The sequence below is a fragment of the Daphnia pulicaria genome, chromosome 8 (assembly GCF_021234035.1).
Source record: "Daphnia pulicaria isolate SC F1-1A chromosome 8, SC_F0-13Bv2, whole genome shotgun sequence".
NCBI classification, from domain to species: Eukaryota; Metazoa; Arthropoda; class Branchiopoda; order Diplostraca; family Daphniidae; genus Daphnia; species Daphnia pulicaria.
In genome coordinates, this window is record NC_060920.1 from 3,917,501 (window position 1) to 4,058,863 (window position 141,363).

At 39.6% G+C, this 141,363-nt stretch overlaps 12 protein-coding genes, 7 long non-coding RNA genes and 3 pseudogenes across 26 annotated transcripts; 13 read left to right on the forward strand and 9 right to left on the reverse strand.

Annotated features, from left to right (window-relative positions):
• Positions 1-7,419: 7,419 nt before the first annotated feature.
• LOC124312424 lies at positions 7,420-8,867 on the forward strand (annotated as a pseudogene).
• A 467-nt stretch (positions 8,868-9,334) lies between these two features.
• Positions 9,335-10,405, forward strand: LOC124312528. 2 transcript variants are annotated; one of them, XR_006910517.1, is made up of 3 exons: positions 9,350-9,557; positions 9,631-9,862; positions 9,928-10,405. It is a non-coding gene; the product is annotated as an uncharacterized LOC124312528 (long non-coding RNA). The 2 variants fall into 2 exon arrangements; XR_006910516.1 differs by having other exon boundaries at positions 9,335-9,862.
• Positions 10,406-14,792: 4,387 nt separating this feature from the next.
• Positions 14,793-15,897, forward strand: LOC124311877 (ionotropic receptor 93a-like). The gene is made up of 5 exons (XM_046776247.1): positions 14,793-14,853; positions 14,956-15,173; positions 15,258-15,380; positions 15,454-15,602; positions 15,666-15,897. The coding sequence occupies exons 1-5, from the start codon at positions 14,793-14,795 to the stop codon at positions 15,895-15,897; spliced, it is 783 nt and encodes a 260-aa protein (XP_046632203.1).
• Positions 15,898-34,743: 18,846 nt separating this feature from the next.
• On the forward strand, positions 34,744-36,191 carry LOC124312425 (annotated as a pseudogene).
• A 464-nt stretch (positions 36,192-36,655) lies between these two features.
• On the forward strand, positions 36,656-37,726 carry LOC124312527. Of its 2 annotated transcripts, XR_006910515.1 has the most exons (3): positions 36,671-36,878; positions 36,952-37,183; positions 37,249-37,726. It is a non-coding gene; the product is annotated as an uncharacterized LOC124312527 (long non-coding RNA). The 2 variants fall into 2 exon arrangements; XR_006910514.1 differs by having other exon boundaries at positions 36,656-37,183.
• A 23,163-nt stretch (positions 37,727-60,889) lies between these two features.
• Positions 60,890-61,707, reverse strand: LOC124312514. Its single transcript, XM_046777048.1, has 5 exons — positions 61,665-61,707; positions 61,481-61,589; positions 61,338-61,422; positions 61,089-61,247; positions 60,890-60,993 (listed from the first exon to the last, which is right to left on the reverse strand). The coding sequence occupies exons 3-5, from the start codon at positions 61,404-61,406 to the stop codon at positions 60,898-60,900; spliced, it is 324 nt and encodes a 107-aa protein (XP_046633004.1). The 5' UTR covers positions 61,407-61,422; positions 61,481-61,589; positions 61,665-61,707; the 3' UTR covers positions 60,890-60,897.
• A 6,337-nt stretch (positions 61,708-68,044) lies between these two features.
• On the forward strand, positions 68,045-68,271 carry LOC124312543. Its single transcript, XR_006910535.1, has 2 exons — positions 68,045-68,109; positions 68,193-68,271. It is a non-coding gene; the product is annotated as an uncharacterized LOC124312543 (long non-coding RNA).
• A 4,068-nt stretch (positions 68,272-72,339) lies between these two features.
• Positions 72,340-73,201, reverse strand: LOC124311878. The gene is made up of 5 exons (XM_046776248.1): positions 73,140-73,201; positions 73,013-73,084; positions 72,919-72,952; positions 72,799-72,866; positions 72,340-72,545 (listed from the first exon to the last, which is right to left on the reverse strand). The coding sequence occupies exons 2-5, from the start codon at positions 73,023-73,025 to the stop codon at positions 72,340-72,342; spliced, it is 321 nt and encodes a 106-aa protein (XP_046632204.1). The 5' UTR covers positions 73,026-73,084; positions 73,140-73,201.
• Positions 73,202-76,657: 3,456 nt separating this feature from the next.
• On the reverse strand, positions 76,658-77,265 carry LOC124312569. Its single transcript, XR_006910562.1, has 3 exons — positions 76,948-77,265; positions 76,770-76,896; positions 76,658-76,672 (listed from the first exon to the last, which is right to left on the reverse strand). It is a non-coding gene; the product is annotated as an uncharacterized LOC124312569 (long non-coding RNA).
• A 109-nt stretch (positions 77,266-77,374) lies between these two features.
• On the forward strand, positions 77,375-79,385 carry LOC124312363 (UDP-glycosyltransferase UGT5-like). 2 transcript variants are annotated; one of them, XM_046776861.1, is made up of 5 exons: positions 77,375-77,482; positions 77,550-78,420; positions 78,491-78,713; positions 78,795-79,014; positions 79,083-79,385. In XM_046776861.1, exons 2-5 carry the CDS (start codon positions 77,581-77,583, stop codon positions 79,363-79,365), a joined length of 1,566 nt encoding a protein of 521 aa, XP_046632817.1. In that variant the 5' UTR covers positions 77,375-77,482; positions 77,550-77,580; the 3' UTR covers positions 79,366-79,385. The 2 variants fall into 2 exon arrangements, with proteins under 2 accessions (XP_046632817.1, XP_046632816.1); XM_046776860.1 differs by having other exon boundaries at positions 77,391-77,481; positions 77,544-78,420.
• Positions 79,386-82,772: 3,387 nt separating this feature from the next.
• LOC124312476 (endocuticle structural glycoprotein SgAbd-2-like) lies at positions 82,773-83,811 on the forward strand. Its single transcript, XM_046777003.1, has 3 exons — positions 82,773-82,910; positions 83,062-83,291; positions 83,364-83,811. Exons 1-3 carry the CDS (start codon positions 82,902-82,904, stop codon positions 83,689-83,691), a joined length of 567 nt encoding a protein of 188 aa, XP_046632959.1. The 5' UTR covers positions 82,773-82,901; the 3' UTR covers positions 83,692-83,811.
• Positions 83,812-84,657: 846 nt separating this feature from the next.
• On the forward strand, positions 84,658-85,676 carry LOC124312442 (larval cuticle protein 2-like). The gene is made up of 3 exons (XM_046776957.1): positions 84,658-84,767; positions 84,881-85,110; positions 85,185-85,676. Exons 1-3 carry the CDS (start codon positions 84,711-84,713, stop codon positions 85,549-85,551), a joined length of 654 nt encoding a protein of 217 aa, XP_046632913.1. The 5' UTR covers positions 84,658-84,710; the 3' UTR covers positions 85,552-85,676.
• A 788-nt stretch (positions 85,677-86,464) lies between these two features.
• LOC124312491 (larval cuticle protein 65Ab1-like) lies at positions 86,465-87,308 on the forward strand. Its single transcript, XM_046777021.1, has 3 exons — positions 86,465-86,569; positions 86,659-86,789; positions 86,873-87,308. Exons 1-3 carry the CDS (start codon positions 86,558-86,560, stop codon positions 87,192-87,194), a joined length of 465 nt encoding a protein of 154 aa, XP_046632977.1. The 5' UTR covers positions 86,465-86,557; the 3' UTR covers positions 87,195-87,308.
• Positions 87,309-89,459: 2,151 nt separating this feature from the next.
• On the reverse strand, positions 89,460-94,532 carry LOC124312339. 2 transcript variants are annotated; one of them, XM_046776824.1, is made up of 7 exons: positions 94,386-94,532; positions 93,988-94,326; positions 93,696-93,906; positions 93,552-93,594; positions 90,313-90,760; positions 90,022-90,232; positions 89,460-89,953 (listed from the first exon to the last, which is right to left on the reverse strand). In XM_046776824.1, the coding sequence occupies exons 1-7, from the start codon at positions 94,481-94,483 to the stop codon at positions 89,597-89,599; spliced, it is 1,707 nt and encodes a 568-aa protein (XP_046632780.1). In that variant the 5' UTR covers positions 94,484-94,532; the 3' UTR covers positions 89,460-89,596. The 2 variants fall into 2 exon arrangements, with proteins under 2 accessions (XP_046632780.1, XP_046632781.1); XM_046776825.1 differs by having other exon boundaries at positions 90,313-90,560; positions 93,361-93,594.
• Positions 94,533-95,500: 968 nt separating this feature from the next.
• On the reverse strand, positions 95,501-97,235 carry LOC124312466. Of its 2 annotated transcripts, none has more exons than XM_046776990.1 (4): positions 96,973-97,235; positions 96,741-96,872; positions 95,936-96,297; positions 95,501-95,837 (listed from the first exon to the last, which is right to left on the reverse strand). In XM_046776990.1, the coding sequence occupies exons 1-4, from the start codon at positions 97,034-97,036 to the stop codon at positions 95,763-95,765; spliced, it is 633 nt and encodes a 210-aa protein (XP_046632946.1). In that variant the 5' UTR covers positions 97,037-97,235; the 3' UTR covers positions 95,501-95,762. The 2 variants fall into 2 exon arrangements, with proteins under 2 accessions (XP_046632946.1, XP_046632944.1); XM_046776988.1 differs by having other exon boundaries at positions 95,501-95,840.
• Positions 97,236-98,227: 992 nt separating this feature from the next.
• Positions 98,228-99,461, reverse strand: LOC124312574. The gene is made up of 4 exons (XR_006910568.1): positions 99,076-99,461; positions 98,813-98,969; positions 98,566-98,749; positions 98,228-98,466 (listed from the first exon to the last, which is right to left on the reverse strand). It is a non-coding gene; the product is annotated as an uncharacterized LOC124312574 (long non-coding RNA).
• A 3,487-nt stretch (positions 99,462-102,948) lies between these two features.
• On the reverse strand, positions 102,949-104,619 carry LOC124312411 (speckle-type POZ protein-like). Its single transcript, XM_046776917.1, has 2 exons — positions 104,025-104,619; positions 102,949-103,961 (listed from the first exon to the last, which is right to left on the reverse strand). The coding sequence occupies exons 1-2, from the start codon at positions 104,430-104,432 to the stop codon at positions 103,290-103,292; spliced, it is 1,080 nt and encodes a 359-aa protein (XP_046632873.1). The 5' UTR covers positions 104,433-104,619; the 3' UTR covers positions 102,949-103,289.
• Positions 104,620-104,653: 34 nt separating this feature from the next.
• LOC124312325 lies at positions 104,654-107,391 on the forward strand. 3 transcript variants are annotated; one of them, XM_046776806.1, is made up of 8 exons: positions 104,654-105,069; positions 105,154-105,417; positions 105,501-105,894; positions 105,957-106,108; positions 106,185-106,542; positions 106,617-106,694; positions 106,774-107,014; positions 107,091-107,391. In XM_046776806.1, exons 1-8 carry the CDS (start codon positions 104,906-104,908, stop codon positions 107,270-107,272), a joined length of 1,833 nt encoding a protein of 610 aa, XP_046632762.1. In that variant the 5' UTR covers positions 104,654-104,905; the 3' UTR covers positions 107,273-107,391. The 3 variants fall into 3 exon arrangements, with proteins under 3 accessions (XP_046632762.1, XP_046632763.1, XP_046632764.1); XM_046776807.1 differs by having other exon boundaries at positions 105,957-106,090; XM_046776808.1 differs by lacking the exon at positions 106,617-106,694 and having other exon boundaries at positions 106,185-106,326.
• Positions 107,392-108,097: 706 nt separating this feature from the next.
• LOC124312563 lies at positions 108,098-109,854 on the reverse strand. The gene is made up of 2 exons (XR_006910556.1): positions 108,689-109,854; positions 108,098-108,598 (listed from the first exon to the last, which is right to left on the reverse strand). It is a non-coding gene; the product is annotated as an uncharacterized LOC124312563 (long non-coding RNA).
• Positions 109,855-109,949: 95 nt separating this feature from the next.
• Positions 109,950-111,046, forward strand: LOC124312423 (cuticle protein 19.8-like). Its single transcript, XM_046776932.1, has 2 exons — positions 109,950-110,058; positions 110,141-111,046. The coding sequence occupies exons 1-2, from the start codon at positions 110,047-110,049 to the stop codon at positions 110,966-110,968; spliced, it is 840 nt and encodes a 279-aa protein (XP_046632888.1). The 5' UTR covers positions 109,950-110,046; the 3' UTR covers positions 110,969-111,046.
• A 1,746-nt stretch (positions 111,047-112,792) lies between these two features.
• On the reverse strand, positions 112,793-113,325 carry LOC124312550. Its single transcript, XR_006910544.1, has 3 exons — positions 113,201-113,325; positions 112,958-113,109; positions 112,793-112,893 (listed from the first exon to the last, which is right to left on the reverse strand). It is a non-coding gene; the product is annotated as an uncharacterized LOC124312550 (long non-coding RNA).
• A 1,110-nt stretch (positions 113,326-114,435) lies between these two features.
• LOC124311880 lies at positions 114,436-118,319 on the forward strand (annotated as a pseudogene).
• The last annotated feature ends 23,044 nt before the right edge of the window (positions 118,320-141,363 follow it).

Sequence of the window (141,363 nt, forward strand, 5' to 3'; positions counted from 1 at the left end):
TTGGGAAAGAAGAACGCCGATGACGTAGTCGATTATTTGAAAACTGTCTCTGAAATTCATTCGCGATGGCTTACATCTCATTCGTTTATTCATGGCGATAATACACTTGCTCAAACCTAAAAGACTTGCCATGACTGTTGGTACTGATAGACAAATGTATATCCACACCTTAAATTGTTTGGTGAAAATTTGTATTAATTTAGTAAGGAGGTATTAGATGTTATAAATAGATTCTTTTCTTACCTCGGTTCTCATGGGCTGAATCAAAGCGCCAATGTTAGTAGAAGCATTAGGGATTGGTATAAGGATACTAAAAGAACCGGACAACCACGGAGATGAAAAATCTGCATTTTTAAATCGCTCTACTGATTCGACTAAAGCCCCGAGATACAATTCAGCCTCCTGAAATGAAAAATGTAGAATATGTTGGATGTAATTTTTTTATTTTGTAACTTTAATGATGTTAAATGAGAGTTAACTCCTTGACGTAAGAAAGTCATTCCTCCTCGTTGATTTGGCAAATCATCTACGATCATATTAGGTCCAGTCATTGGGATGTATGAATATCTACATGAAAGATGCATTATAGGGAATCTGATTCTCTGCCAAATAAAATATACAATTGGCGAAATTATACGTGAAATTGTAGCGAAGAGAAAGCCACTCAAGGGCGAGAGAAACGGGTCCCGCAGTCTGGACGACATGGCCAGTCGAATTTCTTTTCACTTCGTAAATACCCGGAAGCTTTACACGTTCCGAAAAACTAAAATAAGTAATTCAACAAGCATTGTATGGCTTTATCAAACATGTCTTACTGGACTAGCAATTAAGCGAAGATGCTTCCCGTTAAGTGGAATCATTTCCCGCTGAGGCAAAGCATCACGAAGCAACACGTAACCGACTTTCTTTGCATTGGTACTGCAAAGAAAAGTAAAAAGAACGAATGGCAATAATCGCATCATCGTTACTTTGTGACTGCCATGGTGTTCAGCGATATTGGAAGCTTTTTATATGTTTGTAAGTTATTGATTTTTAATATTTCAAATACCAAAGAAATCTAAAATATGATGTTTTTTTATTTTACAGCCCTATTGCCATGGATACGAATTAAATATTTTCGCCCACCTTTTTCTGTTTTTTCAAAAGATTGTATATCTTCCTTTTGCCAAGTGAAACTACACAATTGATAATTATTAGCAATTTCATGTCGTTGTGGAACAGGAAATCACTGTGGCAATCATAGAGTTACATATTCAATGTATACTTTATGATATCTATTGCGCAAATCACAAACCATATTTGTCTTGCTGTGAGTTTTAGTTGAGATTTGCCACTACTGAGACAAGAAAAAAATAAAAAAATAATTTGTAGTGTCCAGATATATAAGTGCATAATTATTCTTCAAATAGGATGAATTGAACCAAAAAAAATGTGGAAACATGAAATAGTGTCATACCTATAATTTTTCTAAAATTCAGCTTTATCTTTATTTCTCTTTCAACTTTATCAAGTTTGAGTGGGGAATTATATCGCTAGAGAACTTGGCCAATCTTGTTATTACTTAAAAGCTTATTTCTGAGATGGGAGAAGAAATTAATGTTGAAACATATCTGTTGTCATGGAGTCACGGGCAAAGTGAAAAAATCGGATATAGTGATCGATCGCTTGCTGGGCAAGCGGACGTCACTAAAACTCTGGGTTCGGGCTCTGGGATCTAAAACTCGGGGAATGGACTCGGGGGTCGCCATTTGCTCCAAAATTCATTGAATTTCGAATCTTATTCACAAGAAAAAGCAAGGGAAATTGTTCATCTCGGCTATTAAATTACTTTATTTAACAATTAAAAATAACTATAACAGATAGAAAATCCCGGATTTCACCATTTGGGTTCCGCAAAATTTCAAAAAAATTGTTTATTTGGGGGACTGGCTGCGATGCCTCAGTCAATATTTCCCAAAAAATTAAAACCCCCAAAACCCCCAAACGGCATGAGTTGTGGACTCATTGTTAATACAAAAAAAATCAATGTATAATAATGATGTGTTAAATACCTTCTTCAACCCACGAGAGAACTAAGAGAACAGCGAAAAAAAAACAAAAATAATAAATATGTTAAATATAATTCATGAGTCCATTAAAGTTGTACAAACAACTTATCCCTGAGGGATTTAGTTCACTAAATAACCGAAGGTTTAGAGGTCTTTATAGCAGCATAGGCTCCTCCTCCATCGGGCGACCTGAAAAGCTTTATTGGGATTTTTTTTTCAACCAATAGGAATCGTGGAAAATGAAAATGGTCAGTAATGACGAATTCATCAGATTTCCAAGCTAAAACTGGTAGATTTACATTACGGGAAATGAAACTAACGATGGTTCGCATCGTTTTTATGCTTTAAACATGAATCCGTGTGACATTCTTATCTTTTTTTTGCTTTTTAAAAAGTATTCGTCGGCCATTTTGAAATTTTTTTTCAGCATTTCAACATTTCAAACATAGATGCGCAAACATGACTTGCTAAGTAAACAATAGTAACTAGACTGAAGTGTAAGTTTCAAACGATGTAAAAAAGCTTTGGAAAGTGGAACATTTTACTACTTTCGGCACTGGCTATGATGAGTCAGAGAAAGGGGATGAGAAAGGCTGGATCCATTCTGAAACAGAGGGAATTATAGCTAGTATGTAGGCCGTGATGGTAGTAGGCCATGCTTTCATTGCAGGACTTTCTGCAAATGAAACATTTCCTAAATTTCTTAACACTGTATTCAACTAAACTTAAACTAACTTTAAATCCCGAAGGTGCCCAAGGGGCTTTATCATTATTTTTCTCTTTATTCAACTTTATTTTTTAATTCGCGTAGGACATAGTGGGTGAACACAGAAAATAAATGGGAAAAAGTTAAATTTGATTTTCTATTTCGTTGTACACCCACTATCGATATTAACTTTATAAAGCTCATCGTTTTAATTTTTAAAGCTTTCCGCGTCGTTCTAGTTTCACCCGTTACAAGTTATAACCCTTTAAAGTAGCCTTATTTACATATAACTCTACGGAGCGTTCCAAAACTTATGGCTCGTTAAAAAACCTACTATTCCCATGAATGAAAAAATCTAAAAATAATAGCTTTATCATGCCTAATGTTTACGTAAAAAAACAAATTGGTCGCATTCAAACAAAAAAATTTTTTTTTAACGCCGAGAAAAACGCCTTTTTCCATAAGGTTTCACTCGCGCGTTCCAAAACTTTAGGTAGGCTCTGTATAAATTTTAATCTAAAGGTGAGAAATCATACAAAAGAAGGGGGTAATTTGGTTGGTAGAATCCAAATAGATGATAAACCGATTCAAACCAAAATACCAATAAACTAATATACAGTGGGTACCGAAAGTATCCGTACGGCTGAGAGGATCAGTAGGGAAAACGCGTTTTTCGAAACGCTCCCAAAAATAGAATTCTCGGTGGAATTCAATAAAAATTTTTTCAAAGGTTAATAATATTAGGGCGGGGTATCATGTGATTTTTTTTGGGAATTTTTCAAAAACGCGATATGTGGTTTTTATCGCGTTGCGGAAGTATCCGTACGGCCAAGAGGCCTAGTAGGGAATGGGCTTACTTTGGAGGCCTGTCATTCGGTATCTACGTAATATTATAGGGTGGGAAAGTTCTTAAAAAAGAGCTGCATTAGCTCGATGTGTGGTCATAAGATCACATTTTTCAAGTTTCATTTATAGTAATGAAATCGTAATTGAAAACACGAATTATAAGTTTTCCGTTTTCTCCCCTTCGATTCCCCCTCGCCAGTGTTGCCATATCTCAAAATCTCTTTCTTCCCTTGGACGGAAGAGGGAGAAAGAGAATGGTTAAATATTTTAGGATATGGCAACACTGGTGATGGGGAATCGAAGGGAAAAAATCCCTTAGAAGCTATTATGTAAGCTTTTAACATTTAACTTGGAATGTATACACAGTAAAAAATTATAACCTAAATTGCCGATTAGCGGTACCCTCCACTGTCTCTTTTTTCGGTAGTAAAAATATCCGAATCTGGATTCCTGTCTTTTGGGGATAATTTGTCGGATAATCGGCAAGGTTTTTTTTAAGTGCGGTGAAATGGATCTCAGGGGCCTCCTTACTGCTTGTGAAGCAGCTATTATCCCCCAAAAGGTAGTCAACTCTGGGATTCGTAAAATGGACGACAGACTCTCGGCGTTTTTTAAAACATGGGCAAACATCCGGCATGCTGTAGGCTCGCCTGAACCAAACGACTCATTCTGCTTGTCGTGGCCTTCTCCGACGTAGCAATCCGCGCTTATTAAAGATCTATCAAAGGAGGCCGCTGTCCATAATTTTAAGTTGAGTTCATATTAAACTTCTTCCATCTCCTGGGCCGCTTAAATCACGCCTTAATTATTGGCTAAAATGAATCATGAATCCGGTTATTTGGTTATTTGGGAGGCATTTGTATTTCCAAAGACTGGAAACTGTCAAACGTTCATAATTTTAGGTTTTTTGTCACGTATTACATAAGAGAATTACTGGAACATACAGAAATAATGAATCCCTAGTCTAATACTAGGATATCTGTCCGCCATGATCGTGTTAATGATTGCGGGCGCCACGGACAGATTATGCTTAAAGTCCCTAGTGAAAAAATTACTTACTGGAAAACAGTTTGATCGAATGCGTTCATATTTGATATTTTAACGTGAGATATAATCAGTTATTAACGTTTTATCACGGGGTTTTATTATAAATTTCATTTCTATTACCTGTTTTATTATGGGTGAAAAAAAATGCAACTAAATTTTTGAAGTATATTTCAAAAACTTAATTTGATTGGAAAATTTATTTTGTTCAATAATCTACACTGTCCGAAAGAAGTTGAGGATAATATATCTGAAGTCCTCGTTAGCAACTTGATTATCAAACATTTAATTGGATTTGACTAATAAATGGTCTAGTGGTTAGATTTTCGGGCCACAGATCAATTCGTCATAAGTAATGGCGCGGACACATTTTTTCACCAAGTAGGCTGCGTAAATTTAAGTAGGGGAGAGTGGGGCTAAAAGGCTTGGGGGCAGGTCGCTCTTTCCTAATTATTTAGCACTATATTTAATTTTAAAAATTGAGTTTTTTACCATGTGTGCATCATTATCATGCGCACTAATATTGGAAATTTCAAGAATGTATGACAAGCCGTTCTGAAGATGTGAAGTAAAAACACTTTTTGACTTTTCTTATTTAAGATTTTTCGAAAAGCTTTTTCATATAATTTCTTTTGGAATAACGAAAGAACTATTTAAAAATACTAGTGAAATAGAGAATTTTATCGTTTATCGACTATATGCAAAGGCGTAAACAGAAAATTAAATTATAGTGGCTTAAAATATATTTTTTGTAAACCACCTTGTTGGGGCTATTTCTGCCTTTCACCGTAGGGCTAGTTGGCTTATGGAAAATTGCCATTGCTATGAATAACTTAATTTTTGAATTAGCTCAAATTACGTATGGATATTAAAAACTAACCAAGGGAATTATATCAAATCCACCCTGACAAAATAAATCGTTGTTATTATGTTTTATTTGATCAAATCAAGGTTTCAAATAAACCCCGGTGTAGGCTGTTCTCCCATTAGAATTACAGTGAAAGCCAACTAGTCCCGTTGAAGGGGCATGTTGCGTCATTTTTCTTTTGGTTTTATAACTTTAATAACGCTAGAATTGTAACTAATGAAATTTTCAAAAAATATGTTCAAGATAAAAGAATTTTTGGTCTTTTTTTAAGACCAAAAGATATAAAAAAAAGAGGGAAATGGGAGGGAAAATAGAACAATTTGTGTCAACCCTTACTACTACTCTTCCCTAGTTTGTAATATTTTATGCCAATTATTCAAAAAAGGGACTTGTATATTTTTCGTAAACCAAAGCGAGATCGTCCACACGCTGCACTAACGCTACTTCTCTATCATGATGTATAGCGATTTATTTATTTCAAATAAACCACGGGTTTTAACCCCGTATCTGGTGGAACGCATATTTTTGGGTATATTTCATATTATGAAAAAAATCATTTAGTTTAATGGAATGATTGGGTTGGCGGAGATATAGGCCCGGTCGAAATAGGCCCGACGAAATAGGCCCGGCAAATAGGCCCGGACGAAATAGGCCCCTACGAAATAGGCCCACTTTATAAATATTTTTAAAGTGGGCCTATTTCTCCGTCAAAGTGGGCCTATTTCTCCCAATTATTTCTAAGTTCCATAAGGTACTCTGAAATATTTTCATAAAAACATTCGACCTACTCTACATGAGCGAGAAGGCGGAATAATCTGCGAGAGATCCGCCACCGTATATATTCATTGCCGTAGCTCAAACCACGATGAGTGATTTCACACATTGCCGTTTCGTTTTTCACATGTTAGGCAGCTGATTCCCGTCTTTATTTTTTGATGAACGTATTCCCCTTGATCTTAACTGTAAAACTCATTTGTTCAAACGTCGTTTTCACTTATTAACTATCACTAATTTAAAAAAATGAACAAATTTCCGTGTTTTCTTCGCCATTTATTTGTTCCGTAGCTCGATCCCCCCTTCAGCGGCTCAGCCTTGAACGCGTCTCTCCCCTTCAGCGGCTCAGCCTTGAACGCATCTCCCCCCTCTACCTATGCCAATGCCAGTACTCAGGTGAAGTAGGAAATGAAAATGTTTGATGAAATAAATCTTACGGATTGATTTCAAACATATCCATATTAATTTCATGTTTTTTTTAAAGCAACAAACGCATATCACTTTTAAGTTTCTTGTTTTATGGGGCTGACGCGAGGTGCTGCTCAAGCCGCCAGAAGGGTGGTCAAGCGGGGGAGGCTGCACGCACTCATGGGAGAGCGGTGAGTGAAGGGGGGTTTACCTGGGCCATACCATACACGCCCATGTTTTCTCTTCTCCGGATATGTCAACGGGTGGTCTAGTGGTTAGCAACTCGGGGAAATAATCTCAAGTGTCGGTGTTCGAATCTCGGCCATGTCGCCAAGGAATTTTATTTACAAAATATTTTAGAAAAATTAATAGCTCAACAGCATAAAGCGGTGTGGAACTACCCTGGCGAAATTGATGGTTTTTTTTTTTTTTTTATTGATGATATATACATTAATTGATTTAATATACAGCACGAAAAGAAAATTTATATTATAGTTGATTGAATACCAAATGTGGTTTTGAAGATTTCCATCTATCGGTGATAGTGGCGTCACTAGCGTGGTTCAATAGCGTCATGAAGATGGCGTCATCTGCTCATCGTCAACTTCAGCGTTTAATTTACAAATAAGAAATAGAAATCTTATAAAAAAATTAAAATAGCTTCAACATGTGTACATTTTATTTTTAATCATTTTAAAATTTGAATTACAATTTTCGTTACATTTGATCTGTAAGAATTCAATTTTGAATCATTTTCATTTCAAATTGATTCACACACATAGCAGACGCCAACACATCAAGCGTCATCAATAGCGTGGTCTATGGTGCAATGCTATCGCTGGAGTAAGTTGTTTACCTTCAATTCGGGTATGTTAGAGAATTCTATCATGTTATTTTCAATCTTAAGTTGCTACTATTGTAATTATCAACTTGTGTGAATAGGTAGCGTCATGATTGGACTACCCTGATGGCGTCATGATCGCTGCTGATTGCCTTTCAAATAGGTTTTCAGCATTCTGCTTACACCTTTGGCATAGTCACATATTTCACAATCCAACATCAATTGGTACCAACAGCAGCCCTTCTCTCCATCATCCAGAAGGGTCTGAGATCAGTGTTGGAGATGTGTGTGACAATTTAAATATGATGAAATTTATCTACCACCAAATTTTTACTCTTTTATGTTTTTGTTTTTCAGGATGGTTCGGAACAACCCATGGAAAGCTTATCACTCATTGATGCTGTGATGCCTGATGTTGTTGCAAGTCGTCAACAGCAAACACAGAACAATCAGAAACCAAAGTGGTAAAGACAGAACCACCAAATTCCAATGGAGATGAACCCATGCATTCTTATCGTAAGATAGTCAATACTTTTCTTTGATTGATTTGACAGCTACAAAGGAACTGGAGGCATTTTTGAAGTGTGCTGGAATTCTCGGGGCGATCTGAAGAATATCGGTCAGTTGACGGACGTCATCAGATCCAAAGCCTTGGGTTTCATGGAGACGGGCTATCAGAAAGAGTTGACTTACAAACGGGACGATGGATCCTTCAGTGCTTTTGGGTAAATATTTAATTCCAACAAAAATGCGTCCAGTCTTTTAATTCATCATTTGAAATGTTAGTAAAAGCGATGCCGCTGGTAGCACCTGGTTGACGGCTTTTGTGGCCCGATCCTTCCGCCAAGCTCAGCCTTACATCACCATCGAGGATCACGTCATCGAAGACTCTCTCAAGTGGCTGTCGGCCAATCAAGCGCCCAACGAATCATTCCCCGAGGTGGGCAAAGTATCTCACACGGACATGCAGGGCGGATCCGGCAAAGGTGTCCCTCTGAGGCCGACGTCGTTTTGGCATTCCTGGAGAACAAGGCTGGACTCAGGTACGGGCCCAGTATGCAGAAAGCGGCCGAGTTTCTCGTCAAGGAACTGCCCTCCATCACGGATCCTTATGCCCTGTCCTTGGTGACTTACGCCCTTCATTTGGCCGAGGTTGAAGAGAGGGATGAGTCCTTTGATATGCGTCAGGCTAAAGCCAACACGACGGAAGAAGAGTTCCGTTTCTGGTCGAAACCCAACAACAAAACGATACACTTATATATTAGAAATGGAAAAAAAAACATTCATTTCAACAGAGTCACTCGGAGTCGCAGCTAGATTGCAATCTGTCTTTGCAGACTGCAGAGATAAAAACACGGAGCACACCTGCAAGCCTTCTGTCTGTCTGTAGAAAACCCCCTGCTAAGCTTTTCTCGCTCATATCCGGTTATATATCCGTAAGTCTCTATGTAAAAATCTGTATGTATAAACGACCATGCACTAATGTTTTCGAGCGTTCTAATATCATGGCAAGTGTCTTCAGTGTCTGTTGTTGTTGTTCTAAAACTCTGCACGCAATTATTGGAGCCAGAGCGTCACTGTTTCTGTTCGTGCTTACCAGATGTTGAATGACACGTCGACGAAAAACGAATAGCCACGTAGAGCTCTAACGAAATCCCGCTGCCAAATACAATTCTCATTTGAGTATTTGACGTGAATAAAAAGGGAATTAAATTGATTGTGGCCATACCAGTCGAGCACCGCATCGCTGGCAGCAGCTTCTACTATACGTCTACACCACTACTAGTTACCTAATGGTCATCCTCCTTCAAACTAATTGAGACAAGAAAACAAAACAAAAACAAGTTTATTAAATATCGATGAAGGACGAGCGGCTATAATGTATTTGGATCATTTCCGTCACACCCGAGTTTTCAATTAGAGCATATTTAAAAGTTTTCCAACTTTTTGCTTGCAAAGATGTGTTCTTACATAAGCATTTAATATTTTCATTTCTGCCGGTTGGCGACAAAATCAGTGAAAGTATTTCTTTAAATTTGACCATGGTTCTCGAGACCGCTCGAGACTAATTTAAATACGCTTATTCCATATTGAGGATTGCCAAGGTGCGCAGCAAACTAACGAGATGGAATCAGTTGCGAAATCATTGATTGCGCAATGAGCGCGACGAAAGACGGGCGAAGAGGATGAAGGTAGTTCTTTTCAAGGAAGTAAATTCAGACCAACGCCCTGATTGCTAACGTATATATAAGCCTGCAATCCATTGCAGAATTGTGTGTTGCGCTAACCAAGTTTCCATTCTTAACACAAACAATATGCGTTTCCTCGTAAGTTGCTTTGTATATTTTGTAAATTATTCAATTTAATTTGAAATGTTTTGGCGCTATAACAGGTCGTTTTCACTTTGCTTATTGTCGCCTCGGCATCGGCTGCACCCGCTTCCGCTGGTAGTCTGACTCATTTACTGGGAATAGAATCCGCCTACAAACCTCTTCAAGTTGCATACCGGCGGTACGACTTCACCAGCAATCCTAGATCGCCTCTCAAATTCTTTCATTCTGCGGAATCCGCGGAATCACGGGAACTGTACTTCGACTGACAAAAGCTGATAACAAAAGAAGAGAAAATGAAGTACGTCCTTTCCCTCCTTCACGGCCTTCGTCCCAATCCGATTTTCTAGGCTACTCCGGCACGCCCAGCATAACCTTTTTCTCATAAAAGTGAATAAGGTTGATAAGCAAATCAGAACAGCCTCTTTGTTCCCATCTCAGATCCATTTCCCGTTTCTGTGTTAATGCAGAGCTGTCAAATGATGGAAAACATTCAAGTCTTGTCTTGAAATGCAAATAAAAATCCCATTTGGCCATTTACATCATTTTTGTAAACTGAAACGTCAGATAATTAAGCTTTATCCCTCAAGATGTGCTAATAATTTCCCTTTGCAAAATAATAAGACAATATAATAATAATAAATAAATAATAATAATAATAAATTATAATAAATAATAAATAATAAGACAAAATAATTTCAAAATGAAGACCTGATGAAAACAATTTGTTTGATTAGTTTTTTTCTTTAGCACCGGTATTATTTATGTTTATATTTTTTCTTGTTATGATTATCTTTTATTTTTTAAAATGGAAACATTATTGATCATAATTTGAATGTTGCGTGTCGGAAGGTGTCTCTACAATTTTAAATGGAATTGTTGCCAACATTTTGCCGCGGCTGTTCCATTTAATTATAGATTTTTCTTTTCTAGCCTAATGGACAAGAAAAGCTATCGATGACACTTTGTCTGCTCCCCCGTTTTCAAAATCTTTAAAAATTAATTAAAAATTCCACAGATAACCAAATAATTCGCCTTTAAAATGAAATTAGGTTCCAAGTAGATTTTTTAAACCCACAGATATTCCAAGAAAGATATAAAGAATGAAGTCTCACCGAGATTTGAATTCGGACTTCCATATTCAGAGTCTGTAGTGCTAACATTTACACCATGAAACTTTAAGAAAAATAGTTTATTAGAATCAAATCACTGAAGGTCATATGGTTAAGCTGAAAGTCCCACAAATTAAATATTTTAATTTACTATTCGATAACAAACATCAAATTACGTAAGACGAAATCATTTTCTTTCTTTTCCACTATTTTGTACGTGCTTAACAGCAATTTTATTGTGGGGCCGAAGGCGAAAACCGCCAGTTGGATGCGAATATTCGTCAACTTTGTATATTTTTTAGTTGTTTAAATTCATGTCATGTAATAAATGTAAAAAAATCACACCATCAGCAAAAGAAATTGAAGGACTCGCCCAGCATTTTAATCACAGTTATTAAGTTTAAACTTAACTCCTCTCTTCAAAACCTATTATTTTTTGTGTGTCTCATCTCGATCCACTCAATCAATAAAAATTCAAGAAAGAAAAGAAACATATAATGTATGCAAGCAACAAACGATCCCGATTGAATGTTTCGCGATTGAATGTTTCGCGATTGAATGTTTACTGTGAAATAGGCATAGTAACGAGATTGACCGATTTCTCTAGCCATAATTTACCGCTCAATCCTGGGGATAGTTTTTGCAGGAAACATAGAACGGTTTTCATTTTATTCGTCGCGTTACTCCTCATTGTTTATGTTGCAATTGATTATGTTTTATCAATCGACATGCAATAACTATCTGGACGCCATATAAATTATTGCTTGCATTTTTTAAATATTTTTGAAAATCATTCCGGTACTTGGTAATGCTCAAATCTAAACTCAGACGCACAACCCGATGAATATGCTATGTCAACTATGCAATATAAAGATCATGGCGTTGAATGAAATTGAATGCATCACTTTAATTACGTCTAATTTCCACAGGAGATTTTGTGTTACTATGACGACAGGAAAAGATTATAACAAAAGAATCACAAACGAAAATACAGCCAATTTTGTAATAATTGTTACCTATAGGCCTACAGTTGGGCAAAAGGAGACAAATTTTTCAAGAATGGAATAACCTTCTGTTTGGGTTTAAAAAAAATCGTTTCCATGGCGATTAAGCTCTATAATAGGCTACGAAAAAAAAAAAACAAAAAAAAACAATAACAAACCATCTACAATTATTTTCGCTGCTTTTTTTAAAGTAAAAATCAATGCAGTTATTTAAAACATATAAAAAGGCCTCCACTATTGCTGAACCTACCAATAGCAGCCACGGAGCAGCAACGCGATGAGGCGATTACCATTCGTCCTCTTCATGTTCATTGGCCGGTTCAACGCACAACTAGTCGTTGTTGGGCCAAGTGAAGCGTTACCTCAACAGGAGTCAAATCCCCTAAACTGAAAACATCTTCGTTTAATTGCTTCTCCAGTAAAAAGTTTATAATGTAGTCTATGCTGGTTTAATTACTTATTTTTTTATTTTTTTGTGACATGTAAATGAATAAGCTTCCAGGAATTTTCAAATTGAATAGAAATTCGACTGGTCATGCCGTCCAGTCTGGGGGACCCGTTTCTCTCGCACTTGACTGGCTTTCTCTTCGCTACAATTTCACGTAATTATAGCGGTTATTATGTTCTTAATTTGGCAAGGAATCATACTGTGATGCATTTGTTTTCATCTTTAATTACTCCCTATAGATATTCATACATACCCATGACTGGACCTAATATGGTCGTAGAAGATTTGCCAAATCAGCGAGGTGGAATGACTTTCTTACGTCAACGGGTACTCTACTTTAACACAAAAATATAGCATGAATAATTTTTATTAGCTAATAAAGCAATGTCACGTTTGAACCATTCTAAATTGTCATTTTAGGACGCTGAGTTGTATCTCGGGGCTTTAGTGGTAACATCAGAGCGATTTAAAGATGCAGATGTTTCATCTCCGTGGATGTCCGGTCCTTTTAGTATCCTCATCCCGATTCCCAATTCTTCTACTAACATTGGCGCTTTGGTCCAACCCATGAGCACCGAAGTAGCGTATACTTTATACATATATACACTACCTACTGGCGAAATTGGTAGGGGAGACCGGACCCATATTGGACCGGTTTTTCCCCATATCTCCCATACCCTTACGTGAAAGGGAAAACATTTTTGCAAAAACACGCGAAAAAAGTTTCCGCACACCCATGATTTTTTCAGTTAAATACCTTTTAAAAAAAGTATAAAAGTTATTGAGGTTTGAATTTTTTCGTGTTTTTTTACCAGGCCGGGGTAATATTGGACAGACGCCTGTACCATGTTAGACAGGATATTAAAAGAGGGATAGGATGAATACAAAATTATGAAAAAATCAGGAAATGTAGATGGTAATTTAGTTAAACCCCAAACAAATTTTGAAAATGATATCTTTAAAACTGAAAAAGTTTTGTGATAGGGAAAGAATTACAACTTTTATATGGGGCGAGATAGGGAAAAAATGTTGGTGGCGCTGAAGTCTCTCGTTAAGATAGGACAATTTCCCTGTCCCAAATTACCCCGAGAGACCGTCCACTAAAATGTGAATATCGTCTAAACTATCATACTTATAAATAAAAATGTGGGTGAATACTGTAGCCAAATGACTAGCCTATGTTTTTATGTGAACAGATTTTACTTAACCCGTCAAACTTGGGCAAAATTGCACCGTTAGTGAGGAAAAAATTTGCGCATTTTTCCCGTGTTTTTTTATTTCTTGAATATTTCAGGAAATAACCATGAGATTTTCATGAAACTTATAGCCCCTAACAGTTAATGCTTACACTACTAAGAGTAAACTGTAGAAAAATTGGATTTTTTGAATCATTTTTACTATTTTTACCGACCCTGTCTAACGTGGTACAGTGTCCTATATGGGTCTGGCCTCCCCTACAGTGTACCAATAGGGTCCTTGCATGAATAAGGGATTCATTTTAAATAAATATCATTAGAATCAGTTTTTAACGCTGATTCTCATGGTATTTTTTTTTAAATAATAATTTCCCCCGTAATCTCACTTCAAAGTTGAGATTAGCTCCCCTCACTTTAAAACAGACCCCACTCTTTTTCGTGCTGCCTATATGACTATATCCCCTCTTTTGCCCTTAGGGCCGAAAGGCAAAAGACGGCAAAATTTCCCGTTGCTGAACAAGAAGTTGCTATGCCTACCACTAGAGAGACTCATCATTCAAGGAAAATTTTGCTGTTTTTTTCTAAATAACTAATAAAAAAAACTAATTGAAATACTTAAAATAAAGATGAACTTATTCTTCATCTTTTGCTAAAAACTAGAAGGGCGTAAGTCTAGCGCTAATTTCTTAGGATAAAAAAACAGGGCCCTTTTTTGCAGTGACATTAGAAAAGCACGGCAACTGCCCCAACTTTCGCTCGGCGAAATGGGTACAGTTGGCGCCAATTCCAGGGGGTAGGGAAATGTACATAAAGGGGTGGCGCATATTTTTAATGTTTCCAGTTATGTTTCGAACCCCCCTCAAAAAATCTTAAGACTACAGCAACTAGGTTGCTAATTAAAAAATAAAAAATAACATCGCGTAGCGCCATAAGACGCCATGCTAAAAGCGGGCGAAATTGGTACACTGTATCAATTTCGCCGGTAGGTACTGTAAACCTAATCACATTCACCCGAATTAACAATACAAAACTAATGTTGTTGTAACCACATCTTTTCAGGTATGGATTTGCGTTTGTCTATCAGTACCAGCCGTCATGGCAAGTCTGTTTGGTTTGAGCAAAGGTATTGTCTATCTAAACAAACAAATGGGATCAAAGCCATCGGAAATGGATTTCAGAGGAAGCTTTCAAATAATCGACTACGTCATTTGCGTCCTTCTTTCACAAGGTTACAAGTTTATCGAAGTTTATCTTACAATAATTTGGTTACATCAAATATTAAAAATAACGTGACGATATTTTAATGACGTTTTATTGTGTAATTGACAAGGTGCATATTGCGGAAATAGACAACTAGCAATTCGTTTTGCAGCGGCTGCCTGGTGTCTAGCTTGTTTCGTTCTTGTTCAAGCTTACAGTTCAACGCTGATTGCTTTCATCACGTCACCCAATAATAAACCTATCATTAATTCAGTGTACGATATTGAAAAAGTACCAGGTCTTAAAATCACAGTCAATAGAAACTTCGCAGCAGATTTAAGGCTGCTGGTAAGTTACTTACCCTTGCTTTGGTATTTTTTTTATTGAGTCACTTTTTTAAATGTGCAATATTCTTTATCCCCTCGTGTATAGCAAACCAATTTCAGTATTTTCAGGAAACTTGGTGATTCATTGAGAGAAGACCCGAGTCTTCGTTGCAATAAAACGGAGCTTTGCCTTGATAAAGTTCGATCTGGGGATCATGTTTACATTCACGTTAGTTAAATAAAGATTATTTTTTGTTAGCCACATGAATTAACTTTCCAGCTCCTGTTTCGTCGGCAAGCAGGGAAAACCGGTCGTCCAGAAAATCATTTCCATGGATCGAGAGAAGACAGGTTCGTGCCATTTTACAATGGCTAAAGAATCCTTTTGGCCAGGCCATCTTTATTTTTTCTTGCCAAAGAAAAGTCCATACACAGAAACTATTAACAGAGGGTATAAAATGAGCTGTTTTTAATATACACAATAGTCAAATAATAAACTAATATTTATCAACAGTATTCTAAGGATGCAGGAAACTGGAATATTGGGAAAGTCGATAGAAACATTCAATCCGGAAGTGACGAAATGTTCATTAAAGTACAACGTAAAGAAATCCGGAAAACCTCGAATTAGTTTAAAAAATCTGACAAGCGCTTTTACCCTGTTATTATTTGGGATCTGCGTTTCAATACTTACTTTAGTTGTCGAACTGATATATCATCTTCGCCACTTCACTTCTTCTCGTTAGATGCACCAGTTGCACCACATATAGGTAGAGGCATTAAGGGGGAGGGTTTTCAACCCCATAAGACGGCGTCCATAAGCTCATGGAATCAGAAAGAAACAGCTATGCTTTCCTCTGCTGCCTCTTGTGGTTTTGTGATGAACTACGAGCAATACTGCCAAATTTTGTAGATTGCACACTGCGCAAGTGTTTTAAGAACTATATTTTCAATGGTTTGCCGCAGATGCGTAAATCACAGTAATAATGTATTATTTTTTAAGAGCTTCAATTTTGTTAAATTAATAAGAGAAGTAAAAAAAAAGGTGCATGTTGAAATTCGAACCTCTATAATCTTGGTTCGTAATACGACTTCTTAGCCACTATACCCACCGACTGATGTAAGACGCTTAAAATGTTAGGTATATATACATTTTACAGGCCTGTTTTGGAACATTTTCTACTTGCGCCCTGAGAGGGCAGCAGAGGAAAGCATAGATGTTGAAACGTAGGAGGATGGGAAAGAATGGAACTCGGAAAAACCGTGCCGCAACCCAAAGGCAAATCTCTTGAAAGACCTCCCCCTTAATGGGGTTCCACATCTTTTTTCGCATTTGATTCCATCGCGGCAACGCAGCAGTTGACCAGAGAATCCGACTGCTACAAGAGCCCGCATCACCTTGTCTGGCTTTGTCAGACCAGTTTACCAAGGTTAGATGACGTCAGACAAATTCAGAAAAATTCGACTGCTGCGTTGCCCTGATGGCAAAAAATGCGAAAAAAGATGTCGAACAGCCCTATAGTTCAATGGAGAGACAATGTGGTCATCGAGGGTGACGGCTCGATTCCCTCTATATCTCAAGGAGACGAATTTTTATGGTATACTGTCCAACCATATACTAATATTTTGGTGTTTTTTTGTTCACATTCATAGTTTATATAAATTTGTGTTCGATCAGCATTAATTATTAATACCTTACTGAATTTCCTGAGAATTTAATAGACGGCAAACGTTAGATACTGATTTAGCTGTTTTATTATTTTTACATTAGATTTTTTTATAACATCGCTTTTACTCTGGCGATAAATCAGTCTATTGCTTTGCACCTTGGCAACCGGCGTTGCCCGGTTGTTCTTACGGGTCTTTCTCATCCAAAACACCGTCCACCAATTTTTCGAGATCTTCCTCTTCCACTGTATTCAATAAACGCTGCTTCACAACCAGTCTCCGGTATTCCCCTTTCTCTGTGCGGACTCGTACGGCTCGTACAGTGTCGTCTCCCTTGATTCATGGAGTGGCTTTATGTGAAATACAAAGACTCCACTATCGATTTGTTTATTCGTCCACTGGAGTAGCCATCACCTCCAGAAGGACTCAGCTAATGCTTATAAAGCTAGATATCTTCGCCGCAACAAGCTGCTGGAATACTCAATAACGTCGGTTAGTACGTGTTGGTGGGCCCATTGAACTGTCGTCTCGGGGATCATCGGTCAACACTCAGCTAGATGAGTGAGATGATGAGAGAGAATGATTGAGTTAAGCATGGCCTCTACTTCGACCAATAACGTGATTCAAACCTCTTCGGATAAAGTTTAACGAAAATGATACGCAGAGCTATATTGGCAGGTTGTGCGATGCACACCACTCCAAAATGCGGTGCCGACAGGGGAGAAAATGTCCATCTAACTCTTGCTTCGGCCATCTTCTTGTTTATTTCTCCAGTTCATGCCATCTGATCAAGAGCTTCTCTCAGTTCGTCTTCTTCCACCAAAAACCGGCTGAAACTGGTTGCCAGCTCGCTAAAAAGTTTATAGGCCAACCGGACCGCTCCTTGCTCCACTCCTCTTTGTACTCTTGCTTGACAAAATTAGTTCCGTTTTTGCCGCTATCGATTTTTTCGGTGCTCCTCTTCCTGCCACAAAGTGTCGGTAAGCCTTTAAGAATGATTCGGCGCCCATCTTTATGGATAATTCAATGTTGACGTTGCGGGTGACTATGGTTATGGTTATTCAATTTCTATAGCGCACTTTCCAACTAAATGTTCAAATGACGCTGGTTAGTTTCCAATTTGGAAGATGTGATTAAACACATCAGAGTATATTCAACGTCCTATCCTCGAAAGCAATCAAGGATCCTGTGTTTATGCGTGCAACCTCAAGGGCGCTACGGCTTACATTTTTATGACGGGTTCAGCTGGGGTTCGAAACCAGAGCCTCATTGCCTTTTTTCTAAAGCGTTGACGCTCTAGTCCACTACACCCCACATCCCCACTAGGCATGTAAAAAAACATCCACCGCGTTTCCCTACAGATTTTCCCGTCGTTAATATTTGCAAATATTAACCTTGGTAGCACGCCTCTATCCATAGGATGTACGTAGCCCATCTATCAGCCGAGTGAGATATCTTAACCCGACGTCCATAGGATTGTGTATGTCTATACTAATGTCGCGCTGTAAGACATCCAAATGGGTACGGCTTACAGCCGTCTTCAAATTTCGCTCTATAACAAATCTTTTTGTGGACAGTTCATGGATATCACCATGAGTAAATTTTTAGACATGTTTTTTGTGTCCAGAATACATTCTCATTCCCCTTTTCTTTAGATTGAATATGGACTTGTTTTGAACTTATTCCGAACCATTATTATTCTTTCCCCAATGAAGTAACGAATAAAGAAGGAAACTGAATTCAAGAAACTTGTTTATTAAATGAATTGACACAACTACATCATCTCTAAAATCTAAATTGATTTGCGACAGCATAGCTTAGGGACGGGTCGAGTGATGTAGTGTTACATAATTATTAAGATGGCTGCGCATCATCATCATACAACTGTGCAAATTGACTTGATGACAATTATTCTATGTTGACAGATGTATCTGGATAAAGGCAAAGGTCTGAAAACAAAAAGGATTATGACAGATGTCTAAGTTTTCAATTATGGAACACGAATAATTTATACCTGTCTATCTGAAAATTTACGAGAGAAAACATGTAAAACAAACTCATTTGCTCAGAATTAGGACAGTTTTCACTTAGGTTTGAGGTAAATTTTCCGAACAACTAGTTAACGAGATTTTAATTCTTAATTCAATCCAATGTTGCACTCACAGTACTGAAAAAGAGATCATAAATTAAAACGTAGCAACGGGATAATGGCACAACAGTGACTAGAGTATAATTAGAATACTTACATCGTGGGTCGACGTCGGACGAGCCACTAAGATGATCGGGCACATCATATGCTAAATATGGGCCAAAAACCAATTGTATGAACTCGCCATTGTTGATTGCTAGCTTCAGTTGGTATGCAGTTCGATAGGTTCCCCGCTGTCAGAAGTTTTCTCATAATGATTCTCCATATTGTTGACTGACGAGTAAAAGCCTGGACTTTCAATTTGACTTTGTGTTGATTGTGTCAAACTAGACTGGACCACTGTACAAGTTTAAGAAAATAATAGACATCTTAAACAGAAAAATGAAAAGTGTTCTCCTACTTGAGTGATTAAAAGTTTCAGTCAGTTCATTAGGCATAGGTGCGGCATTTGAAGGATTCATGCATTCGAAATCACCTCTGTACTGGAAATTGATTAGGTGTTGGGAAGTATAAAGCACGAATTTTCTTGATCCTTTTCCGTCTTTCTAAGCGATTTTCATCAGATTCAGAAGTGGTGTTGATGTCTGAATTATATGCCCTAGACACCTTGTCTCGTGCTTGACTGTATGTGTCAGAATGAAGAATTGAAATTGGTATGCACAAATTAATTCAATGACCAGTCGGCAAACAACAAATGTTTACCGAATAGTTCTCTGTTCACACATCTGTAGTTTTACCAAGTCGAGTTAGGCTGCTCTCTCTTTGCACAAGCTATATCTTCACGTTTGGCGGGATAATAGCTAAAGTTGGTGTCATGCAAACAGAAGTCAGGTATAACTGCAACACAAAGCCCACCTTGGGTCTCCAGATCAACGATGTAGAATTTATCATCATTCTAAACATGAAAAAATAAATACAAACTCTTAAATCCATCTATCAAATGCAAACAATGCGTTAACTTTAAACTTACTATAATTTGTGATGCCATTATTTGGAAAAAAGGACACCAATTCTTAAAAATACACTGAACACGATTGCTGGTTAGCGAGCAGCGTGGTTAGTCGTTGAAGTCAGTTGAAACAATGGCGACTGCAGAGATAAGCTCTTTGCCTCTTTGAAAAACTGGTGTGTCATGAGCATGTTGTCAGATCAAAAGTTTTAACACTACTTCACAACGCAATAATTAATATTATCACTTAAAATTATGAAAAGTTAATGTTCTTGTCGTCCTCATCTATTCCGTGGAAAGATAATTTGGACATCTCACAGACGTCATGTCACGTCTGTCTGTTAAGCGTCTGATATCTAGTCACAAATGGATGTCCGTGATCGATGAGAAACGTAGATCTATAGTACATCTATTCGAAGATAGCATAAGGCCGTAGTAAATTGAGTATCCATGTGATATCCAATTTAGGTTGTAGCTAGATAACATTCGATTTAGACATGAAGACATCCATATGATATACGATGGATGTGAGTGTGCTGCCAGGGTGGGTGATTTGATGTGATTTTTTGGTGAATTTTACAACAACGCGATATGTTGTTTTTTTAACGTTTCTTAAGTATCCATACTGCCGAGACAATTAGTAGGGAGCAAGAGTAAAAGAGAATCTAATGAGATAAGTGCGGGAAATTTGTTGTTTTGGAATAAGATAAATCATTTACGGGATAAAAAAGTTTTGAGGGAAATTACCATGGAAAATTGCAATATACAGCCCATTCTAAAAAAAACAACTTTTGGACGGAGCAACCATCAAATCCTTGTCCAATAAAGAACTGGGATACGTCATTAGGCACTCCCATCATCCCATCCAATTGTTTCCCAAGAAAACCACAACATCATTTTCCACAAATGCGACGAAAGACCCCGTTTTCTAAAGACTAAGAGGGGGAAAATTGTGATGTTGTAAAGAAAAATATAACAGTCTTGAAAACTACCATGTACTATATTAATCATACACGGCTTGTTACTTAGTTAGTGGGGTCATTCATGAAAGTGGGGAGTGTTGTTGTTTTATTTGAATCTATTAAATCAATTTAATGATTGAGAAATAAGATATGAGCGCTGAGAAGCCCCACCCTACCGAAATCACATAATAAACATTTGGGAATGGTAAAATGACCTTTAAAGGTCGTAATCCGATGCATAAATTGAAAAACATTTAGTATATAAAAATGACTATTAATCATAGCTATTTTGGTAGAAATGAGAATATTTTTAAATGTAATAGCTTATCTTAAATAAACCATTTTACGATTCTTGAATTTAAAAGAACACTTCTTAAGCCTAGCTGGTTTCAAATTTTGCTTTGACAACAGGGTATTTTTAGAGCTGCCTGACGTCACACCGAGTTTGCTTATTTGGATGGATATAGCGTATTTGTAACGAATTCGATGCAAAGCTTAAGGAATTCTCTCTTACTTTTGTAGTAGTTCCTAGATTTGTAGAACTGATTTAAAGGACAAAGGTATATATTCTCGGAATAAATGTTGAATCCGCGTAAAATAAAACATTGTATTGCACCTGTCTGCATAGGGGAGAGTTGTACTAGTTGGCGCTTTTTTTATTTTTGAGCCCCCATTTTTTTATTTCTCAATATTTTTTATCCCATCTAGGCTTAAAAAAAAGAGGAAATAATTAGCTATAAAAAGCGTGTTTTTAGTTTCTGACAATTTGCTTTGTTTGAAACCAAAAGTGCTTTAAAAATGAAGGAGGGTGGGTTGAGTCGGGGGGGGGGGGGGCAACATGCTCATGTACGCGGGGTAGTACGGCCTATGTTATTCTTACGGGCTAAAAGAACACCTGGCGATGGCGTCATCAACTAAATTTTCCGAAAAATGTCCCTCCCATCTCTAACCCAGCAACACAAGTTGCCCCGAGAAAAGGTTTCTTCGTTATTATTGCGTTTTGAAGCAATTATTTTGTTAATACAAATAATTCAAAATTGGTTTCTGAAAGAAGAAAGATTTTCCTTTCAGAAAATTATTTTTCATAAATTTTAAGTTAATTAGGGAAGTCCACAAAAGGAAAAAGAAAACTAAATGGACGAACATTTAAGGGCCAAAAAATTATTATTTGCTGTATCCATACTACATGGACTATTTCCATAATTTTTTTATAAAGATGCGCATTATTAAAAACTGTAACTGGTAATTTTTAAAATGCAATCCTTCGATCGCAAGATGACGAAAACCGGTGCCAACTTACACACTACCTCAATTGCCCCGTTCTTCCCTATAAAGCAATATGCTTGACATAATTCCGCTTCTGTCTCATCTCTAGGCAAAAGTTAGGCTTTGTGTCTAAAGTTACCAAGTCTGAAGGGAGAACTTGCGATGCCCAGTATCGCATGCCACATGAAAGGATTGGCCTATCAAATAAAAATATTCCAAAAACATAATTTAGAAATTTGAATAACGAAGCGCATCAAGCGCATGAAAAACACTTTACTGAAGAAAGAATAGTCGACTATCTTTTTTTTTGATAAGTCAACTGTATGGAAGGAAATGAGTAAAATGGTCGAATTAACCGAGTGAAAGTGCCTCCTGCATGCGATGTACGGCCGTGTACGATACTTTTATGCAGACTGGCATGAAAAATTTGAATAGATTGTTACACTTATTCTGTAATAAAAACTAAAATGAAATTAATTTGTTTGGGATGGACGGGAAAAAGCGCAATTTAGTGAAGTGTCCTTATTCATTTTTTATTTGTACAAAGAAACAAAAATACAAATGGAAATTTAGAAATCTGCAAATGAAATGTCAAATACTGTTTTCTTTTTAGAGTACACTGAATGGAAGGCTGACAATTTAGCTATCAACACGATAACTCCTTCGCTATTTTTTCCAACTTTGTACGATATTGTTTGAGGGTCAGTTTGGACTGCAATCGGGAGTGTTATTTCCATAGTTCCCATTGGAATACTTTCAACATTACTGCGATTTCTTTTAAGTTCGCCTTTTAAGCCCATGATCATTGAACTTGTTGTTTGCTTTCCAGTTTCGACTTTCATTTCAGAAGAGAAGAGGCCATCGACAGTGTAAAGAAGTTTTGGCCGCGTGTAGGAAATGGAGGCTGTAGTTGAAGCCGGGCCACTGCCTAAAAGCGATAATTGAATAGGTTCAACCACGCCACTAGGCAATGAAACACAAACACACACTTTTTCTGCCATGGTTTCCGAATCTTCGTATATATCGATGAGCAGAGGATAATTATGGAAAGTAATCCTCGAATCCCTGTCTTCTAAATCATCTTCAACCACGTCTTCGTCTTCCTCAAAGCGAGACCGTTTAGTAGAGTTGCCAGCAGACGAGTTGGAAGAAGAGCAACCCGCAGCATCGTCTAGTGTCCATTTTTTCTTTGTGTAAATTACTGCAACAGGATACAAGTGAATGTGTGTGAAATAAGAAAAGCAATAAATTAAAAAAAATGTGACATACACTCAAGTCCATTCAGTAGCTTTAACTGACGAAAATTGTTGGAAAAGACGGCCATAGAAAATCTTGAAAATTCTTCATGAAAGGAAAAAGCTTCCTTGGGAGTAGTTTTTGCAGTGATCTTTCCATTTTCGAACATTTCGACTAATAATAAATGGGCTTTGCAAGGGGGACTGTGTTTCCATACTGGATTACCCATTTCCTTACTAGGCTGTCTTGCAGCCTAGTAAGCCAGTAAATGCACTTTGCAAGTAGCAATATTCCTTGTTTTTCTTACATTTCGGTACTTTCAAAGTGCATTTACTTGGGTGTTTTCATTCATTTCCATATATTTTATAGTGAATAAAGGTAAAGATTCATCTGTTGAACAACATGCAATAGAAATTTTTGTGATAGCAGCAGTATTTTAACAGAATTCTTACTTTTAAAATCGCGAAAGTCGAAAGTTTCGAAACATTTCAAGTTTGCCATATTTTTTTAAGCAACAAATTTTTTCGGTTTTTTTCATATTTCTCAATTTTATTCTATCAATTTTCCAGATTCAATCGCAACTCATTAAGATGCAATTATTACATGCACAAAAACATTTTTTATGCTCATTTATAATTTAAGCTATTTGTTATGATTGTGAAAATTTGGCAAAAATGTCAAGCAGACAACCCTTGGAAATACACTTTGCTCACTTTATCAGTTGTTTAGTTTTACTTTTATTTTAGCTAATACGATGGCAACTCCTGAATCTTTTTGGCGGTTAGGTGGTAAAATTACTGGCCATCCCACTGAAGGTAGCTTGTCTACAGGTTATCGTAAATTTAAATCGTATTTTGGTACGACTCCAGTTGTTTGTGTTGCTGCTTGGGATAATTTTGATTCTGGACGACCACCAAAATCAGAACCAAAACATCTTTTGTGGGCATTGTTGCACTTAAAGCAATATTGCACTGAGCATGTAAATACTACCCTGGTAGGAGTGACGGAAAAAACATTTCGAAAATGGTGCAACATCTTTATTCGTCTTCTTGCAAAAATGCCAGTGGTAAGAAAAAGTAGTTTTCTCGTTTCATTTTTTTAAAAGAACTGATCAATTTTTATTTGTTTGCCCGTATTTTTAGTTAGAGTGGGAGAATCGCTTCTTACTAGCACCTAGAGACGCAAACATATTCGTCTCCATTGATGGAACAGATTTCAGAATTCAGGAATAATCTCCCTTTAACCCTAAGTGGTATTCACACAAGTTCCATGGCCCTGGCTTAAGATACGAGCTAGGAATTTGTATACGAACTGGGTATATTGTTTGGGCTTGTGGAGGCCTTCCGTGCGGCGAGTGGTCAGACCTTAAGCTGGCCAGGCATGCTTTTGTTCTTGGCCTTCAAGAAGGAGAAAAAGCCATAGCTGACCGAGGGTATAAAGATCACAATTATTTTGAAATCCCAAATCGTCATAATGATGTAAAGAAAAACAAAATAATGGCAAGACACGAGACTTTAATCCACCGATTGAAACTTTTTCGTTGCTTGAGTGAAAAATTTCGTTATGATTTGCAATTACACCCATTGTATTTTCATGCTGTTGTCAATTTGACGCAAATGATGTTTGAACATGGTGACCCATTATATTCGATTGATTTTTAAAATTAAAAAAATTCCAAACGCATGCGCATTGGAAATGTGGTTTACTGTGTAGTTTCGATAAACGATTCAGTGGATATTATTTTACTAATTTCACTTTTTCTCGTTCATCCTTGAGTTGCCGGAAGCATATCGGTGAGTTCTAAAGGTCTCCTTTTAGAATCTTTACCTTTTGGCATTTCATTGATGGGGATATAGGTTCATCCAGCCACCGCCGCATACAAATTGCGTTTGGTTGTGTATGCGGCGGTGGAATCGGCTTTATTTAATATCTGAATAACTTAATAATGATAAAAGATATCTTATACATTGGTATCTCAGCTATTTTTGTAGACAAATAGAAATATTTTAGAACAAATACTTCCCTAGGAATAATGAATTTACGGAGGGACTGTCCACCATAAGGTCCCTTGTAAACTTCTATCCGTGCCTTTATCCGTGTATTTATTACATTATACTAATTTTTCTAAGTTTAACATTTTCAATTGCATTATTTTAACAATAAATATTAATATTTTAAGGAGGGTTTGGAATACACATAAATATTACTACAAAGAACAAAATTCATGAAAAAATCTCGTGATGCAATTTGTCCCCGATTGAAAATTTTCTTCACTCCACTATATATTAATGCTGTTCATTAAAGAGTAATCAAACACAAACGCCTATAAATAGATGGCTTAGCAACTAGGCCTATACTATAACTATACTCCTAGAGATATGGACGGAATTGAGCCGTCATCCCACTCGCTTTAAATTTTTTTTGCTAAATCTGTTATAGCTACACGTGAGAACTAATGAGGAGAATTAAGGTGGCAAAAGCGAAAAGTCAATTCGACCAAAAAAACTATAAATGAGACACATATTCCAAATATTAAAAGAGAAAAAGCGCTTGTCAGATTTTTTAGACTAATTTGAGGTTTTCCGGTTTTCTTGATATTATTCTTCGATAAACATTCCTTCACTTCAGGGTTGAATGTTGCTACCCATTTGCCCAATAGACCAGTTTCCTGCATCCTTAATATGCTGGTAATATAACAGCAACTGGGGTTAATTATTTGACTGGTTACATATAGATAGAACATAATTTTGTACCCTCGATTAATAGTTTCTGTATAAGAGCTATTTTTTGGCAAGAAGAAATGAAGATGGCCCGGCCAAAAGGTTTCTGAAGCCATAGTAAAGTGGCACAATCCTGTCTGCTCTCGATCCATGGCAATAATTTTTTGGATGACCGGTTTTCCCTGTTTGACGAAACAGAAATAAACAACAAGTTCGTTTTTATAGTTTGTGTACAGAAAAACATTTTGAATCATGCGAACCTACAGAAATTAAAGCAAAAATACATACCAGAAGTATAGGTATGGACGAGAGAAGCACATGGGAAATCACATTAATACAGTTACCATTCAAAACAAGTTCCGTTTTGCAATATTGCATATGAAAACCCCCAAAAAATGAGCCAACTAGTGCACTTCTTTCCTACCTATACTTCAGGTAGGTACTGTATAATATGATATTTTGCAAAATTATGTGAATGTCCACTTAAGTTCTTAGACCCAGAGTTTTAATAGTGCTAACATAATCTCTTTGCCAAGGTTCCAGATTCTTCTTTTAAGTGAACCATAAGAAATTTTTCGAGACTTCTGGAGGTTTTTTCCGGGTTTTCAAAAATGTATTACAAATTGTTACGGATTTTTTTCATTTTCTCGGTCAAGGACTTCTCCGGTCAAGAAAACAACCAAAAAACTAGTCAGGAACCCCTTGCTCTTTAACAACTTACGTGAATGTAAACATAGTTTCCAGATCGAACTTTATCAAGACAAAGTTCTGTTCTGTTGCAACGAAGGTTTGGGTCTTCTCTCAATGAATCTCCAAGTTTCGTGAAAATGCTGAAATTGTTTTGCTATTCACCAGAAGAAACAAATGTTAATACAAAAATGGGTGAAATACAAATTTAAAAATCAACCAAAAACTACTTGCCCTAAGCAATAAATCTGCTCCAAGATTTCTATTGACTGTGATTTTTAGACCAGGGACATTTGGAATATCGTACACCGAATTGATTATAGGTTTATTATTTGGTGAAGTTATGAACGCGATGAGTGTTGAGCTGTAGGCTTGAACAAGAACGAAACATCCCAGACACCACGCCGCAGCAGCTAAACGAATCGCTAGTTGTCTATTTCCGCAATATGCACCTTATTAGAATAAATGCCATCCGATAACTTCACATCATTTCTTATTTTTTGATAAGTCCGAATCGTAACATTAATTGTGTACCTTGGGAAAGAAGAACGCCGATGACGTAGTCGATTATTTGAAAACTGTCTCTGAAATTCATTCGCGATGGCTTACATCTCATTCGTTTATTCATGGCGATAATACACTTGCTCAAACCTAAAAGACTTGCCATGACTGTTGGTACTGATAGACAAATGTATATCCACACCTTAAATTGTTTGGTGAAAATTTGTATTAATTTAGTAAGGTGGTATTAGATGTTATAAATAGATTCTTTTCTTACCTCAGTTCTCATGGGCTGAATCAAAGCGCCAATGTTAGTAGAAGCATTAGGGATTGGTATAAGGATACTAAAAGAACCGGACAACCACGGAGATGAAAAATCTGCATTTTTAAATCGCTCTACTGATTCGACTAAAGCCCCGAGATACAATTCAGCCTCCTGAAATGAAAAATGTAGAATATGTTGGATGTAATTTTTTTATTTTGTAACTTTAATGATGTTAAATGAGAGTTAACTCCTTGACGTAAGAAAGTCATTCCTCCTCGTTGATTTGGCAAATCATCTACGATCATATTAGGTCCAGTCATTGGGATGTATGAATATCTACATGAAAGATGCATTATAGGGAATCTGTTCTCTGCCAAATAAAATATACAATTGGCGAAATTATACGTGAAATTGTAGCGAAGAGAAAGCCACTCAAGGGCGAGAGAAACGGGTCCCGCAGTCTGTACGACATGGCCAGTCGAATTTCTTTTCACTTCGTAAATACCCGGAAGCTTTACACGTTCCGAAAAACTAAAATAAGTAATTCAACAAGCATTGTATGGCTTTATCAAACATGTCTTACTGGACTAGCAATTAAGCGAAGATGCTTCCCGTTAAGTGGAATCATTTCCCGCTGAGGCAAAGCATCACGAAGCAACACGTAACCGACTTTTTTTGCATTGGTACTGCAAAGAAAAGTAAAAAGAACGAATGGCAATAATCGCATCATCGTTACTTTGTGACTGCCATGGTGTTCAGCGATATTGGAAGCTCTTTTTATATGTTTGTAAGTTATTGATTTTTAATTTTTCAAATACCAAAGAAATCTAAAATATGATGTTTTTTTATTTTACAGCCCTATTGCCATGGATACGAATTAAATATTTTCGCCCACCTTTTTCTGTTTTTTCAAAAGATTGTATATCTTCCTTTTGCCAAGTGAAACTACACAATTGATAATTATTAGCAATTTCATGTCGTTGTGGAACAGGAAATCACTGTGGCAATCATAGAGTTACATATTCAATGTATACTTTATGATATCTATTGCGCAAATCACAAACCATATTTGTCTTGCTGTGAGTTTTAGTTGAGATTTGCCACTACTGAGACAAGAAAAAAATAAAAAAATAATTTGTAGTGTCCAGATATATAAGTGCATAATTATTCTTCAAATAGGATGAATTGAACCAAAAAAAATGTGGAAACATGAAATAGTGTCATACCTATAATTTTTCTAAAATTCAGCTTTATCTTTATTTCTCTTTCAACTTTATCAAGTTTGAGTGGGGAATTATATCGCTAGAGAACTTGGCCAATCTTGTTATTACTTAAAAGCTTATTTCTGAGATGGGAGAAGAAATTAATGTTGAAAAATATCTGTTGTCATGGAGTCACGGGCAAAGTGAAAAAATCGGATATAGTGATCGATCGCTTGCTGGGCAAGCGGACGTCACTAAAACTCTGGGTTCGGGCTCTGGGATCTAAAACTCGGGGAATGGACTCGGGGGTCGCCATTTGCTCCAAAATTCATTGAATTTCGAATCTTATTCACAAGAAAAAGCAAGGGAAATTGTTCATCTCGGCTATTAAATTACTTTATTTAACAATTAAAAATAACTATAACAGATAGAAAATCCCGGATTTCACCATTTGGGTTCCGCAAAATTTCAAAAAAATTGTTTATTTGGGGGACTGGCTGCGATGCCTCAGTCAATATTTCCCAAAAAATTAAAACCCCCAAAACCCCCAAACGGCATGAGTTGTGGACTCATTGTTAATACAAAAAAAATCAATGTATAATAATGATGTGTTAAATACCTTCTTCAACCCACGAGAGAACTAAGAGAACAGCGAAAAAAAAACAAAAATAATAAATATGTTAAATATAATTCATGAGTCCATTAAAGTTGTACAAACAACTTATCCCTGAGGGATTTAGTTCACTAAATAACCGAAGGTTTAGAGGTCTTTATAGCAGCATAGGCTCCTCCTCCATCGGGCGACCTGAAAAGCTTTATTGGGATTTTTTTTTCAACCAATAGGAATCGTGGAAAATGAAAATGGTCAGTAATGACGAATTCATCAGATTTCCAAGCTAAAACTGGTAGATTTACATTACGGGAAATGAAACTAACGATGGTTCGCATCGTTTTTATGCTTTAAACATGAATCCGTGTGACATTCTTATCTTTTTTTTGCTTTTTAAAAAGTATTCGTCGGCCATTTTGAAATTTTTTTTCAGCATTTCAACATTTCAAACATAGATGCGCAAACATGACTTGCTAAGTAAACAATAGTAACTAGACTGAAGTGTAAGTTTCAAACGATGTAAAAAAGCTTTGGAAAGTGGAACATTTTACTACTTTCGGCACTGGCTATGATGAGTCAGAGAAAGGGGATGAGAAAGGCTGGATCCATTCTGAAACAGAGGGAATTATAGCTAGTATGTAGGCCGTGATGGTAGTAGGCCATGCTTTCATTGCAGGACTTTCTGCAAATGAAACATTTCCTAAATTTCTTAACACTGTATTCAACTAAACTTAAACTAACTTTAAATCCCGAAGGTGCCCAAGGGGCTTTATCATTATTTTTCTCTTTATTCAACTTTATTTTTTAATTCGCGTAGGACATAGTGGGTGAACACAGAAAATAAATGGGAAAAAGTTAAATTTGATTTTCTATTTCGTTGTACACCCACTATCGATATTAACTTTATAAAGCTCATCGTTTTAATTTTTAAAGCTTTCCGCGTCGTTCTAGTTTCACCCGTTACAAGTTATAACCCTTTAAAGTAGCCTTATTTACATATAACTCTACGGAGCGTTCCAAAACTTATGGCTCGTTAAAAAACCTACTATTCCCATGAATGAAAAAATCTAAAAATAATAGCTTTATCATGCCTAATGTTTACGTAAAAAAACAAATTGGTCGCATTCAAACAAAAAAATTTTTTTTTAACGCCGAGAAAAACGCCTTTTTCCATAAGGTTTCACTCGCGCGTTCCAAAACTTTAGGTAGGCTCTGTATAAATTTTAATCTAAAGGTGAGAAATCATACAAAAGAAGGGGGTAATTTGGTTGGTAGAATCCAAATAGATGATAAACCGATTCAAACCAAAATACCAATAAACTAATATACAGTGGGTACCGAAAGTATCCGTACGGCTGAGAGGATCAGTAGGGAAAACGCGTTTTTCGAAACGCTCCCAAAAATAGAATTCTCGGTGGAATTCAATAAAAATTTTTTCAAAGGTTAATAATATTAGGGCGGGGTATCATGTGATTTTTTTTGGGAATTTTTCAAAAACGCGATATGTGGTTTTTATCGCGTTGCGGAAGTATCCGTACGGCCAAGAGGCCTAGTAGGGAATGGGCTTACTTTGGAGGCCTGTCATTCGGTATCTACGTAATATTATAGGGTGGGAAAGTTCTTAAAAAAGAGCTGCATTAGCTCGATGTGTGGTCATAAGATCACATTTTTCAAGTTTCATTTATAGTAATGAAATCGTAATTGAAAACACGAATTATAAGTTTTCCGTTTTCTCCCCTTCGATTCCCCCTCGCCAGTGTTGCCATATCTCAAAATCTCTTTCTTCCCTTGGACGGAAGAGGGAGAAAGAGAATGGTTAAATATTTTAGGATATGGCAACACTGGTGATGGGGAATCGAAGGGAAAAAATCCCTTAGAAGCTATTATGTAAGCTTTTAACATTTAACTTGGAATGTATACACAGTAAAAAATTATAACCTAAATTGCCGATTAGCGGTACCCTCCACTGTCTCTTTTTTCGGTAGTAAAAATATCCGAATCTGGATTCCTGTCTTTTGGGGATAATTTGTCGGATAATCGGCAAGGTTTTTTTTAAGTGCGGTGAAATGGATCTCAGGGGCCTCCTTACTGCTTGTGAAGCAGCTATTATCCCCCAAAAGGTAGTCAACTCTGGGATTCGTAAAATGGACGACAGACTCTCGGCGTTTTTTAAAACATGGGCAAACATCCGGCATGCTGTAGGCTCGCCTGAACCAAACGACTCATTCTGCTTGTCGTGGCCTTCTCCGACGTAGCAATCCGCGCTTATTAAAGATCTATCAAAGGAGGCCGCTGTCCATAATTTTAAGTTGAGTTCATATTAAACTTCTTCCATCTCCTGGGCCGCTTAAATCACGCCTTAATTATTGGCTAAAATGAATCATGAATCCGGTTATTTGGTTATTTGGGAGGCATTTGTATTTCCAAAGACTGGAAACTGTCAAACGTTCATAATTTTAGGTTTTTTGTCACGTATTACATAAGAGAATTACTGGAACATACAGAAATAATGAATCCCTAGTCTAATACTAGGATATCTGTCCGCCATGATCGTGTTAATGATTGCGGGCGCCACGGACAGATTATGCTTAAAGTCCCTAGTGAAAAAATTACTTACTGGAAAACAGTTTGATCGAATGCGTTCATATTTGATATTTTAACGTGAGATATAATCAGTTATTAACGTTTTATCACGGGGTTTTATTATAAATTTCATTTCTATTACCTGTTTTATTATGGGTGAAAAAAAATGCAACTAAATTTTTGAAGTATATTTCAAAAACTTAATTTGATTGGAAAATTTATTTTGTTCAATAATCTACACTGTCCGAAAGAAGTTGAGGATAATATATCTGAAGTCCTCGTTAGCAACTTGATTATCAAACATTTAATTGGATTTGACTAATAAATGGTCTAGTGGTTAGATTTTCGGGCCACAGATCAATTCGTCATAAGTAATGGCGCGGACACATTTTTTCACCAAGTAGGCTGCGTAAATTTAAGTAGGGGAGAGTGGGGCTAAAAGGCTTGGGGGCAGGTCGCTCTTTCCTAATTATTTAGCACTATATTTAATTTTAAAAATTGAGTTTTTTACCATGTGTGCATCATTATCATGCGCACTAATATTGGAAATTTCAAGAATGTATGACAAGCCGTTCTGAAGATGTGAAGTAAAAACACTTTTTGACTTTTCTTATTTAAGATTTTTCGAAAAGCTTTTTCATATAATTTCTTTTGGAATAACGAAAGAACTATTTAAAAATACTAGTGAAATAGAGAATTTTATCGTTTATCGACTATATGCAAAGGCGTAAACAGAAAATTAAATTATAGTGGCTTAAAATATATTTTTTGTAAACCACCTTGTTGGGGCTATTTCTGCCTTTCACCGTAGGGCTAGTTGGCTTATGGAAAATTGCCATTGCTATGAATAACTTAATTTTTGAATTAGCTCAAATTACGTATGGATATTAAAAACTAACCAAGGGAATTATATCAAATCCACCCTGACAAAATAAATCGTTGTTATTATGTTTTATTTGATCAAATCAAGGTTTCAAATAAACCCCGGTGTAGGCTGTTCTCCCATTAGAATTACAGTGAAAGCCAACTAGTCCCGTTGAAGGGGCATGTTGCGTCATTTTTCTTTTGGTTTTATAACTTTAATAACGCTAGAATTGTAACTAATGAAATTTTCAAAAAATATGTTCAAGATAAAAGAATTTTTGGTCTTTTTTTAAGACCAAAAGATATAAAAAAAAGAGGGAAATGGGAGGGAAAATAGAACAATTTGTGTCAACCCTTACTACTACTCTTCCCTAGTTTGTAATATTTTATGCCAATTATTCAAAAAAGGGACTTGTATATTTTTCGTAAACCAAAGCGAGATCGTCCACACGCTGCACTAACGCTACTTCTCTATCATGATGTATAGCGATTTATTTATTTCAAATAAACCACGGGTTTTAACCCCGTATCTGGTGGAACGCATATTTTTGGGTATATTTCATATTATGAAAAAAATCATTTAGTTTAATGGAATGATTGGGTTGGCGGAGATATAGGCCCGGTCGAAATAGGCCCGACGAAATAGGCCCGGCAAATAGGCCCGGACGAAATAGGCCCCTACGAAATAGGCCCACTTTATAAATATTTTTAAAGTGGGCCTATTTCTCCGTCAAAGTGGGCCTATTTCTCCCAATTATTTCTAAGTTCCATAAGGTACTCTGAAATATTTTCATAAAAACATTCGACCTACTCTACATGAGCGAGAAGGCGGAATAATCTGCGAGAGATCCGCCACCGTATATATTCATTGCCGTAGCTCAAACCACGATGAGTGATTTCACACATTGCCGTTTCGTTTTTCACATGTTAGGCAGCTGATTCCCGTCTTTATTTTTTGATGAACGTATTCCCCTTGATCTTAACTGTAAAACTCATTTGTTCAAACGTCGTTTTCACTTATTAACTATCACTAATTTAAAAAAATGAACAAATTTCCGTGTTTTCTTCGCCATTTATTTGTTCCGTAGCTCGATCCCCCCTTCAGCGGCTCAGCCTTGAACGCGTCTCTCCCCTTCAGCGGCTCAGCCTTGAACGCATCTCCCCCCTCTACCTATGCCAATGCCAGTACTCAGGTGAAGTAGGAAATGAAAATGTTTGATGAAATAAATCTTACGGATTGATTTCAAACATATCCATATTAATTTCATGTTTTTTTTAAAGCAACAAACGCATATCACTTTTAAGTTTCTTGTTTTATGGGGCTGACGCGAGGTGCTGCTCAAGCCGCCAGAAGGGTGGTCAAGCGGGGGAGGCTGCACGCACTCATGGGAGAGCGGTGAGTGAAGGGGGGTTTACCTGGGCCATACCATACACGCCCATGTTTTCTCTTCTCCGGATATGTCAACGGGTGGTCTAGTGGTTAGCAACTCGGGGAAATAATCTCAAGTGTCGGTGTTCGAATCTCGGCCATGTCGCCAAGGAATTTTATTTACAAAATATTTTAGAAAAATTAATAGCTCAACAGCATAAAGCGGTGTGGAACTACCCTGGCGAAATTGATGGTTTTTTTTTTTTTTTTATTGATGATATATACATTAATTGATTTAATATACAGCACGAAAAGAAAATTTATATTATAGTTGATTGAATACCAAATGTGGTTTTGAAGATTTCCATCTATCGGTGATAGTGGCGTCACTAGCGTGGTTCAATAGCGTCATGAAGATGGCGTCATCTGCTCATCGTCAACTTCAGCGTTTAATTTACAAATAAGAAATAGAAATCTTATAAAAAAATTAAAATAGCTTCAACATGTGTACATTTTATTTTTAATCATTTTAAAATTTGAATTACAATTTTCGTTACATTTGATCTGTAAGAATTCAATTTTGAATCATTTTCATTTCAAATTGATTCACACACATAGCAGACGCCAACACATCAAGCGTCATCAATAGCGTGGTCTATGGTGCAATGCTATCGCTGGAGTAAGTTGTTTACCTTCAATTCGGGTATGTTAGAGAATTCTATCATGTTATTTTCAATCTTAAGTTGCTACTATTGTAATTATCAACTTGTGTGAATAGGTAGCGTCATGATTGGACTACCCTGATGGCGTCATGATCGCTGCTGATTGCCTTTCAAATAGGTTTTCAGCATTCTGCTTACACCTTTGGCATAGTCACATATTTCACAATCCAACATCAATTGGTACCAACAGCAGCCCTTCTCTCCATCATCCAGAAGGGTCTGAGATCAGTGTTGGAGATGTGTGTGACAATTTAAATATGATGAAATTTATCTACCACCAAATTTTTACTCTTTTATGTTTTTGTTTTTCAGGATGGTTCGGAACAACCCATGGAAAGCTTATCACTCATTGATGCTGTGATGCCTGATGTTGTTGCAAGTCGTCAACAGCAAACACAGAACAATCAGAAACCAAAGTGGTAAAGACAGAACCACCAAATTCCAATGGAGATGAACCCATGCATTCTTATCGTAAGATAGTCAATACTTTTCTTTGATTGATTTGACAGCTACAAAGGAACTGGAGGCATTTTTGAAGTGTGCTGGAATTCTCGGGGCGATCTGAAGAATATCGGTCAGTTGACGGACGTCATCAGATCCAAAGCCTTGGGTTTCATGGAGACGGGCTATCAGAAAGAGTTGACTTACAAACGGGACGATGGATCCTTCAGTGCTTTTGGGTAAATATTTAATTCCAACAAAAATGCGTCCAGTCTTTTAATTCATCATTTGAAATGTTAGTAAAAGCGATGCCGCTGGTAGCACCTGGTTGACGGCTTTTGTGGCCCGATCCTTCCGCCAAGCTCAGCCTTACATCACCATCGAGGATCACGTCATCGAAGACTCTCTCAAGTGGCTGTCGGCCAATCAAGCGCCCAACGAATCATTCCCCGAGGTGGGCAAAGTATCTCACACGGACATGCAGGGCGGATCCGGCAAAGGTGTCCCTCTGAGGCCGACGTCGTTTTGGCATTCCTGGAGAACAAGGCTGGACTCAGGTACGGGCCCAGTATGCAGAAAGCGGCCGAGTTTCTCGTCAAGGAACTGCCCTCCATCACGGATCCTTATGCCCTGTCCTTGGTGACTTACGCCCTTCATTTGGCCGAGGTTGAAGAGAGGGATGAGTCCTTTGATATGCGTCAGGCTAAAGCCAACACGACGGAAGAAGAGTTCCGTTTCTGGTCGAAACCCAACAACAAAACGATACACTTATATATTAGAAATGGAAAAAAAAACATTCATTTCAACAGAGTCACTCGGAGTCGCAGCTAGATTGCAATCTGTCTTTGCAGACTGCAGAGATAAAAACACGGAGCACACCTGCAAGCCTTCTGTCTGTCTGTAGAAAACCCCCTGCTAAGCTTTTCTCGCTCATATCCGGTTATATATCCGTAAGTCTCTATGTAAAAATCTGTATGTATAAACGACCATGCACTAATGTTTTCGAGCGTTCTAATATCATGGCAAGTGTCTTCAGTGTCTGTTGTTGTTCTAAAACTCTGCACGCAATTATTGGAGCCAGAGCGTCACTGTTTCTGTTCGTGCTTACCAGATGTTGAATGACACGTCGACGAAAAACGAATAGCCACGTAGAGCTCTAACGAAATCCCGCTGCCAAATACAATTCTCATTTGAGTATTTGACGTGAATAAAAAGGGAATTAAATTGATTGTGGCCATACCAGTCGAGCACCGCATCGCTGGCAGCAGCTTCTACTATACGTCTACACCACTACTAGTTACGTAATGGTCATCCTCCTTCAAACTAATTGAGACAAGAAAACAAAACAAAAACAAGTTTATTAAATATCGATGAAGGACGAGCGGCTATAATGTATTTGGATCATTTCCGTCACACCCGAGTTTTCAATTAGAGCATATTTAAAAGTTTTCCAACTTTTTGCTTGCAAAGATGTGTTCTTACATAAGCATTTAATATTTTCATTTCTGCCGGTTGGCGACAAAATCAGTGAAAGTATTTCTTTAAATTTGACCATGGTTCTCGAGACCGCTCGAGACTAATTTAAATACGCTTATTCCATATTGAGGATTGCCAAGGTGCGCAGCAAACTAACGAGATGGAATCAGTTGCGAAATCATTGATTGCGCAATGAGCGCGACGAAAGACGGGCGAAGAGGATGAAGGTAGTTCTTTTCAAGGAAGTAAATTCAGACCAACGCCCTGATTGCTAACGTATATATAAGCCTGCAATCCATTGCAGAATTGTGTGTTGCGCTAACCAAGTTTCCATTCTTAACACAAACAATATGCGTTTCCTCGTAAGTTGCTTTGTATATTTTGTAAATTATTCAATTTAATTTGAAATGTTTTGGCGCTATAACAGGTCGTTTTCACTTTGCTTATTGTCGCCTCGGCATCGGCTGCACCCGCTTCCGCTGGTAGTCTGACTCATTTACTGGGAATAGAATCCGCCTACAAACCTCTTCAAGTTGCATACCGGCGGTACGACTTCACCAGCAATCCTAGATCGCCTCTCAAATTCTTTCATTCTGCGGAATCCGCGGAATCACGGGAACTGTACTTCGACTGACAAAAGCTGATAACAAAAGAAGAGAAAATGAAGTACGTCCTTTCCCTCCTTCACGGCCTTCGTCCCAATCCGATTTTCTAGGCTACTCCGGCACGCCCAGCATAACCTTTTTCTCATAAAAGTGAATAAGGTTGATAAGCAAATCAGAACAGCCTCTTTGTTCCCATCTCAGATCCATTTCCCGTTTCTGTGTTAATGCAGAGCTGTCAAATGATGGAAAACATTCAAGTCTTGTCTTGAAATGCAAATAAAAATCCCATTTGGCCATTTACATCATTTTTGTAAACTGAAACGTCAGATAATTAAGCTTTATCCCTCAAGATGTGCTAATAATTTCCCTTTGCAAAATAATAAGACAATATAATAATAATAAATAAATAATAATAATAATAAATTATAATAAATAATAAATAATAAGACAAAATAATTTCAAAATGAAGACCTGATGAAAACAATTTGTTTGATTAGTTTTTTTCTTTAGCACCGGTATTATTTATGTTTATATTTTTTCTTGTTATGATTATCTTTTATTTTTTAAAATGGAAACATTATTGATCATAATTTGAATGTTGCGTGTCGGAAGGTGTCTCTACAATTTTAAATGGAATTGTTGCCAACATTTTGCCGCGGCTGTTCCATTTAATTATAGATTTTTCTTTTCTAGCCTAATGGACAAGAAAAGCTATCGATGACACTTTGTCTGCTCCCCCGTTTTCAAAATCTTTAAAAATTAATTAAAAATTCCACAGATAACCAAATAATTCGCCTTTAAAATGAAATTAGGTTCCAAGTAGATTTTTTAAACCCACAGATATTCCAAGAAAGATATAAAGAATGAAGTCTCACCGAGATTTGAATTCGGACTTCCATATTCAGAGTCTGTAGTGCTAACATTTACACCATGAAACTTTAAGAAAAATAGTTTATTAGAATCAAATCACTGAAGGTCATATGGTTAAGCTGAAAGTCCCACAAATTAAATATTTTAATTTACTATTCGATAACAAACATCAAATTACGTAAGACGAAATCATTTTCTTTCTTTTCCACTATTTTGTACGTGCTTAACAGCAATTTTATTGTGGGGCCGAAGGCGAAAACCGCCAGTTGGATGCGAATATTCGTCAACTTTGTATATTTTTTAGTTGTTTAAATTCATGTCATGTAATAAATGTAAAAAAATCACACCATCAGCAAAAGAAATTGAAGGACTCGCCCAGCATTTTAATCACAGTTATTAAGTTTAAACTTAACTCCTCTCTTCAAAACCTATTATTTTTTGTGTGTCTCATCTCGATCCACTCAATCAATAAAAATTCAAGAAAGAAAAGAAACATATAATGTATGCAAGCAACAAACGATCCCGATTGAATGTTTCGCGATTGAATGTTTCGCGATTGAATGTTTACTGTGAAATAGGCATAGTAACGAGATTGACCGATTTCTCTAGCCATAATTTACCGCTCAATCCTGGGGATAGTTTTTGCAGGAAACATAGAACGGTTTTCATTTTATTCGTCGCGTTACTCCTCATTGTTTATGTTGCAATTGATTATGTTTTATCAATCGACATGCAATAACTATCTGGACGCCATATAAATTATTGCTTGCATTTTTTAAATATTTTTGAAAATCATTCCGGTACTTGGTAATGCTCAAATCTAAACTCAGACGCACAACCCGATGAATATGCTATGTCAACTATGCAATATAAAGATCATGGCGTTGAATGAAATTGAATGCATCACTTTAATTACGTCTAATTTCCACAGGAGATTTTGTGTTACTATGACGACAGGAAAAGATTATAACAAAAGAATCACAAACGAAAATACAGCCAATTTTGTAATAATTGTTACCTATAGGCCTACAGTTGGGCAAAAGGAGACAAATTTTTCAAGAATGGAATAACCTTCTGTTTGGGTTTAAAAAAAATCGTTTCCATGGCGATTAAGCTCTATAATAGGCTACGAAAAAAAAAAAAAAAAAACAATAACAAACCATCTACAATTATTTTCGCTGCTTTTTTTAAAGTAAAAATCAATGCAGTTATTTAAAACATATAAAAAGGCCTCCACTATTGCTGAACCTACCAATAGCAGCCACGGAGCAGCAACGCGATGAGGCGATTACCATTCGTCCTCTTCATGTTCATTGGCCGGTTCAACGCACAACTAGTCGTTGTTGGGCCAAGTGAAGCGTTACCTCAACAGGAGTCAAATCCCCTAAACCGAAAACATCTTCGCTTAATTGCTTCTCCAGTAAAAAGTTTATAATGTAGTCTATGCTGGTTTAATTACTTATTTTTTTATTTTTTTGTGACATGTAAATGAATAAGCTTCCAGGAATTTTCAAATTGAATAGAAATTCGACTGGTCATGCCGTCCAGTCTGGGGGACCCGTTTCTCTCGCACTTGACTGGCTTTCTCTTCGCTACAATTTCACGTAATTATAGCGGTTATTATGTTCTTAATTTGGCAAGGAATCATACTGTGATGCATTTGTTTTCATCTTTAATTACTCCCTATAGATATTCATACATACCCATGACTGGACCTAATATGGTCGTAGATGATTTGCCAAATCAGCGAGGTGGAATGACTTTCTTACGTCAACGGGTACTCTACTTTAACACAAAAATATAGCATGAATAATTTTTATTAGCTAATAAAGCAATGTCACGTTTGAACCATTCTAAATTGTCATTTTAGGACGCTGAGTTGTATCTCGGGGCTTTAGTGGTAACATCAGAGCGATTTAAAGATGCAGATGTTTCATCTCCGTGGATGTCCGGTTCTTTTAGTATCCTCATCCCGATTCCCAATTCTTCTACTAACATTGGCGCTTTGGTCCAACCCATGAGCACCGAAGTAGCGTATACTTTATACATATATACACTACCTACTGGCGAAATTGGTAGGGGAGACCGGACCCATATTGGACCGGTTTTTCCCCATATCTCCCATCCCCTTACGTGAAAGGGAAAACATTTTTGCAAAAACACGCGAAAAAAGTTTCCGCACACCCATGATTTTTTCAGTTAAATACCTTTTAAAAAAAGTATAAAAGTTATTGAGGTTTGAATTTTTTCGTGTTTTTTTACCAGGCCGGGGTAATATTGGACAGACGCCTGTACCATGTTAGACAGGATATTAAAAGAGGGATAGGATGAATACAAAATTATGAAAAAATCAGGAAATGTAGATGGTAATTTAGTTAAACCCCAAACAAATTTTGAAAATGATATCTTTAAAACTGAAAAAGTTTTGTGATAGGGAAAGAATTACAACTTTTATATGGGGCGAGATAGGGAAAAAATGTTGGTGGCGCTGAAGTCTCTCGTTAAGATAGGACAATTTCCCTGTCCCAAATTACCCCGAGAGACCGTCCACTAAAATGTGAATATCGTCTAAACTATCATACTTATAAATAAAAATGTGGGTGAATACTGTAGCCAAATGACTAGCCTATGTTTTTATGTGAACAGATTTTACTTAACCCGTCAAACTTGGGCAAAATTGCACCGTTAGTGAGGAAAAAATTTGCGCATTTTTCCCGTGTTTTTTTATTTCTTGAATATTTCAGGAAATAACCATGAGATTTTCATGAAACTTATAGCCCCTAACAGTTAATGCTTACACTACTAAGAGTAAACTGTAGAAAAATTGGATTTTTTGAATCATTTTTACTATTTTTACCGACCCTGTCTAACGTGGTACAGTGTCCTATATGGGTCTGGCCTCCCCTACAGTGTACCAATAGGGTCCTTGCATGAATAAGGGATTCATTTTAAATAAATATCATTAGAATCAGTTTTTAACGCTGATTCTCATGGTATTTTTTTTTAAATAATAATTTCCCCCGTAATCTCACTTCAAAGTTGAGATTAGCTCCCCTCACTTTAAAACAGACCCCACTCTTTTTCGTGCTGCCTATATGACTATATCCCCTCTTTTGCCCTTAGGGCCGAAAGGCAAAAGACGGCAAAATTTCCCGTTGCTGAACAAGAAGTTGCTATGCCTACCACTAGAGAGACTCATCATTCAAGGAAAATTTTGCTGTTTTTTTCTAAATAACTAATAAAAAAAACTAATTGAAATACTTAAAATAAAGATGAACTTATTCTTCATCTTTTGCTAAAAACTAGAAGGGCGTAAGTCTAGCGCTAATTTTTTAGGATAAAAAAACAGGGCCCTTTTTTTCAGTGACATTAGAAAAGCACGGCAACTGCCCCAACTTTCTCTCGGCGAAATGGGTACAGTTGGCGCCAATTCCAGGGGGTAGGGAAATGTACATAAAGGGGTGGCGCATATTTTTAATGTTTCCAGTTATGTTTCGAACCCCCCTCAAAAAATCTTAAGACTACAGCAACTAGGTTGCTAATTAAAAAATAAAAAATAACATCGCGTAGCGCCATAAGACGCCATGCTAAAAGCGGGCGAAATTGGTACACTGTATCAATTTCGCCGGTAGGTACTGTAAACCTAATCACATTCACCCGAATTAACAATACAAAACTAATGTTGTTGTAACCACATCTTTTCAGGTATGGATTTGCGTTTGTCTATCAGTACCAGCCGTCATGGCAAGTCTGTTTGGTTTGAGCAAAGGTATTGTCTATCTAAACAAACGAATGGGATCAAAGCCATCGGAAATGGATTTCAGAGGAAGCTTTCAAATAATCGACTACGTCATTTGCGTCCTTCTTTCACAAGGTTACAAGTTTATCGAAGTTTATCTTACAATAATTTGGTTACATCAAATATTAAAAATAACGTGACGATATTTTAATGACGTTTTATTGTGTAATTGACAAGGTGCATATTGCGGAAATAGACAACTAGCAATTCGTTTTGCAGCGGCTGCCTGGTGTCTAGCTTGTTTCGTTCTTGTTCAAGCTTACAGTTCAACGCTGATTGCTTTCATCACGTCACCCAATAATAAACCTATCATTAATTCAGTGTACGATATTGAAAAAGTACCAGGTCTTAAAATCACAGTCAATAGAAACTTCGCAGCAGATTTAAGGCTGCTGGTAAGTTACTTACCCTTGCTTTGGTATTTTTTTTATTGAGTCACTTTTTTAAATGTGCAATATTCTTTATCCCCTCGTGTATAGCAAACCAATTTCAGTATTTTCAGGAAACTTGGTGATTCATTGAGAGAAGACCCGAGTCTTCGTTGCAATAAAACGGAGCTTTGCCTTGATAAAGTTCGATCTGGGGATCATGTTTACATTCACGTTAGTTAAATAAAGATTATTTTTTGTTAGCCACATGAATTAACTTTCCAGCTCCTGTTTCGTCGGCAAGCAGGGAAAACCGGTCGTCCAGAAAATCATTTCCATGGATCGAGAGAAGACAGGTTCGTGCCATTTTACAATGGCTAAAGAATCCTTTTGGCCAGGCCATCTTTATTTTTTCTTGCCAAAGAAAAGTCCATACACAGAAACTATTAACAGAGGGTATAAAATGAGCTGTTTTTAATATACACAATAGTCAAATAATAAACTAATATTTATCAACAGTATTCTAAGGATGCAGGAAACTGGAATATTGGGAAAGTCGATAGAAACATTCAATCCGGAAGTGACGAAATGTTCATTAAAGTACAACGTAAAGAAATCCGGAAAACCTCGAATTAGTTTAAAAAATCTGACAAGCGCTTTTACCCTGTTATTATTTGGGATCTGCGTTTCAATACTTACTTTAGTTGTCGAACTGATATATCATCTTCGCCACTTCACTTCTTCTCGTTAGATGCACCAGTTGCACCACATATAGGTAGAGGCATTAAGGGGGAGGGTTTTCAACCCCATAAGACGGCGTCCATAAGCTCATGGAATCAGAAAGAAACAGCTATGCTTTCCTCTGCCGCCTCTTGTGGTTTTGTGATGAACTACGAGCAATACTGCCAAATTTTGTAGATTGCACACTGCGCAAGTGTTTTAAGAACTATATTTTCAATGGTTTGCCGCAGATGCGTAAATCACAGTAATAATGTATTATTTTTTAAGAGCTTCAATTTTGTTAAATTAATAAGAGAAGTAAAAAAAAAGGTGCATGTTGAAATTCGAACCTCTATAATCTTGGTTCGTAATACGACTTCTTAGCCACTATACCCACCGACTGATGTAAGACGCTTAAAATGTTAGGTATATATACATTTTACAGGCCTGTTTTGGAACAATTTCTACTTGCGCCCTGAGAGGGCAGCAGAGGAAAGCATAGATGTTGAAACGTAGGAGGATGGGAAAGAATGGAACTCGGAAAAACCGTGCCGCAACCCAAAGGCAAATCTCTTGAAAGACCTCCCCCTTAATGGGGTTCCACATCTTTTTTCGCATTTGATTCCATCGCGGCAACGCAGCAGTTGACCAGAGAATCCGACTGCTACAAGAGCCCGCATCACCTTGTCTGGCTTTGTCAGACCAGTTTACCAAGGTTAGATGACGTCAGACAAATTCAGAAAAATTCGACTGCTGCGTTGCCCTGATGGCAAAAAATGCGAAAAAATATGTCGAACAGCCCTATAGTTCAATGGAGAGACAATGTGGTCATCGAGGGTGACGGCTCGATTCCCTCTATATCTCAAGGAGACGAATTTTTATGGTATACTGTCCAACCATATACTAATATTTTGGTGTTTTTTTGTTCACATTCATAGTTTATATAAATTTGTGTTCGATCAGCATTAATTATTAATACCTTACTGAATTTCCTGAGAATTTAATAGACGGCAAACGTTAGATACTGATTTAGCTGTTTTATTATTTTTACATTAGATTTTTTTATAACATCGCTTTTACTCTGGCGATAAATCAGTCTATTGCTTTGCACCTTGGCAACCGGCGTTGCCCGGTTGTTCTTACGGGTCTTTCTCATCCAAAACACCGTCCACCAATTTTTCGAGATCTTCCTCTTCCACTGTATTCAATAAACGCTGCTTCACAACCAGTCTCCGGTATTCCCCTTTCTCTGTGCGGACTCGTACGGCTCGTACAGTGTCGTCTCCCTTGATTCATGGAGTGGCTTTATGTGAAATACAAAGACTCCACTATCGATTTGTTTATTCGTCCACTGGAGTAGCCATCACCTCCAGAAGGACTCAGCTAATGCTTATAAAGCTAGATATCTTCGCCGCAACAAGCTGCTGGAATACTCAATAACGTCGGTTAGTACGTGTTGGTGGGCCCATTGAACTGTCGTCTCGGGGATCATCGGTCAACACTCAGCTAGATGAGTGAGATGATGAGAGAGAATGATTGAGTTAAGCATGGCCTCTACTTCGACCAATAACGTGATTCAAACCTCTTCGGATAAAGTTTAACGAAAATGATACGCAGAGCTATATTGGCAGGTTGTGCGATGCACACCACTCCAAAATGCGGTGCCGACAGGGGAGAAAATGTCCATCTAACTCTTGCTTCGGCCATCTTCTTGTTTATTTCTCCAGTTCATGCCATCTGATCAAGAGCTTCTCTCAGTTCGTCTTCTTCCACCAAAAACCGGCTGAAACTGGTTGCCAGCTCGCTAAAAAGTTTATAGGCCAACCGGACCGCTCCTTGCTCCACTCCTCTTTGTACTCTTGCTTGACAAAATTAGTTCCGTTTTTGCCGCTATCGATTTTTTCGGTGCTCCTCTTCCTGCCACAAAGTGTCGGTAAGCCTTTAAGAATGATTCGGCGCCCATCTTTATGGATAATTCAATGTTGACGGTGCGGGTGACTATGGTTATGGTTATTCAATTTCTATAGCGCACTTTCCAACTAAATGTTCAAATGACGCTGGTTAGTTTCCAATTTGGAAGATGTGATTAAACACATCAGAGTATATTCAACGTCATATCCTCGAAAGCAATCAAGGATCCTGTGTTTATGCGTGCAACCTCAAGGGCGCTACGGCTTACATTTTTATGACGGGTTCAGCTGGGGTTCGAAACCAGAGCCTCATTGCCTTTTTTCTAAAGCGTTGACGCTCTAGTCCACTACACCCCACATCCCCACTAGGCATGTAAAAAAACATCCACCGCGTTTCCCTACAGATTTTCCCGTCGTTAATATTTGCAAATATTAACCTTGGTAGCACGCCTCTATGCATAGGATGTACGTAGCCCATCTATCAGCCGAGTGAGATATCTTAACCCGACGTCCATAGGATTGTGTATGTCTATACTAATGTCGCGCTGTAAGACATCCAAATGGGTACGGCTTACAGCCGTCTTCAAATGTCGCTCTATAACAAATCTTTTTGTGGACAGTTCATGGATATCACCATGAGTAAATTTTTAGACATGTTTTTTGTGTCCAGAATACATTCTCATTCCCCTTTTCTTTAGATTGAATATGGACTTGTTTTGAACTTATTCCGAACCATTATTATTCTTTCCCCAATGAAGTAACGAATAAAGAAGGAAACTGAATTCAAGAAACTTGTTTATTAAATGAATTGACACAACTACATCATCTCTAAAATCTAAATTGATTTGCGACAGCATAGCTTAGGGACGGGTCGAGTGATGTAGTGTTACATAATTATTAAGATGGCTGCGCATCATCATCATACAACTGTGCAAATTGACTTGATGACAATTGTTGTGTTTTATCAATCCAAGCGCCAGTTGCTGAAACTAATCCGCTGTTGCCAAAACCCACTCCCTCTCCCGTCAAAACTCTTGGTCGTCTGCTAGACTACTCTTGCCTCTTTCTCTTCTCTTTTGGAATCAACGTGTCAGGTACTCTCTAGAAGGTTAAGACAAATTATATGTTTTCTATGTTCTGTTCTCTACTTGCCGTGATATTGATCCTAAGTTAATATACGTTCTATGCATTGATTTGTGTTCGTGTCACTAATATGGTATATCTGAATCACAAATCACAACAGTTTATGGGCCCAGAACACAAACTGCTGTGCATATTCAACAATTAGTATGGCCGAACACGCTGGGAACGAAATTGGATCCATGAGGGCTGTCGCACATGTGCCCAAATTTGACGGAACCAACCATAGAGAATGGAACTACCAACTGCACCTCAGTTTCCAAGGAATGGAAATCGATCAAGTTGTTACAGGAACAGAAGTACTTCCTGAAGAGGTAACGCAGACACTGTCCAGCTAAATTAAACTCACTATCTCTTTCTCAGTCACCGACTACATTTATCTGTTGAAAGTTGAACCTTTCTTTGTGGTGCAATGCCCAGACACATTACGCAGTGGAATTTTTTTTTTGGTTGGGTGTCGCATACCATGATTTTTCCACACTGTTCAAAGTCTTCACTCCTTTGTATTGTTACAGTGCCCACGCACAACACAAATGTGAATCTCTTATATCACGTTCATTAAAAAAAAAATGCCTTGAGAACAAATCCTGATCATGGGACACTAAAACTTGACAAGCCACATCCCAGTCAATTTACACGTGCATATTCAAGAGAGTACAATCCTTTTTATTGAAAACAGCCCTAACGCTTCACACTGCACATGCAGTTGATTTACGCTCACTGCACAGTCTCATGACAATTATTCGCAGATTATTAATTAATATATTTTATTTCCTCTCACAGGAATTTGATGATGAAGGAGAAATCACAAACGAAGCAGAAATAAAACAATGGACGCGTAAAGATGTACTGGCTAGAAATTGCATAATGGCAACCACATCAAAGGAGATGAAAGAGAATCTGTACACGTGCACAAGTTCAGCACAGATGTGGACCAGACTACACCAGCAGTACCACCTACAAACTGAAGAGCACTTACACGTGCTATGGCAAAACTACTATGATTATTCATATACCGATGGTAACACATACTCAGTCAGCCTTATTTTTTCATTTATTGACCTCCTCGATCTTTTATCACTTCGATTAGGAGATGATATGAGGACCTACATTCAAAAGCTGTCGATCACCGCCGACAAACTGAGAGAGAGGGATCAACCTCTATCTGAAATTCAGATCGTGTCCAAAGCCTTGACCTCTCTCCCGGAAACTTTCCGCATCGTGAGATCCGTATGGGCAAGCGTTCCAGCGCAAGACCGTACTATTGACCACCTCCTCCAACGACTGTTAACTGAAGAAAACGTAATAAAGTCGTACCAGAAGAAAGAACGCAGTACTGAAGGAGCTTTTTCTGCCAACAGTGGATCAAGGGGAGGATTTGGCCGCGGTGGTTATCGTGGACGCGGAAGAGGCGTTCGAGGAGGCTTTGTGGACAAACAAACAAGAGGACAATATGGTGCTAATCAAGACAAGCGTCCGCGATGCAATTACTGCAAGATTGTAGGCCACATTGAAAATGAGTGCTACAAAAAACACGGCTATCCCGACACAAGAAACAGAGGAAACGACAAGAATGAAGAAGGAAGAACTGACAACTCTCTTTTTTCATCATCAAGATTTGATCCTAGAAGTATTTTTGCATTTTTCGCCGACTCAGGCGCAACTAAACACATGTGCGATCAAAGAGGGTTTTTCACGACTTTTAATCCAATTAACACTGGCACCTGGTCTGTTTCTGGTAACAGATAAATTCATTTATTTATTTTATGGCATTTCTTAAAACAAAAAATTATTATTGTGGTGTCTCTTCCAGGAATTGGGAACGCAAAACTAGATGTCCTAGGCGTTGGAAGCATCAATATCGCAGTCAAAGTGAATGGAGTTACCACTCCTAGAATTCTGCAGGATGTACTCTATGTAGCTGGCCTCGGGGTCAACCTTTTTTCGATAGGAGCCGCAACGGCTAACGGACTAAAGGCATGCTTCGAAAACAACAAGGTAGAATCCATATATCTCTCAATATATACATGCTTATGTATGGCAACTAACACACCTTCATTTCATTCTAAAGGTCTCATTCATGAGGGATGAGGAAGTGATCCTAACTGGTGAAAGAAAAGATGATACGCTATATCAACTCGATTTCCAGCCGGAACTTCAAACAACCGAGACCATCTACGCTCATGTTTGCTCCGGTCTCTTTCAAGACACCGCACTTGGTGCTGACATCCGGGCCTCTCTCATCACTTGGCACCAACGCCTTGGGCACATCGGTTACCACACTCTTGTCAAGATGATCCGCCAAGACCTAGTGGCTGGTCTCAACATCGCAGGTGAATGCGAAATTCCGGAAACACTCTGCTCTGGCTGTGAACTGGCCAAGTTCACCCGCCTTCCACTTAAAATTGGTCGACACAGAGCCAGCAGAATAGGAGAACTTACGCATTCTGACGTCTGGGGGCCGATTGCCACCTCAAGCCTGGGAGGAGCTCGTTATTTTGTATCATTCAAGGATGATTTCAGCGGCTTCCTCACGATTTACTTCATGAAAAGAAAGAACGAAGTACCTGCATTCATCCGGCTCTACCATGCCATGCTCCTCAATGAGACAGGGTTCTACATGTTGACGCTCAGAACCGACAACGGACGAGCAGAATACGACAACCACGAAGCCGATAAATTTCTCACCGAAGCTGGTGTCCGTCACGAGACCAGTGCCCCACACACTCCTGCTCAAAACGGGACAGCAGAACGGGTTAACAGAACTCTACTCAACAGCGTTCGAGCCATGCTGATATCCAGTGGCCTACCACCATCATTGTGGGGAGAAGCAATTTCATATTCAGTCTACATTCGGAACAGAGTTCTCTCGAGAACCAATGAGACAACTCCTTACGCTCTCTGGAACAACAGGCAACCTGATGTGTCGGCCATTCGCATTTTCGGATCTAGAGCCTTCATACGAGACCCGACACCATCATCAAAACTAAAAGCACGCAGCTTAGAAGGAGTTTTTGTTGGGCGCTGTATCAACCAGAATGCATCTCGAGTATACATTCCTGAAACCCGAAAAGTGCTCATCAGCAAAGACGTGAAGATTGATGAAACGGTACTGTATCGAGACATGACGAAGGATCTGCCCATTCTAACCGTAAAAAAAAATATTCAAAACTATTTTTCTGGCATCACGCAGACATAATATCTTTTTTCTCTCCCACAGAATGAATTAGACATTATAAATGACAAGCACGATTCGGGTACTTCCATTGCCACCCCCACTGTCGTCGATGGCCATCAAGACACAACAGTACCTCTTACTGCTGATGATGACAATCAAGGCGTTGACGGAACAATCCCGCAAGGTGACATGGTGACGGATTTGCCATCTTCAATAAACAGCCAGGATGTCCCAGATGACGAACAGGATTTTGGAAGTTCTTTCATTCCTCCCGTCAGTATTGCTCACCAGGATCTCGCGACGGACCATGCAATTCAAGACGATGCCATCATCCCCAATTGTGAGCCCGTTGAAGTTGAAGACGCAATCACTCGCCGGAACACTCAACAGACACGCCAATCAAGTCGCAAGCCCAAATACTCCGACAAATACCGCATCTACATGGAATCGCTAGCTAAACAAGCCATCCTTTACGGTATGCCTGCTGAACACCAGCCCGAAATGTCCAAACCAACGGAACCATGTAGCTACCTTGAAGCCATTACCTGCGAAGATGCCAAGTTCTGGATTCCGGCGATTGCCGAAGAGTATGACTCTCTAATTCGAAACTCCACGTGGACTCTGTGTCAGCTTCCTGCCGGCCGCAAGGCAATTGAAGGAAAATGGGTCATGAAATTTAAGCCGGGATTCAAGACCACGGCACCGAGATACAAAGCCCGCTTCGTCATCAAGGGCTACTCACAAGTGTACGGCTTGGACTACACGGAAACCTACGCCCCGGTGGTTAAGAACTATTCGATCCGAGCTATTATGGTCATTGTAGCTGCGAGAGATCTTGAAATAGTTCAATTGGATGTCAAAACCGCCTTCCTCTATGGGACCTTGACCGAAGAAATCTACATGCAACAGCCCGAAGGCTTCGTGATTCCAGGCAGAGAGCAAGAAGTTTGTCGTCTCATCAAGAGCATCTACGGACTTAAACAGGCGTCTCGTGTTTGGAACATCAAATTCAACGAGTTCATTCTCCTATTTGGGCTAACCAGAAGCACTGCCGACCCTTGTGTCTACTACCGTCATCTCCGTCCGGGGGAGGCAGACGAAGAGATAACAATCTTCATCCTCTACGTTGACGACGGTCTCATCATCAGTAGTCTCAAGACTGTTCTCACCGAAATGATGAATTTTCTCGGCAAGGAATTTGAAGTTCGATCCCTTCCCGCCGACCGTTTTATTGGAATGGACATCAGTCGAAACAGAGTTCAGCGCACCATTCATCTTTCTCAGCCAGAATACACGAAGACAGTGCTCGAGAGGTACGGTATGAGTAACTGTGCCACTCTTTCCGTTCCAGCCGATCCCTGCATCAAATTGACGCCGCAAATGTGTCCACAAACAGAAGAAGAAAAACAAGAAATGAAATGTGTCCCGTTCATGGAATGCATCGGCTCCATTATGCATCTCACTCACCTGACCAGACCGGACATCGCCTACGCCGTTGGGCAAGCATCAAGATATTCCCAAAATCCAGGCCAAGAACATTGGAAAGCCCTTAAGCGCATCATGGCCTACCTACGCAAAACTGTCAACTTTGGACTGTTATTTGGCGGAGACAACAGTGAGTTGATTGGCTACTGTGACGCTGACTACGCTGGTGACCTGGGGAGTAGAAGATCAACCTCGGGAGCCGTGTTCACTCTTTACAATGGTCCGATCTCATGGTTCAGCCGCCGCCAATCCTGCGTTGCTCTTTCAACCACCGAATCGGAGTTTATATCCGCCGCTGAGGCGACAAAGGAGGCCATCTGGCTCAACCGCATTCTCATAGAGCTTGGTGCTCGTGCGTTACCCGTCCCTCTGCGATGCGAAAATCAGGGTGCTATTGCCCTCATTCATGACCCGGTATTCCATCAGCGTACAAAGCACATCGACGTACGGTTCTTCTTCGTACGCGATGCCCAGGTGGAAGAGAAAATCAACATCTCCTACATCGCAACCGAGAGTCAGCTAGCGGACATCTTTACTAAGGCCTTAGCCGCTCCGAGATTTGAAAAACTGCGCGCTAGTCTGAACATCTGCGAATTCAAATGAAATCTGCTGAACTTGAGGGGCGCATTATGTTCCGTTGTGCGCTCGGCTTGAGGGGCGTGTTGTGTTTTATCAATCCAAGCGCCAGTTGCTGAAACTAATCCGCTGTTGCCAAAACCCACTCCCTCTCCCGTCAAAACTCTTGGTCGTCTGCTAGACTACTCTTGCCTCTTTCTCTTCTCTTTTGGAATCAACGTGTCAGGTACTCTCTAGAAGGTTAAGACAAATTATATGTTTTCTATGTTCTGTTCTCTACTTGCCGTGATATTGATCCTAAGTTAATAAACGTTCTATGCATTGATTTGTGTTCGTGTCACTAATATGGTATATCTGAATCACAAATCACAACAACAATTATTCTATGTTGACAGATGTATCTGGATAAAGGCAAAGGTCTGAAAACAAAAATGATTATGACAGATGTCTAAGTTTTCAATTATGGAACACGAATAATTTATACCTGTCTATCTGAAAATTTACGAGAGAAAACATGTAAAACAAACTCATTTGCTCAGAATTAGGACAGTTTTCACTTAGGTTTGAGGTAAATTTTCCGAACAACTAGTTAACGAGATTTTAATTCTTAATTCAATCCAATGTTGCACTCACAGTACTGAAAAAGAGATCATAAATTAAAACGTAGCAACGGGATAATGGCACAACAGTGACTAGGGTATAATTAGAATACTTACATCGTGGGTCGACGTCGGACGAGCCACTAAGATGATCGGGCACATCATATGCTAAATATGGGCCAAAAACCAATTGTATGAACTCGCCATTGTTGATTGCTAGCTTCAGCTGGTATGCAGTTCGATAGGTTCCCCGCTGTCAGAAGTTTTCTCATAATGATTCTCCATATTGTTGACTGACGAGTAAAAGCCTGGACTTTCAATTTGACTTTGTGTTGATTGTGTCAAACTAGACTGGACCACTGTACAAGTTTAAGAAAATAATAGACATTTTAAACAGAAAAATGAAAAGTGTTCTCCTACTTGAGTGATTAAAAGTTTCAGTCAGTTCATTAGGCATAGGTGCGGCATTTGAAGGATTCATGCATTCGAAATCACCTCTGTACTGGAAATTGATTAGGTGTTGGGAAGTATAAAGCACGAATTTTCTTGATCCTTTTCCGTCTTTCTAAGCGATTTTCATCAGATTCAGAAGTGGTGTTGATGTCTGAATTATATGCCCTAGACACCTTGTCTCGTGCTTGACTGTATGTGTCAGAATGAAGAATTGAAATTGGTATGCACAAATTAATTCAATGGCCAGTCGGCAAACAACAAATGTTTACCGAATAGTTCTCTGTACACACATCTGTAGTTTTACCAAGTCGAGTTAGGCTGCTCTCTCTTTGCACAAGCTATATCTTCACGTTTGGCGGGATAATAGCTAAAGTTGGTGTCATGCAAACAGAAGTCAGGTATAACTGCAACACAAAGCCCACCTTGGGTCTCCAGATCAACGATGTAGAATTTATCATCATTCTAAACATGAAAAAATAAATACAAACTCTTAAATCCATCTATCAAATGCAAACAATGCGTTAACTTTAAACTTACTATAATTTTTGATGCCATTATTTGGAAAAAAGGACACCAATTCTTAAAAATACACTGAACACGATTGCTGGTTAGCGAGCAGCGTGGTTAGTCGTTGAAGTCAGTTGAAACAATGGCGACTGCAGAGATAAGCTCTTTGCCTCTTTGAAAAACTGGTGTGTCATGAGCATGTTGTCAGATCAAAAGTTTTAACACTACTTCACAACGCAATAATTAATATTAGCACTTAAAATTATGAAAAGTTAATGTTCTTGTCGTCCTCATCTATTCCGTGGAAAGATAATTTGGACATCTCACAGACGTCATGTCACGTCTGTCTGTTAAGCGTCTGATATCTAGTCACAAATGGATGTCCGTGATCGTATGAGAAACGTAGATCTATAGTACATCTATTCGAAGATAGCATAAGGCCGTAGTAAATTGAGTATCCATGTGATATCCAATTTAGGTTGTAGCTAGATAACATTCGATTTAGACATGAAGACATCCATATGATATACGATGGATGTGAGTGTGCTGCCAGGGTGGGTGGTTTGATGTGATTTTTTAGTGAATTTTACAACAACGCGATATGTTGTTTTTTTAACGTTTCTTAAGTATCCATACTGCCGAGACAATTAGTAGGGAGCAAGAGTAAAAGAGAATCAAATGAGATAAGTGCGGGAAATTTGTTGTTTTGGAATAAGATAAATCATTTACGGGATAAAAAAGTTTTGAGGGAAATTACCATGGAAAATTGCAATATACAGCCCATTCTAAAAAAACAACTTTTGGACGGAGCAACCATCAAATCCTTGTCCAATAAAGAACTGGGATGTGTCATTAGCCACTCCCATCATCCCATCCAATTGTTTCCCAAGAAAATCACAACATCATTTTCCACAAATGCGACGAAAGACCCCGTTTTCTAAAGTCTAAGAGGGGGAAAATTGTGATGTTGTAAAGAAAAATATAACAGTCTTGAAAACTACCATGTACTATATTAATCATACACGGCTTGCTACTTAGTTAGTGGGGTCATTCATGAAAGTGGGGAGTGTTGTTGTTTTATTTGAATCTATTAAATCAATTTAATGATTGAGAAATAAGATATGAGCGCTGAGAAGCCCCACCCTACCGAAATCACATAATAAACATTTGGGAATGGTAAAATGACCTTTAAAGGTCGTAATCCGATGCATAAATTGAAAAAACATTTATTATATAAAAATGACTATTAATCATAGCTATTTTGGTAGAAATGAGAATATTTTTAAATGTAATAGCTTATCTTAAATAAACCATTTTACGATTCTTGAATTTAAAAGAACACTTCTTAAGCCTAGCTGGTTTCAAATTTTGCTTTGACAACAGGGTATTTTTAGAGCTGCCTGACGTCACACCGAGTTTGCTTATTTGGATGGATATAGCGTATTTGTAACGAATTCGATGCAAAGCTTAAGGAATTCTCTCTTACTTTTGTAGTAGTTCCTAGATTTGTAGAACTGATTTAAAGGACAAAGGCATATATTCTCGGAATAAATGTTGAATCCGCGTAAAATAAAACATTGTATTGCACCTGTCTGCATAGGGGAGAGTTGTACTAGTTGGCGCTTTTTTTGTTTTTGAGCCCCCATTTTTTTATTTCTCAATATTTTTTATCCCATCTAGGCTTAAAAAAAAGAGGAAATAATTAGCTATAAAAAGCGTGTTTTTAGTTTCTGACAATTTGCTTTGTTTGAAACCAAAAGCGCTTTAAAAATGAAGGAGGGTGGGTTGAGTCGGGGGGGGGGGGGCAACATGCTCATGTACGCGGGGTAGTACGGCCTATGTTATTCTTACGGGCTAAAAGAACACCTGGCGATAGCGTCATCAACTAAATTTTCCGAAAAATGTCCCTCCCATCTCTAACCCAGCAACACAAGTTGCCCCGAGAAAAGGTTTCTTTGTTATTATTGCGTTTTGAAGCAATTATTTTGTTAATAAAAATAATTCAAAATTGGTTTCTGAAAGAAGAAAGATTTTCCTTTCAGAAAATTATTTTTCATAAATTTTAAGTTAATTAGGGAAGTTCACAAAAGGAAAAAGAAAACGAAATGGACGAACATTTAAGGGCCAAAAAATTATTATTTGCTGTATCCATACTACATGGACTATTTCCAAAATTTTTTTATAAAGATGCGCATTATTAAAAACTGTAACTGGTAATTTTTAAAATGCAATCCTTCGATCGCAAGAGGACGAAAACCGGTGCCAACTTACACACTACCTCAATTGCCCCGTTCTTCCCTATAAAGCAATATGCTTGACATAATTCCGCTTCTGTCTCATCTCTAGGCAAAAGTTAGGCTTTGTGTCTAAAGTTACCAAGTCTGAAGGGAGAACTTGCGATGCCCAGTATCGCATGCCACATGAAAGGATTGGCCTATCAAATAAAAATATTCTAAAAACATAATTTAGAAATTTGAATAACGAAGCGCATCAAGCGCATGAAAAACACTTTACTGAAGAAAGAATAGTCGACTATCTTTTTTTTTTATAAGTCAACTGTATGGAAGGAAATGAGTAAAATGGTCGAATTAACCGAGTGAAAGTGTCTCCTGCATGCGATGTACGGCCGTGTACGATACTTTTATGCAGACTGGCATGAAAAATTTGAATAGATTGTTACACTCATTTTGCACTTAAAGCAATATTGCACTGAGCATGTAAATACTACCCTGGTAGGAGTGACGAAAAAAACATTTCGAAAATGGTGCAACATTTTTATTCGTCTTCTTGCAAAAATGCCAGTGGTAAGAAAAAGTAGTTTTCTCGTTTCATTTTTTTAAAAGAACTGATCAATTTTTATTTTTTGTCCGTATTTTTAGTTAGAGTGGGAGAATCGCTTCTTACTAGCACCTAGAGACGCAAACATATTCGTCTCCATTGATGGAACAGATTTCAGAATTCAGGAACAATCTCCCTTTAACCCTAAGTGGTTAAACCCCTGGCTTAAGATACGAGCTAGGAATTTGTATACGAACTGGGTATATTGTTTGGGCTTGTGGAGGCCTTCCGTGCGGCGAGTGGTCAGACCTTAAGCTGGCCAGGCATGCTTTTGTTCTTGGCCTTCAAGAAGGAGAAAAAGTCATAGCTGACCGAGGGTACAAAGATCACAATTATTTTGAAATCCCAAATCGTCATAATGATGTAAAGAAAAAAAAATAATGGCAAGACACGAGACTTTAAACCATCGATTGAAACTTTTTCGTTGCTTGAGTGAAAAATTTCGTCATGATTTGCACTTACACCTATTGTATTTTCATGCTGTTGTCAATTTGACGCAAATGATGTTTGAACATGGTGACCCATTATATTCGATTGATTTTTTAAATTAAAAAAATTCCAAACGCATGCGCATTGGAAATGTGGTTTACTGTGTAGTTTCGATAAACGATTCAGTGGATATTATTTTACTAATTTCACTTTTTCCCGTCCATCCTTGAGTTGCCGGAAGCATATCGGTGAGTTCTAAAGGTCTCCTTTTAGAATCTTTACCTTTTGGCATTTCATTGATGGGGATATAGGTTCATCCAGCCACCGCCGCATACAAATTGCGTTTGGTTGTGTATGCGGCGGTGGAATCGGCTTTATTTAATATCTGAATAACTTAATAATGATAAAAGATATCTTATACATTGGTATCTTAGCTATTTTTGTAGACAAATAGAAATATTTTAGAACAAATACTTCCCTAGGAATAATGAATTTATGGAGGGACTGTCCACCATAAGGTCCCTTGTAAACTTCTATCCGTGCCTTTATCTGTGTATTTATTACATTATACTAATTTTTCTAAGTTTAACATTTTCAATTGCATTATTTTAACAATAAATATTAATATTTTAAGGAGGGTTTGGAATACACATAAATATTACTACAAAGAACAAAATTCATGAAAAAATCTCGTGATGCAATTTGTCCCCGATTGAAAATTTTCTTGACTCCACTATGTATTAATGCTGTTCATTAAAGAGTAATCAAACACAAACGCCTATAAATAGATGGCTTAGCAACTAGGCCTATACTATAACTATACTCCTAGAGATACGGACGGAATTGAGCCGTCATCCCACTCGCTTTAAATTTTTTTTGCTAAATCTGTTATAGCTACACGTGAGAACTAATAATTAGACTAGAATAATAGTAAAAACTATAAATTAGACACATATTCCAAATATTAAAAGAGAAAAAGCGCTTGTCAGATTTTTTAGACTAATTTGAGGTTTTCCGGTTTTCTCTTTATTATTCTTCGATAAACATTCCTTCGCTTCAGGGTTGAATGTTGCTACCCATTTTCCCAATAGACCAGTTTCCTGCATCCTTAATATGCTGGTAATATAACAGCAACTGGTGTTAATTATTTGACTGGTTACATATAGATAGAACATAATTTTGTACCCTCGATTAATAGTTTCTGTATAAGAGCTATTTTTTGGCAAGAAGAAATGAAGATGGCCCGGCCAAAAGGTTTCTGAAGCCATAGTAAAGTGGCACAATCCTGTCTGCTCTCGATCCATGGCAATAATTTTTTGGATTACCGGTTTTCCCTGTTTGACGAAACAGAAATAAACAACAAGTTCGTTTTTATAGTTTGTGTACAGAAAAACATTTTGAATCATGCGAACCTACAGAAATTAAAAGCAAAAGTACATACCAGAAGTATAGGTATGGACGAGAGAAGCACATGGGAAATCACATTAATACAGTTACCATTCAAAACAAGTTTCGTTTTGCAACATTGCATATGAAAACCCCCCAAAAATGAGCCAACTAGTGCACTTCTTTCCTACCTATACTTCAGGTAGGTACTGTATAATATGATATTTTGCAAAATTATGTGAATGACCACTTAAGTTCCTAGACCCAGAGTTTTAATAGTGCTAACATAATCTCTTTGCCAAGGTTCCAGATTCTTCTTTTAAGTGAACCATAAGAAATTTTTCGAGACTTCTGGAGGTTTTTTCCGGGTTTTCAAAAATTTACGGATTTTTTTCATTTTCTCGGTCAAGGACTTCTCCGGTCAAGAAAACAACCAAAAAACTAGTCAGGAACCCCTTGCTCTTTAACAACTTACGTGAATGTAAACATAGTTTCCAGATCGAACTTTATCAAGACAAAGTTCTGTTCTGTTGCAACGAAGGTTTGGGTCTTCTCTCAATGAATCTCCAAGTTTCGTGAAAATGCTGAAATTGTTTTGCTATTCACCAGAAGAAACAAATGTTAATACAAAAATGGGTGAAATACAAATTTAAAAATCAACCAAAAACTACTTGCCCTAAGCAATAAATCTGCTCCAAGATTTCTATTGACTGTGATTTTTAGACCAGGGACATTTGGAATATCGTACACCGAATTGATTATAGGTTTATTATTGGGTGAAGTTATGAACGCGATGAGTGTTGAGCTGTAGGCTTGAACAAGAACGAAACATCCCAGACACCACGCCGCAGCAGCTAAACGAATCGCTAGTTGTCTATTTCCGCAATATGCACCTTATTAGAATAAATGCCATCCGATAACTTCACATCATTTCTTATTTTTTGATAAGTCCGAATCGTAACATTAATTGTGTACCTTGGGAAAGAAGAACGCCGATGACGTAGTCGATTATTTGAAAACTGTCTCTGAAATTCATTCGCGATGGCTTACATCTCATTCGTTTATTCATGGCGATAATACACTTGCTCAAACCTAAAAGACTTGCCATGACTGTTGGTACTGATAGACAAAAGTATATCCACACCTTAAATTGTTTGGTGAAAATTTGTATTAATTTAGTAAGGTGGTATTAGATGTTATAAATAGATTCTTTTCTTACCTCGGTTCTCATGGGCTGAATCAAAGCGCCAATGTTAGTAGAAGCATTAGGGATTGGTATAAGGATACTAAAAGAACCGGACAACCACGGAGATGAAAAATCTGCATTTTTAAATCGCTCTACTGATTCGACTAAAGCCCCGAGATACAATTCAGCCTCCTGAAATGAAAAATGTAGAATATGTTGGATGTAATTTTTTTATTTTGTAACTTTAATGATGTTAAATGAGAGTTAACTCCTTGACGTAAGAAAGTCATTCCTCCTCGTTGATTTGGCAAATCATCTACGATCATATTAGGTCCAGTCATTGGGATGTATGAATATCTACATGAAAGATGCATTATAGGGAATCTGATTCTCTGCCAAATAAAATATACAATTGGCGAAATTATACGTGAAATTGTAGCGAAGAGAAAGCCACTCAAGGGCGAGAGAAACGGGTCCCGCAGTCTGGACGACATGGCCAGTCGAATTTCTTTTCACTTCGTAAATACCCGGAAGCTTTACACGTTCCGAAAAACTAAAATAAGTAATTCAACAAGCATTGTATGGCTTTATCAAACATGTCTTACTGGACTAGCAATTAAGCGAAGATGCTTCCCGTTAAGTGGAATCATTTCCCGCTGAGGCAAAGCATCACGAAGCAACACGTAACCGACTTTTTTTGCATTGGTACTGCAAAGAAAAGTAAAAAGAACGAATGGCAATAATCGCATCATCGTTACTTTGTGACTGCCATGGTGTTCAGCGATATTGGAAGCTTTTTATATGTTTGTAAGTTATTGATTTTTAATTTTTCAAATACCAAAGAAATCTAAAATATGATGTTTTTTTATTTTACAGCCCTATTGCCATGGATACGAATTAAATATTTTCGCCCACCTTTTTCTGTTTTTTCAAAAGATTGTATATCTTCCTTTTGTCAAGTGAAACTACACAATTGATAATTATTAGCAATTTCATGTCGTTGTGGAACAGGAAATCACTGTGGCAATCATAGAGTTACATATTCAATGTATACTTTATGATATCTATTGCGCAAATCACAAACCATATTTGTCTTGCTGTGAGTTTTAGTTGAGATTTGCCACTACTGAGACAAGAAAAAAATAAAAAAATAATTTGTAGTGTCCAGATATATAAGTGCATAATTATTCTTCAAATAGGATGAATTGAACCAAAAAAAAATGTGGAAACATGAAATAATGTCATACCTATAATTTTTCTAAAATTCAGCTTTATCTTTATTTCTCTTTCAACTTTATCAAGTTTGAGTGGGGAATTATATCGCTAGAGAACTCGGCCAATCTTGTTATTACTTAAAAGCTTATTTCTGAGATGGGAGAAGAAATTAATATTGAAACATATCTGTTGTCATGGAGACACGGGCAAAGTGAAAAAATCGGATATAGTGATCGATCGCTTGCTGGGCAAGCGGACGTCACTAAAACTCTGGGTTCGGGCTCTGGGATCTAAAACTCGGGGAATGGACTCGGGGGTCGCCATTTGCTCCAAAATTCATTGAATTTCGAATCTTATTCACAAGAAAAAGCAAGAGAAATTGTTCATCTCGGCTATTAAATAACTTTGCTAAAAAAATAATAAATAATAATAAAAAATTGCAATGAATTCCATTTAGCGAACCGACTTGCCTGAAACAGTAAATCTGCTCCGAGGTTTCTATTAACTATCATTTTTAGATCAGGAACATTAGGAAAATCATTTATTGAATTAATTATGGGCTTATTATTGGGTGATGTGATGGAAGCGATTAGCGTCGAACTGTATGCTTGAACGAGAACAAAACAAGCCAGACACCAAGCAGCTGCTGCTAAAGGAATCGCTAGTTGTTTATTTCTACAATATGCACCTAAATTATCAATAAACAAAATGGCATATTAAACCGTCGTAGCATTATTTCAAGGATAAGATGTTAGTATCAATTCCAAACCTTGACAAAGAAGGACGCAAATTACGTAATTGATTATTTTTTTTTAATTTATTCGTTTGTTCAAGTCAACAATACATCTGCTCAAACCATACAGACTTGCAATGACGGTTGGTACTGAAAGACCAATGCAAATCCACACCTAAATAAATGAAACGAACAATAATCAATCGCATCTCAGAAGAAATAACCATGAATATTGTTGATGAATTGCACAGGATTTTATGTAGTTAATACTTCAGTTCTCATGGGATCAATCAAAGCGGCAATGTTTGTAGAAGACTTGGGTATGGGTATGAGTATACTGAAAGGACTAGATATCCACGGTGTTGAAAAATCTGCATCTTTGAATCGGCTTAGTGTTCCAATTATAGCACCGGGAAACATGTTCGCATCCTGCATAAATACAAACTTGTTTTGTCAAAATAAAATTTGCAATCTCTAGCAATAAAAATATCATGCTGTTTTATGTAAAAAAGAGTGAACCCCTTGACGTAAGAAGCTCAGTCCACCTCGTTGGGTAGGCAAATCATCTACAAAAAAACTTCCGAACATTGGAATGTACGAATATCTAAAGGGAAAGGCAAACTTTGAATTGCAGAATGGTCTCTTTTTATTTTTTATTTTACCTAAAATTGTAGCGACGGGAAAGCCACTCCCAAGTGCAAGAGAAACGGGTCCAGCAGATTGGACGACATGGCCACTCAAATTTCTTTTCAAATCCAAAATTCCCTCGAGCTTTCATGTTCGCGGAAAAATTGCAAATAACTAATTGAAAAAATCGTAATCTGGATAAATAAGGAAACGACTTACTGAAGTTCCAATCAAGCGAAGATGTTTTCCGTCGAGGGGAGTAATAAAAGGTGATAAAATGATAAAAGATTTTGATATACAAAACTACCTGTAAAACTGAAATTACACATGTGATGTCTCAGTGAGAGCAGCCAATACAATTGAGCTTACTTAAGATAACAGACTATATATGCCAACAGACGTTTACTCGAATGTGTTTCTGTTTATGCTTGACAACTATGTATGTTTTGTATTCATAGCAACCGATTGCCCATAACAAATTATTTTCGTAACTGTTTTACTTTCTACTCAATGAATTATTCAGTAGCTCAATCATATAAGTTAGTTTCGCCCTTTATTAAAAATGAAAACTCCCAGGAAAACTAGAATTTAGAAAATGTCATTTTCAATGTCATCATCGGACATATAAAATCATACTGACCTTATAAGCTTATAATTGATTTGAATTTCAGGCGTAGGCTACACTTTCATTTGTACGACTATGAATATATCTTGTTTTCTGACAATTTCAATATTTACAGTTAGTCTCAAATGCATTTACTTTACCTTATAATTGCGAGCCCGAAGGGCGAAGCTAATAATCGCATACGCAGAAAAATAAAAACCATTTCACTTTGTATGTATGTATGTTTGTATGTCCCGCACCATAGCTCGGGCGTTTTTCAACAGATTTCGGACTTTTTGGTCTTAAAAATTAGACAAAAAATATGCGGTGCGACCAGAACAAAAATAATTTCATTTACTTAATTAAAACACCCGTAAATAATGAAAAACTGTTAACATAATTGCTTAGCGTATGGTGACATCTGGCGGTTGAGACTGCAACATTTTCATTTTAGAAAAAAGTAAATCACCACCAGATGTCCATAGCATCGCCGTGATGACGCAATCTTTGATGACCCATCTATGACGCAACAAGCAGATTTGCATTTATGTTTTACAGTAATTAAACTAAAAGATGGTTATTTTTAAATTCAATTATTGAACTTTATGTGTAAAAATAGGAACATATGAGTTGAGCCAACTTAACGTAAATAACTTGCAAGGATATTGAACTGTGACAGAAAAATCTCGTTTTAAGACCAATAAGTCTGTGAAGAAAAGTGTGAATTGTGAATAAGTCTGACTTAACAATAGGCCCTAAATTTGTCATTTAAGACAGTTTTCAACTGGCTTACGACTATCCCTTCGCGGCGAGCTGATTCTATCTTAATATATTCTGCCTATGAGATACTTACATGATTATTTTTTTAAATTTATGTGGACCGATGTTTTCATTTGGGAGCTAATAATCGCATACGCAGAAAAATAAAAACCATTTCACTTTGTTTGTATGTATGTATGTATGTTTGTCCCGCACCATAGCTCGGACGTTTTTCAACAGATTTCGGACTTTTTGGTCTTAAAAATTAGACAAAAAATATGCGGTGCGACCAGAACAAAAATCATTTCATTTACTTAATTAAATCACCCGTAAATAATGAAAAACTGTTAACATCATTGCTTAACGTATGGTGACATCTGGCGGTTGCGACTACAACTTTTTCACCTTAGGTTTAAATTCCACTTTTCATTATAGCCTTATAGGTTCCCATCGTTTTGGGTTACCTTTACTTTTTTTTAATTTTTGGTCTTAAAAATTAGACAAAAAACATGCGGTGCGACCAGAAAAAAAATGCATTTACATAATTACTTCTCCCGTAAATAATGAAAACTGATAAAATAACTGCTAAACGACTGGTGACATCTGGCGGTTGCGACTACAACTTTTTTCACTTAGGTCTGAATTCCACTTTCCACTATAGCTTCCCTCGGTTTGGGTTAAGCATAGGGAACGTTGCCAAGCTAGAATATATTTGTTTTTACCCAAGACACTGTTTGATCAAGGTAAGTAATTGACAAGAGTGCAATTTTTTTTAGAATTGACATTGAAAACTTACGTTAGTACTGCAGTAATAATAAGTTAAGCAGAAATCGCAAAAATATCGTTACAAAGAAATGTTTTTTCACGTTCAAGACTATTGCTCAAGGAAGGCATTTAGCAAAAAGTCCCACTTAACAACAGGCACTGAATTTGTCATTTAAGACAGTTTTCAACTGGCTTACGACTATTGTTGAAAGGTACGTTTTTCGGTATTTTAATCATCCGATATTCGGCTGATGCTGATACTTATTGATTGAAGCTGTTCCTATCTCAACGTTCTGATATGAAACTTACTCATATACGAGTAACATGAGCTCCGGTCAAATCCGGGGAACTTTGGTCTAGCGTAAAGTCAGACCCTTTTGCTATTCGCTTTTCTGTAGCTTAATCATCTACCCGTAATAGAATTTATCGTGGGAAATCTGCCCAGTACTTGAAGATTTCGTCATCACGGAGATGCTATAGACATCTGGTGGTGATGCTAATTGTTGCGTCATCAAAGATTGCGTCATCACGGCGACGACATCTGGTGGTGATTTGTTTGGGCATGTTTGGGCATGTTCCATAAAAGCTTTTGGGGGAGGAGCCTGTGTTGACACATTGTTGACACAGACACAGGCTTCTCCCCTAAAATGTCCGTGACATGAATAAGCCCCTCCCCCAAAAGCTTGTTCTTTTATTATATATAGATTAAAACGCTTACATCCGATCTTTGAAAAAGAATGAGATTGCATTATGATGAGCTACTAAGTTATTTATACTTATATTAAATGCTATTCTGATGATGGCTTATTACAATAAGAGTTGGAGTCAACAAGAGGTTTGACTAACACAGTGTATTAGGTAGCCCAAAACGATTATGAATGACAATCACGACGACAACTGTGATACTACAACAAGCGACTTACAAGCGACCAAAAAATGGATCGAACGCCTGGTTTATATATGGGGCTCCTGAAGATCTTCTGAAGGTCTGAAGAAGGTCTTAACTGATAGTAGCCATGCATGCTAAAGTAATTAGGAATACACACATGGTGAACGCATCAACAAGTGGTAGAACTTGTTAATGGGTTTGCCATATGCTGTTAATTAACAGTACACTATCTACAACTATGTATGCGACTATGTAATACAACTATGTATACCATTTACAGAATATTGGACAAGAAACAATGTAGGAACCTTTTCTTGCAATTTGTCAATTCAAATTCAATATAAAAATATCAATTCCTGGTGCAGTAGAATACTAGTTTGGGAATCGATTGGTAATAGGTTCAAATCATAGAGGAGAAAATGTTTTCCCTTTTTATATTAATATATCTTTATTGTGCATTAGAATCATCAATTAGAATCTTTATCAATGCCTTAGGAGCTATTATGTAAGTTTTTAACATTTAATTTGGTATGCATACGCAGTAAAAATTATAACCTAAAATACCGATTAACGGTACCCTCCACTGCCTCTTTTTTCAGTAGTAAAAATATCTTAATCTGGATTTCCGTTTTTTGGGGATAATTTGTCCGATTATCGGCAAGGTTTTTTTTTTAGTGCGGTTAAATGGATCTCGCGGGCCTTCTTACTGTTTGTGAAGCAGCTATCCTCCCCAAAAAAGTAGTCAACTCTGGGATCCGTAAAATGGACGACAGACTCTCGGCGTTTTTTTTTTAAACATGGGCAAACACCCGGCCCCACTGCTGTAGGCTCGCTTGAACCAAACGACTCATTCTGCTTGTCGTGGCCTTCTCCGACGTAGCAATCCGCGCTTAAAGATCTATAAAAGGGAGACCGCTGTCCATAATTTTAAGTTGGGTTTATATAGCTTCTTTCATCTCCTGGGCCACTTAAATCACGCCTTAATTGGTGGCTCAAATGAATCATGAATCCGGTTATTTGGTCATTTGGGAGGCATAACCCTTTATCGAAGTGAGCCGATAAAAGTTTTTAGCTTCTAGGCGCCATGTAAACAAGGGTTAAGAGAGGATTCTCTATAGGGATTTGTCCCGACAGGCAATAGAGAGATCCAGAGGATCTTGCCACGGATGTCCCTACAGCCGAAAACGGATAAGCGAGAAGTTGTTTCGGGAGCTCTTTTTCGGTTTAAAATTCAATAGACTGAAATCGAGACTTGCATGGATAGTATTTCTATCAATGTTAAGATAGTGCCTAGATTGAATAGGCGATCAGAAAGGGAACAGTGGGAGATACCTGGGTGATCCAGTAGATCATTAGGCGATTGACTATTTCGTAGGCCGATGAGATAAAATACACACATGCGCATACACACACACACAAGTTTAGAAAACAAAGAAAGATTAAAGAAAGATGCTACTCACGTAACATAAAATCAAAAACAACGAGGGGTTTCCCACTCTTTTCGCAATTGCAATTTGGGAAAAATGAGAAAACTGAGAAAACATTTTTCCCGACATTTCCGACATTTCCAGTGTTTTCTCATTTTTCCCCGATTTTTCTTATTTTTCCCATTTTTCTCATTTTCTCGTTTTTCTCGTTTGTCTCGTTATTCCCTATTTTTCCCATTTTCACGAGTTTTCCCTAATTTTCTCGGATTCCTTTTTTTCTTGTATTTCCAAAGACTGAAAACTGTCAAACGTTCATAATTTTAGTTTTTTTTCACGTTTAACATAAGAGAATTACTGGAACATACAGAAATTATGAATCCCGTAGTCTAATACTAGGATATCTGTCCGCCATGATCGTATTAACGATTGCGGGCGCCACGGACATATTTGGCTTAAAGTCCCTAGTGAAAAAATTATTTACTGGAAAAAAGTCTGATCAAATGCGTTCATATTTGATATTTTAACGTGAGATATAATCAGTTATTAACGTTTTATCACGTGGTTTATATAAATTTCATTTCTATTACCTGTTTTATTATGGGTTAAAAAATTCAACTATATTTTTGAAGTATATTTCAAAAACTTAATTTAATTGGAAAATTTATTTTGTTCAATACTCTACACTGTCTGAAAGAAGTTGAGGATAACATATCCGAAGTCCTCGTTAGCAACTTGATGATCAAAAATTTAATTGGATTTACTAATAAACGGTCTAGTGGTTAGAGTTTCGGGCCACAGATTCATTCGTCATAAGTACTGGCCCGGACACATTTTTTCCCAAGTAGGCTGCGTAAATTTAAATAGTTTGTAATATTTTATGCCAAATATTCCAAATAGGGACTTGTACATTTTTCGTAAACCAAAGCGAGATCGTCCACACGCTGCACTAACGCTACTTCTCTATCATCAGTGAAACGAACGTCGTTTTTTTTACTTAAGTCATGACTTAAGTCGTTTTTTCACAAATTTTGACGTGTTGGCGACGTTTGACGTAAGCCTTAAAAAAACCTGACTTTGACGTTGACTTTTCACGTTTCGGATGCGTAAAAAGTTTTCCCGTCAAAGTCAATAAAATACATGTAAAAATTTTGTGTGTGTCTGTTTTCTGAAAATCTGATAATTTTCCGGGTAAATTTCCTTAAAATAATTAAACAAACGTAAAGAGTAGTATCAATTGGGTTTTGTTTTAAAGCTAAAAATGTCCTTTAAAATAAATTTTGATCCAAAAACTATTTGCAAAATAAAAATTTGACGTTTTGCTGACTTAAGTCATGACTTTTGACTTAAGTAATTTTTCCTTTGACGTTTGACGTTTTGACGTTGACTTTTTACTTAAGAATCTTCCGTGACGCATGAATTTGACGTTTTTTTTTAACTTCAATTGTTTCTGCTGACGTTAGGAACACTGTCTATCATGATCAATAGCGATTTATTTATTTCAAATAAACCACGGGGTTTTAACCCCGTATCTGGTGGAACGCATATTTGGGGGTTTTTACCCCACAAAACATGTGTTCTTTTCTAACAGTGATAGCTTGATAGGAGCGTAGAATCATTATGAAAAAAATCTTTTAGTTTAATGGAATGATTGTTATTTTTTATCAAGTCTCACAACAAAACGATACACTTATATATAAGAAATGGCTAGGAAGAGCTAGATTCCAATCTGTCTGTGCAGACTGCAGCAGAGATAAAAACATGGAGCACACCTGCAAACCTTCTGTCTGTCTGTAGAAAAAACCCTGCTAAGCTTTTCTTGCTCATATCCGGTTATATATCCGTAAGTCTGTATGTATAATCTGTATGTATAATCGACCATGCACTAATGTTTTCGAGCGTTCTAATATCATGGCAAGTGTCTTCAGTGTCTGTTGTTGTTCTTCTAAAACTCTGCACGCAATTATTAAAGCCAGAGCGTCACTGTTTCTGTTCGTGCTTACCAGATTTTGAATGACAGGTCGAAAAAAAACGAATAGCCACCTAGAGCTCTTACGAAATCCCGCTGCCAAATCCAATTCTCATTTGAGTATTTGACGTGAATAAAAAGGGAATTAGTTTGATTGTGACCATACCAGTCGAGCACCGCATCGCTGGCAGCAGCTTCTTTTACGTCTACTCCTACAGATAATCTGTCAGCTCACCATGCGTTTCACATTATTGGTAATATCAAACATTTCACTAAAAAACAAAAATATTATTGTTGGGATTGAATTTTTGTATACGTCTCATTTTCTTTATTTAAGGCCGCTTGTTTGTTTGGTTTCGTTGTGTTTGTCTGTTCAAAATCAATTGACAGAAGTGGAAAAGGTAATGCAAAACGGCCTGTATAAAACAATGAATATATTTCCAATATACTATAACTTTAGTTAAATTTTGTGGATTAAAGTGAGGCTGAACTCGCCGCACATTTCAATCATCAATGGAATCCCAGCTCGAGCCGACGATTTTCCATTTATGGTAATTATACATAATATACAACAAGTTACGTCACGCACAAGAGAGGCGACATTCAGAAAACATTCTGCTTTTTTCAGGCGAGCGTATTAATCCCACAGAAACTGGACCCAACCTTAGATTACCAATGTGGCGGAATCTTGATCGCACCGTCGTATATTCTAACAGCAGCCCATTGCCTTATACTAGGGTAAGCTTAATATGATGATTCTTTTTGATCGGAGTGGACAAATGTCCTTGAATCTAATTCCCAGTGACAAAAACACACAAGTTAGAGTTGTTGAGTTGAAGTTGTTAAGTCAAGGGCATGATGCCTAACACTTTAATAACTTGTGAGAGGGGGCACAACACACAAGTATACAGATGTGCTCTTGGAGAGGAGCTGCCATGCCAAGGAGGGGTCTAGGAGAAGAAAATATTTTGTATTTTTCTTCCTTCTGTTTGGTTTTCTATTTCGCTTATCACGATAGGGATCGTCTCCGATTTCTTTTCTTTTCGCATTTATATGACACTTGACTTGAAGAAGAATTCTTAACGGCTGTCTGCTGGACTGTTGCATCATACATTACATACATATTAGTATATAGCCTGCATGTCTGCTAGATGAGACGAGGGAGACGAGTTCGCTATCGCGACTGTCCTGCCGTTAGCTGTCAGGCCCCCTTGTGTATATAAAATTATATAACACACATAATTGCAACCGCAAGTGCTCCCGACCAAGACCGCTTGGGAATCTTGAGATTCATGAGGGCTTGACGGTCCGAACCCCAACTTAACATTATGATCTGATGGTGGTGGTGACTTACCAGTGAGGTATCACGAACTATTACAAATGTTCTTAGTCAAGTATTGAAAGCGTTTTGCCTATAATAGCTATTGAATCAAATATTTCTTATGTTCATTAGTTCGCCCAAAAATATCAAAGTTTTCATCAATTCTTTGAACAATTATGGAGAAGGAACCGGATCCATTGCAATAAATGTCTCTAAATTTATCTTACATCCTCAAATTGTGGCACCCATCGACATGTTATATGTAAGTGCCAGCTGATAGTGCAGATTGTCTTGATCAGCGACAAAGTTTTCGAATTCCCATGTTATATTGAAACCAATCAAATAACTTGACAGCGTAACGACATCGCCTTGCTGGTATTGAATCGACCAGTGCAAGCAATTGCTAATATTCCCTTTGTTCGACTTCCAACCACTCTGATGACAACAACTAACAGACCGAATCCCACAAGAACAACGCCAAGACTCACGACGAGAACGACGCGGAAGGTTATCACCACATCAACGATTAGAACAATCAGAACAACCACTAGAAAACATGCAGCTAATTTAAGAACTTTCAGTACTTACTCGATCCAGCCGGCCACCATTACAGGATGGGGAATAACAGCCCTGGTAGCACACTGACATCTATCGTCTATCATATAGATGTCTTAATGTCTAAATCAAATCTTATCTAGCTACAACCTATATTGGATATCACATGGATACTCAATTTTCTACGGCCTTATGCTATCTTCGTATAGATGTACTATAGATCTACGTTTCTCATACGATCACGGACATCCATTTGTGTCTAGAAATTAGACGTTTAACAGACAGACGTAACATGACGTCTGTGAGATGTCCAAATTATCTGTCCACAGGATAGATGAGGAAGACAAGGACTTTAAATTTTTGGGACTTCACTTCTAAGAATTTTTAGCAAGTCCCCTCTCTTTTTTGCGTCATCTCCCAAGACGCGAAGTCCCATTGGGGTCGCGGCTTCTGTTATCCTCGAGTCTCATGATCTGAAATTTTTTTCCCGTGTTAACGGATACGGCCGAACTTGAAAATTTAAAATAATTATAACTAATTCACGCATACTTTGCCCACGCTGAAAATTTTTATGCTTATACAAACTATGGGTCCCTATATGAGTATTAAATTTCAGGCTTCTGCCTTGTCTGAGATTTTTGCTAGGGCCTTGAAAAGTTTTAAACTTTAACTTAACTTTATGGTAACAAATTAAAACAAAAAAAAAGTTTTAAATAAACCATTCGAAAGAACGAATTTTTTCCTGTTTTTTCATTGATTTTGTTTTTCCTTGCCGTGAAAGAAAACGGTAAAAAAAGGTGAAAAACGCGATTTCAGTATAAAATTTTATTGCTAAACCAGAAACTTTGAATTCGATTTTCAGCTTCCGGTTTGTTTTTAAAAATCTGATATTTTACACAGTGCATGATTGATGTATAAGGAACGCACTGTAAAAAAATCAGACATTTCTATTTTTTTCCGCGACGAAAAAATTCGAGTTGGGATGGAATGACCCACCAGTGGTATGGAGAGATGGTTGCCAATGACAGTGTTAAATTTCCCTTAAGGGGAGGCTCCGGCAATTTTACTATAAGGTCTCTCCGACTGTTGTGCCACCAAATAGGTGTGTAAGGGATTTCTTTTCGTCTGCTTTTATTGTTTTCAAGTAAATTTTGACACTTTGGAGTGTTTGTGAATAGTTGAATTTTTTTTAGAAAAATGTTGGTCTCTGTAACGCTTGGATTCAAAAAAATATCTAATATGCTCCATTATGAGAAAAGGTAAAGACTGAGATCTGTGGGTTTCACAAAATATCGGATGAATGTTTGAGTTAGAAATAGCATCGATACAGAACTCTCCATAGTCCACAATGCCCCTCCACTTTTTGTTTCGTTTGTCTTAATCCATACCTGGTTTGAGCTTAACTTCGTTCCACATTATACTACAGCATTGGTCAGGTTTAGGTTTACCCTTAATGTCTTCTCCGACGTTGAATAAAGCTAATTCATTCCAACCGAAATTGCACTCCATGGAACTGCTTAGAGTTTCTTCAGAGGGTAAAGGGAGTAATTCATCTTCTCTTAAGCTTCTGTAAACAGAGCTGCTCTTCATTTTAATCATTGCACACTGGACAACATAAGCAGGGTCTCATCTCATTCCTTTACCAAAAATATCGTTTTTTGATAAGGCGGCCTTCTTTACAAACATTTTGACAACCAGCTGTGCCTAACGCAATAACAAAAAAAAAATGAATGAAATTTTATTAGATGTTAAAGTGCAATGTAAAGAAAAGGCGAATATTTACGGAAAAACAATTCATTTTAGCAAAAAATTTAAATTTATTTTATGTTCATGTTATGTTAGTGTAATATATATTTATTAGTGTAATATATGTTTATGTTAGTGTAACTTTGGTAATATGCTCTTCCCAATGATTCGTTAATTGTCCACGACCAATAACAAGGAAGTGTTGTCTCCATACATATTTAGTCTCGTCATAAACTCTCCTGGTAGTGGAATTTCGTCTAGTAGCTCAAATGTTCAAGAGAAAAAGAATGTCTAATTTTAAATGTATATTTTAATTAATGTCCCCATTTTAGCTTAAGTCTGAAGTATCGATTAATTTAAGTAAGCCACCAGGTGGGCCACTTGTCGGTGCAGTTGAGAACAGCTGATGTTTATTAAGTATCTTGGCAGAAACAGAAGGTAGCCATTATTCATTTTAGGGAGTGGATAGCCATTGACAACTCGTTTTCTTTACTGTGCTTTATTGGTGTGAATTCTCACCTTGTGATTCCCTGTTTCTCATTTGAGCCTTTGAGGTAACTTTGTATATATATTTTATGTGTTTTATGGGCGGACATTATTCTCGTGTACATAGATTAGGCCGGATTAGGCCCTAGAATATATTTGTGTCTACGATTGCCTTATTGACCGGCTTCTAATTGTGGATGCTAGGTGAGAGCTAGTTTTTATTTCAATCGAAGTCTGCGTGTGTTAGTTCTGTCTTAATTTAGGCAATTTGTGCTCTGTGCATTTTCTGTATTGACCAATAAATCCGTGCCTTGATTAGAAGCAATAGGCCTACGCCTCCCTCCTCAACTATTTCATTCTCTCGCTGCAACATCAACTATATAAAATATATAAATATATTGACAGATGTTTCGAATTGCAAGAAAATAAGAAAACAAATAGTTTTATCAATATTCGAATTTGTTTGTGTTGTACCCACTTGATCAGGCTCGAAAGAATTAGCCATTGGCAGGTTTGGAATGGAGACGGCATCGAAAGCAACTGCGTCTAGTTCCACAGAATCAACATCATCACAGGACGAATCTATTGTTAAGAAAAAAAGTATAATTATACTGTAGAATAGTATGAATACTGACTGTTTTTAATTACCAGTAATGGTACCCACTGGATCAGGCTCGATAGAGTTAGCCATTGGCAGGTTTGGAATGGATACGGCATCGATAGAAACTGCGTCTTGTTCCACAGAATCAAAATCATTACACGACGAATCTATTTTTAAGAAAAAATGGTACAATTATACTGATCAATAGTATGAATATTGCTTATTTTTACTTGCCAGTAGGGGCACTTGTAGTTGACTGAATGTGAATTCCTGCATTATAAGCATCGACTCTAGCCACAAGTAGGCCACAAGACAGGTGGGTTGGCACTGTTTTGAGATACTGAAGATCATCTCTGGTCACTGGAAGTTGATCCATGCTCATCTACTCCTTTAGAACAAGTTCAGTTTTAAGATTAAACTTTTCTGCATCTGAGCGATTAAGAATTACCAGTTGTAAACATGTAGTTTGGGACAAGTGGGTTGGCACTGTTTTGAGATACTGAAGATCTTGCTGAAGTACCTGAAATGACTAAACTTAGTAAGAAGCCAATTATTTAACTGTTTATGACAACTACCATCACAAGTTGCTGAATGTTTTATCGTTTTTTCAATGGAAGCAATTGTTGGTATGTGTGGACTAGGACATAACAAAAAGCTGAATGAATACAGAGAAACATGGGCATACCAAAAACATGAAATATTAACTTAAATACCATGTCTTTTTGGAATTGAATTTAAAGTTTGAAGTGCTTGTTCTTCAGCCACTGCAGCACCTAGTGAACAGCAGGTTTAAAATGAAAGTTATTGCGAAACAAAAAGCATTTGCTTACCAAGATGTAGACTGGGTTTCGCATTTGGAAGTAAACGCCAACCATTTTGGAAGGCATAAAAAACATTTTGAATTACTTTTCCTTTGATGATACACGAATCTTCAAAATGCTGATGACATATCTTGGATTTCACACTAAGGCCTGTCTTTAGGACGACCACTTGCCATTCATTTAAACAAAGTTTTGCAACAGAGAAAATATGGAAAATTTCGTTTTCTTTGCCATAATTGCATTTGCTAATAAAGCACCTTTTATTAACCAATCTATTGCTTGTTTCGTTTACATTCCTAAAAAAATTAAAATAACTACGAGCTGCAAACGAACGACCGACAAACCAGGACAGACGTTGGTAAAACAGGCGAATGAATGGCGATTGAAAACTAACTAATTCTTGAGACCCAAGTAAACAACTGCAATGGCCGGATGTAAACACTGGCCAGGAATGAATTTTAGTAAATAAGTAAATAAAGTAAAGGGTATTGTGAGATAATCATTATGCAGTGTATTATCAAAACTCATACAGTAGCTACACAAAGTTTCCGCACAGCTGAGAGAAGCTTATGGGAAAACAGGGTTTTTGAAAATTCGCCAGAAATCAAGTGTTTGTCGGACGAAAACGATTTTTGGACAGGGGGTTCTTAGACTTAAGGTTTATAGCATATATTTTTTGGGTATTTTTTCGTTCACGGGAACGTCCCTTTTAAATTGGAGGTAAAAGTTTCCGCACAGTCGAGAGGGCCAGTAGTAAATCGTACTACTTTGGCTCTCTTGAACTGGACGGAAAAGAGGGCTAGGAGAGTTCTTTAGGGCTTAAAAAAAAGAGCATCGTTAGCTCTATAACCTCATCTGAAATGTTGGCCCCCATGCCATTTGAGAAATCACTTTAATTTCGATGTGAAAATGAAAAGTTTTCATTTCTCAGTTATTTTCCCTTTGTTCCCCCCTCCCGTAGTTGCCGGTTTTCCAAATACCAAGTCTAAAAAAAGGTCCTAGAGATGGCCTGTCTTTTTTCTCCCCCTGCCCCTAACATTTAAAATCTCGGTATTTGGAGCTAATCTCAACTTTGAAGTGAGATTACGGGGGGGGGGATTATTATTTTAAAAATAAAAAATAAAATACCATGAGAATCAGCGTGAAAACTGATTCTAATGATATTTATTTAAAATGAATCCCTTATTCATGTATGGACCCTATTATAAATTGAAAAAAACAGGCATCATGTGCCACTAGCGGTTGGTGACATAAGTTTAGAGGGCTAACCGTGGGAAATTTGAAACTTGGAAATGGCTCACCTTCCCGATATGACTCGGCGATGGTCATCATGAAGAGGGCGGGGCTGCTGCGGGGCATTACAAAGATAAAAGATTGATTACTATTCCGTTCCAACTTGGTTTTTTTTATTTAAAGACATTTTGTAATTGATTATCAATTTCAAAAAATTAATCGATTTTCAGAATAAAATTTCCGAAAAAGTATTTGTTTAATATCTCATAGAAATCCGTAGGCGGGGCTGCAATCTTTATTTGTACGTCCAAAGAACGCTCTTGTTATTGCATGAATTTTGAATTTGAAAAAAAAAGAAAAAAGAAATAAATAACATAAGAATAGGGCCTATTCAATAAATTTTCTTCTTCAATTCAACAAACAGAATTTGCAATAGCCTGCAAATTCTACATACTTACATTTAAAAATTGTGTATATTATACATAAAATGTTGTATATTATATTTAAAAAATTTGAAAATTTTATCAAAAAATTGTGTGTATTATATTAAAATTTTTGTATATTGTATCTGATTATATCAGGGCCATTCCATGGTATTTCAATTGTTTTTGTCGCGTTACCTCACCGATTTTGATGAAAAAAATACTGTGTGTTCATCAGGCCATCGCATCTTACACTTCTTCCAGAGGGGGGCGCGCGCATCGTTTACACCTCCCCTGCCTATAGAGATAGAGAAAACGAACAAATTTAAATAATTCATAACTAAAACACGAAGATTGGAAGGAGGGAAATTGCTACAGGATAAGTAAAAATGATGACGGGCTATCGAATGGTGCAAGTCGCGACCAGCTTCACCGTTCGAGAATGAGATATTAGCCATTAAAGTTTTTTTCTTTAAATGAAGATTGCGTAACCTTGCTAATGACTAATCAGACTCGGACAAAAACCAAAAAATTGCATTTCTTTTTTTTGGGGGGGGGGGGGGGGTTGTCCGATCTCAATTTCTCAATCCACCGCCGTTTTATTTACGTTTTAGTGAAAATTCCGCACTACGCTTCCGCAAAAAACCGGAAATTTGGAACAACAATTCACGCTCAAACACTGGTCCAAAAAATTTGAAAATTTCACAGTGTTATGTAACCATGTCTTACAACACACAGTATTTTTTCATCATAATCGGTGAGGTACCGCGACAAAAAAAATTGAAATACCATGGAATTCTTTATATTTTAAGGTGGTATTTTTATTTTATAAAAAATGTGTTTCTAAGTATTTGATAATTTAGTTTATTTGATGTTGTTTACTTGTTTGGGTCTGGGACTCTGGGTTAAATGGTACAGCCATCTGTTGCCAGGTAAACGACCAAAAAAGATCGAAAAAAGACATCTTTATACTTTATTGATTGTATCTCCACTTTTACTCAATAGAATGAATAAAATGACAGTACATCTGAAAGAGATATGAATTTTCTTTTCACTAGTGCGTCTTTTAATAAATGTAATCCATCCGTTGCTGAGAAAAATCGTGTTTCCGTTTTTCCCCTGGCTCTGTTCCGTTTAACCCTAAAATTTTTTTTTCTTCATTTTTTCCTCTTTACATTAAATTAAATAACTATTAGCTAGTTTTACGGGAAAAAATTACCTAATGCAAAGAAATGCATGGAAAACAGGGTAGAAGGCAAACACTCCTACAGTTTTATTCTTCGTAATTTTTCTATTTAAAAAATTGGCAGCGTAAAAAAAAGTGTCCCATATAACCCCGGTCTACCAGACATTAAAGGAGTACAAACACGAATTTGTACACCAGCTAAAAAAATGTAGCCCAAATAAGGACTAGAGTTTGGTGCTTGGTCTCACAAGAAAACGAAATCATATCAGCCTGAAACCTTCCCTAGTGGCACACGATGGCCTGTGGATATCCACCCATGGTCTTAGTTTGAGCCCAAATGATGTACTTTGGATGTGTTTTGGACATCTTAATTACCGTTCCATGCCAAGTCTCGAGGTTATCTGTGGCTGATCTAAAGTGCATCCTGTGGTCATCCATAGGATGTCCTATGGATATCATATTACGATAATCACGCATAAAGATTAGAGATTTTCATGTACACATATGCTTATATACATGGTACACTATTAGAGATGTACTCACATCATCACCATAGTCTTTCATCATACGTATTTTATTTTATTTTTGATGAAATACTTTTGACTGACTCTGGGTTTGAACCATCGTCCTTAAGATTACCAGTCGAGTACTCTAACCACTAGACCATAGACTGATAAGAATTTTTAATATGAAAATCTATAGGTTTCTTAGTGTTTGCGACCTCTGTGTGTTAACGAGACTCGCTGTGACACGCTGGGCGTTGATAATGATGTTCGGTGATGAGGGAAAAAAAATAAAATAAAAATAAATAAAAAAATAAAATAAAATAAAATAATAATTAAAAAATTATGATAAAAACGATGACCTAACGGATGTCTCCTGGAGGTAACAAGGACAAAAAAAGGACATCTTTAGGCTATCATTGCTAGACATCCTATGGCTGTCTTGTCTCCATCAGAAATTTTCAATTTGGATGTAGATATGGCTGGGATGTACAGACGTGCCATGGACGTCCAAGGGAGAAAAAGTGCCACTAGGGTTGCAGCAGAATAACAGCACGAAACATTTCATGTCACGTCATTCCTTATCTTTCATCTAAAGTCAACAGAAGAAGCAACCTAAAGCAGGGCGGTGGGGCATATTACCTACAAATTTATTCAATATCACACATAGATCACTCTCCCTTCTTGATCAGTCAGCTCGTATTTAAATATTTGTGCCCTCAACTCGAATTTAAGTTAATCTCACATTTATTGGTATGTTCCAGTTTAATCTAGATTTTAAGTAATGTGTTTATCTTTTTTTTTTTTAATTTCCGTTCAGCAATTTACCTGGTCACTTGATACAAAACATAATGAAATTCCAATCATTGAATACTCTGCTGGTCTTGCTGCTATCCGCAATCGTCGTTGAAAATTGCATGGCAGCGAAAATCGTCGTGCTGTACCCCGTCGGTTCCAAAAGTCACTTTTATGCCGTGATGCCCGTCATCGAGGAACTTGGACAACGAGGGCATAACGTGACCGTCTTCTCGCCGTTTAAGGGCATCACAAAAAACGCCACGAACGTCCATGAAATCATTATGACTTCGGTAGCGAAAGAACTGGACACCATGGACATCGACTGGTTCGCCATGCAGAAAGAAGGGGCGACGCAAATTCTTACGATGATGCAAACCATGATCGCCCTTAGCACTCTCGGGTGTGAGGATTTGTTGTCGAATACGGAATTCCGGCGGATTGTGGAAAAGCGCGACGTCGACCTGTTCATCGTCGACGCATTCGGAAACGAATTCACTTATCCCATCATCGACAAACTTGGCGTTCCGTTCGTGATCCATGGCTCCTCCTCCGCTTTTCCATCCACCCTGAATGCAATGGGAGCATCGGCAGACTACGCCTCCGTCCCTCTCATGCTGGCAGAATACGACGAACAGATGACTTTCACCCAGAGACTAATTAATACCTTCTCCGGGGAGTTTATGAAGTATTTTAGAAATTTTTACATTTTCACGAAACTGGACGCAATCGTTCAAAGAGAATTTCCTGGTGTTAAATCCATCGTCGAGCTCGAAGGAGATGCTAGTCTCTATATCACTAATACTCACCCAGTCACGAATTGGCCGCGTTCGTTACCCCCAACTATCTTATCAATTGGAGCCCTTCACGCCAGACCGGCCAAACAACTGCCGCCAGTATTAAATTAAAGGCCAACGGTCTCGTTACATCAAGTATACAAAGTCTAAAATTCTTATCTATCGCTAGGCATTGAAAACGTTTGCTGATGAAGCAAAGGACGGTTTCGTCGTGTTCACGCTAGGCTCGTTCGTTTCGGTTTCGACCATGCCCAAAGAAACGGTCAACACTTTCATCAGAGTTTTCTCCAAACTCCCGCAGCGAGTCGTCTGGAAGTGGGAGGCGGATATTCCGCAAGGTGTTCCATCCAATATTATGATGGTCGACTGGCTTCCGCAACAAGATCTCCTGGGTATTGCATGACAGTTTCTGGCAGACTGTTTTTGTGTTGTACACAGTTAGTCTCAAATGTTTGTGAACAATATTTGTATAGGACATCCTAATGCGCGATTATTCATCACTCACGGTGGAATGTTGGGAACACAGGAAACAATTTACCATGGCGTTCCTTTGCTCGGTTTGCCGTTCGGAAACGACCAGCGGGCGAATGTAGCGAAGGCCGTGAGAGGCGGATGGGGTCTGAAACTCGACTGGGACAAAATTGACGACAACAATTTGTCTGAGGCTCTGACGTATCTCATTAATGATCCCAGGTATCATAAACTATATTTTTAAAACCATCTGGAGCATGTCCGTTAACGGTATTCCATTTTCGATATAGCGTCCGAGAAAGTGCGAAAAAGTTGTCGCAGTTGATGCAAGAAGAAATCATGCCCGGCAAGGATGTTGCCGCTTACTGGATCGAGTACGTAATTCGTCACGGAGGTACCAAACACCTTCAGTTGGCCTCCAAAGGAATGCCGTTCTACCAGCGCCATCTTCTCGATGTCGCACTTTTATCTTTTGTAATCGCGATCGTTTTTCTCTCTGTCTCTTATAAACTAACTTGCGCGCTATGTCGCTGCTGTTTTAAAGCCAAATCTGACAAAATAAAAACCAACTAATTGCTTATTTTAATCATAAATCGAGTGAAATCGAGTCGTTTATAAAGAATAGGGATCAAAGTATAATTAAACTTAAAAGTGCTGAATCTTTGCTACACACATTGGTGTGACGGGGAAGTGGGACCGATTATTCGATTGGATGTTCGTTTTTACTTTAGCTAACCCCACGCAGGCTGCAGTATTCATCATCCCAATTAAGATTATGTGTTAGATAGTGTGGCCTAATGGATAAGGAGTCAGACTTCTACTACTTTGAAAGGAAAAGGAAAGGAAAAAGAATCCGAAAATTGTGTGTTCGAGTACGCATCAGTTATAATTTTAAATTCGCCGAACGTGACATTTAGAAGGTTACATTTATGCTCGGAATTGCGCAAATTGAGATGTATTTCTCCTTGCTGCTACCGCATAGACTATTCATAGTTTATATTATGTTTCAATTCTTCCAGTTTATTAATGTTTATCTATAACAGCTCCTGCAGATTAGTGGCTACCACACTTGTCTTTCACTCACAATTACGACATTTCGATCCGTGACCGGTAAATAGGCCTACAATTTTTCATTTTATTATTTTTAAAGGTTTTGCTTCGAATTCGAAATGCAGTAAAGAGACGTACTGCTGCTCCAAAGTAAATGGATAAGTTTAAGTTATCGCAGTGCGCAAACGATAGGAGACAATAACGCACGATAAGAATTTTGTGAAACGAATAATTTTGTGAACAATATTAGCAATGCATAGGGTGCTGATATGTTGATGATTTTAGGATCGAAATTACGGTTGAGCAGCAGTGAGATAAAAATTCCCAAATACTTTTTTGGTCCCACCCCAATTCGGATTAAGTTTTATTCTGTTAAAATGGAGACGGACGAATTACTGGTCTTAATAAAAGAGTAGGTTCGATCCTATAGACTCGGTAGGTGCCCACCAGGTAATCGAATCCGTCGTTGGGGTGTGTCCATGTCCACCGGTATGAACGCAAGGATCGATGACCGTCAACGAAACATGGGTGTGTTGCTACTTGAGCCGGACGTCTGGCGCGTACGCCGATCCCTAGTAGACGCAACATTGGCCATAGATCGTCCCTGAACTCATCCTCCTAGACGCAAGATTGCAGTAGCGCGCCACGCTACCGGCTGAATAGAAACAATATTTTTTTTTAAAGACTATTTTCATAGACTGCAGTTGTTCGTATACATCGTATATAAGGTGAGAGATAAGCTCCCTCAGTATTCGCCTGAAACAGTTCAGGATTAAGTTCACCGTGGAAGCTTTCTCACATTGGCATGCAATATCATCATCTCTTCGTGCCCACCATACAACGTCATTCATAAGCAGCTTCGTGTAAATCTTTAGTGAAGATGATCTATATCTTTTCTCCAAGTTTTTTTTTTTTGTTTGTTTGTTTGTATGTTTTACTATATGGACAACCTTTTATTCATTTTGGGAAAGTTGCAGGCGTGGTTTGAATAAAAATAAACACATGATTCCATTATATGGGAACTGAATTCTATAAGATTTTGATTAATACTTTTTCTTTAAAATATACCCAATACACAGGAACACCCGGGTTTGAACCGGACTACCTGATCTGCAGTCGGAAGGTCTACCACTGAGCTGTACCCGATGTATTAGATACGGATCAAACAATAACAAACAATAATAATGCATTCGAGACGTCGCGGAAGAGATCCGAGTCCGAGCAGCGCAATATGGATCATAGATTGTCCCTGAAGTCAGCCTCCCTGACGCAGGATTACAGTAGCGCGCCACACTACCGGCTACATAAATTAAAATTTATTGCTAGAAAAATAGTTCTTTGTTCGAACAGCCAACGTTCGAATCATTTTTAAAGAATTTCAAATATTCTAATATAGCTATATAGTTTGAATGGCAGATAATTTTCTTGTAATTTTAGGATACATAAAAAAACGATTACTGTTAATTTTATTTTAAAAATTGGATTGAAGTGAAACATCGACCCGACATCAACCAGCACCGCTCACCTACAATGAAACTATAATCACTTATATGTTGGTGGGCAAAATAAAAAAAAGATAAAGCTAGATGTTATCAGCAGTTGATAAAGGCGGTAAAGGTCTGAGGCGAGAAAAACGAGAAACACCAGCCATTTTACCTGACAATAAATACTAATATACATGTTGCAAATGAGAAGCAAGAAACATCACCACTCGAAAGTAAATGAATATAGAATCCATTATATCCGAATGTGTTTTATTTGTTTTACTCAAATATTGCCAAACAGAATATTAGGTGTCCGTAAAATTTTTATGTTTACTTGATAGGATATGTTTTATTTTTTTTTTCCCTTGACCAATGTAAACCAGCACCTGTAGTTTAGCGGTTATCATGGTTGCCTCACACGCAACAGGTCCTCTGTTCAATCCTATAGGCAGGGGAAAATAAAGAATTAAATTTAGTCTACTTTACGGTTAGCACTATTGGTGGAAGAAATACCCGGAAATATCTAACGACAAGAAGTATATAGTCGAGGCCATTAGTATATTTATACGTACCTGTATGCATGATATGATTCCAATAAGGGAATATCGTGAGGAGTAATAAAAGAAGATGAATATTTATAGAAAATGTGAGAAAGTTTATCTAACAAGCTCTTCAGCACGATGAAAGAGATGGTAGAATTGAAGAAAACACGAGCAAACATGCCGTTTCAATTTTTATTAGCCTATATAATACTGAATAGCCTTTCTCTTCAAACTAGAGTTACCGTTGCTTTTTTTCGATTCGACCTTTATCCTTTTATTTAAAGACTAAGAAATTGATGAGACATTCACCGCCCCACTATATATAAGCTTCACTATTATAGTCTAAATGCAAGGGAATTAATTGAACAACATATCCCGATCCTTATATGGATGTCGGTTGTTTGATAGATTTATCAGACGACCACTGATTTATTATGGTAAAATAAAAACTTGTCTATAATACCTTATATAAATAAGAGAACAAGATCCGTTGGTAAAATTTTGACGATTGGAGACAAGACAAGTAATAAATGATGGGGTGTGGTCGCTTGCATCAGCAAATGAAGTCAAAGTGAAACGCGCGTCCTATCCTACCGTTACTCAACTCATTGATTCAAGGCTATTTTTGGGCTGGAAGGATATAGGTGATGGCCATTCATTCCAAATCTCGATTGATATGATCGGGTGCGTACTGCGTAGCCTACGGGAATGTCGATCTGGTGCACACACTCTAGTCTCCACAACCGCAACAGAGTGATGAAAATAGTGAGTGGATTTATCATTTACCTATCGGACGAGCTTTCTGATTTACAGGGCAGATACTAGAACTATAAACAGGATTGGCAAAGAGAATGGCCAAGTAAAAAACGCGTACTCATACCTTCATACACTTGGCAGAAAAGAACGAATAAGTTGCGATGTACTCAATAACTGGGTCATTTCTAAAGCAGCTGATCTTTCCGTTCACCCGACTATATAAGCCCAGACGTTTGCAGTTTGAAAGTATCAGTTGTTTCACTCAACCGAATTCGACATGAAGCTGGTAAGGAACAACACAACAAAAGAAGATTCACTTTCGAAATGCTTTAATTAATTTAAAATTTAATGAGTGTTTCAATAAAGCATTTCAACGTAGTATTTAAAATAAATAATTTTTACAAATGTCAATTCATAAAATTATTTTTGACTTTCAGTTTGTTATCGCCGCTGTTTTGGCCGTCGCTGCCGCTGCTCCTTCCAGCTACAAGCAGGAGTACAAGCCACCCACCTACTCCCCACCGGCCTACTCCAAACCAGCCTACTCTGCCCCAGCTTACCCCGCACCTGCCTACTCTGCCCCAGCGTACAAGGATAACAAATACGCCGACATCACCATCACCAGCCAATCTGATGAGCGCAACCTCGATGGCAGCAGCCAATGGAGGTATAAAAATAAACGAAAGAAAAAATGTAGATCGATTGAAACTTGCTAAATTTCCTTTGATGACACTTACAGCTACGCCCAGTCCGACTACACCACCCGCGAGGAATCCCAAGTCCAGAAGAAGATGCAAGGCGTCGCATACGACTCGTACGGCAAAGCCACCTACGAGGATGTTATGGGAAACACCAACAAGGGATCTTCTTACTGGGTCTCCCCCGAAGGCGAGAAATTCACTTTGACCTGGGCCGCTGATGAGGAGGGATTCAAACCCCAGGGCGCCCACTTGCCCGTTGCCCCCGTCCACGTCTACGAGCTCCCAGTTGCTCCCGTCCACGAATACGAACTCCCAGTTGCCCCAGTTCACATTCCATTCAACGGAAAGGGCTACAAGATCTATTAAATTATTTGATACCTGATTGAAGTGAAGAGATAAGTTATTCTCATGTATTCTATGCAATGACATTATTCTTGTTGTTGACGTGAATATGTGTAAAATATAAACGACGAAGAACATCCCAAATTGTGTTTTACTGAATTTTACTGAGCAACATAAATTTTTGTTTTGGAAAGTCGGAATCGGAAAGACTCCGAGAGTTTTTCTCAACCAACATTATACCTGAAATAATAATAATTTTGAAATAATTAAGGTTGAACAGAAAATGGAATGAAAGTTGTTGGTCGTTTATGTTTGAAACATTTATAGAGTATGATCTGCGAATTTGCGATAATAAGGGATCGACCATTAGCGATTTAATAGCCAATATACTGTCATAGTACACTTTCGCATTGAAAGTCATATTACAACATTTATATTCTCTTTCAGTGTAACAAAAAAATAAGAGGGATAAACTGTTGTATATAACACACGTATAACATTTTCAGGGCGTTTGCAAAATATTATTATCGAAAGTTTTGAGCTAAAACCAACATGAAAAACCGTTTTGCCTTTGGCTCTGTCGAAACATTTGTCTAGACGTAGTACATAGCTATGGCCTTATAGTGAAATGTAAACTTTTGAAATCCTTTTCAGCCATAGCTCATTTTTTACTAGCCAAGTAGCATTTAAAATATACATCCACTTCAAAAATGGCATGAAATTGAAAGTCCTTGCGCGTCAAATGCACGTAGATGGACATGCCAAATAGGAGAGGGGAGGGATTGTGGTGCAACAGATTTTCCCCTCGCATAGATAGATAACATGATGGGCCACTTCAATTCAATTAGAGAGGAGGAAAGAGAATGGTTCATTTGTACCACCTCGACCAAAATGCAGAGCAGCATAGTAATAATATTCTGAAGAATTTGTTCGTGACCCAATTGGCAAAGAAGGGATCGGCGCGTTTGAGTACACCCAAACGGAGCAGACGTACTGCTCGGCCCTTCACCCGCTCTCGTTTACTCGACTATATAAGCTCCAATATGGAAGATGAAAAGTATCAGTTGTTCCACAAATCAACCGAATTCAACATGAAGCTGGTAAGCGAACAACACAGCAAAGTGGCTGAATGAATTGGCCAGCAATCGTCGAAATCATTTGCGCCGGGCTCATCCGATTTAATTTACTAAGTGAGATGATATTTATTTTCTAGTTTGTTATCGCCGCTGTCTTGGCCGTCGCTGCCGCTGCTCCTTCCAGCTACAAGCCGGAATACAAAGCCCCAGCCTACGCTGCCCCAAGCTACTCTGCTCCCAGCTACTCTGCCCCAGCTTACGCTGCTCCAGCCTACGCCGCCCCAGCCTACAAGGATAACAAATACGCCGACATCACCATCACCAGCCAATCTGATGAGCGCAACCTCGATGGCAGCAGCCAATGGAGGTACAAAAATACTCTAGAATTAATCCTGACGCGATTTAGTTTTATTAATTATAATTTTTAATAAATCTGTGCAGCTACGCCCAGTCCGACTACACCACTCGTGAGGAATCCCAGGTCCAGAAGAAGATGCAAGGAGTCAAATACGATTCTTACGGCAAAGCCACCTACGAGGACGTTATGGGCAACACCAACAAGGGATCTTCCTACTGGATCTCCCCCGAAGGCGAGAAATTCACTTTGACCTGGGCCGCCGATGAGGAGGGATTCAAACCCCAGGGCGCCCATTTGCCCGTTGCCCCCGTCCACGTCTACGAGCTCCCCGTTGCTCCCGTCCATGAATACGAACTCCCAGTTGCCCCCGTCCACGAATACGAACTCCCCGTTGCCCCCGCTCTGCCCTACAAGCGCACCGGAGCCGGTTATTCCAGCAGCAGCTATTAATAAGTTAAATTAAATTATTTGAAGACCATTGGACGCCTGAATGATGCCATCGATCATATTTGATGTTTTCTTTGCGATAACGTTGAATATGATGGTGTAAATAAATCCAAATTATCTAAGATCAATCAAGCTAGTTTTCCTTTCACTTTTTATGAACTAAACAAAAAGGACGGACGAAAAGGTTTTCCCCAGTTTTCATTGATAGGTGACTTGAAGCTTTCCTATTTATAAGAAAATTGGACAAAGCAAAACATGATTCAGCCTCTCTCATTTTTCAAATTAATTCCATTGGAACATTTGATTTTTTTCAAGTAGGCCTATAGTTTCGCGCTTCAGGCAAAATATTTTAATGTCTTCGGCTGCAATTTTGTTTTTAATTATGATTTTTTTAATGGAAATTAAGTGACATTGAATGAAGTACGTACTTCATAATGACATTCGGCCAAATGGTTTCGTTACCTCATTGAATTAAACCTTTTTTGTGCTAAATTTTCATTAAACCGACGATTTGATTGTGACATGAAGAGTGGGAAACGTGAAACTCAAAAGATAATAAGTATATAAAATGTATCGCCAGGAAATTGCGATTCTATCTCACTGATACGAAACGACAGTCGGTGACAAACGAATTTTTCGGAATTTTTATGATTTCGGAAACTGGGTGCACGCGCGGTTGCGTGTTTTCAGGTAAAACCACGTGGGACCCATGATTAGTATAAATACTATATATTACATACACCCTTCACGATAAGTGAAATCGCTGCATTTTCAAAGAACGCTTGCGCTTAAGGGCGTTGTCTGACAAAAACTGGGGAGGGAATGCTTGCGGAAATAGGTGAGTTGGCTTTGCGTCTGCTGCTGAGAAAAATCTGACCACTGGACGAACATGAAAGTATGGGAATGCATCCGGAATGTTCACTCTCTCTTTCTGGCGAGTATATAAACCGGTTTTGTTGAGTCAACTAACCAGTCATTTTTCGGTTGTTGAAGTCATCCAAAAGACAACATGAACAAACTGGTAAACAAGAATCCGCTGGATATTGAATATACGTCGTCATTGGCATTGGAATATTCCGCAATTTAACTTAATTTAATTGATGTTTCCAGTTTATTATCGCCGCTGTTTTGGCCATCGGGGCTGCTGCTCCTTCCAGCTACGAGAAGGAATACAAAGCCCCCGAAATCACCATCACCAGCCAGTCTGATGTCCGAAATCTTGACGGCAGTAGCAACTGGAGGTAAAAACGAAAAAATTATTTCCATAGCATTTTTTGTTGTAAATGAAATGAATAGCTAAATGGGATTCGTTTGGCTGGAACAGCTACGCTGGATCTGACGGCACCACTCGCGACGAGTCTCAGGTCCAGAAGAAGATGCAAGGAGTCACCTACGACTCTTACGGCAAAGAATCATACGGCGAAGTCCTTGGCAACACCAACAAGGGATCATCTTACTGGATCTCCCCCGAAGGTCAGAAATTCACTTTGACTTGGGCCGCAGATGAGGCCGGATTCCAGCCCAAGGGCGACCACTTGCCCGTCGCTCCCGTTCACGTTTACGAACTCCCCGTCGCCCCGGTCCATGAATACGAACTCCCTGTTGCCCCTGCTCTCCCCTACAAACGCACTGGGCTCGGCTATTAAATCGGAATCAGCACAAATAAAAGTCACGGGAAATACTATATAATATTGTTCCTATTTCGGTTTGTAATTTATATTGGTGTACCAAATACGAATAAATTTACTGAAGTCCCTTTTCAACCCATTTGGGTCATTTATTATGTGGTTATTTCGATTTCCCCCCCAACTGGCCAGTATGTTAGGCCATATTAAAAATCCTTCGCTGACGCATTATACTTAATAAATATTTTTGCAAATTTTTTACTCTATACACTGGTAACCGTTCTGCTCAAAAATTAGCGCAACATTACAAAATGTTCAGAAGGGAATTCGGGTATGCCTTCTTCCACTACGCAAGTACGCAGTGATAGCAGAGTTGATTTCCGCATTGGCTTTTAGTTTTTTACCCATATATATTGCTGGATGTGGGTGTATACTAACCAGTAATCAATCAAGCATTTATGAAAAAAAAAAGAAAAACTCAACAGGTTATTATTGCGTCCAGCAACTGATCAATGCTCTGACCGTGAGACACGACAATTTTTTTTTTAATCACCTTATTGTTTTATACACGTCGTATATTTGTTATATGGTACACAGTGTGCATGGACAAGCTAAGTTATCAAAGACACATACACATCTATTAAGTGAAAGAAAAAATAATCGATAATTTTCTGACGATCTCGAAAAACTGTTTGTGTGTCGCGTCGGCGAAAATAAAATGACTGCTAATTGGAAAACGAAATTTTGCAGTAATAAATAATTTACTGGCGTTTACTGGTGGGTGTTGGTTCTGCTTTATCATCAGGGTGCTTCTGAACAACATTGGAGGCTATATTTAAGGAAATTCTGAGAAATTTAAATTTTAACCATATATGCTGCGGAATGTTGCGAGGTTCTCAACCAGGCTATATATATGTGAACCAATCCTGTTTTATCGCTACCACCAGTACTGGATCCCATTTTGTTGTCGTCATCATGCTTGGATTGCGGCTAGAAACCCAGGGCAAATAATAACCAGTGACTAAGATTCGTTATTATAAGTTCACCGAAGTTCACATAATATCTTTTTATATGAATAACCCTAAACCGCATTTTCAGCGACGTTAGGACATTTAGATCCTTATTAAGGTATATATACTGAGGTATACACTCTAACGATACAAATGAAACCTCTGTGTGTTTACTAAAAGTGCTTCATCGCTTCATGGCGTTGTCTGACAAAAACTGGGATGTGCCGACTGCCGAGCTATATTTACTATGCCAGTTTTGTATTTTATTTGTACTACATACGAATAAATTATTTACTGAAGTTCCTATTATTAAAAACCCTTTTGAGTCATTTGGTGATGGTGATGTCAGCCATTAATAGGAAGACAGCACCGCCCGTTGAGAAATTGTTTTATCCACAGACGTCCTCAGACTTTATTTTTGCGCATTTATTCCACTTGAATATTCGAATTCGTTAAACAGTTTTCTGCTTCACACAAAATTTCTTAATGGCTCCAGCTAACCATACATTATTGCTTATAAAAAAATAAAAAATATATAGATAACAAAATTGATTGGCGTTTATCTTAAGCAGTACGCGCTTCATTTTGAAATGCAGCCCCAGATCAAAACAGTTTTGATACCTCATCGATGCCTTTTTCTGTACGGAATATATTCATTAATGCTACAAAACGACAATCGGAAAGAAATTTGTCAAAACACGGTGCTATTGTTTCAAGGGGAAAACCCGGGGAACGAACCCGTGTAGTTATACAGTCACTGTTATAGGCGATATTGCATTTTAAAAGCGCTGAAGGGCGTTGTTTGACAACAACTGGACAGCAACTGTCGCCAGCTTAATTATTAATTAACGGCCCTTCGCTCTTAATAATACAGTTATAGGCCTAACTATCATTTTGTTCGAGGAAAGCGTAAGTGCGTTCTTTTATCTAATAAACAATCTATGGTTTCATAAAACATTCATCCCAATTTTCGTCGTTACACTGCCCCCTCTCCCTCCAAATATTGCATAAATTGTTGCATAATAAACGTGCTGAATAGACGTGGATAACACATACGAATTACGATCGATTACGATGCTGTGCAGCATGATCAACATAATTCTTCTGAAAATCTGTAATTCGTCTAACACCATTCCCATCCTCAAATGCAAAATCTAAGGCGAAGGTGTTTGCGCAACAGAAATCGTTCTATCTGCGCTGTTATACGAGCACAATGCTGCTTACCTACTAAATAAATGAAAGGTCTATACAGTGCATAGAATAGGCCTACACAGCATACTGATGTATATCATGTATTAAATTTAAATGATCATCGAAAAATTTCACCAGAAGGCCAGAAGGAGAAGTTGATGTGAAAGTATATGGAGTTAAAGTAATTCCAACGGACATTCAAAAAAAACAATAAATTAGTTTTTACCCAAAAAACCCACGCACACAATTGCCGTCTCTGCTACTCAGCAAACCTTTACGACATGGCTTATGAACAACTAAGGAATTCGGAACAATTGAGGAAGCAATGAATCCATTGTAAAAAGATGAGCAAAATACATCAAAGTTTCTATCTTTATGTTGCTTCACCTCCACTACTGACATTTCATCAGGACATTTTTGTCCTATTTCCCAGCAACCTGCTTCTGTTGAAGGATCTGAAGTGAAATTGGCTTTGATATTTCCGTAGACGTGTCGACCATCATCTGGGCATCCATTTGGAATCGATTCGCACCGGGGAATGTCCTTCAGCACGAACCATTCTCCAACGTTGCAAGGACCCTGTTGGACAAATGCAAGGATTGATCGATACTGTGGCAGTGTGCTAATATACGTCTATGTCTTAATACCCGAGTATATTGTGAATAGCATTGACTAGTTTGATGCGAAAAAATTTGCTTTAAATTATTGTCTCCTGTGCCGTGGCAATCACAAAACCCTCTGTTATCTGGTCCGTCGACTAATTGTGCATGACCCATATTTCCACATAGTTCATCACTGTAAACACGAAGGCACTGTCCGTTGAAAAATGTTTCATCCGGAGACTCGCAGAGGCGTTCCCTTGAATTGCATCATTATTAATTTTAGCATTCGTTGATTAATAAATATGAAAGAATAAATTCACACGTATATAGGCCTACCGGGCAGTGAAAAGTATTCGAGCCATGTTCTTTTTCAGGTCAAACTGAGTGACGTCATCTAAATGACGATGCAAAGCATCCGTTAAAACACTGCTGCCGCCCAGACGTTGCCACACGTCTTTTACTTGAGTTAGAAAGGTTTGGTTTACTAGTTGGTTCGACTCAACAGAATTTGTAAAATGAACTGTCAGATGTTTGAACACTTGCACCAAATCCTCGAGTTGTTTGAGGCGTAGCTTCCAGTCATACAAGCAGAATACATCCAAGTTTCCGTAATCGTCTTGCTGGTGTACATGTACCTGCACTACTGACACTTCATCAGGACATGTTCTCCCTATTTCCCAGCAGCCTGCTTCTGAAGAAGAATCCGAATTTAAATCGGTTTTCATATATCCGTAGACGTGTCGACCATCATCTGGACATTCATTTGGAATGGATTCGCAACGGGTCAACACGAACCATTCACCAACGTTGCAAGGACCCTGGATTGGCCAATAGTAAAAAGAGTAAATATTGCAGCTATCAAGTGATATTAATTAAGTAAATTAGCTAATAATCTGTTTTAAAATATATATATATTACCCGAGTATTTTGTGAATAGCATTGGCCAGTTTGATCCGAAAAGATAATGCTTAAACCGTTCTCTCCTTTTGTGTCGAGACAATCACAAAATCCATTGTTGTCTGGTCCGTCGACTAGCGCCATATTTCCTGATGAGCAGTGTTCAGTACTGCCAATAGGAAGACATTGTCCGTTGAAAAACGTTTCATCTGGAGACTCGCAGAAGCGTTCCCTTTTCAATTGCATAAAAACATTCTGTTTGGATTCGGTAATTGGTAACATAGAGAAAAAAATCCCACGTACTTGGCAATGAAAAGTATTCGAGCCATGTCCTTCGTCAATGCTTTCCAAATAGTGTCGGAATCGAAAAAAGATAACAAAATCGAATTCCCTTCAACCAGACTTTTCCATACGGCTTTTACTCGAATTAGAATAGTTTGGTTTAGGTTGGTCGCCTCAAGAGAATGTACTGTGAAATGATCTACCAGATGTTTAAATTCTTGTACCAATCCCCCCAAGGGAATTTCGCTTAGGTCTTGTGTCGTCGTGCCAATAAAATCGCCAATATTAGAAGCAGGATACTCTTTAGTTTCAACTGAAACCTGGTGCTTTATCCTATAATGGAAAGAATAGGAACATTAAAGTGCGAAGCTTATTTTTCATGTTTACAATTTAATCCTTACCTTTTTCCGTTGGAATGTGATGGCGCGCAAAACGAATCGTAGAGAAACAGGACGAAAATAGCGCTGTGCAAAATGAATCGACTTGGTAATTTCATTTTACTAAACCGCAAGAAAATATCAGTCCGGCACTCTCCAAGGGAACTGCAACGTGAATGACGTGAATGAGTAGCCTACGCATTATCTTTATAGCGCTGGGCTGGCCAATAGGTGGCTACCAACACGGAAATAGGAAAGTTTTTTTAAATTGCATCCTTGGGTTTTTCAACGTTTTTTGGAAAAACCCATTCTATTATTACGTTATATCTGCTACACTGGTAAAGGTATTCTAATTTCTAAGAAAAAATGATTGCGGCATTACCATCCTCTGAAAGGAATTCGGGTAATAATGCCTTCTTCCATCACACAATGATAGCCGAGTTGATTTTCGCATTGGCTTATAGATGATAGATGCATAGAGTCAAGTACGACTCTTACAGAAAAGAATCGTGCAGCGAAGGCCTTAGCAACAAGTACCAACAAGGAACCATCTTACTGGATCTCCCCCGAAGGTCAGAAATTCACTTTGACTTGGGCAAGCAGATGAGGCGGCAGATGAGGCCGGATTCCAGCCCAAGGGCGACGCAACCACTTGACCGTCGGCCGTCGCCCTCGTCCACGAATACGCGATCTTCCCGTTACCCCTGCTCTCTCCCTACAAACGTACTGGGCTCGACTATTAAATCAAAATCACGAAAAGTCACGTCAAATATTTTTCTATTTTTCCTATTACCGGTACTTCGCAATGCCAGTTTGTAATTTTATTGGCTTAACCAACAGATACATTGTCTGAGGTCCCTAAGATAGAAACCCTCATGATATATATAACCTACGTACCGGTATCTCTGTACCTATTTCCAGTGAGCTGGCCGGAGCCAGCCATCACCAACACGCGGCTTCTGCCATTAAGACGCAGTTCACTTTCACTTCTGCTGTTACGTAAAGTCATGTTTTGTCCCGTATTATCCCTATGGCATGTTCACATGCATGTTTTGTCGAGTAGCGGCTGTTGCTTAGCTGCTGAGCTGCCTATTGTCACCAGCTAAATTAGCACCTTTTTGGCGGCTAAAATTGAAAAAAAAAATCGCCCGGTTTCACCTTTGCCTGTTCGGCGATACCTTATATTATATAGACCGGTTTGACACGGTCAGATCTCAGATGGCATCGATCTTTGTTGTTAAATTGACATTAACATGGTTGTAGAATTTTAAGGTGTGACAAGTCACCATTTTATTGTATAAGGAAATTGCATTCTAAGTATAAATGTATACACCTACAACATAACAGCACACAAAATGCTGCGTGCGTGCTAATTTTCTAATTTTGGATGACTATTAACAGATTCTAACCGATGGATGCAATTTGAAAAATAATTTGTCGAAAATTTTGTAATTGAATTCGTTCTAATTATCCAATTGTGCTGGAATATCTTTGGCGAGGTTTCCGCTCGACATAATCATTTTATATCGAGCTATATGAAAACTAGGAAACCACGTAACGGAGACAACATATCATGCCAAATGATAGGTGCGGTTCTAATAGGCGCTCTATGCTTATATATTTGAATGTTCATCATGAAAGAAAAGGAATGACACATATAATTTCCTTTATAGCTGTTATTCAACATATCTGTCGTATTTTTTCAGCCGAAAAACCCATGGAGGCAATCCCCGTTTCTGCTGCGCCGCGTACCTTTACGGCATGGATTATAAGCAACTAAGGACACAGTATTCTGACTATAAACATGAACCTCGCCATTGTAAAAAGATGAGCAAAATACATCCAAGTTTCCGTAGTCGTCTTGCTGTACCTGCACTACTGACACTTCATCAGGACATGTTCTTCCTATTTCCCAGCAACCTGCTTCAACTGAAGGATCCGAATCTCTATAGACTCTAATTTTTCCGTAGACGTGTCGACCATCATCCGGACATTCATTTGGAATCGATTCGCACCGGGGAATGTCATTCAGCACGAACCATTCACCAACGTTGCAAGGACCCTGGATTAGCCAATAGTAAAAAGAGTAAATATTGCAGCTATCAAGTGATATTAATTAAGTAAAATTAGCTAATAATCTGTTCAAAAATATACATATGTTACCCGAGTATTTTGTGAATAGCATCGGCCAGTTTGATCCGAAAAAATTATCTGTAAATTGTTCTCTCCTTTTGTGTCGAGACAATCACAAAATCCATTGTTGTCTGGTCCGTCGACTAGTGACATATTTTCTGATGGGCAGTGTTCACTACTGCCAATAGGAAGACATTGACCGTTAAAAAACGTTTCATCTGGAGACTCGCAGAAGCGTTCTCTAGAATTGCAGATACAAATATGTTTATGGTCTATTTTTGTTTTCATTCGCTAATATTTCATATAGAAAATTCACACATACCCGGCAATGAAAAGTATTCGAGCCATTTCCTTTCTCAACTCGAGGTTAGTGAAGTAATCTGCAAATTCACTCAAATTACTGTCAATTATACGTTGCCACACGGCTTTTACTTCAAATAAAATGGTTTGATTTGGTTTAGTACTATCCTCGGAATTTGTAAAATAATCTCCCAGATTTTTGAATTCTTGCACCAAATCATTGCTTTGTTTATCGCGTAGCTCCAAGTCTCTTATAAGCTGTTCCATGTCGTATAAATTCTCTTCATTCGTGAGAATCGAATCGCCATTCCTGGTATAAGAATTCTCTACACCAGTTTCAACTGAAATCTGATGTTTTATCCTTCAATATAGAAACATTAATAAGCGTGATGTTTTTCCTGTTTACAATTTAATCCTTACCGTTTTCCGCTTGTTTGTGATGGTGCGCAAAATGAATCGTTGAAAAACAGAAGAAAAACAGCGTTTTGGAAAATGAAGAGACTTATTGGCAATTTCATTTTACTTTAATCAAGAAAATATCAGGCAGACAGGAGTTACCAAGGGAACTTCAACGTGAATGACGTTGTGTGAACGAATCTTCTGCCTTATTTATAATGGTGGCTACCAACACGGAAATAGTACTATAGTTTTGCGTCCTTGGAATATACACGTACACCAATTTCTAGAAGTATGGGTTCTACACTCTACACAGGTAGCCAGGCAGCCGTTCTGACCAAATATAGACGTGACACTTCAATGTTCTCAAGGGAATTCACCAATTCGGGTATGCCTTCTTCGCACTATACAGCGATAAAATAAAATAAAATCGAATAAAATGTTTTCCGCATTGGCCTTTTGTACCCATACTTGGAAGTGCTGCGTAATGAACAAAATCAATCCAAGTGCATATGAAAGAAAAGTCAAATTCAACTTTCGATTCGTAAGTAGTTGGTCTGTAGACCAAAAATTTTCATGAATTATTAACTAAACTGCGATGCCTATCTTAACACTGATGGCTTCCACTTATGAACGTGCAAAGTGGAGTTTTGGAAAGTAAAAAAAATAAACTTTCTGCTCGTGAATAGCGTTGGAAAACGTTGGCTGGAAGCTCTGGCTGGAAAAAACTCCCAACAAACTTCAATGCTCAAATTCAGATGAGACTCTGCTGTGATACAAAATTGTGCATGCTAACCCGTGGGTTTACAAAAAAATGTGTATGGCGTGTTGTTTACTGACGGTGAGATTCAAATGGCTTACTTCAAACGGAGATATTAATAGTGTCCATGGTAGGGCCAATAAGCTATACAAATGCTGCGACTGATGTGAGACATGGCGCTTAATCGTTTATTTGCATTTATTACGCCCAGTTCGATCATCAATGACAAGCAAATTATATTTCATGAAATGCTAGACATAGCCACTTTTTCTTTAAAAAAAATTCAAACGCGCGACTTTTCTTTTTTCTGCTCTGTAACCAGATTTAAGGGTGGCTCGAAAATATAAACAAAAATCTTTTATAATAACCAATAACAATGTTCTCTAGAATTCTTCTAATTTCACTATGTTTAAAAAAATACAGTAACGGTACACAGTGTAGACAAGAATATGGATAAGCACATAGAAATAATGAAAAGTAAAAATAATTATGATTATCCATTTTATAACGATCTCAAAGCACCATCATCGGCAGATCCTGCTATCGGTGGTGCTGCTGCTGAAACATCAAAGCACTGCTGAAGGCGGATTCATCTGACACTCCTTAATCTTTATTGTGCAAATGCGGGACTCTAAACCAGGCTATGGGAGCCGACCCTGTCTTATCGCTATACCACCGACGGATCTTTTTAGGTTGTCGCCGTCGTCGCTTGGCTGCTGCTAGGGATAGTGGTCGAAAGTGGAATACCCAGAGCAAAATAATAACAATCGTCGGTTAATATTATTTGAACAGTAGTTATAGCACCGTTATATACCTGAGGAATAATGACGCCAAACATTTTCAGCGAAGTTGGCACATTGAGATCCTTGAGAACCATCCTCTTGGCTTCGGATACAACGCTGGGTGATTGGCGGCTGAAAGTTTGGTTCAATACTTTCTTGAAATGATTAAAAAAATCAAAATGATTATTAATGAATCCAAAGTTGATATTGCTGTTGCTGATGTTGAATCCTGGTAATAAATTGTTGTTGGGTCCTATTAGGCCGTTGCCGGTATTGCATAGGTCAGTTGAGCACGATTGCGAGGAAACAGAAATGCCAACTTGATTTCCTCCGGAACTGACTGCACTCACCATAGCGGATTGGCGGCAACTTCTCAAAATCGTTACATTTCTCCCTATATAATAACACAGAAAATATAAAGACACGGCTAATATTATCTCGTCATATTCAATCATGTAGTCGCTAAAATAGCTAACCCTACAACTATAATTTTCGATTCATTGCTATAAATACGATTCAGTATTCAGTTGATACTAGAATGAATAAGCCAAAAATCCACAACATGAATGTTACAACGCAGTGGTTTAGTCATACCACCACTTTACAAACAGACAGACGGTCGATTAACGTCATATCCGTTTTCTGTTTTGAGACACTCATCACATATGGCGACTGTCTGACGCAGCTGGTAAAACCGTCAACTCTATACAAAAACTATATGTGGAAGTGAAGTTTTATTTAAAAAGATAAATATGCATGGAATTTAACGTCGAATGGAACACGTAAAAGTTAAAGAGTGAAAAGTGTCTTTGATGGGTTTGGTTGAGAGATATTTACCAGTAGAATCAGTACGTTCGGTGCGTTTAACGATGCAAAATTTGTTGATAGCACACGTGATTCGATTGGCTTCGGTCGGATTTCTGCCACACGCTTCATTCTCCCGGCTCTGGCACGAATAACACTGAAGACCTTTATCAATGGAAAATAAGAATACCGGTAATAGTAGTAGAGGTTATGGGAAAAAGATTAAGTATGAATAGCCGTCGCGCAATAAAATTTGAAACCGTACTAGAAGCTAGGCTAATCATCACCAATAAAACTGCCACGATGAATGATTTGGACGTATTATTCATTCCAATCTGCTGTTGTTGTTCTCACAATGAAATCCTGTATTCTAATATTACACGTTTTTTTAGAGGTTAGAAGCTTGCTCAAACTACGATTGGATGATAATGAAATTGGTTGTTAAGTTTTCTTCAATGTTGCGTAGGTAGGCTTTATAGAAGGGGACGCGACGGTGCCTCATTACTAACTGAGTGGCTACAACGATATGCACACCACAATATTTCTAAATATAAAATTTCATTTGCCAGAGGGAGGAGCTTAAAGTAAGCAAGAGCAATATTTTTTGTGAGCCGTTGTGAGCACAGCGCAAGGCCACCATTTGTCAAAAAGTGGATTTGGACCGATCTAGAATTTTGCCAAAAGGAATGCATGAGTACATATAGCTATGGGCGAATCATGAGTGCGATGCACAGTAGGCTGTAAATGTATAAGTATTTGAATATTAAACACGGTAACAATAAAAACCTTTAGAATTCCAGAAAAATTTACGCGTAATAAGTGGGGCTAAAAGCAAAATCCCCAACTTAAAATCAGGGAGAGAAAATAGAATATTTAAGCAGCCCACTTGCAATCAAACCAGTCTCCATTTCCAATTTTGGAGGCCACTTCCGATGTTCCCATTCGGATACCGGATACGTATAAGTCGTGTTCACTTCAGGGGGATTAACGACCAAGTCGCCGTAATACATATGACGGAACTGAAATGAAAAAAATTATCAAATAGTGGAAATAGTTGGAAAAAGCTATGGAATTGATAGTATGGTACCAGCAAATAACTATACCAGGGCTAGTCATGTTCACAACAGAGCAAGAAATCTGAAGGCTGGAATAAACATTAATGTAGAAACTCTGCTCACTACAGGTGGGTACGCGTAGTCTATGGTTCCAGTTATCTTACAATGAAAAGTACGTAATTTAATTGTGATGTTATATTGATGACGTTTATTACACACCAAATAAGTCACAAGAGATTGTTAATAAATGAACTCACTTGGACAGAACTGCTGATTTTAGTCAGGTTAATGACTGAGCAAGACATTTGAATTCGTTGATCGTAATAAGGTGCCATGATTAAGAAATTACACCACCTTGCGGGTCCCGTATCTCTCGATATGGGTTGGATGGTACTGTACTGTCGCCTCACTGTCACTGAAGCCTCATCACTGTCGCCTGAAGTTGTTGACAGACTGAATAATAAAATTTAAAAAATATTCTATCAATTATCAACTGACAACTAAAGTGAACAAATTTATGTAAATTTTAAAATCACGTCTGTTGTCTGCGGTGTTTCTCTCTCGGTGTAGTTGTCCAGTTGCAACTAATGGAATCTGTATTGCTCTAGTAGAGAGTTTATGTACATATTCTATTGTTTCTCGACGTACACACCCTGTTTACTACCAGTTGGTAATATGCGTAGTCAATGGTTCCATATTTTGATCTGACAATTTGAAAAGGTTATAGGAAATTTCATTTTCGTGATCTAATCCATGAAATACCTAATGTCAATTTGAACATGGGATGAATTTAGCTGACTTACACTGAAATAACTGTTGGGTTTAGTGTAATTGACGGCAGGGCAGGATTTTTCGGGATATTTGAATCTGCTGATCACCAGGGGCGCTAATGTAGAAGGAACAACTTCTTGCTTTCTTGGGGGTACCGTATCTCCTGTTTTGGGTTGAATGGTTCCATAGGGTACAGTTGACTATGTGTCAGACACACTGAACGGGAGAAAATAATATATTAACACAAGTGAATTGATTTTTTAGAATTTTTTAGGTTACGTTTAGACTCCGCAATAATCTCCTCTGGTATGTTGATCCAGTGGCAATTCAACATGTCTCCGACACCGAGGAAAGAACTCAGGAAAATGTTGGTAGTAGAATAATAGATGCGGTCGACTACAGGTTTAATCTATTTTCCTTCTAGTGTCCCTGACATCTATAGACCCAAGAATACAACGCATTGTAAATTACTACTGTGGCAACATAAACTGCATCGGTGTTAAAGCATCAACTAATAATTATTTTGATTATAATCTACTCACGCTAAACGAACTGAAATCGCCAGCAATAAGGTTGACAACGGAACAAGATATTTGTATCTGCTTGTTCTCAGGTGCGTTGATGGAGAAGAAACACCTTCTTGGGGGCCCCGTACTGTCTCCTGCTATGGGTTGAATGGTTCCATTGGCTGATGTCGCCTGTTCGTCGATGCAAACTATCAAAAGAAGTCTAAATATTTGATTTCAATCATCTTGATTCTAAACGTTTGTTCACGTTTGGGTTCGGTCGTCTTTCTGGATATGGTCGTCCATTTGCAACTAATCCAGTCTGCACTGCTCAATGAGGAGTATATGCCAATTTTATTGTATGCCAAAGTGTACACCCTTTTCACTACCGGTACGGGTGAGTAATCGGCGTCGACGGTTCCGTAGATCTAAGAGAAAGATAACGTTAAATTAAACTGGAATTCCTCGACGAAGAAATTAAATGAAATCAAAATCAAAATACACATACAGATATTACTTAGTTATTTGACTGTGAGTATTACCTGAAGCGTAGTCGCTTTTAATATCATTAAAAACAGACTATCTCTTGATAGATGGACAGAGTTGCCGATGGATACGTGTATCCAGCCCCCGTAGGATACCCCCCAATCCAGTACCGTGTCGGACCGCATGTATTTCAGTGTGCCGTAACGCAGTGTCAACAACAGTCAACGGGACAAATCCACCCTTAACTGGTGATGATGGGCCATTAAGGAGGTGTTTCTTCAGCATAAGCGCACTTCCTTATGAAAAGATTCAGATATCGTGCTCTAACGTCAGCACGCTTTAAAACTAGCGCTGGTAGTTCTTTGAGCGTGAGTTTCTTTGCCAATGATATAAGATTTTATGCAAGGCCAAAATCTCAATAATTTTTATCGGTTTTCTCTTGTAGGCATGGAATACGCGAACCCACCTGTTGTGGGCAGAGTGTATACTTCGACAGCATACAGTCAAATTTACATTTCTGCTTCACTGTCTGAAATCAGTCACGGAGATTAGTTTGATTGCCAATGGACGATACCGCGGGAAAATAATACGACAGATAACAAACGTGATCAGATAATCGCAAAATTTCCCGATAATTTTTCGATCGTGTATTTAACAGAGCGGGAAATGTCTTTTCCTTTCAGTCTGTCTTCAGTCAGAGGCAACAACAGCTAATGGGACCATTAAACCGATTGCAGGAGATATTGAGCCGTCGAGAACCTTGCCCTTTCTGATCAAAAGTTTCAAATATCATGCTCTAACGTCAACCTGACTAGCGCTACTAGTTCGTTCAGCGTGAGTCGATTAAATAATCATCTCATTCACGGAAGACCTATTACCTAGCACCCTAGCACTGACATTTGAAATTTTTATTAGCCTTGATAAAGTTATTCAAAATTCGGTTTTATCACCTATAACTGAAAGGGTATTGTGTTGTTGTTAGATTTAACCCTGAACAGGAAATCTGAACTTGGTAATCAGAAGTTGCATTGATGACGAATTGGCACACTTGTTGGCACACTGTTGTTGTTCCTCCCGTGGTTGTTTCAGCATATGACTCGATTGATCCGTTCGTCATTGACGTGAATCCGTGGCGACAAACTGAAATCAAGTCAAACTCCTGTTTAAATTACCGAACAGAAAAACTATGCGCTAGGCCAAAATTTAAATTGTGTGTTCACATTGCAGACTCGTCGTGTTCTCCTAGGGTATTGATGTCCAATGGCACGTAAACGGGTCACCTTCACCGAATTGAGACGTTACATAAACATTGTTGTCAACAGAGTAATAAAATCGATTTACTAGGGGTCCTGGGTACGGCGAACAATTTTATAGATTGAGGATATGTCATGCCTACATGCCAATAATAAGTTAATTGAAATCAACTCACTTTCAGATATTTTATGTAATTAGATGTGAAGTTAACGGCAGAGCAGGATAATTGAATCTGTTGATCGAGAAGTGCTTTGATGAGAAAAGAACACTCTCTTTCTAGTCCCGTATCTTCTGCTAAGAACTGCATGGTACAGTTGGCTGCAATCACCTCTGCGTGACGACACACTGAAATTCGAAATTCGACAGCGAATGACGTCGAATTGAATTAAGAATTAGCACAGCTACAAAAAAAAATTTTGAATTTTGATATTTTATGTTATTTACGTCTAGACTCGGTCGCTATCTCCTTGGCTGCTGTCGTTTAATTGCAACGAAACGAATCCCCGACGCCAAATTTATAACAAATCAAATTCAAGGTATTGTTGATTGAATAATACACTTTATTTAAGACGGGCTGCATTGCGTTGATGTCGATGCTTCTATTGATCTATAGCATAAGAAAATCAAATATTCGTGAGGTAAATTAATTTTTTTAAATTTAAAGTTTAGCGCAACGGAGGTAAATAAACAGCTATAGTAGTTTTACTAAAATAAACTTACGTTCAAACTGCTGCTAGCAGCGGTGTTGAAGTTCAAGGACGAGCAAGATATTTGAATCTGTTGATCGGAAGGAGCAACGATGTCGAAATTAAAGTAGCTATTTGTCAAGTTTTGATCCGGCTGAATCGTCCCAGAGGCTACAGTTGAATTTATGTCGCGATAAGCAAAGGATTCGGCAAACGTTGTCGGTTTTAACGTACCGTAGCAGTCGTAACATTTTTTTTACGGCTGTAGTCGCAACGGTTGACTGAGCTGTTGTCTTCAATGTAGTAGACGTAATGGTTGGCTTTAAAATCGTCGTAGACGTAACGGTTTCCTTTAAAAGGTCGTAGACGTAGTAGTTGGTTTTAAAGTCGTAGACAATTGTTGATTTTAAAGTTGTTGTCTTCAAGGTCGTAGACGTAATGGTTGATTTAATGGTCGTGATTGTAATGGGCTTAAGAGTCGTCGTTGTAATTTTTACGGAGGGCGTGGTAGTTTTGGATGTTGTCGACTTGATCGTAATCGGGTTTAGCGTTGACTGCCTTTTTGCTGGCCTAGGCCTCCTGTTAGCACGAAAACTTGTCCAGTATTAATAATTGCGTTGGGGTGTTCACCTATTATAAAATTTACGCCATTCGAACAAGAACCAACAGAAAAGTATTATAATACAAATTACAAAGCATCTCCTAACCAAAAATAATAAAAGTTTTATTTTAAAAGAATCAGAATGGCTCACTGATCATTATTTTTCTAAGTAAAAAATTTTACAAAAATAACGGAAATTTTTTTAGCCTAAAATAATAAAAACAAACAAACAAACATATCATTTGTCTACTTCAAAGTTTGGGAATACGAATGGCGTGACGACGCGCTGATAAACATCTAATACAGGCGCGATAAATAGTAACAACACGCACAAAACGTAAGCTAGAGCTAGGAATTCGAGTAATAACGCATTTACAGGGAAACAGAATATCTAGAACACAGCTGCGCTTGCTTACTGGAGCGAACATTCAAATTGGAATTATCGCGAAGGGGAGAAAGAAAAATGTGCCATTATCCAGTTTTTCACGTACAACTTTTTTTTCAGTATGAATATGAGCCCTTTTAACAATAAGAAGAGTAACGTTACGTTTCTGATGTTGGGCAATTAAATTAATCCTAATTAATCCTAATTATATAGGATAACTAAAACTCAACAACTAGCACAAAGAATCATAATAAAGTAAAGTACGTTTTAGCAATGAAAGTGGTATGCCAAGTTTCAGCAAAGTTAAAGACGTTGAACTTATTTCGTTATTTCGCTTATCGTTAAAACGTTGGCAGTTAAAGAATTTTGGCCGAGCGAACTGAATAATATAAATAGAAACGATAGGGATTCACTGAGCCCTAATAATACTTTTAACTTTGAAAAGGGATGATTTTGATTAAAAAAAAAAATAAAATAAAATGCGTTACTCATTCAGATTCTGTGTACTTGTTTTATTAAGCAAAGAAACTGACTTTCAGAAAAGCAAACGAAAAGGTGGAATTCAAATTCAAAATCAACGCGGGATGCATTCAGCAAGAGATTGGAGATTCTCAATTTTCAATCAGTGAAAAAGGAGGGTTGATGAATGGAATCATAGATGAGATGGAGCATAAAAATCTTAGATCCATATTTAATTTAGCTATAGGACACTGCTCATTCGCCTGAGAAGCTTCAGCATTCTGCATTATTCTCACAACCCCCCAAAAAAAACGGGAAACAACTTCTTGACACATAAACAATCATGGCTTGGTTGGTTGAGAATACCTTTTGACGAACATTAAGGCCACATGTGTCGGGTTGCCTCCAAACAAAGATCAGGGTGTGTGCGCATCATTTTCTCGTAGTCTATGGAGAGGCAGACGGTTTTGCCATTTTTGGCCACCACATCTAGAGCCGCATTCTTGACTTCCTCCACCGAATGAACGTGGCTCCAAATCAGCATACCAACGACGTTGCTCACTTGAATGTCAGAGAGAAGCATTCGAACACATTCCTCCTTCAAATCATCGATGGCGTACTTGGCTGCCATCTCAAACAGATCCTTGGCTGTGGTTTCAGTCACGCAGGAAAAGAGGAAACGGACGCACTCCTTCTGTAAATCTTCGAGGCTGTACTTGTGGGCGGCTGCATACAGTGGATTGGCAATGTCTTCAGTCATTAAGGTCGAAGTCCGGCCCGAGTACAAGTAGTGAAGCAGTTGGTAGAAAACGTCTCGTTTAATGTCGGTAATGACCACTTGCCCAGTCTTGGACTCTTGCATGTCATGGTTGAACATGGCGGCGAATACTGGACTTCTAGCGGCCAAGATGGAAACATGGCCACCGATATTCTGGGCATCCGGAAAACAGAACTGGACGTCACAGTGTTTCTGCTCAAGGAACAAGTACTTTGACATGTGGGTGATGGCATTCATTTCACTGATACCAAAAGTATTGAACTGAATGAAGAACTTGAAGGTAAAAACTCTTGAGGTTGGTGTGAAAAACTTTTGAGTTGATTGCCATTGTCTTACATTTGAATCTTTGAAAGGTGCAGCTTTTTTCAAAACAATTTTAGTGCTTGCTGGCCGAAATTGTCCTCCATCACAGGTGACCCAAACAGCATGAGGTTCACGGTAGTAATCTGGAATGATCTCTTTCTCACCACATGAATTAGATATTTCTTCATTCGTTGTTGCTAATGTTTCTTCAATCTCCTTCAAACACAGTGTGATATACTTCCCAGTCATTGAATATTGAGACCATCTGTAGTAGTCTACAGTGCAATAGGACCAAAACATTTTAAAATCTGTTATGCAGTTTGTAAAACTATTGAGTTTGAAGTCCTTTGTTGCTTCTCCATCCCATTTGGCAATATCGGTTGTCCAACTGACGCAGTGCACACCGTTACTTATTTCTTCAATGTTTATCTGATTCGACATATTTCTGGGCTTCTGGCAAATAAATCAGAAACTCACAACTTCAACTTCAATTGGGAATTTTGAATTTTTGTCTGTCTTAAACAAAATGAGTTGATAGGGTTTTGAACCGTTCGGAGTTTCTTACTAACTTCGGCGGTTCGGTTCGGCTTCGGACTTTCGGAGCGTCCTAAAATGCTGAAATGCATAACTCCTAAAAAGCAAAATAACCATGCGGAGGCAGGTCAGAGCTGATCTGTTTGTGATGTAGTATTATTCTCGACAATTTTTTTTAATTTCGACAACTTTTAACTGCAGTATCAGATTTCACTTCGATCTCTTTGACAAAAAAAAAAAAAAAAATAGACTCTATGTAGCATGTAGAGTGTACAGTCCAGTCCAGTACACTCTGCGATATTGTAATCGGCAACGGTGTTTGTTTTATTTTCGACAACAACTTCAAACTTACAACGGACCGACGTCTAGGTTTTTTAAAAATGTCGCTTTTGCTTTCACTTCCGAATGAACTATTAGTCAATTATATATTTGCTTATAATGATATCGGAATATCGGATTTGTTTCACCTAATGCATTCTTGCAGTCGACTCAACCTTGTTGTTCGAAAATCGAATAAACTGTGGAAAGAAAAATACGGAACAAGGTATTGCCATGTATAAGTTTTCTGTGTATAATGATATTACGATGTAAACTGTGATTCTAAATATAACTGTCACTTCTTCTATAGATGGGGAGAATTAGAGAGCCTTTCTGGAAATCAATCTGTGGAGCAAGTACTTTGGTTAGACATTGTAGGGTTGCGACTCAGGGTAAATAAAGATGTGAAAGAGACTATAGGAATGCTGTCGTCAGTATGTTACCCAAATGTTGAAATTTTTCAAAGAGGAACACCTCAATGTATCATGGACAAATTTCTGAAAGGTGACAATCTCTATTCTGAATTTGTTCAAAAAGCACTTGAAGACCTGGCATTTTCAAAAATGCATGCCTGGTTGGTATTTTTTTATTGATATGTGTATATATTCTATCTTTATTAGGAAAAATATTTCTACTATAAATGTTTCTTTTTTTAAGGTCTGAAAATATGACTATAACATACTATGCTCATCATGCATTGATGGAGGTAAGATCTAGCTTTCTGGAAAGGAAGTGGTTTGAGTACCTGGAAAAGCCTCATGAAAACAAATCTCTTCTGGAAGGTGCAATTCTCATCTGTCAGTGGATCAATGTTGACAAAGAAATTCTGCCCACCATACAAGACATTGAAGCCTACTTGAAAAACATTGTTGAAAAATTTTCAAGCCGAGTAGCTGACTCAAGAGTTACTGCTAATCCAATAATTAAACGCGAAGACATTCTTTTAAATATCAGTCAAGTGTTGCTTAATGATATCTGTATATTGGATGCGCCTTGGTTCAACGAAGAAATCTCATTTGAAAATTGGAGCTGTTATCTCTCCATAATTAATGTATACACATTTCATTTTTTATGTTCTTTCTTGTCAGTCTAACTTCGTAAATTGGGTTTTAGGTAATTGAAAGTGAGAACACCTGCGAAACGATGTTCTGCATAATTTATCGAGAAGTGGCTTTGAGGTTTGGTATTCTGTGTGAGCCTGTTTATTGTTTTGAAAATGTCGACATGGACCATCGGCTGATTCTTAGGTGCCGAGAGTACCCAGAGTAAATAACTAAATACTACATTTTTTTTTTTTTTTTGTTATATAATGTTATTATGTTTTTCTTTATCTATTTCAAGGCAAGAAGATGGATACGCCTACATCGACGTCTGCAGTGGTGGATCCTTGAAACGCCTCAATCATTTGCGTCGTCTTGGTCCTCTGCGAAATCGAAATAATGAACTCCGTTACTATTCCCTTGAGACGGATCAACCAGCTCCAGTAAACTTGATTTTCCATCGAATGTTGCAACCAGTTATTTCTTGTGGAGAAGCCGAATGGCCAATGAATAACCTATCCAGCACAATATCTTTCCTCACTAGACTTTACAGATTAAATTGCATTCTATTCCCTGAATCACATGACTTAGTAACGAAATACGCAGATCATTGCTGTGATCATATAATTCAATTGGACCATGTCTCCGGTCTCCTCCGGGTATAGATTTCAAAATGAAGTAATATCCTATCAGTCCATGTAATATCATCTTCTTGTTTGTTCTTCAATTTTAGTCAAAAGGGCTTAACGATCATTTTCTGATAGTCGGCGGGCCCCGTGAACTAGAACGCCACAATGCCAGAATCGCTGCTGTGAGCTCATAATTTAATATTTCTGGATCAAACTAATCGTTATTGTGGTATTTTCTTTTTTTCTTGTATATTTTTTCAGAGAAAAGTTGTTCGCTGTCGTCTACCCTCCATTAAATACGCAGTCGGCCTTGTCATGAAGATGAAGAACCGCCATACAGAACCGGGAGAGGAAGAGCGCATGGACATTGGCGTCATCACTTCGTGGGATGCCAAAGGGGATGCTAAGAAATTATTTAACCGAAACTTCCTTGAAAACCTGGATCAGCCGTATTACTATGTTTTAACCAATAGTTATGATGAACCTGAATACCTGGCCGAAGGTAATTCGCACAACTTACTGAGCACTCACGTTTAACCAGATACATTTTTAATCTAATGTTATTATGTATATTACAGATGTATTGGAACTTTATCCAGATCCTAGTTACGGACTGTTTATCCACGAAGATCTTGGCTTCCACTTTGAAAGATTCGATGGTCGCCGCTTCGTGCCGAACGAAGAGAAGAGACGCAACCATCCCGAAGACGATGCAGTTGCCTTATCTTTAACTAACGTTTTATTAGTGGTGATCGATTGAATAGTTTTCTTTCATCTTAAAAGTGACCGGAAGTTGATCTTGCAGACTTGACACTTGAGTGTAGTCGCATCTTGATTCTAACAACAAATCGCCCAATAAACGTGGAGTTTTCAGTGTTACGCTTATTTTTTATTTTTTTTTCTATTTCATGTGGATATAAATTACTCAATTCCGCTTAATTCATCAATGTTCACCCCCAAGCTACCGTTGATATAACGTTAAGTCGGAGCGACAAACAGTCATAGTAGAGAGAAACTTCATTGCAGATTTGCAGAGCACAAGGAAACAATTAAGTTCCTAAAAGTTCATTAGGAATTTTGGTTAATATCCACAGAGCAAAATCGGTGATGGAAATAAATAGATGTACGGAAGTGGAATCATAAACGTCAATGAATCTTCCGTAACTCGTAAGAGATGTCGTGGCTCTAAATGGTATGTTACTCCTGTGGAAGCGATCATCACTAAACATGGGAACGGTACAGTAATATTTCAATCACAAACATAAATATTTACAATTATTTCATATTTATTTTTGAAGTATGATTGTAAAATGTTGCGAATATTAAAAACAATAATTATTTTGAGCTAGTTATTTAATTAAATTGAAATTTTAGTGTAAATAGTGGTAACTGGATGCTTGCGCATGAGGTTGTTCGCCCCCTAGGTCTATATAAAGGGTGCGTACGTATAATTGTTATCAACAAGTTTTCAGCAACGATTACAAACTTAGAAAATGAATATTCTGACAAATATCAAAACGTTTTTCTTCGGGCTTCTGTCCTTGGCTATTCCCGTCTTGCCTGCTGCATTTGATTTCATTTGGGATACATTTACAAACTACTTTCTTGAGAATTTCGTTGTGTCACCATCAATCGTCGCTGAATCCGAGTTCATTCCTGCCGGAGACGCCACAATAACGGCGATGGAAACGGAACTAACTGTTTCCCAGCAAAAAATTCAACAATTGCTGAAACGCCACGACGAGTTAGAATCCCAAAACAAAAGGCTCTTGGAGGAATTGGAAACTCTGGCACAAAAGGTCTCTGAGCAAGCCGATCGAACTCTATTTATTCTTCTCGAGCAATGCAAAAAGAAATTGGTTGATTTGATCAGTGATTGCTATCAGAAAGTAGCTAAACTTCAAGACGAAAACAAAAAATTGAAATCCTTCATTCATTCACTCGAGAAAGAAAACGAGAAACTGAATAGTTCGTCGAAAGATGCTCCACTTTTGGCCAAACCAGAAAAATCCGTTGAAACGGAATTCGTCAATGAAGAGACATCCGCCCTTCCGGAGTTACCGAGCTGCATTCCGGACTCAAACTGCTATGTAGAAAATGAACAGAAATCAGTAGACGAAGTTGACGTTTATCAGGAACTGTTTACTGAAGAAGAGATGACATCAACTGAACTCACCCCGATGCCTCAAATTGCGGATGAGACTCGCGGATTCCCAAGCGATTTGCCGCATGTCGACCCGATCTGTCAGCCAAAGTGGGATAGTGATGAATCTTTAGACGAAGATGAGCCGGCTGTCCAGCAAGAAAAGAACGAGGCAGTAGCGGACGAGTCTTCTTCGCTTTCCGGATTTTGTGAAGTTAAACCATCAACGGATGAGACCCAGCACACCGAGTTAAATGGCATAGTTGAAGCTCTTTCCGTTCCGAACACATTTGAGGACTCCCATGTCTGTTTCGCTACTTGTTCGTCCATATCAGAACCTGTTGGGTTGATGCCAGAAGCAACCGCAGAGTCGTCGCCCTTGAAATCAATCGCTGCTGAAACTCCACAGATACCGGAGAGATCCAGTGGAAACCGGAAAATAAACAAACGGAATAAAAATAAAAGCCGGTACTCAAAGTCAAAAGAAATGAGAGCGGATGGAATCCTAGAAAAAGCTGTCGCTCGTATTGATAAAATGGAACAAGCGGTGGTGGGGACATTTGGCGCTTGCAAATCGATGGTGTCTGCATGTCTCGCCGATTGGCTGCCGACATCCTTTTGCTACGAAGAACCCGGAAATTATTCAAGAACCGGCGAAGACCAAACTTGTTGCCAGAAATCTAAAGAAGAGACTTTGATGTCTGAAGCAGCCAATGTCGCTGATTCTCAGAAACCGTTGGGTGTGGCTGACGAGAAGCACAAAGAGAAAAATCGTAAAAAAAACAACTCTAACAACGAGGAGGCAGGCGATTCGACAAACTTTTAATGGCAATCATTTTCTATGTTTCTTGATTTATTTCTTCTGTCAATTCATTTGAAATACAAATAATTCAGTCAAGTATTCACATGATCTAATTTAATTATATCGTAATTTTACACAAATGTTATCAAATTTTCTGTTGGGTCCTTAGCCAAGTTATTCATTAAGTTTATCAGACATACGGTATTTTATTGAGTACTGCTGACTATAGTTTTGTTGGTATGTACTATTATGAGAAGAAGAAATAAGAATTTCTTTCACCAGTTTTCTTAACATTAACACTAACCTTACTTTGAGACTACGTCATCCCTCCGAAGTTTGAAGAAGAAGGGAAAATAAAAATAAACCTAGAACGGTACGTTAGTAACAGACTGACAGCAGGAAGGTCATTCGACAGTTTCACGACACGCCCTGAGTCAGGGTGTGGTAGGAATAAAGTATCGCTAAGCAAATGTTGTTCTCGGCTACCTTGGGTGATCACAAGGGTGTTAGGTGGACGAGTATAAAAGAGCCTGGTGGCAGTTCATCAACAGCATCCTCCTCGAGCTCTTCAATCTTTACGAGAACGACAATGAAATCGACGGTAATAACTATTTCCAATTTCATCTTATTAATAATATTAACCTAAATTTTTTAAATAAACATTTTGGTTTTCCCGTAAGCAGATCGCCTGTCTGTTGGTGTTGGCTGTTGCCGCCCAAGCTCAATTCTTCGGATATGGTGGATATGGTGGATACTACGGAAATTACGGTGCCTATCCGTTCGCTGGCGTGCGCGCCACCACGGCCTACACTGGAATCCCCGCAACTGCCGCCGTCCCCGCCGCCTTACCCGTCGCTTATGGCTACCCTTCTATCTCTGCCACCCAGTACCACGCTCAGGACGAGCTCGGTCAGGCCAGCTTTGGCTATGCTCACCCCGGACAGGCCGCCAGCAACCTCCGTGACGGTTTCGGCAACCAGATCGGCAGCTACGCTTACGTCAACCCAGAAGGTAAAGAAGTCCGTGTCTCCTACACCGCCGACTCCCGAGGCTTCCGCGTCCAATCCAACGACTTGCCCGTCGCTCCCGTCGACAATTCGGTAGCTCCCGTCCAGGTTGAAGACACACCCGAAGTGGCCGCTGCCAAAGCCGATCACGCCGCCGCTGTCGCCGCTGCCAAGTCCGGAGTCGCCCCCATCGCTCCAGTTGCCCCCGCTGTTGCTCTTCCAGCCCCAGTCCAGGACACTCCCGAGGTTATCGCTGCCAAGGCGGAATTCGCCGTTAAATTCGCCGCCGCCAAGGACGCCGCTACCCCGGCCGTTCGTGCTAAACGTCAAGTTTGGAACTACGGAGCGGCTCCATTCGCTTACCCCGGCTATGCCGTCTCCCCTTACGCCTATTCGGTTGCCGCTCCCGCCGTCGTCGCCGCCCCTGCCATGCCCGTCCGTGAGGCCACTTTAACCAAGACCATCCTCACTCCCGGTCACGCAGTCTCTTACCGCGTTGACTAAATTTTTTAAGTGAATATGATTTTCATTCTTCTCCCTTTCTGGACTTCTGCGGAATAAATCTTTATCGGAAAACTGAAATTGGATTTCTTTATTATCGCTTGTTCTTATACTTCACCTGTAAACGAAGTTTTCAAGTCTATGGCAATGGCTATGGCTCATGGCAGCAAACTCCAAAGAGTTTGCTGATGTGTCAAATATTTTACTTGCTGATTTGTCAAATACTTACTAAGTATACTGGAAATTTGAATTGGGCGCTTTAAATTTATACTGTTTTGAACTGTACGCATATGTTGCGGTTTGCCAAGGATTTCCTCTTTGTTATTTGGGGTCCCATAATCTGAACTTCTCTTCGGCAAGGTTAATTTTATTTGGTACTTAAAAAGCTATCGAACACTGCTATACTGTACGTACTACAACTGTTGACGTGCGGTGCGCGGTTGAGCACAAAACTAATATAGCGCCGCCACAAGTTGCCCCCCAACGCTGTTCGTGCCCATATTTTTGCTCTAAGCGAATACTCAGGCGAAAATTAACCTTATGGCATCCGATCGTAACCAAATGTGAAGAAAATGATAATAAATTATGAACTATATTATTCTTTTTTCATGATCACTTTATGAACAAAGAATTGCGCAAGCGACATTTTGCTTCAGCCTTGCCCGAATACCTGACAGCTGTGATAACCATACACCGTCCTACGTTATAAAGAGCCCAACCATATCGCATCAAAAGCCAAACCACTCTTTAGCGCTGCGACATTCACATTCGTTGATGAATCGACATGAAGAATTGTCTTGTTTTGTTGTTAGCCTGGGCCGTCTGTGTTGTTGCCGCCCGTTCGGCTCATCACACTGCAGTGCACATTTCCGCTAGTGGACGACGATCCTATTATCAGGAACCCTTCGATGTCAGGGCAGTCCATTCTGAACATCACTGTGATCACGCACTTATTCATCAGCCCAGCAGTTATTCCTCGACGCAGTTGGCTCTTGCTCACCGATTCCAAGATCCTCCTAACGCTGTCGCCGTCTATTTGCCCAGCCAATACGCCTGGATGGAGTCGAAACCATTGGCTCTGCCTCAACGGTTCCACGATCCTCCTCCTGTGGTCGCCGTTTATTTGCCCTCGCAATATCCCGCGTTTGCATAAGTGTCTGTTGACTCTGTCCAAATGCCTTAAGAAAGCTGCTAAGATTATGTTTTGGACGATTTTGGATTATGTGTCGATCCTCTAATGATGTGTAGAATAATTAAATTTTTGAACCAAACCTGTTACCTTTATTTGTTAAAAAAAGAGTTACGCTTGAAAAACATTGTTGTTATACTCGGTATTGGTATTGACCTAGATTTGAAGGAGAATCACCGTCCCTCATATTACCGACCCTTCTACATTCCTGAAGGTTGACACAATGAATTTGGAGCAGAGCCACTCAGGTCTAGAGGAAACAAAAAGTGAAAATGGGAAAGTACGTCAGCGAATAGTCTATCTTTATTTCTTAGTGTCTTAGTGTAAGAAGATGATGCCTAACACACAGAAGATAATGGCAACCGATTCATGCCGCTGCTTGCTGGGGACATGTAAGAAAACATTTCCGATTCGCGTTTGAGAAAAAAAAAGATCATGGATGGGAGGGTCCACTTTAAATCGAAAATGTTTCAATCAGTCATCCCCGGCCGTCCCTTGTCAACTCCATTCCGTCTGTTCAATTTAAACAACATCAAATTAAGTTAACTGCTTATGCAGATTTGTGAAAAAGAAAATTAACCTTCAATAACGATGTTGAAAATTGTTGTTGTGGTGGTTCATAGCAATCGTATTAACTCCCGTAATAGCTTAACTTCGCCTTATTCAGCGTTTATCCCGTTTGCTTATGAAATTCCCATTTTGCGTTTGAAACATTTAATAAATCCTGTTGTAGTTCTTCCTATACAGATAATCGCGATGCGTTAGCAGTGGGCTAATACGAGTATATATTCGTTACAACGCACCTTGAATGAAGTTTCGACGGTGAAATGGTTGTTGCGTTTCAGTGTGACACGGACATCCGGATGGGTCGGTTTGCAGGGAATTGCAGCCCTTTGGCCATGCTTCACTGTAATTCTGTCGACACCTCCGCTGTTTAACAGAAGATGCCTTTTGTCTGTATAAGCAAATAGCGCAAATAGCAAAAAATGTATTGTAAATTGTACGTTGACCTAACCTTATTCCTCAAATGTTTTTTTTTTACTTACCCCAAACGTAGACGTAGTGCTCCGTTTTGAGGTCAGGGAATTGTTGAAGGTGACACTCGTAGAATCCCGTGTCTGTAATCTTGGCATCGGTGAGTGTCAGCGTGGAGGCGATGCACGTGTCGTTCACAAAAGTCGTGTACGCTTGTTTCGTTTATCCGTCTAGAAAAATTAAAATATAATCAACAGTAAAAAAAAAGGGTTTCCGTGTCATTGTCAAATGTTTCCGTTTCCCTACAACACATCTGTTGAGCGTCTGGGTAATTGTGTTATTATGCATCTAATAGTATAGTCATTTTAGCTGTTGTACCTCAAACAATTAGTAATTAGAAGTTTTATTAATGAGCACTATTTCTACATACTTTTTAAGTAAGTGTGTAAAAAAATTTAAAGATCGTACGTAGGGATCACATATAAATTTTCAATTAAAAATTAGAAAATAAGAAATGGGGGTCTAATTTTAAATATTTCTTTGTTTTTATTACATGTAATCAAACTGTATGTGTTAATAAACGTGTGTTTCTAATTTAAATGTTTTTTGTGTAGATTTACTATTTTTTTTTAAATTTTAAAGTTACTGAAATTGGTTTCCGCGTCGAAATTTTTTCGCCGTGTATAACACGGCGCTTATGGCGCTACGCGTCTTGTTAAAATTGATGCTACATAAAAACTAAATAACCTAAAAATCCCCAAATAGACCTTATTCCAATCAAAAGGTATGGGTCAAGCCGACCCCTTTGCGTCGCGTTGCAGTGTGAAGGGGTGACGTGAACAGCAGATTTTTATTTGGCTCGCCCGATGTGGTTTGCGCATAGGCTTGACGGGTTAATCGTGCCTTAGGGAAGAATAGGGAGGAAAGGAAAGTCTGGTCCCCTCTTTTTTTCATTCTTTCCTTTCCTCCTTTTCCTTTCCTCGGGCTTGAAGCTAACATCAAAACGGTCAGTATGATCGGTTATTTTTATTACGAGATGATGGACAAACATTAGTGCAAGGATTTATGGGCCGCCGCAACAAACAAGAAGCTAACGGATGTCGAAATATTCGTCGGGACTGTTAAAGTGATGGAGGCTCATCGAATTGTACAGCGGAATACATTCCGCTCAACCCTAAGGGTGTAAACTTATTTATTTTAGCACTTCAAAGCAAAAAACAGAAGGCCGTAGCCTTCCTCGGCCGCGGCACGCCCCCTTCTCATCAGACTTATTTTTGCTCTGTTGCTAGCAACACGCGTCGACATAATGTCTAGATATCGCCCATCGCCTAGTGAGTTTTTTTATGGCCAGTTTTTCGACCCACGTGTTGGTTTTTTCGATCAACCCAGGCTCGAGCGCGAGAGAATGCGCGATCGTGAATTGCGTAGCCGTCCTCATCACCAGCATCCGAATTATCAAGTAAGAGACCGCTCACCCGTCGATTTCCCCCGTTTTGCTCCCCGTTGGGACGACTACAATCGTGAAGCTCCGAGACCAGAAGGATTTGGTTTTGTGGCCCCTTACGACGACCGTTTCGTACGAGACGATCAGCCCAGTGGTAGCCGGAGTGGCAGCGGGAGAGGGTATAGATGCGGTGAGAACGGTTTCTATTTTTATTGCGATGACGGTTTCTGCTACGATGAGGTGGGTTATAGCTATCAATTTGAACAAGATGGTTTTTATTATGACACGGAGACTGGCTATCGTCATGACTCAGGCGGATTTCTCTGCGATGAGAAAGGCGTTCGTTTAAATCGCGTGGAACCCGAATCATTCGAACAAGGTGTTAGATTCGCGCATCCTATCGCATCGGCTATCGGTCCGATCCCACCTCGTTCGGAAGATGTTCCGATCGACATCGACATCGACATCGAGGAGCAAGAGGAACAAGACGATTCTCGGAGAGGTAGGAGACCGTGGGTCCCAAGAAGATCTAATAGTCCAAAAAAAAGAGCAGGAGGGTCGGCGGCAGCACCTCGTCCGGCGGCGTACACACCGAATGCGACAGCGGCCGAATCAAGTGAGACAACGGCCGAACGCAGTGCGACAGAGGCCGCATTGAGTGCGACAGCGGCCGCTTCAAGTGTGACAGCAGCCGTATCGAATGCGACAGCAGCCACAACCGTCGTGAACGTAATACATGAGCTGGTGGATCTAGTCCCGGGGTCTATAGGGGTCCAAGCCGTCACAGCCCCATTGGAAGGGTTAAGTCTGCCCGGTAGTTCAACTGCGCAGCCACTTTCAGTTCCCAATTCCATATCCGATGAGATTTTGCTTTTTATGACGAGCGGGATTTCCATCGACAGTTCAAAAGCAATTTCGAAAGAATTTTGCCTTGATTACGTAGACTCAGATTTTTTGTTAAAACCTCCCAAGCTTGATGGATGGATTTCTCGCCGCATTCTCTTGAAATCCGACAAGAATTTGATTAAATCGATTAATGCGAAAGAGGAGACTTTGATTAAAGCCCAGCTTAAGATTATGGATATCGGGAAGCCACTTGTGGACTTGTACACCCGTCTGAGTTCCTTGCTGGACAATGAAACGATCAAGCGCCCAGTGCAGGCTGCTCTCCAGCAATGGGGCGCGCCTATTTTTCCATAACTAGAGAGCGTCGAAGTGCGGTGGTTGCGCTCGCCGAGCCGTCGGCCGATTATTTGTTGAAAGAGCCCGACGCGTTCGACACCGGTAAAGGAGCGCGCGCCTTCCTTTTTAACCGACAAATTCTTGAAAGTAATGCTGAAAAACGCCAACCAGGATAACACCCTGGCCCAAGCATCAAAAGCGGCTGCAGCGGCAGCCGCCGCCAATGCAACGAGGCGTCCGGCTACTAGGCGGGTGCGTGCGGAGCCACCTAGTAGTTCTTCCCATCCAACGCCACGTTACGAGTCAGATGTGATCGTCCGAGGCGGAAGAGGGGGGGGGCGGAGTAGAAGAGCCGGCCACAGCCGTGGTCAACGCTCGGTCACTTGGTTTCCAGGGTCTTGAAGGTACGTTACGTCAAAATACAATTCTCTGGCCCCTTGTAAAACATTCCCAAGTCCTGACTCCAAACCTTTCTCTCAACCAGACGGCTCGAGGGCTACGGTTGTTGACAAAGATGGCTCAATAACGGTTGCGTCAAGACTTCAAAAATTCGCAGACAGATGGGCTTTAGTCACAAGCGATCGTTGGGTTCTTAAAACGATTAAGGAGGGGTCTATTGTCTATTGAATTTGAGGATTTACCGGTTCAAAAATCCTGGCCCCCACAGATAGTCATGTCGAAAGAGATGACCGAAGTGTGCGACAAGGAGGTTAAAGATTTACTAGCTAAGCGCGCGATAGCGGAGGTCACGGACGGCTCCGCCGGATTTGTCTGCTCTTTCTTTTGTATAAAGAAAAAGCAGGCAGGTAAATTTAGGCCCATAGTTAATCTAAAACCGCTGAATAAATTCATTCGATACCAACATTTCAAAATGGAAAATCTTGAGTCGGTACGTTTTCTAGTCAGGAAAGGGGATTGGTTGGCCAAGGTCGACCTTAAAGATGCCTACTTCACTGTAGCAGCGAAGAAGGAGCACCACAAATACTTGCGTTTTCGCTGGGGGAAGCGCGTTTTTGAATTTTACTGTATGGCTTTTGGCCTCACTCCCGCTCCTAGGGTCTTTACTAAAATCCTGAGACGGTCATGGGTTTTTTGCGTCGAAAGGGCATCCGACTTGTCATCTACCTGGACGACATTCTGGTATTGAACGAGTCCAAAGAGGGACTGGTAGCCGACATTAATACCGTTCTCGAATTGCTCCAGTCGCCAGGCTTTTTAATTAATTGGGAAAAGTCGATTATCGCCCCAACTCAGGTGATCGAGTATTTGGGCTTGATCGTCGAATCGAATGATTCATCCTTTTCTCTCCCGTGTGCCAAAGCGGCAGCGGTTAGGAAAATATGCGAGACGGCTCTATCCGAAGGCAAAGTTTCATTGCGGACGATAGCCTCAATACAAGGAAACTTTGCTTGGGCGATCCCAGCAATCCCATTGGCACAGTCACACTATCGCAGCCTCCAACGATTCTATATTTCAAATGCGCAGCGGGTTAACTTTAACCTGGAAGCCAAAGTTCGTTTGTCGCCAAGCGCCGCGCTGGACCTCGGATGGTGGGTGGCCAATATCGAAAAGGCGAACGGGAAAATGTTTTTTCCGCGTGAACCGGACCTCGAAATCTTCTCAGATGCGTCACTGACAGGATGGGGGGCGGTGTGTAATGGCGTTACGACGCGGGGCCCCTGGACCGTGCAAGATATGAACAAACATATCAACGAACTAGAGCTACTAGGCGCGTTCTTTGCAATCCAAACTTTTTCAGCCAAAACGTCGAACATCGCGATTCGGATTTTCCTCGATAATTCGACGGCTGTCAGCTACGTAAATAAATGCGGAGGAACAAAGTCAACCGCTCTCGCAAACACGGCCAAGGCCATTTCGTCTTGGTGTGAGGATAGGAGCATTTCGGTCGAAGCAGTTCACCTGGCGGGTGAACTCAACGTTATTGCCGATCGCGAATCAAGGGCAGAAGCTGACACTAGCGATTGGCGGTTAGACGCGAAAATTTTTTCACGAATTTCGGAAATTTTTGAGATGGACGTGGATCTGTTCGCATCTTCTTGGAACAGTCAACTACCCTGATTTATCGCGTGGGGACCCCAACCGGGAGCCTTCGCGGCCAACGCGTTCTCAGTTGGAGGTCGTTGGGAGAACATTTACGGCTACGCGTTTCCCCCTTTTCCTTAATTTTTAAATGCCTTGAAAAAATCCGACGGAAAAAAGCGTCAATTGTATTAATTTGCCCCGTATTGACAGGCCAACCCTGGTTTCCGGTTTTGTTGGAACACGCTTGCGACATTCCTCGGCTCCTACGACCGTCACCCGCGCTGTTAACATCAGCACGGTGCGAACCCCATCCGCTACTCCAATCCGGCGCGTTGAGTTTAGCCGCCTGGAAGCTCTCAGGAGATCGTACAACCTGCAAGGCTTTTCGCAGCAGGCTATTGAACTTTTCTTGGCCGGAAGCCGCAGCAACACAAATTCCGCATATGAATCAGCCTGGGGCAGTTGGTTAATTTGGTGTGTGGAACGGAATATCGATCCCCTGCGTAGCGATTCAGCAGTAATGTCAGACTATCTCGCCCGTCTACATGCGTCCGGTAAATCGTACAGTTCAATACATTTACATCGATCAATGCTTTCTACAACCCTGCCGTCCATTGAAGGTATACCGGTGGGCCAGCACCCACTGGTAATCAAATTATTAAAAGGATGTTACAATCGCAACCCGCCGAAACCCCGTTACAATTCCACTTGGGATCCGAGCCTTGTGTTGCGCTTTATGGCCTCGCTGGGCAGCGATGAGTTCCTTCCCCTGCCCACCTTGTCAGGAAAATTAGTTACCCTTCTGGCCCTCGCTACGCTGCTAAGCGTGTCCGAGTTAGCCTCAATTGCCTTTTCGTCGGTCGTTTTATCGGAAAATACAATTAAATTCTCCCTTTCTAAGCCTCGCAAGGCACAGCGAAACGGACCGTTGCAATCTTTCATGTTGTCAGCATGTCCGGATGCCAATACTTGTCCGGTATCTGCATTACGCTCCTATGTAAATCGCACGAGTGTTAATAGGCCGCCGGTTCAGAATGGCATGTTATTTATCGCCCTTGTCACTCCATTTCGCGCCGTGACGGGCAACACAGTCGGCAGATGGATTAAGACGTTTCTTAACCCTTTTTCGACGCCAAAGTTATTTTGGCCGTGCTTGACTGAAATTTAAAGTACAGATTGCTGAGGACGTCTCAAACCACTCAATTAAAAGGAAATAAAAAATTCCTTTTTTTACTGTACTTTTTTTGTTTTTTTGTTTTTTTTTCCCGTCAGGAAAGTCCCGACCGGCACTTCAGTCACCGAAAAACGGCCAAATTTCCAAGCGACTGCCGTCCGCTGGGACAAAAAAATGTCCCGACGGTAACACACAGCAGCCACTTTTAAAAAAATTGTCCCGTCAGACGGCTCGCACTCAACGTCTTAGGGTTTTCAGCGAGTAGAACGTGAAAGATGAAAACAAAAATGATCCGACACTTCAGAAATTCTTCGTCTTTTCTCTTTCTCATTTTTCTCGGCCAAAAACGGAATCAAAATGGATCCATTTGAAACGGCGGAAGGAGCTTTGCTACGAAGTAATAAACTACTGAACCGGACACTTCTGGTTCATTTTCGCTTATTCCAAACAGCTACATCCAACATCCGCTTCGAATCCATTTCTTTCGACCGTTCCTATTTCAGTTGATATCAATCCAGGCTTTCGCCCGTGCCGGTGACCGCTCATTCAGATCCCCAAACTCAGTAAAATAACAAATTGATACAACATGAAACAGTTTATTTAAGCCATTCGTCTTCATCTAAAAGGACACCATCATTTACAGGATTATCAAGCACGTCAAAATCAGAATCATCAGAGGAATCAGATGAAGGATAAATCCCCAAAGGATCCGTTTCGACGGTTTGGACTGCGATCTCTTCTTCAGGATCGACAGCAAGTACCGTTTCAGCAACAGCCTTTGTTGGATCGAGTATCCAATCATCGTGAAATTCCAACCTGACTGAAGCGTATTTCATCTGGCACGCTCAGTCTATCTTTCCTTCTTTTGGCACCGGGCTCTGCCGAAAGTGGAATCTCTTTCATTAATCTTGCTTCTGGAGCATCTCCTTTACGGCTTATCTCAGCATTCAGCCCGTAAAGTAAAAGAGAAGTAGACACGCTTCGCTTGAATTCCAAAAGACTTAGATATCTTTTGTCCTTCAGGAAGGTTTTTCCTTTCTTGTTTTTCATCGTCTGGAAAGAAATTGAACAGAAAATTATTGAAGCTTGGCACTCTGTCAATAAAATTTCTGAACTTTCCACCAAATCGCAGTAAGTAATCCAGCTATTCACCATACATGTTTCCATGAGGGAGTAAAAGAGACGGTGCCACCATTTTTTTGATTTGCGGTCTCTCTCGTAGTAGGAACGCAGCTGGTTCGCCGTGTCTACACCGCCCATGTTATCGACGTAATCGCCAATAGCTTTTGGACAAGACTTTATTTTGAATGAACCATCGCGCTGCTTCCTTTGCACCTTGACGACCTCTGAGCCGTGGAAGTTGGAAGCGACCCGAAACGGCTTAGTGTCCTTCCAGATGTAAACACCCTTTCTTCCCGTTCCTGGTTCACCGCCAAACTTGGCCACAAATTCGTCCTGCGGAAGGTTCGATTCGTTGACCGGAAAGATGGGTTGCCCCACTCTAGTTTTAAGAATCGTTCCAACCGCATTGATCCCTCTTTTGTCCAGTTCGTCCAGGAGGGCGATGCTCGTGAAGAAGCGATCAAAGGCTACTACATGTCCAATCTTTGCCAAGGGCTCGCAAAGATCAAGAACTACTCCTTCCACCATCGTAAAATTAGAATCCTTGGGCGTTTCACCAATTCGAGTTCCATGATAGATATCAAAATTATAGGTGTAGCCTCTATTACATCTTCGACTCCAGATTTTGAAGCCACTTTTGATGGGTTTTCCCTTCATCGTTTGCCGAAGCATGGATCGACCTTTAAATTTTACCATGGCTTCTTCTATACTTTGCCACCTGGGAGGCCGGTGACACTCACTAAATTGCTTATTGAGTGCGTCCACCAACGATCGGATCTTATAAATAGGATCCTTTCGCACCTTCAACTGTTTATCCTTGTCTAATTCACCATGATCAGCGCAAGCCAAGTGTTTTGAAATGAATTTAAAACGCTCACGTGTCATTGCTTGATGAACGATTCCAAGGCCGTAACCAGTATCCGGCTGCCTTTCCCAATACATCGACAGCTCCGGCAAACGATGATAACCCATCAAGAACTGTATTCCGAGGAACGCAACAAGTTCATATCTGTCGACTTAACCTCCAGGAAGCATTTCGCTAGACTGCCTCCCTTCTGGTCTGCCTCCAAATCTCCTAGATGGTGGATTGCCCTTTTCAACGTAATTCCAGGAGTCTCGGATCCGTTTATTTGTCTTTTCTAGCAAAAGATCAAAAGTTTGGAATCCACCAAGCGTAGACCAAAAGATGTGGAGAGGAGTATCACCCGGATGGAACTTAGAAAATACGGGGCCCACAGGTTCCTCTGGAGTAAACGCGTAGGAATACTGCCGGTACTGTGGCTCCTGATTCTCATCATCATTCTCTTGGTAATCTTCTTCCACATCAGTCCAATAGCTCACTCCCTTCCAATGCTTGTTCATGGATTTATGGTGTGCGATTAATTTAGCATCGGCCTTTTGTTGCATTCTAAGCTTCACCGCATCTGAATCGACCTTTTTAGGGGCCATGGATGGATGTCCTTTAGAACTGCGAGGGCCACGATGTCTCAATTTCGCATTGGTCAGTCCGATTTTTTTTCGAGCGAAGTAACGAGTCACTTCGTCGTCGGCAACTTGACCGTCAGAAGAGCACCCTACCTTGGCGGTTGACCGGGTCATTCTTCTCCTCTTTTCAGGTGGCGAGGAACCACCTTCAAGATCAGCATCTTGTGCTTTATTTTTTTTTGCCTTCGTTGAACCATCCGGATCAAAAGCCAGGCGTTCCAACCTGACGGACACTTTCCGCAAATTGACCGCTGACTTAGCTTTTACCGGAGGTTCTTCGTTGGCAGTCTCTTTTTCTTTTTCGGCAATTGGTTCCTCCTCATCAGCCGGCCCCTGATCAAGAACCGGCTCCCTTTCAGGCGCCAGCTCCTGACCAGGCTCCTCAACCGGCCCCTCGGAGGCAACTGATTCCTCTACATTATTTTGAGCTTCATGTCCGGTATCAGTATCGATGGACGGCTCTTTGTTCCCAGCTTCTTGTTCATTTGCCTCTTTTAATTGCTGCCTTTTTTATACAGAGGTGGCGTTGGCTTTCTTGGCTGAATTTTTCACGGCTCTCGACTTTGTATATCTTGCGTCTCTCTTTCGCCTTTTTAAATCAATCTGAAAATACAGAATAAAAAAAAAGGCACGATTAGTCTTTGTGAATTCGCCAAAAGGATAACGAATTGCCTTACGTCCTAAGCCTTATATGACGGTCTTATTCTATCATGCAGGGGGAAAGCATGCACATGCAGGAGTTACCGGGGCTGATTCTTATCCAGCGCCTTTCACCGCCTTTCGGAGTTTCCTCACGAGACAGCAGTAATCAACGCACGGATAAGAAAGTACAAGAGGCTTTGTGTAAAATTTAATTACACGGGCACTAATAGCGCCTCGAAGACTTCAAAATCAATTCAAAAGAACCGTTGGACAGAAAGGAGCTCAGCTACGGAGGAATGAAACTACAACTAACGCCGAACCGGACACTCCCAATTCCTTGTCTTCGTTTCATTCCACAAAGCTCCCCGTCGATACTAAAGTTTTTGCGTCAAGCTACTAAAGAAATTTCGCGCTTTCTTCTCGCCTCTTTTGCCTTCCCTTCGATATCTATCCAACCACCGGCTTCAAATTCACTTGAACCCTTTATTTTATTTGTATTTGAGGCATCGTGGACACTTATGTCGCGCGGCACCCAGATCGCTAATTCCCAGGGGAATTAGGGGCTTGCAGCCGCCTGGAGGGACATATCTGGCGGAGACTTAAGTCCCGACGGTTCGCGATGAAAGGTTATCGTGTAGACTTCGATCGGAGCCGCCTGACGTGCCAGAAATGTCCCTACACCAGAACCTCGTAAAACACGAGAATGGCTCTTACGAATCGTTTGAAACTCTTACCCTCGATCTACCGATGGACAATTGACATATGTTGAAAAGGCGATTCAATTTTGTAGGTAGATCATTGAGAAAACAGCTTAAGTGTGAGGCATTTTGTCTGATTTCATTTCTCGTGTCTGCCTACTGAAAAGCCGTCAATTTTTTTTGTCCCGACGGTAGATAAAGGGTTAAGACGGCCGGAGTAGATACGGATATTTACAGCGCTCACTCGACAAGAAGTGCGTCTTCGTCATTGGCCGTCGCTAGGGGCCTCCCTATTGACAGTATATTGCAAGCGGGGAATTGGGCAAACCAAAAGACATTCAGCAGGTTTTACAATCGTGGGGCAACTGCAACATTCGCAGTGTCGGTTTTGACCGACGGCTAGGCTTTAAAGTCACCCTTAGGGTTGAGCGGAATGTATTCCGCTGTACAATTGAGAATTACCAGAGTCATCGCTCGGCGGTCACGATGGGTAATTAGAAATGTACAAGGAAGGAATGAGAGAGACCCTAAGGGTCATATATCCCACCCGCAATCCTCCCTTCTCATTCCGGTCCATTTGTTTTAATTTTTCAATGTTGCACCTGCCATATCCAGGGTCCAGCCGGAAAGACAGTCCAAAAGAGGACAGAGAAGTGGGCTCGAATAGTCAACGAGAAACGCAACCGTGTCAGGCCGGCCCGTCATGGTCCATTATGTCATGAAGATGCCAAATTTGTTTATTCTGTTACTCTCACACACCGGCTCTTTCTGGCTAGACAACCAGTTTTTTATGCCTCAGTTTCCCTTGGTTACGTTATATCCTTGCTAATTTTGTCCGAAATTGTTCATTCTGTTCATTCACACAACGGCTTTTTCTGGCTAAGCAGCCAGTTTTTTATGCCACAATATCCCTTGATTATGTTACATTCTTGTCAATTTGTTCTATGAAATGCATTAATAGGCACGCGCACCCCCCTTTCGATTGGTCATAATAAGTTTGATGAGAAGGGCGTGCCGCGGCCGAGGAAGGCTACGGCCTTCAGTTTTTTGCTGTGAAGTGCTAAAATAAATAAGTTTACACCCTTAGGGTCTCTCTCATTCCTTCCTTGTACAATTCTAATTACCCATGGTGATCGCCAAGCGATCACTCTGGTAATTCTCAATTATTTTATGTGCCCGGAGTCCTGTCCTGAATGTGTCTTTAAACAAGATCAGCAAACCAGCAGAGAAATCAATCGTCAGATTCGAGGTGGCAAAATTTGATGTCGAACTTGTGAAGAATTTCCTAAATTTCCTTTACACTGGCCGTTTAGAGTCGAGTGCCAGCGTCCATCAACTTAGTAAATTGGCCACAATGTACCAAGTGAAGACTTTGAAAAATGTGTGTCATCTACTAAATGCCAGCCCACCGGATGTAGAACAACTAACCGACTATCTTCTAGAGCTGTAATCGCTGGTTAATATTCTACATTTGTTGTGTATCTCTTCGTTTGAATACAGCAATTTCAATTTTATGTCTTATTTTTGTATTAGTTTTTTTTTGTTTTGGGCGGAGGTCAATAAACACTCGATGGCAAGCAGCAATGGAGCGGAGAGAACGAGATACTGTTTTAAATTAACTTCTGCCGAACCGAAAATATTATAAGTTACCAATAAACGTCCACGTGTTTCAGGTAGTACTGTAAATGAATTTCAGGTTTCCCTTTTTATCTGAGTTATTCCTCCAATGCGATTTTCTGTCCATTCGTGTAATAATACAAATTTTTACAGAAAAGGGAAAATTGTCTTACGGAATTGGGTCATCACATGCAATAAAACGAAACTGCAATCCTATCCTTCGGCAAGGGCAGTTCTGAGGGCTTTCTGTCGGGTCCTGCTATGTATATACCAACGCCGGAAGTCCAAAACATACGCATTTAATGTTAAATTTAATGGTCGTTGAGTGGCTCTGCACTAAACTAAAATAAGACGACCGTCAACAAACATTTTCCTTCTCTTGGCTCTTTTACACCCACACGTTACGACGGAAGAAAATCGAATTCCATGTGTGTTTAATTCGGTTCATATCCCCCAGTTGAATTGGTGCGGAGATTATTAGAAAGTTGGTGTACACTATCTGAACAAATAAAATTTTCCCCTCTTGGCTTCCAAAAGGGCCCTTGAGGGTCTTATAGAGCAGTTGGACATCCTGCGTTGTGCATTCTCTGCCAATGCGAAAATCTCATTTGTGTCCAACTTCCGTGTCGCCTACAGCGTCTTATGGGAAAACCAACTTCTCCTCGGTAAAAAAATTGTTTTCTTTTCTATGACTCTGATTTCCCCCCTTTTCTTCCTAACAGTGAATACTGTAACGTGATAACGTGTATTGTACTGACTACTGCACTAGAGCGAGAGCGATACAAGTGTAGCTACATGGTTATATAGGTGTTGGGCGTCGGCGGATGCTGACGCTACACTACCGGTTGGCCTACATACCAACGGGATCGTAAAGCGGGGGCAATGGCCAACGCGTGATCAATGATCAACGCGACATCTTCCCTTCTAGACGCAGACGTCCTGACTGCCACTACACGTCTTGTCAAGAAAAAAATACTACATAGCAAGGCAAGCATACAAAAACAAACAAGACTAACAAGCAAAATGAATAGTAAAAGAGAATACAAAAAATAAAACGAAATAACAAAAAATGGCGATGAAAAGTAGACCACAAGGCCTACACGCCGACTCTCCCGGGCGGATCTCCAACAGCTGACTCCAGGTTGCTCAACGCCGACATGCAAGTCCGTTCATGGGCTGTCATACGGCCGTCTAAGGTCGTCAGACGCTCCAACGTATTTCCCCGGCGGCCTCTCCTGTCTTCCGCTTCAGCCCGTAGAATATCCTCCAAGGCCAGAAAACGAATGTGTAGTTCAGTCATCTCTGCAGTGCTCCCACCGCCACGGCGCCATAGAATCCATATTGCCACGCCACACGCAGCAAACGCCATCAGCATTCCACCCCACAGCTCGTATGGATATTGCCGCAGGCCTTGCGCTCCGTCTTGCCTTTCCTTGTCACCTTCTTCAAGAGCCCTAACAGTCTTACCAAAATCATTAGCACCAGTTTTGCCGCTGGCTATTCGCTTCAAGGACGTCTCCAATGACGTCTGGAGCGATGAGTTGACCGAACGCCCGTCCACGTCTGTGCTTACGTCACCTGGGTCCTGCGCCACAGCCCAGTTCACCCCTCGCAGCCGAGGCATAAGGATGCTGGCGTTCCGAGTAGACACTGTAGAAAATTTTTGGCTGGATTGTAAAATCCATTCGTTGGTCTGGATCGAGCATCCACGAGGAATTTCCACAATGCCGACAGAAGGCAGTTCCGCTTTCGGATGATTCCGCATGTCCACTTGCTGAGGGCAGGCCATCACGAGTGATTGTGGTTTACTCATAGACACCGCCCACTGGCGTTGTCCCCCAAGTAAATGGCCTCCGGGCCTCTCCATTCAACTACAATTTGGTCACATTCATTTTTTTCTTTCCAGAATCTTGTAAGAATAGCGTCATTGCGCAGGTCTTCTTAAAGTTCTTGCGGTAGATGGCTTTACTAGGTGGACAAACAGAGCCCGAACGACCTTGACAGACCCGAACTTCGGACTCCGTTAACTCCATAAAAGTCTGACGGTCCATTCCAACGGCTAGAAATGCGGGTATTGGCGCGTAGCGTAACCCAATATTCCCGGCCGTGCTGAATACAGGCAAGACAAAAATTTCATACAACTCAAAAGATTGTGTAACTTCAATAATAGGCAGGTGGATGAATAGTCGCAGTCCGTTTTTTGTTGCGGCCGAAACGACTTGCGCCTCCTGGTATGCCCTCCACAGATCACCAGTCTGTAAGGCTGGCGTAAGGTCCCACCCGGTCGTCAGTCTCGACCGAATGTCCTTGAGCACTATCCGCAGCTGACTAGGTGGAAATAATTCAGGGGGTAGCTTACCAGTTGCCAGTAGTGCTAGACCGACGCTGACGTCCTCCAACGTCATCCTCACCCAGTCCATAGTCTGTTGGGCCGTCCGAAATGCGTCGTCTATTCTCGCCTCCAAGAGCATCTGTCGTTCCAGGGAGGACACAGTTTCAACGATGTTCACCTTCCACTAGTTGAATTCTTTCTCCAGGGACATGTGGGCTTTGTTCAATTGTTGCATGACGAGGACGTGTTCACCTAGCTCCCGCCAGGTCTCGTTCACGAGAGTTGCTTCTTTGCGCCACGGCGTGGATGATTCCTGTCGTCTCTCGTCCCAGGGCCTGTAACTGTCCGTTCAGTCCTTCCAAATCGCGTCCGGTGGCCACTCCAAATAGCCACTGTAGCGCTGTACCTCCAGCATCAACCAGGCCTCGTTTGCTTCGTTTTTCCGGCCCAACCAGTGCCTCTCGTAGTGTCTGATAGCGTCCGTTCACTACTTTCAGAAGTTCCAGTCCTTCCATTGCTCGGTCTTTCACCCTGGTGCATAGATGCTCGCTTTTTACGTCCGTTACACCCTTGCCCTCATTCGCCATTACTGAAAACCAGTGACGCAACGCGGTGATCGCGGTTTCGATGGACCCGAGAGAGACATCTGTCACCACCACCCACTCCGAGTCACTGAAAAAAATTTCATCCTTGAAACTTAAAGACCACTCCGTCCTTCAAAAACGACCCGCGTTGCATTCCTTGGCTCTGCTGTACCCCCATGAGAGGCCCGAGTAGGCCCAGCAGCAGAAGAAGAGCCCCAACTGCTGATGCTTCACCCGAAGGTGAGAACCTGTCCGGGGCCCTCCACGTTCGTGTAGATCGACGCAGTGTGGCTCCCTTTGTCTCTGGGCGACTATTTGTCCCAGCCTCCTCCTGTTGTCCATGGTCAGCCGAGGTCTCCACTGCGCGTCCTTTGGGTCGCCCAGTCTCCACTTGTGTAGCCGCTCTGACGCACCCGCTGCATTTCTCAAGGGGCCTGGGCACAGTACTTCCCGCCACTCCTGTCACCTCGTTATTCTGTCCATTTTCATTCACCGTCCATTCTCCGTTCCTCACAAATCTCTTGATCCTTACGACGTGTGCCAGCTCCTTCTAGTTACTCCTTGGCTTCTTCACTTCGTAGTTGAGCGCCGATGCGCGACAAACCACTACATAGGGCCCTAACCAACGATGCAGCAGTTTTTCAGACCGCCCAACCTTTCGAAAAGGTTTGTACACGAGTACCTCTTCTCCAGGGATGAATTCTAGGGCCTCCCTGTGCTTTGCGTCGTAGAGCTCCTTTTGGCGTTCTTGTACCTGCTCCAAACGCTTTCTTACCTCCTCTCTCGCCGTCTCCAAATTTCGGGCCACTGTAAGTGGGTCATTAGATCCGATTGACGGTCTTGCCCCTATAGCCACATCCACTGGCAACCTCGCCTCTCGCCCATAGGTGAGATAAAACGGAGTTCTTCCCGTCGACTCCTGCCTGCTGGAGTTGTAGGCGAACGTAACGTACGGTAGAATCTCGTCCCAGTTGGTGTGGGTGCTGTTGATGTACATCGACAGCATATCTGCCAGCGTATGGTTTAGCCGCTCCACTAGCCCATTAGCCTGCGGGTGATACGGCGTCGTGGTCCTGTGGTCAACCTCCATGAGTCGCATTATCTCTCTGGTGAAATCCGCAATAAAGCACTTGCCACAGTCTGTCACTACACTCTCCGGTGCGCCGTGGCGCAGTACGATGTCCTCGACGAAAAATTCAGCCGCTTCGCGCGCCGTTGCTGTTCGCATAGCCCGGGTTTCCGCCCATTTCGTCAGATAGTCCACTGCGACGATAATGTTCACATTGCCGCCCGTAGTTACAGGAAACGGACCCAACACATCAATGCCCACTTTCTGAAATGGTCGTTCCACCCGAATAACTTCCATTAATCCTTGTGGTTCTTTAGGGGGGCACTTCTTGGTTTGACAAAGTGTACATGCCCTCACATAGTTCATCACATGATGCACCATCCGTGGGCAGTAGTATCTCTCTGTAATCCGGTTTATGGTCCGTGTCATCCCGAGGTGTGCTGCCCACTTGTCCCCGTGGCACGCATCCAATATCTCCTTCCGCTGCTCTGGTGGGACACAAAGTCGCAGGCGCATACCTTGTTTACCCAACGTGCGTACATGCAGCAACCCGTTAGATACAACAAAGTTCTTGTGCGCTCGACCCTCTCGCTTCCCCAACTGCATGAAAATTTTTCGCCACTTCAGCACGCCTTCCTGACGTCCCCTTGTCCGGTGACGCTCTGTTTCCAAGGCTGCAGAAAAGACCGGCAACAAATCGTCCTCGTCGTCGTCCTCTCCTTTGGTGGTTACCGGGTACCGAGACAGCGCATCCACGTCCTCATGCAGCCGACCACTCTTGTAAACAATCTGAGACTGGTACACCTGCACGAAAAGCGCCCATCGTGCCAAGCGGCCCGCTAGGTCTTTCTTGGTGATCAACCAACAAAGAGCGTGATGGTCGGTTACCACCTTTACCTCTGCTCCCCAGATGTAGCTGTGGAACTTTTTAATAGCCCACACAAGCGCCAGACACTCCTTCTCAGTAATGGAATAGTTACGTTCAGCTTTTGTCAGCAGCCGGCTCGCGAAAGCGATTGGTCTCTCCCCTTCCGCAGTTTTCTGGACCAATGCTGCCCCAATCCCGTAGTCGCAAGCGTGGGGGTGGATCTCAAACGGTTTTGAATTGTCGGGGTGGGCCAGCCGAGTGGCCTCCTCTAGTGCCTTCTTTAAAGCCTGAAAGCTCTTTTCGGCGTCTTCTTCCCATTGCATAGGTCCTTTTGCCCTAACCAGGTCATGGAGTGGCTTGGCCGTCATCGCGAACCCTCTGACATATCTTCTGTAGTAAGATAAAAATCCAAGGAATGCTCGCAAAGCTTTAATTTGTTTTGCGTGGCTCGTCTTCAGTGTCGGCCGCGGGAAATCACGAACCGCCTGGATTTTCTCGGGGTCCGGTGAGACACCGTGTTTGTCAACGATATGTCCCAGCGCCTTCAGCGAGGGTCGGGAAAATTCACATTTCTCCAATTTGACCATAAAATTTGCGCCTCGCAACCGGTCCAATACCAATCGCAACCCGTGAACGTGTTCCTCGAATGTCCGCGAGTATACAATTATGTCGTCCAAGTAGACCAGGAAGGTAGTCCATTTAAGACCACTCAGCACCACATCCATCATCCTCTGGAATGTTCCGGGAGCTGAACATAGCCCCATGGCCATAACTTTAAATTGGTACAGGCCGTCCGCTGTCACAAACGCTGTTTTGGGACGATCCGCTTCCTTAATGGGGACCTGCCAGTACCCGGACTGCAAATCCATGATCGAGAAGAATGCCGCCCCTTCCAGGCGAGCCAACGTCTCCTCAATGCGGGGTAATGGGTACACGTCACTGATGGTCACCGCGTTTAGGCGTCTGTAATCCACGCAGAACCTCCAGGTCCCGTCCTTTTTTAGCACGATTAGCACACCCGCTCCCCACGGGCTGTTCGACGGTTCAATCACCCCAGCCTCTTCCATCTCTCTACACTGTTCTTCAATTATTACTCGCTCTCTCCATGCTCTGGCATTCGGCGCTTGTCGAATGGGTTTGGCGTCCCCTGTCTCGATTGTGTGTTCTGCTGCCGTGCACTTTCCTAATTTGTCTCCCTTTCGCGCAAATCAGTCGTCGTACTCCAAGAGAGCTTGCAAAATTTTCTTCCGCTGACTCGGACTCAGCCCTTCAAAGATCTTTTTGTCGAAGTCCTGCCCTCTGGCACTGCTGTCTTCTTCCTCTGCCATTACTCCTGCGATCATTGCTTCCGGTGAGTCCTCATCCGCTATCTTGTCTATTTCGTGTATCTCCCCTAGCACCACTCCGGCCTCCAGCCACTGTTGCTGTTCTGATAGATTGGTGATTGATATTTGCTTCAGTACCCCTACGGTGCTCAACAACGCCTTCCCAGTCGAGAGGCGTTTCGAGGCCAGCAGTTTCTCCGACGGCTCGACCAGCACGCAGTCCCCATATTTCGTCAGCTCCAGGGGTCTAATCGCTACTACCTTTAGGGATCTGGCCGGTACCCAGCAACCGGTCTGCATCCTTAGTTTTGGGACACTCTCAGGCCTCTCTTCCGCTATATGGGCATTTCGCCGATGAATATTTCAGGTAGTGCGCCAATCTTCAGTCTTGTTCTAAGTTTTTCCAATAGATCCTTCCCTAACAGCAGGTCTATATCTCCGTCCAGCACAAGTGCCTCTCCCTCCACTCTGGTCTCTCCGTCCGAAATCACCAATTGAGCGGCTCCTCCTGAAATGATTTCCTTCCCGTCCACTGAAACTAAGCGATTCGCACTCCATGGTCTCACTGTTAGCTTAAGTTCTCCTACTAGCTTTGGGGAACCCACGGATACCGCTGCCCCCGTGTCGATCACGGCCGGGATGCGTCTTCCTCCACACAAGACATCTTGGACCACCAAACGTTTAAAGTCAATTTTTAGTACTGGCCATACCTTCTTCTCGGTGTTCCTGTCCGCCGTCCCGACTAGACCAATCAGTTGTTGACCAGCACCGTTCTGTCTCTGCTGGGGCGGAGGTCCATATTGTTGTTGTTGTTGTTGTTGTCCTCCCGGGCAGAACCGTTGAATGTGCCCGGCTCCGCCGCAGCCATAGCACACGATCTGGCCATCCGGGGTCCGCCCGAAGTCCATCTGCTGCTGCCGATTGGACCTCGGGCAATCCCTCATGACATGACCTTCCGTCCCGCACCTGCCGCACACCGGCCTCCCGTCAGGAGTCCATCTCAGATTGCCGGGTCGTCTACCTTGTCTCTGCCCGGGCGGTCCTCGTTGGGCGTCGGCGGTCTTCCACCCCTGCTGAGGTGGGTTTTCCGGTTTTTTCGCTGCTACCGCTCCAAGCAAATCTTCCACCATCCGCTCCAGTCGGTCCATCCGCTCTTCCTTCGCCGGCGGTGTTGTTTCACCCAGCACACCCAGAGCCCACACCTCGCTCCGTGATGTGAGTTCTTCGAGCCTTTTTACTTCCTGCAGGAATCCGTCGCAGGTTGTAGGTTTAAGGCTCCAGAGTTTCTCGATGACACTCGGCTTTAGTCCTCTCTAGAGGCATTTCAGCTTTTCGGCCTCCACCATCCGTGGATTCACTCTCCGACAGAGGTCCAGTACATCGTAGTAGTACCCCCTTGTTGTTTCTTCTGCTCCCTGCTTCCGAGCCCTCAGTTTTTCCTCATTGTAATCATCTTGATTTACTGGCCGGAACTGCCCCAGGATCTGGGTCTTCATCCCTGGGATGGCTAGGGGATCTGCTTGGTCCTTCCATTCGTTTGCCAGTTGCCCTGCTGCGTCCTTGTAGGTAAACCACTTAAGTGCAGCTCCGGCGAGCGACATCTCGACGTGGTCCCGCAGGGCGTCGTCTCCCCAGCGGTTGTATCTTCCTATTCGCTCGTACCGGTGCATCCACTGCACGACGTCCTCGTCCTTCCCCCCTGTGAACACAGGGGGGACTGGAATTTAATTTGCGCTGCCATCACCGCTACTGGTTGTGGGCGCGGCTGCCGCCGCTGTTAGTTCCTGCGCTCCCGCGGTTGTTGGCGGCCCTCAGAAGTCCACTGAGTATCGACGACCGCCTCCGAAAGTCCGAGTAATCCCACGCTGGCTGTTCGCTCACGACGTCGTCCTCGACGTCCTCCCACTGCTCTGTATCTTCTTCACTGAACGAAATCTGATGCACCCCGTGTGCAGAAAGGGGCTGCGTTTCGGGCTGCGTCTCTTCTACCTCCTCCTGACTCCGTCGAGTGGCTACTCCCACTGGGCTCCTCTCCTGACCTGGTTGACTGTGTGTTCGCGGGCTGGTGATGCTCCCGTGTGATCCTGCTCGTGTCACAAAGCGTCCGCGTGCGTCTCTGCTTCTCTCGTAGTAACCGATGTTCTTCGATCTTCTCATTCGTTACACCGCGCTAACCAGCATAACAAAACGACACCGTTTGTTGTAGATCACGGCGTACGCCGCGTATGTCACGTGACATACAGTTTCCAAGTCATACAGTTCTCTCTTACACTCACACGTATGCGCACACAAAAAAACGGCATAACACGCAGTCCCACTGTTTCCACTAGTAACTCCGTTCATCCCTAGTTTCACTACCACAAAAGCGACCCCAGGTCTTGCCCGCGGCCAAAAAAGCTCGCTGCTCACTGTGCGCTTCCTACAACGACCCCGTTTCGCGGACAAAAGGCTCACGCTTTTTCCCACAACGTGCGTTTTTTCCCAAGCGACCCCAGGTCTTGCCCACGGCCAAAAAAAGCTCGCTGCTCACTGTGCGCTTCCTACAACGACCCCGTTTCGCGGACAAAAGGCTCACGCTTTTTCCCACAACGTGCGTTTTTTCCCAAGCGACCCCAGGTCTTGCCCACGGCCAAAAAAAGCTCGCTGCTCACTGTGCGCTTCCTACAACGACCCCGTTTCGCGGACAAAAGGCTCACGCTTTTTCCCTCAACGTGCGTTTTTTCCCAAGCGACCCCAGGTCTGGCCCGCGGCTAAAAAAAAGCTCGCTGCTCACTGTGCGCTTCCTACAACGACCCCGTTTCGCGGACAAAAGGCTCACGCTTTTTCCCTCAACGTGCGTTTTTCCCAAGCGACCCCAGGTCTTGCTCGCGGCCTAAAAAAGGCTCGCTGCTCACTGTGCGCTTATAACCAACACTTCCACGCTCGACTACCTGCAGTATACACGCGCACTGAGATCTTACTAGTAGTGTTCGATCTTTCCACCCCTAAGTAGCTCGTCACCGATGGTTTCTGACCTCAGAAATCTTAACCGCCGGATAGTCACACCACTCAATAAGCAACTCGCCCAAAACAATAAGGGTGAAAATTCGCACTTACCAGCTCTGCATCTCCACCATGTAACGTGCTAACGTGTATTGTACTGACTACTGCACTAGAGCGAGAGCGATACAAGTGTAGCTACATGGGTATATAGGTGTTGGGCGTCGGCGGATGCTGACGCCACACTGCCGGTTGGCCTACATACCAACGGGATCGTATAGCGGGGGCAATGGCCAACGCGTGATCAATGATCAACGGGACAATACTTTATTCATTTCTGTATTACCTCATTTTTATTTCTATCCCCAATTCAATCTGGTTAATTTTTAATTAATTTACGTTTCTAGACGTTTCTAGACAGAATCGACCACGCTACAAACGAAATTCTTCTGCTACAGGAGACAACAAAAAAACCAGAAATATCTTTTTCACTTGCCCGAGATTCGAAACTCGGACCATTGCCATTACAGCCCGGGCCTCTGACCATTAGACAACCGTTGATATGGTAGCGTAGGAGGAAAAATGGCAGTGTATGGTATGGCCCAGGTATACCCCCCCCCCTTTCACTCACCCCCTTCCCACGGGTGCGCGCAGTCTCCGCCGCTCAACCTCAGCCGCTAAACCCTATATTAAAAATTATCAGTGTAATAAGAGCTTCATCCCTGTATAAATCGTTTTTCGATAGCAGAAAACTTGTCTTGCTAGGGAACAAATCCATTTTGAATTATTCAAAATGCACGTCTGCTAAACGCTGATTGGCTTTCGATATATTTATGTATTGTGTTATTATGTATAGCCTTAACTGATTGATCATTACTGATGGATCATTATTTAAAAAGGTTTAAATATTCTTAGGTATGAAATGTATTTCCAATATATTTAACTGTGAAAAACATAAAAAATTATATTGGGCCTGAATGACATTCAAGTCCGCCTTTCCGGCCCAATTTTTGCGACGTTCAGGCCCAATAAAAGTGGGCTTGAAAGACGCGGGCCTGAATAACCGGGCCTGAACTTCGCACATCCGACTGGATTTAGTGATAATTCAAAAATAATAGAATATTTGTCTATTTGAAAGAACCCAAACAATACCCATCCCCTTCGTTTATCGAAAAAAGAGGTGGTACATCTAGCGGTCGAAATTGAAACTGAAAATATTCCAACTTTGCAAAAATTTTGTCAAATTTGACACGAATTGACCCATATATTCGTGAATATTCACAATGAATATTAACGAATCGGGAAATGAATCTTCAGGTAAATTTCCATGAATATTTACCCAAAAATATCACAATTCAAATGAATATGAATTTCAATTTTTCCAATTCGAGTTGAACTGAATATTCGAAAAATCTAAAAAAAAAACGCAATTCAAGTTGAATCGATTCGAATCAATTTGAATCAAACACAATTTGGGTGTGACCGCTAATACCGACCCTACTAACACAGCGATGTACCATGGATATGACTGCAGCGTACTCCCAAGGATAAGGGAGATACAAACAGTATATCCATGGAATGCTTCATGTTGATCCTTATTGCCCCTTCCCCGCACGTACCATTTGTATGTCCCTTGAATATACCGGTTTGTGTATACACAGTATCATGAAATAACATCCATCTTTGGATATGATTTCTGTTAGAAAATAAAAGATAAAAGTCTCACCCCAGATTTGAACTACTAACCTACAATTCCGTATCTCACCTCTCTGACCACTTGACCAACTAGTCATACTTTCTAGGAACAAATGTTTGTGTGTAGTGGAAATAGAGATATTTTTTAGCTTTTTCGTCCACTGTGTACCTTATATGGTTATACTGTGATGCACATTCTGTGTAGGTACCAAATGGTATTACAACAAAATCATACCCCCGGGTATATTACTTTGACGTACAATCAGTATATTAATGGATATAAGCTGGTGGATCTACGATGAATATTCTTTATTTGATCCTATCCTAGATCCGAATAAATTTATACCTACGCTATACTACCGCCCCCCAATTGCGACCTGGATCTATTCATCCCATATTAACCTACATCTTACATAAAGTGGATGGGCCGTGTTAGTAGGGGACTTATCTCATATTATCCAAATAAAGAATATATGACTTCTGTTTACATCTTTGTGACCCATACTCTCCCCTATGCAATATTATCCAAATGAAAAGACAGAGGAATCGATTACGGGGAAAAAATTATACGAATAAAACAATGTCCATCAATTTTTCTCCTTTTTTACTATTATTTTATTAATAGTAACAATCACTTACCAATTTAACAATTAACAAACTAACAGCAAACAATATAACAATTGCATACAACAACTTAAAAAAAAAACATACGACACAAATTACTTACGACTTTTAAACGTTAGCAAAAAAATGAAAAAGGTAACTAGCTATTAAAAAACGGCGTTAAAAATACGAAATGGTTAGCGTAAAGTAAAAATAAGAATTCATGAAAAACCAACAACTTACTTCAATTACTAACAAAATAAGTCTATTTTGTTAATGAAATTTGCTGTCGAAATAATAACAAACATGACAATTTAATGTTTATAAAACGATGAAAGCTGCCTTATCCATCCCTTGAAATTGTGAAGAATAAGAGCCCCTTTTTAACCCTCATGGTGTGACACTTTATGGTTCCAGCTGACCAAAAGCCAAGCTTTATCAAATTGAAGTCTCCCGAAAGTTCACTTTCGTTCTCTCATAGACTCACTTCCGTCCCAAACATTACTAGCATATATACAGATGGATATTAGACTATTGGCAGAACGTTCGGCGTAGTTTTTATTCCTCAAATAGACGTTTCTAAATCCAGGCTTCTCGAGAAGAACTCTACCCTACTAGCACTGCTCACCCTTTTTTTATAATATAAGCGTCAATATGGGATGGCCTGATCCCCATTCAAATGAAACGGCTGTGGAATATTACGGGAATATAGTGTTTTGCACGCAATTTCAAATATTTAACGTTATACCTTCCTGTATGATAAACTTGCATAACTGTTCCGTAAAATCTGTATATCTCATTTCCAATTAAATTTCACATTCTTAAAATATACGATTTGCATACACGCAATAGGTATCAATACAAATCTAATCCAAAAATGAATAATAAATGTAGCTTAATAGATAGACACATATAAGAATATTCCGGGAATGCAGTCAAGATTGCACAATATGCACGTCAAAATGGGATGTAGGGCCCCAGGTTCTACTGGGAGAATGATAGTAATAGGGGATGGCGCAACAAAATAAAAAAAATAAAAAAAACATACTAAAAATAAGAGAAAAAAAATCTACCAATCATACTATAGCTGGGATAAATTTACTTTACTAGTTATTTACGTTTAAAGTTTCGACTTCGTGGCCAGCCTCTAAAACGCAGGAGGTGGCCTATTTATCACGTGATTCTTGGTGCATTAGCGTTGGTCAGTTTATAACCAATGAAAATAGATCACGGGATCGGGGGAACCAATAACTGGTCGAAGTAATTACTACAGATGTTACAGTTGACAAACAGCTAATTGAGATGGTTTAATTTTACGATGTTGTTAAAGGCAAAACAATTGAAGAACTATTAGTTGTCTTTCAGTGTGGAGATGAAAAAGCTAAAATCCTAGTGGAAAATTAGCTTGAATTATTCGAGAACCAAAATTTCCACTGGACATGTAATATTATTGTTATTCGTTCAAGTCAAGTTACTTACTATATTCTTTAACTTTTTTAGCTTAGTGGGATTCAGTGCTGCTACCGCTGTAACTCGAAGTTTGGAGTCCTTGCGTCTGTTACTGCCTTGCTAAAGAAAAATGTCCGCATCTTCTTGCTGTAAAGTGTTCGTGTCACATGTCACACTTATGTACATCGCATGCGTGCAAGAGTTTGCCACCTATTCTAGATAAAAGTGTGAAATGGATGTAAAACCACTTTGCCATAGTTCAAATAGGAAAAAAAGCATCTGCAGAAATTCAACAATTCACTATGTCCGTCAATCGAAATGGTTGTTTTATCACGGCTCTATAATCAATAAATTTGAAGAATAATATGTTAAACAAATTGATTAAGCTAACTTATTTCTTTTCACAAGATGCTCTGTATTCTATCCAAATTAATCGCAATTTTATTCGCAATTTTCAAAGAAGTGGATAATAAGTGTACACTAAGTGGGATTAATTTAAGTATACATAAATTCTTGTAAAGAAAAATATCCATTTAAAAGGAAAAAGCATCCTCAGACGAGTCTGAACATGCTATCTGTATATAATTTTTCGCAATCAATTAGCACAAATTATACACAGCATATAATTATGAAATATATGAGATAAGGACTTGGTGTTTCTGCTTGGTGTTGTTTCTTTTCAATATGGACATAATTTCACCTGCATCTATTGAACAGCATCGGACGAATGAGTAAGATTTCTCCAGGCAATGTTGTCTAGCATGTCTGCAAAATTTTGGTTTGAAGAGTTAACTGTATAGCAACTTTCTCGTAAGAATATCCAAAACACAAATTGTTCAAAGAAAAGATACAATTTGCATAGATGTTTTGGGAATTCTACTATTAACATGAAAAAAGAGGCGAACATGACACTAAATGCCCTCGTGCAATCGCTGCCAATGGGAATAACAGTAAAGTCTAGAATCAGGTTAAAGGACAAAGAATGCTCCAAAGATCCAACAACAATAAGGTAGGGCTGCTTGTTGTGGAAAACATTCGTCGCCTTAACAATTTCTGAAATTGATGCATTTTCTCGTTGAGTTAATCATTCGTTGAGATAATGTGGGAATTTATTTTTAATTGCTTTTAGTTCCCTTCACGAAGTGAAATAGGCGATCAAGTTTGTTATCAAATGATGGTTTATTGACGTTAAAAATGGCTGGCATCAGTTACATAAAATGAATTAATTCCATGCAATTTTAAACAAGTTATGGAAGTCATTGCAATGTTCGAGAAATTAAGTTATTGATTTATTTACCATCAGACGATTCAGAAAACGTTCTTGATTTCAATTTTAGCCAATAACAAAAGAGCAATAAAGAATCTATCAAGAAACCGGCTTTGTAATGAAAATATTTTCCCATTTTTGGTGAACATCACGAACAATTTAATTTTTAAAAAATATATTTAGAAGTTGAATTATGTTGTATGAAATAGTTAGAAATTCCCAAAGATCCTTCATCACAATCCTTTATCCTTGGATACACCAGAAATATTTCAGATACACATTTGAATCGAAATATTCTTTCGCGTTTAGGGAAGTCGAAAGTTTTTGCCATGTACTCAACAGTTTTTGCTTTATTTGTGCCTGGCTATAATGATGAAAATAAAAAGAATTAAGGCTTTATGCCACTTCATAATTTTCTTATCAAACTAACCATGTAGATTTTTCACTGATACAACAGCCTTTGTCAGCTTTTTCACTTTCTTTTTCTTTAGAAAAAAATATTCCATCAAATTCACTGTTTTTGGAGAAACTATTAGGTTTTCTATTCCTCATTACCTCTTTCCTTCTTATTTCCTTCAAACTTTCCTCGATGAAACCACCACCTATTAGATGGTATAACACATCATGATTAAAGGACACACCACCAACTTGATCTTCCTGCTTGATTGTTAGGCATGGGGAACTCTTGATAATCGCAGCTGCGTACAAGTGTTTAGTTTTCACCGATGGCAAATGTTTTTGTTGGAACAAAGGCAATGATGATCTGGTTTCGATCCCCGGCTGAACCCGTCATAAAACTGTTGGTTTGCGCCTTGAGGCTGCGGCATAACACTAAAATGTTATTAGACAGGATCCTTGATTGCTTTTAAGGATATGACGTTAAATTCGCGTCATTAGAACTTTACTTGGATAGTGCGCGTTACAAATAAATCAAATCAAATCAAATAAATCAGCGTACAGCATCTTTAAAACGCTTTACGCTTATTGGGCCATTTTGGACACAAAATAAATGAAACGTGTATGTTAGACTGCTCTATTGGATATTTTTTGGTTATTTTTTTCTTATGCAGCATTCATTTATGCATAAGGGCCATGTTAAACACGGCGAAAAAATTTCTTATAATAATTCGTGTAATAATAATGAATGTTTATCAAAGTCATTAAAATTTGAATTATTTTTACTGATACATAAATTATGATAACATGTAGGCTATTAAAGTAATTAAATATAGATAGTGAGACCCCCATTTCTCATTTACAAATTTAGAATTAAAATTTGTTCTAGGCATAAATGATAAAATGACTTTATACTTCATTCGAACACTCAAATAAAATTGACACCTGGTGGATTGGTGCCGAATCGGTAAAAAGACGGTGCCGAATTTCCACTAGATATTGCCGAAAGTTTTTTTTGACAAGTCAGTGCCGAATCGTCCGGTCACCAAACAGACTACAGAAAAAGGAAAACAAACTTTCCCTGTACTTTATTTCATATAATTTCATTTCTTCGATTTCCATTACTTTAAGCGAACACAAAAGTTAAACCATCAAAAAGGAAAAAAAATTCCGGTTTGATTGGTATATTTATACATAATTAATATTGGGTTAAACTATTTTAAATATATATATTCTTAAACTGTCCAAAAAATCCACTTCTGTGGGGTGAAACCGGACCGTGTCAGTGAAACTAAACCGTTAATATTTAAGCTATTTATTACTAAAAAACATTTTTAACAGAAGTTTTTAAAAGAAGAAAACCTGGGCTATATCTTGGTACCAAAACAAATACTTTTCTGAGCTTTTACTTAAAGAAATGTAAACTATAAAACAGTTTGCAAAATTTTGTCCGGAATAGCACCGCTCCCCCTATGCTTAGCCAACAAAATCGACGGACAAAAAAAATGCCTAGGACATTCCATGCACCGTGCTTTGCATGTTAGCGTATGTTTAGGCATTTACGCCAAAATTTCCCAATTTAAGTATGCTAAAATACCTACTTAAATTGTAAAGTACTGTTCAGTTTCCAGTACATACTTAAATAGCGAAATATAAGTTCCTTACCGCTACTGTGTTGTTTCTCATATAGATGTCGGCCCGATATCTGAAGCCAACATAAAAACTTGACAATTTTGAAATGGTTGGCTGAGAGTCAGATAAGTTGGCCGATATTGCCAACCAAAAAATAAATTGGGTCGACATCAGTCCAATAAAGTGTGTTACTTGCGTAAATTTAAGAATTTCAATAAATTTTGTGCAACCTGCGTATAAAAGCTTCGTGTTATCCATTTTTGAATAATACACCAAATCAAATCATTGTAAATATCTGTTCAGTCGATTCATGTGTTTTAACTTCAGTTTCATTTGGCTTACTTTTTAATAGTACTCGTTATTCTCCAGCAATGATGTCAGCACTTCGTAATGTTTCCAATAGTTTAACATTAGTTACGTAATTTAGAATATGGGCAAACTTTAAAGCCCACCCTTGCCACTTCTGCGCAATTAAGGAAAAGAAACATCTATTAATAATTGATTTTTAAATCACGAACTCTCGAAAATTTTTGTCAGCGAATCTTGGACTAGGTTTTTTTCCAGAATCATATAAGCAATAATGAAATGCTCGGTGAATAGTGAAATGATTTCTTATGTCAGCTCTTGA

Bases quoted from the DNA above. Each gene is read 5' to 3' on its own strand.
- LOC124311877 (XM_046776247.1), top strand. From the start codon at position 14,793: ATGGATTTCAGAGGAAGCTTTCAAATAATCGACTACGTCATTTGCGTC. The intron at 14,854-14,955 runs GTTACAAGTTTA...GTAATTGACAAG, and splicing joins TTGCGTCCTTCTTTCACAAG to GTGCATATTGCGGAAATAGA. The intron at 15,603-15,665 runs GTATAAAATGAG...ATTTATCAACAG, and splicing joins ACAGAAACTATTAACAGAGG to TATTCTAAGGATGCAGGAAA.
- LOC124312514 (XM_046777048.1), bottom strand. From the start codon at position 61,406: ATGTTCGGAAGTTTTTTTGTAGATGATTTGCCTACCCAACGAGGTGGA. The intron at 61,248-61,337 runs GTTCACTCTTTT...GTATTTATGCAG, and splicing joins TGAGCTTCTTACGTCAAGGG to GATGCGAACATGTTTCCCGG. The intron at 60,994-61,088 runs GTATTAACTACA...TCATTTATTTAG, and splicing joins TTGATCCCATGAGAACTGAA to GTGTGGATTTGCATTGGTCT.
- LOC124311878 (XM_046776248.1), bottom strand. The intron at 72,867-72,918 runs GAGATGATCTTC...GTCTTGTGGCCT, and splicing joins GGATCAACTTCCAGTGACCA to ACTTGTGGCTAGAGTCGATG. The intron at 72,546-72,798 runs GCAAGTAAAAAT...TCTTAACAATAG, and splicing joins AACTACAAGTGCCCCTACTG to ATTCGTCCTGTGATGATGTT.
- LOC124312363 (XM_046776861.1), top strand. From the start codon at position 77,581: ATGAAATTCCAATCATTGAATACTCTGCTGGTCTTGCTGCTATCCGCA. The intron at 78,714-78,794 runs GTATTGCATGAC...ATATTTGTATAG, and splicing joins TCCGCAACAAGATCTCCTGG to GACATCCTAATGCGCGATTA. The intron at 79,015-79,082 runs GTATCATAAACT...TTTTCGATATAG, and splicing joins TATCTCATTAATGATCCCAG to CGTCCGAGAAAGTGCGAAAA.
- LOC124312476 (XM_046777003.1), top strand. The intron at 83,292-83,363 runs GTATAAAAATAA...TGACACTTACAG, and splicing joins GATGGCAGCAGCCAATGGAG to CTACGCCCAGTCCGACTACA.
- LOC124312442 (XM_046776957.1), top strand. From the start codon at position 84,711: ATGGAAGATGAAAAGTATCAGTTGTTCCACAAATCAACCGAATTCAAC. The intron at 84,768-84,880 runs GTAAGCGAACAA...TTTATTTTCTAG, and splicing joins CCGAATTCAACATGAAGCTG to TTTGTTATCGCCGCTGTCTT. The intron at 85,111-85,184 runs GTACAAAAATAC...AAATCTGTGCAG, and splicing joins GATGGCAGCAGCCAATGGAG to CTACGCCCAGTCCGACTACA.
- LOC124312491 (XM_046777021.1), top strand. The intron at 86,790-86,872 runs GTAAAAACGAAA...TGGCTGGAACAG, and splicing joins GACGGCAGTAGCAACTGGAG to CTACGCTGGATCTGACGGCA.
- LOC124312339 (XM_046776824.1), bottom strand. From the start codon at position 94,483: ATGAAATTGCCAATAAGTCTCTTCATTTTCCAAAACGCTGTTTTTCTT. The intron at 94,327-94,385 runs GTAAGGATTAAA...TCTATATTGAAG, and splicing joins TCACAAACAAGCGGAAAACG to GATAAAACATCAGATTTCAG. The intron at 90,761-93,551 runs CCCGGTGCGAAT...GGTTCGTGTTGA, and splicing joins GTTCGTGCTGAATGACATTC to CCCGTTGCGAATCCATTCCA.
- LOC124312466 (XM_046776988.1), bottom strand. From the start codon at position 97,036: ATGAATAATACGTCCAAATCATTCATCGTGGCAGTTTTATTGGTGATG. The intron at 96,298-96,740 runs GTAAATATCTCT...GTTATTATATAG, and splicing joins CGAACGTACTGATTCTACTG to GGAGAAATGTAACGATTTTG. The intron at 95,841-95,935 runs GTATATAACGGT...CACTATCCCTAG, and splicing joins TTGGCGTCATTATTCCTCAG to CAGCAGCCAAGCGACGACGG.
- LOC124312411 (XM_046776917.1), bottom strand. From the start codon at position 104,432: ATGTCGAATCAGATAAACATTGAAGAAATAAGTAACGGTGTGCACTGC. The intron at 103,962-104,024 runs GTAAGACAATGG...TTTACCTTCAAG, and splicing joins CACCTTTCAAAGATTCAAAT to TTCTTCATTCAGTTCAATAC.
- LOC124312325 (XM_046776806.1), top strand. From the start codon at position 104,906: ATGTCGCTTTTGCTTTCACTTCCGAATGAACTATTAGTCAATTATATA. The intron at 105,070-105,153 runs GTATTGCCATGT...CTTCTTCTATAG, and splicing joins AAAGAAAAATACGGAACAAG to ATGGGGAGAATTAGAGAGCC. The intron at 107,015-107,090 runs GTAATTCGCACA...TGTATATTACAG, and splicing joins ACCTGAATACCTGGCCGAAG to ATGTATTGGAACTTTATCCA.